The sequence below is a fragment of the Melospiza melodia genome, chromosome 5 (genome assembly GCF_035770615.1).
Source record: "Melospiza melodia melodia isolate bMelMel2 chromosome 5, bMelMel2.pri, whole genome shotgun sequence".
NCBI classification, from domain to species: Eukaryota; Metazoa; Chordata; class Aves; order Passeriformes; family Passerellidae; genus Melospiza; species Melospiza melodia.
This window is the reverse complement of record NC_086198.1, coordinates 15,873,279-16,017,457: the sequence shown is the minus strand read 5'-3', so window position 1 is coordinate 16,017,457 and position 144,179 is coordinate 15,873,279. Positions and strand designations below refer to the sequence as shown.

The following is a 144,179-nucleotide window of genomic DNA, read 5'->3' as shown; positions in this document are numbered from 1 at the left end:
GAGGAAGATGTGCAGTGACTCCCTGAAGCACTCCAGTGCACACTGCTTTATTGGATCCTGGCACAGCCTTTCCTTCTGCTGCTTAATTCATTCTGATTACTTGATAGCTGACTAAAATTGAGTAAAACTGTCACTTACCAGCAGTGAAAATTAAGATGTGCTGTGCTACTTGTGTTTATTTTCCTTTCAGTTTGGAGGATAATGTGGTGCTGAGGCACAGGGGTGCTGTGCCTGTACTGCAGCCTCCCCCTTCTGCTCTGGGGGTGCCTTGGCTCCTCTCAGCCAAGTGAAGAGGAGGAGGAGGAGGAGGGAGTGGTGGTGCAGCACAAGGAGTTGCCCTCTGAGCAGCTCTCTTCCCAGGGACAGGGTGCTTAAACAAGCTGCTGTAGGCAATGCACTGTGTGCAGCTTGTAAAGTGGAAAATTACTGCTTCATGCTGCAGGGTAGAGGCTACCTTGGAAAAGATGATGGTGTTATTTAGCCTCAGCATGCTGGCTGTGAGGTCTTTTGTAAGAGGAACCAGGGAGTGGGATGTCACTGAGGCTGTCAGGGAGGTATTAAGGAGCATGAGTATTTCAAGGGAATGGCCAAAAAAAAAAAGTCTTTATTGAAGAGGCTGTGTAGGGGCCTAGGAGCCAGCGCCACCTCACTCTGCAGTTTTCCATCTATTTAACCCTCTTGTACTTGATATTGCTGCTCTGATTATTAAAAATTGTTAATCTGTTTCTGGATATTTTAATAACTGAGTAGCCCCTGTTAGGCTCATTGCAGTCCAGTCATATGCTTATAGAGCCTGTCCATTAGGAATTTCACATTGAAATATAGCTCTTCCACAATCAAACTTTTACAAAGGAGGAGTTTTGGTTTTGTAGAAAGGAAAATGCAAATGAAGTTTTTCACTGACTGAAATTTCATGTTTGTGGCATAGAAACAAAATCTGATTTCAGATTTTTTTGCCCAGGTGCACTGTAATCACTGATGATTAGTTCGGGACACTAGGCTCTGAGAATCACTCTTTTTCTGTATCAGTGGCTAAGTGAAATATGTTTGCTACACATTGTAGCAAACTCACTTTTGGGGAGGTAAGCTTTAAATGAGTAGAGATTTTTTGGTGCCATTTTCTAGCTGAACACAGGGACCAGGGTACAAGGTAACTTTGAGTAACTTTGACTTTCTGACCTGCTCTGGTCTTTTCTTCTGGCTTGACCCAGAATTGTTCTTTTTCTCCCAATGACTTACTATATTGTATTTTTTAAATTATGTTTTTGTGTAATTACTACTTGAGAAAGAGACCTATCCCTCTCTTTTAGGGCTTCTGGCACAAGGGGAAGCTAAGCATAATTGCAGCTTAAATATGTGATCATATTATAATAAGGGTTTAATAATCAGGAACCCATTATAGATAGAGGTGGAGTTTTATCAAGATACAGTTTAAAATGTCCTGGTTTCAAAACAAGCTTAAAAGCAGTATTAAGTTGATCTGCTAGAATTTTATTTTGGATAATACTAATTTCCAATACCCCACAGCCAAGATCTACAGGCTCTTTTCATTTTGGGGAGCCATATAATAAAGGCTGTAGCAGTGAGTTATGTGTCCTCTGTGGTGGCAGGCTGTGATTAAGGGGAGCTGGATTTCCTCCTCACACAACTGAGAGACCAGAAAAAAAGCTAGGCTTCTCACATGGAGCAATCTGATTTCTTGCTGTGCAGCACATTCATGACTAAGTAACCATTCCTGCTGATGCTGCAGTCACAGGGGAAGCCCAAAATGAAACCCCAGCCAGCAATCAATGTAGCTAATTTTCTTTTTACTGTTTTTTTCTCCTTTATTTTTTCTTTCCTTTTGTGCAGTGGAAACAAATAATTGGATGCTATGGACAGCAGCTTGATCCAAGAACTATATTTTTTTTCTTCCCAATAAAGATAAGAATGAATCCCCTCCTTTTTAAAAAATCTTTTATTGAGCTGCTCAGTGGGAAGTTCTGAATCCTTCATGCAGTATTAGGGAATTTATTCTAGTGAAAAATTTACCATTTCTAAGGACCAGAAGCACAGCGTTAAAAATCACTAAAGCAGTGCTGTTTACTCAAGACAATGAGTGTAGTCAAGTTTTGCCTTCTCCTGCTGATGAGCAAATTCATGCAGAGAAGATAAGGGGCCTGTCTAGGGAGTCTTCAGTGGGGAGCAAAGCCCCATGGGCACCTAATTTCCCAAAAATTATGTTTCTCTTTGAAGATATTAGTAAACAGGGAGAAGTTCCTCATTCTGATAAGGTTTATTTTATTTTGTTTCTGATACTTACTGCGAAAACCTTGATCCAAAAGTTTAGTGCCATTCCAGACAAGGGGAAAAGTTCATGAATGCTTCTAAACTGACTCAACATTTGGTAAAGGCCAACCTGTCAACCAACTACCTGCCAATCTTTGATAGGTCATTATCAAGTGATTCTTAAACTGATTTATAGTCTTGTCTCCTCCAGTGCTTGAAAAACTGGAAAATTCAGAACTCAAAGCTGGCTGCTGAATCTGGCCTGCTGAGTTACTGAACTTTGAGGAAGATGGCAGTGGAGGCTCTATTGCTTATTGTTGTCTCACTCGAGGAGTTATGAAGGGGATTTTATAACAAAAGTCAAAATTACAAGTAGGAGTTTAAAATTGGGCATGAAAATGCAAATATATTATAAAAATGCCAAATTCAAGATGATAACCTGAGTGTAGGTTGGAGAGATTCTTCAATCTAAAAAAACTGAACAGTTTTAGACTGCTAAGGGTCCTTCAAAATAAAATATCTGGGAAAATAGTGAAAGGAATGAGGGTGTGTTAAGAAAGGAAGATGGCAGTAAAGCTCAAAGAAAAGGACAATTTAAGCAGCATTTATTTTTTTTTTTTTATATCAGATAAGGTATAGAAGATTCATGAGAAGAAAATTTCTCCCTTTATAACATTTTTCCAAATTTAGAAAATAGAGATGAACATGAGGTTGGTTCCACACAAGTAGCAGAGAACAGACTCCAGCCAGCTGTCCCAGCTGAGGAGCCCAACAGTGCTATTTCCAAAAAGGAAATGAGAAAGGAAGTCTGAGGCACTATGGGAAAGTTGTATCTCACAGTTAATTCCTTCAAATATGGCTCAAAAGTTGTTTTTCATAGGACAATATCCCAGGCATGAGAATTGCAAATCTATTTTTATTCAAGAGGCAGTGATCTGGTCTGTTTGTAGGGGTTTGTAAAATCTTCTGTCTGTCAGAAGGTAGGTCTGATGACAGAACACCAGGATAGCATTCATATAGGATGTGGATAATTGGAAGTACAAATGGGAGAGTATCCTGTGTCTTGGGTGAATGCCCTTCCATCTGGCAATTGTGGTTTGCCTCTCCCCTTCTTGAATGTCATATAATTTCTGTTCTAGACTTGAGCAGTGTTGCCAGTGAGTTTCATCAAAACCAATATATTAACTGCAGAAAGGGTCAGTTTTGACTTGTAATAGTTTTTTTTTATGGAAAGTTTTTGATAGAAAATTCTCAAACCAGCTCTTATCTCAAATGTCAGTGTTGTTCTTTCTGTAAAGGAAAAGCTTTGTGGAAGCAGGACTAAGTTTTGGTTTTACCTATTTCCTCCAAATATGCATTCCCAGAGACAGATTCCTTCAAATGAGAATGCTTATTCTGAGCCATCACAACCTTTATCCTAGATTTTTATGGCTGCCTTGTTTTGGAAACACACAGCAGCTGCTGGTAGTGATACATTAAAATTTAGACTTTGGCACAGCTGAACCCTAAGTGTAAAGTCTGAACCACACTAAGGTAAAACTAGGAAATAGAAGTGCTTCAGAACAAACCTCTTGTGTTCCTCTAGACACAGAGAAGGCAAAGAAGTGAGCAACCCTGGACCTTCCCCCAGCTGGTACCCTCACATAATCTCCACTACCAGCACCAGATAAAGAGGATGTGTGCAGAGGAGTCACATGGATCAGGGTCACTGCGGGCAAACTCTCAAATGAGAATTTGGTCAGGGTTTCAAGACACAAAAAAAGAAAAAAAAAAAAAAGCTGCCTGGTCATCCAGGCTTTGTTGGGTCAAATAGAAAATGTGCATTGCAAGACTCTGCCATGCGGAGAGGTCAAGTGAATGCCTTCAGTGGTTCTCCAGTTTTCTCCTCCTCCTTTGATGACTGGCTTGTCAGCAAACTCACTTGAGCCTGGTGCTTTTCATTTAAAAGCTGACTTTTTGCAGTCATCTTGACTTGTAAGGAATGGGATGGGACTTAAGCCTACAGACCTCTAAAAAGTTAATTTCTCCTATGAAATATCCTTTATTCTGGCAGAAAGCCCTTGAACTGCTAGTAAAGGCAAACCTGAGAGTTTTGACTGTAAAATGCCCTGCTCTAGAGAGAGCCTTGGTATGCAAACACTGTCACTCAGGTCTGTAGTGATAGTGAACTACTGAGAGGAAAGGTGGACAAAAGATTTTATTAAAGACTGAAATAAAGATTGTTCTGTGTGGCTATCACAGGGAGAAACCTGAATTATTTTCCCCTGTAGCATCAGGTGTCTGACAGAGCACAGGGAGTAGATCTCCATGTAGTACTTACATGGAAAACTCACCATGACTTTTGGCAGACTTTCATATTTAATATTAAAAAACCCCCAAACAACACAAAGCCTTAATATTTGTAATTTAGAGCAAATCTAGACAACAGCCCTAGCAGTTTCACCAATTCAAAGGACAGTGCTTGGCTCATGGACACTGCTGTGGGTGTGCTCTCAGAAATGAAGGTGCCAGTTATATTTTTAGGAACAGTTTGGGCAGAAGTGGGAACCTGTTGTTGCAATCAGCAAAGGCCTGTCAGTGAATGCTGAAATTCTGCAGGACAAATCACAATGTTTTAGTCACATATTCTCTTTCTGCTCCATCTTCAGCAATGAATCTGTCCTTGAGAGTGGTATGTCTGTTTAGCATCCAGTGAATAGGGGTTGATGAGTTTGGGTTTTTAGAATTTGTAATGTGGAGAACGGAAATATAAAGCTTGGTAAATATAAAAAAATTAAAATGTACTGACAAATGTTCAATTGCTTTGAATTATGAAGTGTATCAGTCAGCAGGGTATACAGCCTGTTGTTTAAACTTACTTTTTACAAGGGGGGCAGAAATACAGACTGGAAGAGGAGGAGAATAGATTAAAGAATATTTAGGTAAGATGAATGAACTCCAGTCAGCAGGGCCTGATGAAATTCACCCCAGAGTACTTAAAGGTGCTGTCTGAAGCAATTGCTGAGCCATTAGCGATTATCTTTAAGAACTCACAGAGGAGAAAGGAGGTCCCTGAAGACAAGAGAAGGGCAAACACAGTGTGTAATATTTTAAAGAGAGGGAAAAGGAGGACCCAGGGAATTACAGACCTGTCAATCTAACTTAGTCCTTGAAAGATTCAGGAACAAATCATTAAGCAATCAATCTGAAGTAGCCAGCTGATACAGGAAAACATAGTCTTGTCAAGAACATTTGATGTCAAATCAATCTAATTTCCTTCTTTGTCAAAGTAGCATGTCTGTGAATAAAGAGGGAGCAGCTGGTGCTTGATTTTTAGTAACGCTATTTGACATACATGACAGACTAAAGAATATGGTATAGATATAATTACAATGGGGTAGGTGCACAGCCTGTTGAAAAATAGCTCCTCAGCAATAGTTATCACTGGATCACTTTCAGGGAAGATATTTCAAGAAGGTCATTCAGCAGTTTCCTTATACTCAGTTCTTTTAAATAGTTTTTTGTTTTTGTTTTTTTTATTATTGACAACTAAACAGCAAGCAAAGTCAATCTCTCTGTGTCAAAACTAGGAGATGATAGAAGTCCTTGGAGGTCAGGATCTGAATTTGAAATGATCTTCACAACTTGGAGAAATTACTCCCAAATATTTAAATTAAATTCATTCAGGAACAATCCAAAGTTCTGTGGTTGGGAAAGAGAGATGTAGATAGATAGGGGTGGGTGAAAGGTGGGGAAATAACCAGGCAGTAGCATATTTGAGTATTGAAGGGAATAATGAATTAAATGTTCTGGGCTATGGTTCAGAATCATCATCCTTGAGATACAACCAATATTTATTTTCCTCTTTTCACTGGAGTACTGCAACCAGATGCTCCCTTTCCCTGCAGGTGAAGAGAAGGACGAAAACCCAGGTAAATCAGACAGAACATAGGGCATGGAAAAGCACAAACTGTGAAGAGATGCCAAGGGAATTGGGTTTGTTCACTTTAGCCAAGGGAAGGCTGACAGTAACATGGCAGCAGATGTCCAGTGCAGAGGTGGGGGCTGTGAACAAAACAGAGAGCAATTGTTCTCCTTGGTTGTGGAGAGGACAGATTTTTGTGTAGATTTACCAGTTAATGTCAGGGTGAGAAGGGCTGGTGCAGTCACGCAAGGATTTTTTTTTCCTTTACCTTAGGACTAGTCAGACAGTCCCTTTTGGGAACTCCTGGCTTTGTGTCAGTGTGGGGAACTCATGCCATGCAGTTTCTCCTACAGCTGCACATTTCTACTCAGGAAAAAGTATGAAAAAATGTTCTTATCTCTCAAGTTTCCATTTAAATGTTGCTTTCATTATGTGCCAGAAATGGTTTGATTTGATGGTCTTGCATTGCTCACCATGAAAATGTCAACATTTATTCCCCATTACCATCCTCTGCATTGAAGATACTGCAGAATTTTAGTTCATAATAAGCCAGCTGGTCCATTACACATACCCTTTTTGTAACATCAATTACTGCCTGCATTAGACTCTCCTTCCTTCTCCATGGCAGCATCACTCCAAACCTTATTTCGTGGAAGATAAGAGACAAAACAGGCTTATATAAATATTAATTGACAATGTTGTGAAAAAGATTATCTGTGAATCTGTCCCTTGGAGAGAGCAGCAGAGCAGGCTGTTGGATTAAAAACATCTTAATGCAGCTCTCCAGCAGAACACAGACACCCCTAATGCCACCACCTATTGCAACCCAGACAGTCCCTTCTTTAAATTATACATAGGCTGAGAGAAGTCCTTGATTATAGGGTGCATGAGCGATAACCCCACAGTTACTGTCTGCTGGTTTGTTAGAGTGGCAAACACCCTCAGATTTGCTTTCAGCTATTAATTAACCAACCAGTCATTAACTGCTGCTAACAATTGATTTACAGGGAATTATTGCTTAAATAGCAGGAGGTATTTAAGAGGAAAATAAATTAAAACAAAGAACTGTTGGATCCTTGGGCACAAAAAGGACTCCTTGTAATATAGAGCATGGCTGCTACAGCACTGTAATTACACAGTGATAAACAGTGATTGGGAAGTACGTTCCTTTCCAGAGACAATGACATTATGTCTCCTGGAAAGAGCCCTTTTGTCTACACTAATTGAATGATCTGAAATGAATGATGTTATCAGAAACCTAACTGAGGCAACTAATGTTATATTTATGGGTTATCAAAAATGTTTAATCACAGCTGCGGTCTCTCCAAGATGTGTCATGGACACTGCAGCATCCCAAAAATATGATTGAGGGCTGGTGTGGCACATTATCTTAATTAGAAAAGAGAATTACAAGTTCTTCCATTGGTTCTGCCTCCCTCCACACTGGCAGAACAAATGAGACCTATTAACCTAAGCACAAGAAAACACTGCCTCCTAATGACACCTTTTCCTCTCCCTGGACAGGGAGCGAACAAGTGGTTGCATAATTATTTTCCAAGGAAATCGTGACCCAAGTGAATTTAGGGAGCTTGTGACATGTGAAACCTCACTCTTGAGCCCCACTGTTGCATTTGCCCGTGTTTGTGCTGCCAAGGTCAGCGTTTGGGTTGACTGAGCCGGCGCTGCTGAGCAGTTCATGGTGCATCTGCCCTTTCCTGGACAAGTTACACCGTATTTCACTGCCCTCTCCTGGAGTGAGAGGCTGCCTACTCTGCTGCCTTCCAGGCCTTTTGGGTACCTCAGCACCAGCTAAAATGGTTTTAGTACTGCGGGCACAGGGAGGGCACTGCAGCTTTTTCAGACCTGAGCCTCTGATTTCCCCTGCTCTGAGGCTCTGAGTGAGACAGATGGGAAAGGGATGGGAAGTATCACTGAAAACACAGATCCTGTGCTTCAGCTTTTGGGAATATTTGCTTTCATTGGCTGTATGTTTCCCCTTCACCTGCATTTTTGGGAGTTGGTTTCTTGTAAATAGACTGGTGAAAGTGTGACCCATCCCATGGGGTCACTGAGTAATAATGCTGAAGGTGTTCTGCTTGAGGATTAGGTTACTGAAGTAGAGAGGAGCTTAGGAAAATATCTGACTTGCTGTGGTAAGAAAAGGCACATCTTGGTCATTTTTAGAAAGTAAATTGGCAAAGTCCTGACTAGAGTCCTGTTCTGCTGCCTCCTGCCAGCAGCTGTGCCCTAACCTGTAGTCTTGCCTCTCTCACTTTTGTTTGCCTGGATAAATCAGTGGAAATTCTGTACCTAAGATGTGGGGACATGGATTCTCCCTCAGGTTTCAAATCTTCAGTCAAATCTCAGATTTTGTATCTAAGGTTCATAAATGCTGCAAGAATTATTTCCTCAGTCCTGAAATGAATGCAGACATTTCTGAGTAAAACTTTAAACTCACAAGCTTTCTCTTGTTCAGCTTCAGCTGGTTTGATCAGCATATATATATACATTTCTTTTTTGGTTTTGGCTTTGTTACGGAGATCCTGGAAAGGAAAATCCATGGTAACCTCTTGCCTTTGATAGCTTCCCTGCCCTTTCATTCAATACATATAGCTACAAAAGTATTTCACTTTTTGATTTCCTGTAGGATAGACAGCTGTTTGTAAAAGGCTGCAGAGAACAACAAATATTAAGCAGGAAGAGAGGGTTGGGATATTTTGTGTTTCTTCATCCTACCATTCCTGAGTGGCTGGATCTCAGTATGTTTCAGCACCAGGAGGTGGCACTGATAATTGCAGGGATCTGCAGCAGACCCAAACAGAAAACTGCTAAAACCTCTTGACACAAAGTATGACTGCAGTCATGGAAATCTTCAAAAAGGATGTATATGTGGGTTTTAGCTTTATTTAGCTACCTGCAGAATAATGAGAGACAGCCTGTATCTAGCCAAAATTCTCAATTCATTCTCAAAATGGCAGAGCAGGACTTTTATGAGTTGTCATAGGATGTGCAAAAATGAGTAGCTGCTGGCAAGGAGAGTATCAGTAGCAGGGCTCCCTAATGCATTTATAGTATTTCAAAACCTCATCAAACTGTTATCCAGTCAGACATACCCATTCCTTCCAAAATACGCCTGACAAAGTTCTGGTGTTCCTGGGATTGGCAGGAGTCATACTGGTATGGTTTTTGGGCTGAAAACTCTTCTGTGATGGTTGTAGAACTAGAGCAAAATCCAGCCTAAATACCTTCAGGCACTGCAGTGCATGACTCCTAGATATCTGGGACAGGGTAAGTGTTTTTCATCTTGATATGAATAAACAGATATTGGAGAGAATCCTACTAAAGGTGTGTCTCAGACTTTGATCCATGGATGGTGGTATTCTGTAAGATGTCAGGAGGTATCCTGTTTAAAAATTGCAAAATTATTTTAAAACTTTCATATATGCAAACAAAGAAAGGAACAAGTTGGAAAATTATAGTAAGAAGTGAACAATCAGATGTCAGCATGCCCAAATCATGGTTCTGATTGAAAATATTACAGTAACACTGCACAGAGTATTCCTTCGGAAAAACAAATGTTTGTTTTTGATATCTATTATCACTCTTGCTTCTATGGTGTCTTCTCAGGACTGTGAGGAACAGCAGCATCTCCTGCCTCTCCTGAGGATGCAGCTTTCCCCCACCCTGGTTCTGTGAAAAAGCAGAAAGGGCTTTTCTTGTCTTGGAAAATATGAGGGGGGCTTGTAGTAGCTCTTGCTTGAAGGCATTTTGGAGATACTAGAAGTGTGTAATTCAAAGCCTAAGAAATTTTAAAGCTGCATTTGTGATCTCCAAAGAGTTCTGTAATTGCAAAGCTGTAAGCATGAAAAGGGATATCTTCCTCAAAACTCATTCTGGAGCTTCCCTACTTAGTTTCCTAAGCCTAATGGAGGCATAAGCACAAGATGCTGAAACTCAGCAGCTGTGCACATGCCCAGATGTGAACCTCTCTTTGCACAAGGCTTGCTTCCAGTTCTTGGCTGGGCATCTCAAGCACAGCCCTCTGAAGGCTTACCCTGGCATGCCTGAGGAGTAAGATATAGCAGGAAAAGTAAATAAATTGTGCTGCTCTGTTGGAGGATTCAATATTTTTAGGCAGTTGATATGACTGGCTTTGGGGGAATATGAAGCCCAGTTCCTCTCATTAGACAGCCTATCCAACTTGAAGTACAAATTTCCTCAGGCCAGGGAGCAAGCAGACTCTGTTTTCCAATTTTAGCTCTGTGAGTATGAAGGAGCCAATAAAACTAATGAAACAATGATTGATTTAGTTTGTGTAGTGATGGTTGCCTCTGATTGTATCACCAGCTCCTCTCTAAACAGTTACCATAGTAATGAAAAATATCTGTAAGGATTTAGAGGTTTTAGGGACAACAAATGCGTAATTTAGTCCAAGAAACATCCAAGAAAGAAATGATTAGGAGGAGATGATACTGGATTACTTCTCTGGATGGTATTTCTCTGTGCACATCATGACATAGCCACAGACATATCCATCTGCACACCTGTTCTTTGCTCTTACATCTACATCTCCCAAGATCAGTAGGGATTGTTTATTGAACAAATTTGCTTCCTTCTTCAACTAGACTTAGACAAACTCAGAAGAAAATGCCTTGCCTAAACAGTTCCCTTTTTATGCTGTAGGAATGAACCTGACATTTATTTAATGTCATATCTCTTTTTTTCTCACATTTAATCAATATTAATTGATCTCTAGTGGTCTTAGTTCAACTTAATGAAGTATGGCATGTTTGAAACAACCATAAAGCTGATGAAGTAGATACAGTAAAACTGCTTTGTTGGGTTTTTTTCCCCCTGTTGTTATCTAATTAATGCTTTTTCTTCTTTTCCATAATTTCTTCTTTCCTTTGGAATACAAATTCAAGGGACTTAATGGAGATAGAATGATTCCACTGCTGTTATGTTGAACTAAAGTTCTAGAAAAGCTGCTAAAATCAATGCCAGAGCATTAGTAGCAGCATTTGAAATCAGCTTATTTTATGTTCTCTCCAGTCAAATGTTTGGTTTTTTTTGATGGCTATTAGAGAATTTAGGTCAAACTACAGTAAAAAGAGGCTCTGAATAGAGCCTATGAGTGTTTTTAAGACCCTGATTAGTCTGTGGGTTTCAGGTACTTGAATGAGCTTTGTGTGAGGTGTTGCCTGCTGTCATGGATAATTCACAGACTGGTCATTATATTATCCCTTCTTCTTTTTAAATTTAAAATACAGAAAAGCACCTCAGTTTTTCTTAAAGGCTTGATGTGTCATTAAGTCCCTGTTTAAGAGTCCAAATAAATGTTTCAAGGGTTGAGTGTGAGCAGGAAATGCCTGCAACAAGGACCGTGAGCAGCTCTGAAATTGCCTACAAAGGCTTTCCTTGCTCCAAGCTATGCAAAATATTTGAGCAGAGGAAAGAGGAGAAGGCTGACATTTGGATTGAGAATTGTTGAGCTCTGAGTGTTTTTGAGATTGAAGATCTTGCAGCAAATAAGGTGAGCTGAAGTGCAGCTTATCTGTTTGGCTGGATTTCCAGGGCTAACACATCCCTCATCCAGGAAGTGTACAGATTCCCAAGGGAGGAGCTGGGATGGAAAAATATTTTTTTTTACTGAGAGTGCTTTCACAGGTGTTCTTCCCTTTTGACAATTATTCCCAAATAGCTTCTTTCCTTCAGCTGTGTGCAAGGCTCACCTGCACCTGGGTGTCAGAAATTTGCACTTGAAGGGCCATTTCTTGATGAAATATCTGGGCAGGGAGCTCCACAATAGCCTTGAGATTGGTCTGTAGCTGTCTGGGCCTTTTATCCAGCACTTCTCACCAGAAGTTAATTCTGTTTCCCCCACAGGATTTTGTTCACGTTGATTTAATCCAGAACATTTAAGATACTGACAAATAGTAAAGAATAACAACAAAGCACTGACTGAAAGCCTGAAAAAGAGATGAGTCTGGGGTGACCTTATGGTGTCCTTTCAGGGGGGCCAACTGGAAAGCTTAAGGAGGACAAGGGCATTTATTGTTAGAACAAGAGGGAATGGACTCAAACTGAGAGAGTATGTTTAGATTACATATTACGAAGAAATTCTTTACTTCAAGAGGGGTGAGGCGCTGGCACAGGTGGCCCAGAGCAGTTGCAGGTGCCCCATCCCTGGAAGCATTCATGGCCAGGTTGGATGAGGCTTTGAGCAGCCTGTTCTAGTGGAAGGTGTCCCTGTCCAATGCAGGGGGTGGAAACTGGATGGTCTATAAAAACTCCTCCAACCCAAACCATTCTATGGTTCTGTGAAAGAGGAAATCTTCCTCTCAGCTGGTTTCATCTGAAACATCTGATGTTATTTCTGCTGACGTGTAGCTCCTCTACGAAGAAAACACTTCTTAAAGAAAAAGAAGCATCACATGGCATGAAAAGAAGCTTTCATTTGGTATCCATGTTGGAAGGGGGGTATAGATGCAAAATACTGGTCACTGTAAACTATTTATAGAAAAGTATTCCCTAATTTCCTGGCAATAAAATGAAAGGCGGAGAGAAATTCAGCTAAAGCGGGTTTAATAGACTCTAAAATATTTGTAGGAATGATTCCAACCTTTGAATCTTAGATTATTCAGTTATGATGCTTTGAGGTTTAATTTCTGTATGCAAAAATACCCTTCTTGGGAATGATAATTTGATTTCTGTAGCTTATTCCCACAAGGGCTGAGCAGGTTTGTGACCAATCTGGCCATACTAGGTTAATTTGTTTCAATTTAAATGGCTCCAAGACCACTGAAGGAATGAGAAAGAACACCTCTTACATCTTGCTCTATATCTGAAACCCATATCCATGTACAGGAATGTCTCCTTGGAGAATTAACACTGGCTGTTAAATACATAGAGGGAAAAGAGACCTTTTAAACACAATGTTCATCTCTTTGTGCGCATTCTTTTCTCAAGATGTTTTGGCCTTGAGTGCAGGAAGTTTCTCCTGTCACTTTAGGAGCAAGCTCAAAGTCCACATAAGTTCAGATATGCCGCAGGAAAGAAATAAAAAATAAAAATATGCAGGTGATAGGATCTGATTCACGATAGGATCTGGGTACCTGCACTGGGACTTGTCTGAAATTGCTTTGCTTTTCTCGGAGACAGTAGCCTGTGTTTCTGGATGGACCCAGGGAAACTTGAAAGGCATTGTTTTGAAGGGCTGCTGGCTTTTCCTACAGTTCATCACAGGTCTTGTTAGGAAAGGAAGGAGAGGAAACTGGGCAACTGCACTGCTCAGCCATGAGGAAATGCACAATGAGTGTGATGAAGCCAGCAGCTGCAGGACAATGGGAACAGGCCGGGGCTATTTTTGTTAGTGAACAATCAATCAAACGTGTGAGACCTTATCATCTTCCCTTCTCGCCTTCTCCCCCCACTTTTCTTCAACACTGGAAATCTTCCCAAAGAGAAACAGCTTTCCTTTTCTCTTAGCAGAGCTCATTACCGTAATAATTTTCTCTTTCATCTGAGAGCAGGTTTCTTGTGGAAGCCTTTGATGGCTTCCTCTGAGCACAGTTATTGTCTTGCTGTGGCTGAGTGACTTGCAGCTGGGTCATGCCCGGCACTGTGAAACCTTGGAGAGCATTAATCAGTATTTACAAGTGGGTAAGGGTCCCCTTACCTCTCACTTGCTGGATGTAGAGGCTGGAAGCATTTCTCCCAGAGTTACCCTCAGGGCAGAAATCTGAATTTGAACTGGGCATAGCTTTCACAGATGGAAAATAAACAGCAAGTGTTTCCATCCTATAAGATGTAATGAGAAAAAATACATAATTAAGATGGTAATCAGTGCTCCAATAGCTGAATTCTCTGTTATTTTTATGAGTCTTTTCTCAGAACAGTCCTTTTAAATGTCATGGCAATATTAGCTCCAACTTACAAATGGAAAAATAGAAGGACATAAACACATGATTTATGGTGTTAAGTAAAAAACAAAAGAAAAAAATGTATTTTTTGCTCTCTCTAAACAGAATTGCTTTCTTACTTTATATTCAGATATAAGTGAACCCTCACAGTATAGTTACGTCTAATTTATATCATTACAATGTTCTATGTACCAACACCAGATATAGTACCCTAGATTCTCATACTTCATAAATATGAAGGGAATGTTAATTTGTAAATGAGTTTTTCCAACATCTTGTGATGTTTCAAGCATGCACTGAAGCAGCACTTCAGGTTTGCTATTAACTTTTTTTAAATCTTCAGTTCTTTGCTGTGTAAGTCCTTCTCCCTGTGTTAAGCAGCCTATTAGTCATGGAAGATCAATACTTTTTGGTCTTCTATCAATTATCTTGGCATCACTGAGATCTGGCCAGAACTTTGTATCACAGTTCTTGCTACTCCTTAAATTTCATTATAATGATATGTTTACATCAGTAACAGTTTGATCAAAATTGGATGTGTTTATAACACTTACCACAGTTTAGATTAACAGCTTACTTCCACTTTACTACAAGGAAACTGCTAAATTGACTGTAATTCCTAATCAATATAGGCATCATTCTTAGAATTTAAATAGGTTTTTAAGTGTTGCCCGTGCTGCTAAAGGTGACACGGATGTCCTGCAATTTGTCACCCAGCTGTTGCAGAATCCATTTCCAAGCAGTCGATTGTTTCATTCCAATTCCAGTTACCAAACCCAGCAAGACTTAATTACTAGCTCTTTTTTTTCCTATTTCCCAGTGCCTTTCCTTCACCTAGGCTTGGTTTAATGAGCAATGTTATATCATGAAACAATCTCAAAATGTCTAATGACTCAATCCATCATCATTATAACACATCCATGCCTACTGCAGAGGAGATACTGCTGGTGGGTACAACTGTCTGATTCCCTCTTTAACCCCTGAGGATCATAAACTTTCTCTTATCCTCCCATTAGAGTGATAACTCAGGGTAATAACTCCTCACTTCACTACACTTGTCCAACTATGCTTCTCTGTTCCCAATTTGTGTCTACCAGTTCACCATGATTTTTCTCAAAACCAGGCTCAATTTCAGTGGGAAGAGCTGCAGCTCAAACTCAGCTCAGTACTTAGCATTAAGATCACAGATTTCTCAGAGTTTTCAGAATATTGGAGTTGATGGTCTGCCCTTGAATTAACCATTCTTTGTCAGTGTTTGACTGTGTTTCATGGGAGGACCTAAGCGTGTTTCTGAACATGCCTCAGGCACACGCTGCTCCCGTATTAGAGAGCACCAGTCCTTATTCAGTATATCCTCCTTGCTCTCTTGTGGGAAGAAAACCCACCCACCTGGTAGCAGGACGTTTTTGGGATAGGTCACTCAATGAAACTGCCAGGCATTTCTGAGCATACTGTGGGACTTGGCCACTACTCAGCCCAAACGCACCCAAAAGAGGCTTGACTAACTTCTCTCCCTCTCACAAACCCTCCCTTGTTGCCTTCACAGCCATCACATGAGAGGGAGTTTTGGACTTGCATGATTGAGCACAACCTTGGATAGATAAACACCGTTCCATTGATCAGAGGTAAGATGGCATCCTGAGGGAGGCCAGCACTGTAGGCTAGGCAAGAGCTCTACTGAAAATAGATGCCTATTTTCTATTAATTTAATTTCTCTTGCTGCTCAGATCGAGTGATGGAAGCCTTAAAGAAGGTGTTGTGTCAAACCCTACCAGAGGTATTTTCTTTCTGGATGTAGCTCTACTGGACCAAACTGATACAAAGACTAGAGAATAAGAGCTTCCAAACAAGTAAGTGTCTAAGTGTTACAGCACCATGCTTATTATTTCTTGCCTTTTTTATTTCCTGACTGACTCTTTCTGAACAGAATAAAACAAGACTCAGCAAAGCTTTTTAACAGCTTACATGATTCCATAACTTGATTTCCCTGGTTTCAGGGAAAAAAGGAGCTTCAAAACCTCTTCTCTGAAGCAGCTGGAACTCAGCTTCTCTCTTGTGCCTGTGGCCCTACCCTGGAAAGATTGCTGCCCTCTGACTTTGGCTCTGAATTGCACAGTGAAATGCTCAGAAACTGGAGCCAGGTTTGGTCAGTGCTTCTGAGTATTTAAGAGCTCTGTCATCAAGACAAGAACTTTCTTTTCAAATCAACTCAGAGAGAAAAAAAAATACAAGAGAGGAACAGGAAAGATAATCTCTCATCTCACACAACACAAAGCTGATTTTGGTGTCCTTGGAGATGGACAATATTTTTAATCTAATTGTCATAAGCGAGTCTGAGTTTAGTGAACCTGGGATCTGTTTCCACTCTCTCAGGCATAGTGAATCAAAAGCAGTTTCATAGCAAATCCCAAATACACTGGGCTCTCCATCTTATTGGAGCAGGCAAGACTGATGGGCCCCAGCTATGTAACTATCACCAAACCTGCTTCAGGAGTTCCAGTGTGAGCAGATGGGCCCCTTCAAAAGCACCCATCCCTCTCCACTGCTCCCTGCTTTCACAGGCATGGACTGAGTGGGTGTAAACAGTGCTCAGGCTGGGCTGGTTGGATCCTGTCCCATCTTCTAAGCAGCTCTCCTGTATCTAACGATGGAAAAAATCTTTCCCATTTCCAGTCTTTCTGCCTGAGATTGTAAATGTGAGTCCTTTTCCCAGTGAAGAAGTTTGACAGGCTAGCAATGGCAGGTTGTTAATACTTAGATGACTTCAAGTACAATATCAGATATGTTGCCTGGCTTGGGGTTTGTCTAGACGAGTTGTTTTATTAGATAGCAGATGGTTTGGAAATTGTTTGCAGTGACAGGGCCGAGTATAATTGGAATTCTCTGTTCCCAGATCAGAAGGAATGGGGTTGGCAAAGTGGGGACCAAAACTCCCACATTTCTCATTCAGATGGAGAAATGCATATAGATATAGATTTAGATAAAGGGGTGTGTGTGTGTGTGCGCATTATTGAGAGAAATGAGGTTCACTCTGTTTATCGGGGATCCTTAAGCACCTCTGATAAATCACAGGAAGAATTTCCTTGGTACCCCCTTAGTGCCCATATTGGTATAGTGAATTTACAATCTTTGAGAGTTCTTCACTTTGGGTCATTCTTCACCTTTCTCCTTTGCCCTTCTCTTTCTCAGTCCCCATTCCACCACACTCTGCCCATCTGTCTCTGCCCATTTTCTTTGGCCTTCATTCTCCTCTGCCCTTCTTCTCTGCCCTTTTTTTTCTTCCCCTTCCTTTCTCTGCCTCCCTCCTGTCTCTGCCCTTCTTCAGCCTTCTCTGACCTTCTCTTTTTTCCTGATCCTTTGTCCTTCTTCCTCTTTCATCTCCACCCCTCTTCTCTGCTGTTCTGTTCCATCTGCCAGCTCTCTCTGACCTTCTCTGACATTCTTTGAACTTATCTGACCTTCTCTTCACTTCTCTTTTTTTCTCTGCCCTTCTTTAACCTCTGCCCATCTCCACTCTTTCTGCTTTTATGCCATTCTTCTCTTCTTTTTTCACCCTTCTTTGCTGCTCTCCTCTGCAGCACTCACCCCAGCTCTGCCCCACTCTGACCTTTTTTGACATTCTTTGATTTTATTGCCCTTCTTTCTCCCATTTACACACCTTTCGGCCCTTTGCTCACTGCCTGTCCATCTCTACACACTGCTCTCATCCCTCTTTTGCCTTTCTCTGTCCTTCTTCACCTCCTCTAGCCTGCTCTCCCACACGCTATAAAACCACAGCTACAGGCCATACCCCCAACTCCCTTTCCCTTCTTCTCTGCCATCTTCTCTGCTGTTCCCTGCCTTCCTGTGCCGCTCTTCTCCCCTTTCTTCCCCTTTTCACCTGCCTGTGTCATCAGGGTACCTGGAGTTAACACTGTTAATTTATTTAGTGCTATTCCCCAGGATGAATAAATGTATTTTTTTCTGTACACTTGAAGCTAATGCTTGATGATAGCTGCACATCACCATAGAAACCAGGACAGGTTCTTCTGTAAGTCAAAGGTTAATTTATAATTATTTTTAAAATCATCTTGCTCAGATGCATCAGTGTAGACAGGACTTGTCCAAAAGGACTTGTCTTCTCCTTTACCAAATAATTTATCTTTCTATTCTAGCTCTTCCAAAAATACATTAACATGGCTCCTATTTACTTTAGACAGAGTCTCCATAAGGTGTTATACAAGATAACTGTCTGGTTTTGAGTGTTGTTAGCTATGTTTGCAATTGACAGAGTTACTGACAGCCCCAGCTCTCTGTGGGATGGCTGTGGACCAGAGCATAGATGACTCATTGTGTATGATGTTGTTTCACACCAAAGTGTTTGCTCTGTGTACTGAACATGTGTGCAAGTCAATAGCAAAAAGTTTGAGGACAAACACAGCTTAGATGGAAAAAAAATTCAAATTGACTGAAATCATTATGCCCAAGTCAGAAACAGCAATATAAATGTCTTTTTAAAGGACAAGCTTTACTTGGGATCATTCTTGCATCTTCTGCCACTGTTTGAGGGTCAGGCAGTGTGAAGAGGTCTTGGCATTTCCTTGCAGCAAAAGTCTTTTCATTCCAAAGATGGGCAGAAGGGGGTTTGGGTCACTGCTCGGATTTCCCCCATGCAGCAGCAATACCCAATCATTGGATGGTATTTTTCCCTTGGAAACACAAACTTTTGCCAAAACTGTTTTCCTCCCCCACCTGTCTCCCCAGCTGCCTTTTCACAGTTCAGCAGATATCTGAATAACTGGTTTTGTATTTGGAGCTATTTAGTTGCCTTGTTGCCAATTAACCCTCCCCTAAAGCCCTTGCACATCTATAAGGTGTAGTTAATAAAGTCCTTTTGATCTGTTAATGTCCTCCTAGGAACAGCCTCAGTCACATGTCCCCTCAGCTGCCTCCTCTCTCCCCAGCTGAACTAAAACACATCTCTGAGAACAGCACATTTCTTCAGTCCCTCAGAATGCTTGACTGTACCTCTGGGCCACATCTTCTTTTATTAAAAAAACCCTCTACAGTGTATGTTGGAAGATTTCCCATCTGCAGGACACTATACACTTACAAAGGCCATCTCCTACTGTAGGGGCAATCTCCCCTTTATGAAGATGTGGTAAAGGACACAGAAATAATCCACTTATCTGGTTGGCAGACAACAAATTGCCTTTGTGCTAGTGTAGGAGATTAAACTGTGTAATTTACTTATAAAATCGGGTTTCTCATGGAGTATGGGTATAAACCCACAAAGACTTCAGGAATCTTTACTGGGCTTTGAATGGTGTCCATAAGATCTTGTTGTAGGTGACAGCCGGGTTCAGAGAGTGCTATCTTATGGGGATCACTAGGATGAGTCATTCTTACTTATGTGGAGACTTCTGTATGTGGTAATGTGCTCAGGGGACTGGGGAGCAAAGGAAATCCTCTCAGTCATTTCCCCCCAGTCTCTGGCAATGTCCCTTCTGCAAAGTATTTCCACACCCTAGAACTGCTCTTGCAGCTCGTGTGTTTCTGGAAGCGCAGCAGCCAATGAAGCCAAGATGTTCACACCCTCAAGGAGTGTCCTGAGACATGGCTGAGCTTTGTCAGCTGCAAGGCTCCAGATGTGGCCAGGCTGGGGCAGACAGGGAATTCCCATTTTCCTATGCTACAGACAAGCCACAAGGCTGCAGTACCATCCCTTTCTTTTCTGTGCTTGCAGAGGCTGAGCTGCAATAATGTCAGTTCCACTGCAGGCAAGGAGCCACCTCCTGGGACCAGCCTGAGGGACAAATCCAACCTTGAAAAACAGCCAGCAGGATGACATGCAGATCAAAGGGATATTGCAGAACTCAGCTGCAAGAGATCCCTTAGAGAGTTTTTAAAGCATTTTAGCCACCCTTAACTTCCTTTAAATGGAGCACAGGTTCTCTCCAGAAGAAAAAGAAGAACAGAGTTTGGTACATGCCCTGAAATGCACAGGCACCTGTTTGTTCAGTGACTGTGATGTTTGCAAGAGGTTTATTATTCCTATTGTACCTTTAGGAAAATTACCCCACAAATCTCTGAAGCTGGAAAAACTCTGTTATGATGACATTTAAACTTTTTAGGTGTCATCACAAGAATTTTAATGTAGTGTGTGTGTGTGTGTATGTGTATCCAATGTCCCACAAAGTGTGGGCAATGTGTATGGGTGTGAAAGAATTTTCCCAAGAGCAAGAGGCAGAGCAGTTATTTCAGTATTTCATGTGCCTTGGTAAATTTGTTTTTAATGAGAGAAAGAATGGGGTTTTTGTTTTGTTTTGTTTTCTTTTTTTTCCCAGTTTCCATGCTGTAGTTGGATTTATCAGTCTGTCAGTGGACATAAACAGTGTAAGTGCGTGACAGTATCTGCATGCCAGTGCAGGTTTCCAAAAACGTACAACCGACAGTGAGCCATCCTATTTTGCAGTCAAATTCCCTGTCTCTGATGGATTTCCCCACACTGTTGCTAGGAGATGAAGGTAATGCCTAACAAAGGATATATTGACAAGAAATTTTCCAGAACAAATCTATCTTGTTATGGTAAGTAGAGACTGACATAAAATGGATATTGCTGGATTTATTTCCTCAGTGGTGGCACTGACAAAATTGCATACATCAAGTGAAGGTGAAATTTCCCCATCACAAATGCAGTTTTGTTTTGTTGACATAAAGACTTTGAGTGTGTTTAATGCCGAAAGCGCTGCTGCCTTCCAATGTGTTTTGTTTCTAGGCTAATAGGATGGACACATCCTACACCAGCAATTTTCCTTCTTCCCTTCTCTGCTACTTCTCCCTTTCAGGAAGAAAAAGGGCTTATCAGACTGGTTCCCCTCTTTTCATAACTCTTCTGGGAAACATGGATTCCTTCGTTTAAAGCAGGGGAAAAATGTGCATGACTTGGGACATGTTGAGATTTGGCAAAGAAGCAGCTAAATGCAATGGAAAAGCAGATCAGCCTCTTGCTTTATAGCTCTAGGCACATCTGCATTAAAACAAAACAAAACACAAAGTTAAATGGAAATCTGATAAACAGAGGAACTTCAGGAATTCTCATGGAAAGTTTAAATTTCTAGAGAATGACAAATTTTCTTCCTTTCTTCTGGTGACATAATGAACACACAAATAGATTTGAACAGCAAAAACCAACATTACTTGAGCCATATAAAATATAAATGTTGCTGGGGAAAAAGTTTTGTTCTGGTGTGGCATTTATATTTTCCCATCCACTGCCATCCCAGCAGTTCCTATGCCACCACAGGAGTCTCTGGCTCTGACATGCAAGTAAACAACTTGCTGTCTAGAAAGATGAGGCCAAGGCTGAAAAGTAGATTGCCTTTTTCAGGGTAGGAAAGGAGTCAGGGAGAAACACATTCCCCTTCATTTTCCTATATGCATCATTGCACAGAGGGAACAGAGAATCTAAACTTTTTTGAGTTAAAGCTACTGTGTCCCTGACTCCACAACTATTGGGTGCAAACATTGGGCTGGTTTCATCTTGGGTGTGAATCTGCTCACACAGGCAGGGCCATCTGCACAGGCCAGTGGCAGGTGTGGTCCCCTCCTCCTCTGTTCACAAATGAATGGTGTGGAAGGGGATGAAGGCAGAAATTGTCGCTTCTTATCATCTCACTCCTTGGCTGGTCCCCTCTTGGGATGCCTGTTTTCCTTCTGCCTTGCAGGGCACCATGAAGGTGAACCCACCAGTTGGCCAGAAAAATGCAAGTGGGAAAGGAGGTGACACATCCTGCCTGGAGTCACTTGGTACCATCACCCTTCCCTGTTTTGGGAGGAGGGAGGGAAATGCTGTTTCTGTGGTATTGATGAGAAAGCCTTGGAGAAGCAGTCTTTCCACCACAGCTCTGAACGTCTGTGTCAACTTTTGTAGCACTGGTAATCACAACCAAGAGTTGCCACAAGTCAGAAATGTGCATTAAATTTGTCAATTCGCTTCCACGGGTTTTAACTAGACAGGAATGCACTGAGATGTTATCTCTGTTTTGATGGAGAGAGGGTACAGCTGGGAAGGGCCTTGCAGCTCCTACTGTTACTGCGCTTATCCGGTTTTCTGCTGTAATATCCTGTTTTTAGATGCTTACATTTCAGCCAAGCATTAACCATTTAGAATGAGACTGACCATGCTGGGATGGCGCAGGCCTGCACCTGTGAAATAGAAGTTTAAAAAAAAGTGATGTAATTTTTTTCCAGATCAAAGCCAAGTGAGGGGGTGGGGGGCAATATTTTATTCTATATTAAAAGATCACTGCAATTTCTTTGCTTTGAGATTTGGCATGGTGGTAGCCGTTAGGTGAAAAGGCTCCTTGCTGAACATATGGCAAACCAAGCACATTTAGCCAAAGTAAAAAAAAAATAGTTACAATAAGCCCTTAAAGCACAAGCAGAGCACACTTGCATTCAGCAGAGACTTGTTTCTCAAGACTGTGTTGCTTAAGGATTTGCTCTTATAGATGTGTCCTGTTGGTTTTCCCCAAGTTACAGCTCTGCAGGGCGTGGATCCTCTCCCCACAAACCTGTGCAGTGTAGGAGGCACCTCTTGGCAATGTGCAGAGGTAGAGCTAGAGAGCGGAAAACAGAGCAGAACTGGGAGCTTGGGCAACCTCCACCAGAGCTGAAATGTGACTGCTCTCTGCTAGGTAGCAATGCCTCCTCTGGGCTGGGGCTGACTGCAGTGGGACGACAGACTGCAAACAAAGCACAGCGCCTTTGCAATACACCAGGCAATCTGGAGCGGAAGGTTTGGGAAACAACCTGTTTGATGGGGAGAGATGGAGAAAAGATAGCAAAGATGACAAAGGAGATTTTGTGAGGAAGGGAGATTTGCTGGGTAAAATCTGAAGGCAGATTGTGAAAATCAGGAGCTCTGAAGAGAGCCAACAAGTTGCATATGAGAATAGGGACATGGCACAGGGAAAATCACTATCAGGACACAGTAAAGTAACAACATCAAGAAATTAACAGCACAGGAAAGGAAAAACAGAGAAGAGAGAGCTTTTTCTTCTTCTTTTACATTTATGCCAAGTTCTTATTTTCTTTATCCAGCCCAGTGTAGTTCATATCCAAGGGTCATTCATGGGGATGGTTAAAAATCATAATAAAGTTTTCTTCAGCCCTTTGCAGTTTTAGGCTGAGCACAGTACCCACTCTCTCTGCTAGACATATTAGTTTCTGCAATCTTTGAGGCACTGGTGACTTCTTTTCCAAAGGTTCAATAGGTAGGATGTTGTTAAGCTCCCATTTTCTACTGTCTGTTGTAGAACAGCAATCTGCAGATGCTCTGAAAGCCGCTTATACTTATACCGCTGCTCAGCTTCAGAGTGCTCCAAGTGCTGTGAAAGGCAACACTCTTTGTGACTTTTGGGTGTCAGCCAAAGGTTGAACGTGGACATTCAAAGCACTCGAGTCCCTATTAGTTTAAACAGAGTTTAGACCATCAGGTGTGATGGCCACAAAGTTTTGGGAAAATATTGGTGACCAGGGTGTGCTGACAATGGAAAAATTTTTTACCAAAGAATTCATCGGAAAAATGCTTTTTTATGGCATTGACTCTGCATCACTGTCATTTGTCAGGTATTTACTGAACTTCAACAAATTGTCTTCAGCAGGCTTGAATCAGCATTCAGTAAGTCGATCAAATGTGACTGAACTCTGTGGCCTCTTAACTGTGAGGCCACAGGTAAGATGTTAAATGTATTTTGTGTTCCACTGAGTGTTTTTTGAAAAAAAAAGCATTTTCCGGCATGTCCCCAGTATTACACAGACTGCCATTACTCACCTATTCTTTAGCTCATGCACTGGCAAATTAAAATGGAAAAAGCCTTTTCACAGAAGCTGCAAATAGAAGAAAATCTTAGCTGTATGCAAAAGTCTATTTCTTCTGTGGTCCTGCCCTTACAAGGAGCAGCCACAACTCTTTTCCTATCCATCCAAATTAGATATTTTTCAGTACTTGAACATAATATTCATCTGCCTTGAGTGGCTCCTGACTTTGTGAAGAGCAGATGGCCTGTGATAGCTGTGGGCTGCTGCACTGAGTGTCTCAAAGCTTACCAGAGTGATTTTAACTGCTTTAGTTTCTCCTACATTCCTAACACTTCTGACATCTTAGTTTATTAAGTGTGTCTTGTGTTCTTCTCTTCTATTTCCCTCTCTCCTCTGCTCACCGGTGAAGAGTGTTATTAATTCAAATATATTTCAGATACCTCTGTTCACTGAAACCATATATATGTATTATGGGACTCTTTACAGAAATGGCTGGAGCTGGCTTCACTTTTGCACTCTGCTCTCAGAGAGCTGATATTAAGCTTTCTGGAGTCTGTCCAGGTGTATAGACATAAGAAAAGATTCCAGAAATTTTATGGAATATGTAAAGTATAAGACAGGAAAACTCCGGAAACATAAACAGTAGTTTATAGTTATCTGTAATCTGTGAAATACCAGATTATTTTCTGATTCAAGTATGAGCATACACACATGGTATGATAATCTTCATACGAATTATATTGAACCCTTAAAAAACCATTGCAATGTCGCACAGAGATTTTTTTGAGGAAAAAAATATTAAGGTAACTTAAGGTAACTAACAGACATTATGAGTTAATTGCTTTGAAAGGAAAATCTTTTCTTGTGTTCCTGCTTCACTCTGTGTGAGAGACTAAAGTGTTAATAATGGTTAATGACTCAAAACAATCGACCATTTGTGGAGGTGAGTAATTGGCTCATGTATGCTGACCTGAGAGGAGCTGTCATGTCTTAGAAGGGGTTGTAAACCATCAAAGACCCCCAAAGTGCCCACAGACTCCTTTCTGGAGCCTTTCATCCCCACCCCTGATGAATGAGGACTGCAGCCATCCCCTTAACCAACAGCTCATCACAGGGTCCATGTGTGGTGACATCTTTCTACTCCTATCTTTTATTGCTCTTTCTTTCCTTTTTTTACACGTTTTCTTGTTGTTTCTATGCTTTTATATTGCTGTATTCCTACAGGTAGTAACAAAAAAGGCTACATTTCTTTTTTCTATTGCAACCAAATTGTTCAAAAATAAGCCCTACATATATATATATTCATGAACACTGATCATTCAGTGTTGTTTCAGTCTAATTCACCCCAATGGACCTATTAAGGAGAACCTGAGTTACCCTTTCCTTCAGAGGCAGGTCATAACGTGAAGATGTGGGTTCTTTGCTAAGAAAAATTTATTTATGAGGCAGTAATTAGTTCTTAATTCTTCATTGCAATTACCTCAGTCAACCCATTAGCATGAACTTCATAATATGTGAAACCTGCCCTGTTTTTCAAAGCACAAAGTCTAAAGACAAAAGTCTAAAAGTTCCTTTTAGGAGAAATAGTGGTTGTGTTTAGTCACTAAAAAAGTTTCTTTATTGCTTTCTCTTCTATATTCAGAATGTCTTAGAAACTGCAAATGTACAGTCTGTATTTAATGTAAAAATTAATTTCTAATAGTAGAACCTTAATGAAGATGTTCTAAGAGAAGAATACAAAGTTAAGCAGATTGTGGGAATATAAATTCTATGTAGATGGAATGGGATGTCAACTGTAATTTCAGAATTTCTTTGACAACCAAGGAAAGATATTCAAAACCTTGAAAGATATTCAAAATTAAAGTGGAACCTTTAATTCTTATTGAGACATAGCTGTGATAGCACTGTTGTGGTCTCATTCCAAATGGGGCTTTATAATTAATTACTAAGTCATGAAGATTGTAACATTTATTATTATTAGACCATCTTTTTAAATTATTATTATTATTATATTATGATCTTCCTTTCTGCCTTTCATTTGTGTCCTGATGATGTGGTTTTCCTTCTGTACAACTGCTATTTAAGTCATAAAATATACAGGATAAAGTCTTGTTTGGATCCAAGTGTGGCACGCAGAGCAATCTAGCTGCAGTGCTGTTAATTAGACTACAGCTAGTTTGCATATCAAAAATATCTGTTTGAATTTCAGCAGGAGTTGGTGTAATTTTTATACAAAGACTGCAAAGACCTGTGGAGGCCCTTGTGTGTAAAGATACCACTTAAATGTAAACCACTGTGCTTTGATACCATCTACACAAGGTTTGATCAACAAAGGGGCTAGGGAGCACCAGCAGCTCCCAGTGGAGATGGAGCTGCTTGGATCCCCACTGTGGGGGAAGCAGCTCCTCTCCTTTCCTCCCAGGACTTTGCTCAGGGTGCTGGGCTCAGGTTTCTCAGATCTGAGCAGCCTGGCAGAAGGACCTAAGGGACGATCTAGTGATTTATTTTTTTTTAATTAATTTTCTGCCTATGTTCCTCTCTTTACTTCTCACACAGCCTTTGCTGTGATAGAAAGAAAACTGCCTTTCTAGCACACTTCCAACTCCAGCCGTGGACATGTCACTTAATGGGCTCTTGCACAAAGCCCCTGCTGCTGCAGCTGTGTGGCAAGCGCTTGTTGTTTATGTAAGTATTAACCATGAGAACTTTTATTTCTCATTTGCTATTTCCTTGCCAATTTTCAAGTGCAGAGACAATGGATCTAGGGGACTGCACTGTTTTTAAACCTGCAAAAACTCAGAGGAGGAAAACATATCCATGACTCCAGGTGCAAACTTCAGTAGAGCAACATTAAGGGAGAAGGGTTTTCTTTCTCACTTGCTTTTCAAATTCTTTAATTTTTCCAAATAGTTTAATTAGTTCAGGTGATTTAATTAACAATTACACTGCTTAAGTTTGCTCTGAAAAAGTTTGACTGAATCAAGCCTTGCCCTTCCTTTTGCATCAAACTAGCAATATAAAAATCCTTAAGGAGCAGGGAACTAAGAGCAGTAGGTTCACAGAAAATGAAGCCTGGAATCAGAGTTTGGTCACCAGAGCTGCTGGCTTTGGCTCCCTTCACATTGCAAGGGAGAAGGCACATGTAGTTTAAAAAACAAAGAGGATTTTTTTTTTTTTTTCAGGTATAGGCAAGGAATGTTTGGGGGTTTTCTTTTGTTTTGGTTTTTTTTTTATGTTACATTCACCATTCACTTCAGAAGGCCTCATCGTGGGGCTCAGTGACCAGCGCCGGCTGCCTGCCGGGCGAGCAGAAGCAGCCCGGCTGGAATCCCGGCTGGAATCCCGGCTGGAATCCCGGCTGGAATCCCGGCTGGAATCCTGGCTGAATCCTGGCTGAATCCTGGCTGGAATCCCGGCTGGAATCCTGGCTGAATGCTGGTGCCACCTGGTGAGGGCCGGGGAAGTGGCAGCACTCTTCCCCTGCCAGCTGCCATGCGGAGCCAGGAGCATCACCTGCACTTTGGCAGCCACCGTGTGTCACCCCCCAGGGTGGTCACTGCCCCCTATTCCCTCCCCTGGCAGCACAGGGATGGGGGAACAACCCCAGGCTCAGGCTCCTGGGACGGCTGGACATGCAGTGAGGCCTGGGCACTTCTTATTCACAGCTTCCATCATGGTTAAGGAGCGCTTCAGCACCACTGGTATTTATTAACAAGGGTCATTCTCGACAGTATAGTAATTTTGTGGTTTCGTTTCCTGAGGATTGGCTGAAGGCTGATGGAATGCCAGCTCCCACAGAGCCCTCTTCACCCAGCAGGGCCTGGGGTGAAGTCACCCACATGTGGCAGAGAGACCAGAGGCCTCAGAGACACGAGCTCCTGAAGAATGAAATGAAATGAAAACTGGCTTCTGGAGAGAGGAGGGAGATCCCCGAGTGGGGCCTCTGGTAAGGGAAATTGACACTGCTGACCTGTGCTTTGCCAGGCCAGGGCGTGTGTTTGGCTGAAGAGAGGAGCCCAGGCAGAAGGTGGTGCTGGTACAAGGAATATGTGCTGGGAGCACGTGGGGAGGGGTCAGAATAGGGAAAATGAGAGCATTCTGAGAGTGGGAAAAAGGAGAGAGAGGAGCTGCTCAAGCTTCTGGAAGACCAGGCTTTGCTAGCACATCTCAGAGTTTGATGTGTTGGCTTCTCAGACCTACACCATCCTCCCCTCTTGCTTCCCTAAATGGAGCATGGCTAAATTCCTGCAGCTGCAAACATGTGGTTATTACTTAAGCTCGTTTTCCTCTTGACCTCTGTTTATCTCTTCTCTGAAAGTTTACTAGTACATCCACACATTACAGATTTATGTTTGTTTGTTCTTAGGAATTATCATCCAGACAATTTGGGATGTACCAGGAAGGCAGGGAGCGGCATTGCTTTTATTTTGCTGACAGTTGTCATGATGGGTGGTGCAGCACAGCTTCCATCCACTGTGTGGATAGGTTAGTTATTGGAATGTGACATGACCTTCAGATTAGGTAATCATGGGCTGCTGCTTTATCAGATCCTACAAGAAAAAAGATTACTTCCTTCAAAACCAAATTAGAATTCATTATTTTTCCCAAGGAAACGTCATACTTTTGGGGTATAATAGGGAGATGGGGCTTTGTTTGTGGCAAAAATTCTTCTCTTGTATGTATGAAGAGAGTAAAATATGACCTTGACATTTCTTAATGGTGCTCTGTGCATGCGATGGTGTGCAAGACAGTGGTTCCTGGGATCCTGGAGCTTTAGATAATGTAGGCACAGGCTTGTACTTCATTTGATTTTTAATCCACTGGGCAGTATTACACAAGGAAAATATTTATTCCACAAAATAATAAAAGAGCTGCTATTATTCAGGGATTATTGCAATTCATTCATATGCAAAGAAAATATTCCAATAGTTGCTGTTCAGTGTTTCTTGGAACAACAGTCTGAAGTCTGCCTAAGCCTTCTCCCTTCTGTATTGAACATTTTGGTGTAAGATTTGTCAAAATATAAGAGTTTAGCCAGTTTGTCTGAACGCTGAAGTCCCTTGCACATTGGGTTCAAACTGTGGCAGGGTTTTCTTCGGGGAATATGTGTTAACTGCTGCCAAATATTGTATTTACATCAGGAAGTGGGATTTCCGCCCCTGGAAACGTGCACTGCCAAGTACAGCATTCCTAAGTAAATATGGAAGCACAGATCATTGTTTGTGGTCCACCTATTCACCCATCTGAACCTCTGTACCCTGATGTCTGAAAGCAAAAGGGAGTTTCAGAAGTACACAAGACCGCTTTTCTCCTCGTTTGACTTAGGCCCTGACCAGACTTCTTGTGAAATCAGTGGGTGGAGATGCTACCCCTCTGTGGCAGGAACCCCTTCCAGAAGCTTCATTCCTAATTTGGAAGTGGGATGCAATTTAGCACCAGTCTCAGGGTGACCGATCTGAATGAGATGCAATTTTCACGTTATCCTAACTAATTCCACCAATTTGAGGCCGGCCACCTGGAAATTCTCACTGTCATAGTTTTTTGGTCTGAATTTTTATGAAAGGTGAACCATGACAAAATGACTTGCAATTTTTACATACATCAGTGTGTCTATGCAGTGTGAAAGCCTTATTAATATAAGTTCATTAATTTGATAGAACCTGAAACAAAGGAGTTCTTAACTGACTCCCATGAGCTTTGTTTGAGTAAAGAATGAGAAAAAAAGGAAAAAAGCTGTGCAAGGTAACACACCTCTGATAGTGTCACTGATAGTGAAGCTATGTCCAATCTGAGGCTATGTATTCTAGATTTATTCAGGCATTGGTCCACTTGCCACAATTGTCATAAAAACTTCCATTTAAATATGGAAGGAGCTTAGCATAAAGAAGCTTATTAATTAAATGCAGGGTCATGATTACACCTGTGTGGGTGCTGTGGGATGTGTTTATTGATTCAGATGGACCTGTTCCTGGTTATACCTGCCAGGAGTCCTGTGTTGAAATCTGGTGAAAAGATTTTTCTGTTCAGATGGTTTCTCCTTGCTGTTCTGGCCCAGGAAGGCAGTGGGCATTTGGCATGGTGCAGGGCAATGTCAGAATCACTCCTGCTACTTACCAGCTAACTCTAAATGAAGGAAACTGTGTTACTGCCAGATTTGCTTGCTTTTCCCATTGTGATATGCACCCAGCCCAGCTCAACTGCTCTAAAAGGTCTGGGACGTTATGTCAGTTTCTATCAGTCCTTCACAATTGCTAGCTAACGTCATTTGTTTGTTTGAGGAGATAGAGCATTGTGGCTGCTATGGTGTTTATCCTATTCAGGGATGTTGCAGAATGTCTTTAAACAAAAAATGTTGATGCTTTGTTTTATCATTTGCCTGAAGAATTAATCTCTTGTACGTTTAAACCTTGCTCTCACCAATGCTGCTCTTGCATGCACGTACACATATGTTCCTGTAAAAAGTGTTTTTCATCCTATGCCTCTTTAAACGTGCTTAAATAACAATGTTTCTATTATATATTTATTGCACCTAAACACATATGTACATAAATATGTAAAGCTATTAGTGTCCTTCTCCTTTAGGGGCTGTTACAGTCAGCTTTTCAGTAGACGTTTAATGTGTTTTAAAGGTCCAATTAATCAGCTTTTTAACAGTCCTGGAGCTCCACAATGCAGTCATGCCACACTTTCTGTGCAAAGGTTTGTGACTAGCTATTGCTGCATTGTGTGACTTGTGAAGTGTAGTTGAGTGTGGTGGGAGCCAGGGAGGCTGCATTTTGATCATTACATTTAATAGTGTCTGCTTTTTGTTGTTTTTGGAACTCAGATATATGCAGTCGCTTCTACTATACATCATGTACCACTGTAGTCTCAGCTTTGGCCAAACATGTTTAAATCTCCAATCTGTGCTTAACGACTGGATGAAGAATGGTGTTTTTCTGTCTTTCCTAGGAGGAAAGCATATCAAAGATATTACTCGTGGTGGCAGCATGCTTACTATAGGCACTATCTTAGAAATGACTTGAGATAATTATTAACTGTGATTTATACTTGTATGACTGGAAAGAAAGAAAATCAATTAGTGCTGGCCATTACATAGCCCTGAGCTAGTAATATATAGGCAACAGATCCTATGTGTTCTTTGGGGATTGCCAATTATCTAGTTTAGACAATACTAATACTATTAGTGTTTGGAACACAACTCTGTTAAGAAAATTCCTTCAGGACAGCTCGGCACCTCTGACTTTGGAATTGGAAAGGTTGCAACAACACAAGTAATGAAAAAGAATGATGCCTAACCAGCATTCTAAATTTTAAAAATTGTCTTTGAAACTGAAAAAAATTACCATATTTTGTATTTAAAATTAGTTTAATTGAAAATAAATTAACATTATTACAACAGTGATGCACATCCTCTCTACATGTGTTATAACATCCTGAACCACTTGCAGTGAGAAAAGACAGCTGGATTTGAACATGAGTGAGAACTAAAGTGTGACTCACAACTTGCACCTGTAGGGATAGACAGTGCTGCTTCTGGTTTGTTGAACAAGTTTTCAGAGGCTGGTTGTGTCAGTCTGACAGAAGAGTAGAGCAAAGCATTCCTTCCCATAAGTGAGGAGTTTCAGCATGTGAAGTTATGCAGCGCAGTAGGGTCTGCGTGCCCCCTTCAACAGCTCCAGTAGTGTTGTCTTAAACCCTGCTGCTCTGCTGGATCTTTGATGGACAGCAAGCCATTCCCAAGTTGTGAATCTTGGCAGTGGCTCCAGTGTCCTGTAGCTGTTGTGTAAAATACAGGGGTAAATGGCTCTTCCTTGTGTCCTACCCTCCTGTTCTGGCTGGGGCTATAGCTGCTCTTTAACTATCACAGCCATGAAAACACCCTCTCATGCATAGCTAATTCATTATCCAGGATATTGATTTGGAGGAAAATATGAGGAAATAATGTTTGTCAGTTTTGTGTGATCTGAAATCCACAGAATTACAGAGGACCAGGGGCACCACTCATGTATCCTGGCTTAGCAGTTCTGTCTTACTCACAACATCATTCCTGAGACTTCTGTTTGCAGAATGTTATGCAAAATATTTTTTTTTCTCATTCACCCTTTGGTTGCTCTGTCTAAAGAACCTTGAAGAGGTGCAGAGAGAAAAATCACTTTATCAGTTTTGTTTTGAAAGCTTTGGAAGGAAAAGCAGAGCAAATTCCTGAGAGCCTGTGGGAATTCAAGGCTAAAGAGCAGAGGGGCCGTGGAGGAAAGCTCAGAGTTACAAACTTGTGTCTGATTCAGCTTGCAGGATGAAATGGAAATGATTTTACTGATTTTGCTGGGAGCTGAGCCAAGTCCTTTCGAAGATAGGGTGGCATTATGCCACTGCAAACTTGGCGACAGGACTCTGAAATTGAATATACAGAACTTTGATAGAGGGAAAAGTCCGGACAAGAACAGGTGATGAAATCCTGCTCAAGAGAGGAGGGGAAAATAGAGCAGTTGAATCATTCTTGCAATGCAAATAGGGGATGTAGGAACCTAATAGCAGCTCTAGCTTCCATTAAAATCTGTAGCTGTTTTGCCATAGCTCTTAATAAGGCAGGAGTTACAGCCATGAGAGATCAGGTTTTGCCTCTTTCCAGATTGCTGAGAAAACTCCAATTGACTTTAGAAAGTGGGGAATTATGCCACTCAGTTTGTAACACATAAATTATGTTTAGTCTATTTGTTTTGTGCAAAAATTGCTACAAGAAAAGAGTCAAGATAAATGAGGAATGACAAGTTGAAACATCAATTCAGTGAAACTGAGGAGCTGCTTTTAGCATTTTTATGTTAAAACTTCCTGTTGAAATAGTCCCACTGATCTTACATGGGTTCTTTGAAGATAAAAAGAAGACTAAGGGTGGCCTTTTCAACAGGGATTTCCTTCTCAAGTCAGTTGGATTTTCACACTGGCAGGTCAGGGAAATGCTTTATAGAGAGAACATAACCTAAATCAAGGCCCACTTACAATCCCTAGTCCAGTGGAAGTCCTTCCCCAATGTCAATTCCTAATGGAAAAAAAAATTAAAGAAGGTTAGCATTTCTATTCGCTATGGTTGACTGCAGTGATATGTGTAATTACTGCTATTAGTCTGACCAGTAATAAAAACATACTGCTAGTTAGAGCTTACTGTACGAAAAGCTTGATAAAAGTTATTCCAGCCACCTTGAAAGGCTCCTATCCTTCTTTGTTGAGGTTATCCTATAAAAATCAAGGAATTCCAAAAACACAGGTTCAAAACTCAAATTTAATTCCCTGCACACAGCTGGACTATCCAGCAGCCATTGAGCTGGGGCATGAGGATCCTGGTGTGTTTCATGGTCATGAAATAGGCAAATAAAACCTTGTCTGTTTTTTGGGGAGTTTTTTAAGAAGTGTTGGTGTACAGTTGGAGAAATCAGTTTATTGCAGGACCTTTCCAGGACACTTTGGAACACCATGTCCTTTATACCCCTGCAGATATCACAAGCTCATTTAAGCCATGCCACAGATTTGAGATCCCCTGGATTAAATTACTTATATTTTTATTTTTAGTTTGAAGAAAAAATCAGGACTTGAGAGCTAATACTTGTACATAGTAACACCCTACCAGATATCTCTGATCTCACTGAAATAGCCAGGTCTCTGTGGGAGTGTTTTAGCACATTTATCTGAATCAGTGCAGCAAAGAGATGCCTTGCAGAAATCCTGCATGACAGCTGAGGGAAGAAAACACCTTCACATTTATTTAAAATTTGTATTTTTCTTATTTTACAACTTGCTTTTGTGGGAGATAGTGTGAGCTGGTGATCAATCCCCTTGTTTCTCAGGCACACAGGATGGAGATGTCTGCCAGGCCACAAAAGCAGGACAATGCTGGTGGGCACAGGCGTGCTTGCCTGCTGCAGGGTTCACTGAAGGGGACTGCAGGGTACCCCTGGAAGTCAGAATTGTTCCTCAGAGAGCCCAGTGGGTCACCTGGAGACCCTGGGGGCGTTTGTGGGACAGTGCTGGTGCTGCCACTGCTCTCCCATGGAAGGCAAGTGAGGAGCTGGTGGCTCTCTCTTGCACTGGGCAATACTTAGTGCAGCACCACACTGGTTAGTGTGCAGACTTGTCCAGTAAAACAGTAGCTGGGGATGGAAGGAAGGAAGTCAATGAATCACCAGGAATCTGTGCACAGCCCTTCCTGCTTTCTTTTCCTTAGAGAGAGATTTTGTTAAGCCTTTGACTAATGATAGAGCTGAAAATTCATAAGACCCTGTTAATTACTGTGGGGCTATGCTTTAAGCAAATCATAGGTGGGATATTTTCATAATTGTAATAATGTTTGCTCTCATAGCTTCCTTTGCTGCAATACTGAATTACTCTTCAATCACAACCAAATCAGACACATTAGGAAAGAGCAAATCCAATCCCGCGTTTCTGTTACTGCAGATATCTACCACTGAACAGTTCTTATCAGTTTACTCACTTTATTTTACCAGCAACAGTGATGAAAATAAAGCTAGGATTTAGGCATTCCTGAATTAATGATCTGAGTCTTGCACACATGGCAATGCTCCAAAGTGGAAGCCCTGGAAAATTGGTCTGCAAAGTTTCTTGACATTGTACTTGAGCACAAGTGTGCACTTAAATCCTTGAAGCAGCTGTGCCTGGGTGAGCTCTTGAAAGTGCAGCTTCAACAGGGCAGTGCAATTGTTCATTAAATGTTATCTCCCACTGTCACAGTCATAGAATGGTTTGGGTTAGAAGTCATCTCAAAGATCATCCAGCCCCAACACCCCATCCCCATGGGCAGGGACACCTTCCACTAGACCAGGTTGTTCAAATCTCCATCCAGCCTGGCCTTAAACCTCTCCCAGGGATGGGGATTCCACAACTTTTTTGGGCAACTCTGTTCCAATGTCTCACCACCCCCACAGTAAAGAATTTCTTTCTAATATAAAATCTAAACCTACCCTCTTTTATTTTTAAGCCATCCCACCTTGTCCTATCCATCCTTATTTAACTTTTCACCCTGCTTTCTGCCCCTTTTCAGAGGGTAAGCAGTTCTAGAAGATAAACCCAGTCATTTAACAAAGTTGGTGATCCTGTAAAAGATTCTCCTGCAAAAATGTTTTCTCCTTTTATCCAGGGAATATTTAAAGGTGTAAACTCATCAAATTCACATGGCTTGCTTTTCTGACTTTTGTTTTCTCAGTCCTGTCAGTAAAAAACACTTGCCACCTTGCTCTACACACTGATTAAGGTGGCTACAGTTTTTAAAAAGCTTCTTCTTCATGCTATTTTTAGTGCCTTTTTGGATTAATTCCCTACTTGTATATGACCAGTCAACACTATAATCTTACAGTCTGCGTTGCAGTCCTGCAGAGGATGACTTTTGTTAATTCATCTTACACTAAATTCAATTAAGGAGTTCAGAAAGATTTTTGCTCTATGTAAAATTATTCAAATATACTCACTAAAAAAATTCCAGACAGAAAACGTGTACTATGTGCACTCTGAGGACGTCAGAGACAAAAGCTGCCCTGGTCTGTAAGGAATAAATTAAGACAAATCAGTGCAAGGTGTTCTGAGGATAACCAAAAGAACAAAAAAGGGCTGTACTAATTAAAATAAAAGTCAGTTTCTAAAAGAGCTTAGTAAAATGGTTACAGCTTTGTGTATAGGCGAGACCTGACAAAATAAGAACGTAACTACATTTTTATTGGAAAAGAGAACTTTCTAGGAATAGAGCAACACATTTGGTTTTGATTTGTGCTTCTGGTTTGGCTTTGGCTTCTGCTTAAGTTTAGCCTGGGTTTTGATTTCAAGCATACTCTGGAGTTAAGCTTTTTGTGTTCTGGAGGGTCTTGAGAAGGAATACAGAACCTCTTTAAAAGTAGCCAATTAAAATAGCTTATTTTGGGGTTTTTTTCCCTTCCAATTCCTTGTAGAGCATCCTGTTACCAGCTGCATAGCAGAGGCAAATCCACTTCTTCAGCAGAAAAAGGCATCTCATTCCAGCTGATGGAGTGTAGGAGTTCCCCGGGCCCTCAGGGGTGCCTTGTCTGGCAGAAGGTGGGAATGGTGCCCCTGCCTGGGCTGGAAGCGATGTGAGAGCCTGTGGAGCCCTGCTGGAGCCCTGGCAGACAGATAAGCCATGAGTGCCTTTTGCACAGATAACGAGAGGAAAGGAAGGAAGCAGCTGGGGCAAATGCAGCAAGAGAGCATTCACAAGAAGCCAGGAGGAAGGGAAGCAAGGCTGTGGCCCCAGAGTTGTTCTGGAGCTCAGTGATCCTCCATGGGCTCTGCCATCATTCCTCTCATGCACCTACAGGGTATTATGGCAGTGGTGACATTTGGAGTTGTGTCTGAAGTGGAAGTAGAAGATTATAGCCCTTCTGATTTTGTGTTTGACCTGAAAGCAAAACTCTAATAGTAACTGAAAATCCTGATGCTCTTATTTTAGAAGCTGAAATTAGGTTCCTAAAGCTGACATTTAGGTGCCTAAATGAGCAACTTTCTCAGAACCTGCTGGGCAATTACCAGTAGCAAAGATCAAGCTACTAATCCTGGTGGCTAAGAAGGATTTAGGAGCCTAACATTAGACACTCATTTTTGGAGCATGCTGACACTGAGTTTTAGCTCATTCCTGATTTATGCATTTTTATTTCTATGAAGTTTTTTTCCAAATATAAGAAACTTCTCTTAATGTCTTGTGTTAATAGATAGTGTTGGCAATACATTTGTCCAAAGCTATCCCAAAGACCATCGCTAACTATTACAGGATTTCAGAATTACTGACTGGAGTCTGCCAGCAGTTCTCCCTGCTTTACAGACCAAGGAAATGCATTTGGCAAAAAGTGAAAACTGCATTAACTGAAGAAGGATGTTAGCAGTAAAGTAGCCCCAGCTTTTGCACATCTGATATAATTCTCCTTAGTAACTTAAGCAGGAATATCAGTCAGCTGCAGAAGTATGAGCTCATTTTTTCTATCCTTGCCAATTATTTATCATATTTTCATGATCTCCAAGAGGATAATTTGGCTAGGGAGACCTTAGTTGTGTTGGTCAGCCATATGGCCAGAACCCACTCCAGCTAAGTATGAACTGTATTGCCTGTTGTATAAACATGGAAAAATATTGCTTATTTTCAATGCAGGTGCAAAGGGGAGAAGAATGTATAGGGGTGCAACAGGGGGTAAAGGCCAACAGAAGTAACATTTGTTACAGGGAAATGGAAAGCATGTCAGAACTGTTGAAAACTGTGAAACAAAATGTTAGAAGTCTTGCAAAAGTCAAAGCAAGGAAAAAGAGGTGTTCAGCCAAGCTTTTAGCTCCATGTTGTTATGGGAGGTATAGAAACCAGGAGAACTGGCCACCTTAGAGGGCTTTCTTTATTACCATGGCAAGTCTGTGTGCAAGGGGCTATGTTTGGTTACAGCTGGGCACTCAGGTATCTGCAGGTCACGTTAGCAAGGTCACGTGTGGTTATGAGAGAGAGCTGATTCCTGCACAAGGAGCAGCTGAGCTGCAGAAGGGCACTATCAGGTACTTTATTGAGGTATAGATCACATCTGCCTCACCTTTCCAAGGGAATAGGATGTATGCTTCTTGTTCCATGCCCTAATACTTAGAATTGCATATGCTTGCTTGTTTTCATGCTCAGTGAATGTCACAGGCTAGTGGTTCATGGACTTCACAAAAACCTCAGCCTTAGATCTGATGTGATAGAAAATTCCTTGTTGTTGGTATTGTTTCTAACTTGCAGGTTCCCTTCTGTCACATAAACTGGACTAATGCCCAATGGAAATAAAGATTATCCCTATTCCATATAATCCCCACCCTGAGTGAGGCCAACCTAGTAACGTGTATGGGAAAGCAATATGAGACTGGAGTAGGATTCTGGAGATTTGCAGAAAATAGAAATATAAGACTGCTGTTTGCATGGCACTGTTCCTTTTCCAGGGCCTGTTTCTATGAACACTTGAATGTGTAACTTTCAGCATTAAGATGTCCAGCTGAATTTAATAGGAATAATGATTAGGCGCTCAGAATATGGATTTGTTAACCTGTCATTGAAGTAAATATTGAATAGGCATGAGAAAATTTTTCCAAAGTAATCAGTCCTATTGCTGCTCACCAAAATTGTTGAAAGGATGGTTCTGGATTTTTTTCATTGACTTCACTAGGAGTACAGTTAAACTGGTCTGGAAGAATCTGATGAATTTCCAATAAATTTATTTGGAGAGCAGATCTGGCCTGGCTTGAGCACAGATCTGGTATGGCTGGGCACCAGGAAACATTATTTTCAGTTAAATTCCTCAGCAAATACTGCTATTTACACCCCAAAACATGCACTGAAAGCACATATATCACCAGCTGTGAAGATGATCAAATATTTAAACAATTCTTTATCAAACAGATCTTTTAGCAAAATGTAGAAAAACTCACTAAAATTTAAGCTTGATAAATAGTATTCCATCAGCTCTGCTGTTTGAAAGATTTGTGAAAACATTCAATTTTGCAAGAGGGAATAAAATAAAAATATGGTCTGAAAGAAGCATAATTCTAATGCAGTTGCAAGAGTTGTCAGCAACCAGCAGTCTAGCCTGGATGGAGACACCTCCCAGACACTGCTGTTCTTGAAGAATTTTGTCACTCTTCTGTTGTTTTGTGGTGGATGGCTCAGTGACTCAGCCCAGGGCCTCCCAGCCAAACAACAGGAGCCCAGGGAAATGAAACTACCTCTAAAACACCAGTTGCTACCAAGAGACTGAAGTGCAGGAGCTCTCCTTTCCCCTTCCCCATAAAAAAAACAAAACAAAACAAAACAAAACAAAACAAACAAAAAAACAAAAAAAAAAAAAAAACAAAAAAAAAAAACAAAACAATTCCCCCCCCCCCAAAAAAAAAACAAAAAAAAAACAAAAAAAAACCAAAAAACCAAACCAAAAACCCCCCAACAAACAAAAGGAAGGTATGATTGCTATAAAGATGTGCTCAATCAAAGTAGGGAAACCACAGAGCAGGGGCTGGCTGTGCCTGCAGTGAGGCGTTGCTCCTCTTGCCCCTTGCTCATTGGTGTTCTGCTGGAGCAGCTCTAATGTCTAGATCTTACTTCTATAACATATGTACTTTCCAATGCTTTTTTTTGCTTTCAGGTACTGAGCTGATCCAGCCCTAGCTGCAAGCTGATCCAAGTATCAGGTTATATAGTGATTATATAGTGATTTCCAGCAGCTCTAAGCGACAACAGTCGCTTCTCATAAAGCTCTGTTGTGCAGTGAGGATGACAGAAAATGGTTATACCAATTAAATGAAATAAAAATCATAGGTTTCTTCAAGGAATACTGAACAAGTGCCAATACTTTACAGTTCTCCTAATGCAGATGAAGGTACTCTGCAAAAGTGAACTTTCTGTCAGTACAGTAATGCTTCTGCAGAGGAGGAGTTTTGTGCAGTCATTATGTCCACTTCAGTAAATGGGACAATACAGGATGTCATGTCACAGGTCTGGGCTGTTTCTACCCATCTTTTGCTAACACATGGGTTTGACAGTCTGTGTTGAAGAATTGACACCTAGAGCAGCCAAAGGTAGACTTTGCACTTCATCTTGTTACTCTGATGGACTTACCCCCAGGATCCCCAGATATGGTCTGCACATGCAGGCTGAAAATGGCTCTGTCTATCTGTGGGTGATGACAGAAGTTAAATGAGTAGTGGATTACTAAATTGATAAATGATACATTTTCCAGACTGAGATTCTACCTCAAGACTCTGAGAATAGCAAGGGCTCTACAGAAATACAGGTCAGATTTCTGCTTGAAACCATGGTGCTTTATCTCAGATAGACACTTAACCTGCTTTTACATGCTCCCAGTGATGGCAGTTCTCCATCTTCAGCCAAACTATTCAGACAGTAGAAAGTCAGATAAAAACAATATGCTGTGCTTTTATTGAGTGCTTACTTCCTTCATTAACGTGATGAGGGTACTCAGCCTGGAATGATGGCTGTGTGAATAGCACTGTCACAGCCTTGACATTGTTCCTCCTTTCTTTGCCCATCCCTCAAGGAACAAAAATAACTGTCTGCAGAAGTAATTACTGTCCACTTGCTACTCCCAGCACTGAACAAAAATGAAAGTTAAGGATTAACTTCAGTGTCCTAAGTGCTGAACTTGTGTATGTAACTCCTGTTTTACCAGAAGTCACTGGGGTTTTGCATTCTAGATGGGCCATAGGAATTAAGTCTCCTAATCTAATCCAGCTGTGAAGGAAAGTAAATTATCTTAATCTGCTGGAGCGTAACTTGTAGGTTGTATGTGGTCCTGTTCTTCATGGGGAGATGGAGGAGAGAAGCAATTTCTAAAAACTGTTCTTTGCCTAGCCATCTTCTCGTGGTACCCCAAACTAATCTGTATAGGTCTTGACTGTAAATCAGCACTTTTGAATGTTAAATTGAGGGTGCTGCTGCTGCTGCAAAGACTCCATGGTGTTAATGTCCCTGAGCATAGTTTCATAACTCCAAATATCTGCCAGTGTATACCATAAAGTTAATTTTAAAAAGTGATTGGCATAATATATAGTGGTTTATTAACAGCTTTTAGTACTACAGGCAGTTTTCATTGCTACTGGTCAGTTTGAAGTGTAGTATGTGCAAGCACAAAATGCTGGTAGTTCATTTTTTCTATTGTTTGGTGTAGGGCTTTTTCCCCTTAAAAAAGTAATAATTTTATCCCAGCTGTCTGGAACAAAAGTTTAGATGAGTGTAAGCACAGATGAATGTCAGTCAGTGCATTCCTGATGACAAACCACCCAGCAGTATAAGAAATTTCCAAAAGCATGGAAGTGTGAAATATTTTTGTGTGTTTTCCAGCTATTTGTAGATGATCTAAAAGACCTGCTTCTAGCAGGTGCCCAAGATGCTTTTATTTTCAGTTAGCTACTTACTGCCTAACTCTTAAATGCTGTGGAAAGCATTTATTCCCAACTGGATTGCTGAATAAATTGGAAACTAGAAATGCAGAGAACAGGAAAATGTTTGCTATCTGTGAAGGGGCAGATAGGCAGTCTTCTAGGAAGCTGGAATGCTGGGGGTATATTTTGGCACAGGGATTTTACCTACTTTTCTTGGCAACGTTGTTTCCTTATCAGACCAGGCACGCATTGTATTTTGCATGTGTCAAAAAGTGCTTGCCAGCAGGACTCATTCTGATAGCGACAACAGGAAGTCTGAAATACACCAAAGGAATGAAGGCTTGGGAAGCCAGACACAGAGGAGCAGCAGTAATAGCTGTTCTGGATAAGGAGGTTAAGCCACAAAGAGTTCAAGCCTATCAATGCTGTCAGTTGGATTGCAGGAGATTGTAGGTAGCTGCAAACAAACCGAAAAAATTGCACAAGGAAAAATGCCAAGCAGAGAAGAGCTGTCTTAGTTTGAGAGGCTCTGTTCAAAAAAATGTCTGATAGATATTGCTTTGGAGTATAACTTAGTCTCAGATTCATGATATGTGAATTCTGGCTTCTTGCTGTAAGCTCCAGAAGAAGCTGTTCATTATGAAACATCCCTTTACCTCACTTTTTTGATGGAATAAGAGATGCAGGAAATGAGCGTTCTGGCCCAGCTGTTCCTGCATACTCTCTATCTGCCCAACATTAAATTCTGTGCAGCTGCCAAATCTCCTGTAACTCTCCCTTTTACAGCCCCATGACCTGCAGCTCAGAAGCTCCCAGGGTCTTCTAAGTAGCCCAAGCCCTCCATATCCCACAACGTTTATGAACAGGAACAAAACTGAGCAATGAGGAATCTGGACACATTTTTATCAGTGACTCCTTTAATGAGTGGATGAAAATTTAGGTTTATAATACATGCTGGGATACTAGCACAATAACAGTGTTGGCTGCTAGGAAAGCTATAAATGCTTGTATTTAAGTACAATAGGCTCTTTATAATCAGATATTTTATAATGTTCTAAGATATTTCTGATGTTAGTGGCCTAAAAACAAAGCTGACACTGTTAGAAACTGTTGCTTAAAGAGACCAATGCACAGAGTATCCCCTCATAAGACTGCCAAGAAATCTGATACATTTTTCCATTGCTTGTGTAGAGGAAACCAAATGGAAAGGAGAAACCACAGAAACTCAGCTCAGCAGCTTAATGTCTAACAACATCTTACACAGTAAAAATGACAAGTACTATTGGAACAGAAAACACATCTTGCTTTTCATTTCTGGGGTCCACTGCAGTCTCATACTACTGCCTGTTTTTTTACCAGGCTCAAGAAGAATGAGCTCATTGCAGTTTACCACAATAAAGATGAGATATCTCTCTGGATAGATAGCAGCTGGTTTTGTCCATCCTTTTGGAAAATTAAGGCATGGTTCAAACACATATTTGTGTTTTGTTTCTTCTGAGACAGCCAGCCATAATAATCGCTCCATGTGCTTCAAATAACATGAGAAACTGAGACTGACTCACTGTTTCCCATTTCATTAGCTCAGGACAGGATGCAGATCCTATAAACACATTCCGTGTGAGGCTTTACATGGCATGGAGTTCCTTGCTCTAAGTTTGCAAACCCACTGTTTTTCATATCCCTAGAACAACTTTTCATGGTCTCTCTCTTCCAGCTCTTCTGACTGCCCATATCTAAGCATGAAATATGACTTAGGACTGCAGTAACGTTTCCCTTCATAACTTCCTTCTCTCAGCCACAGTAGTTCTGCTTAAGCTTCCCTCTGACTAACAAAATCAAATATCTACCCACCAGTAGCTCACCAACAGTGAAAGAATGGACCTTGGATGGTGCCCTTGGAAAGACCTTGGCTGTTAAGCTGCACATTGCAACTCCATTTCTACAAATATGGGCCTGAGTTATACCTGCTGAAAGTGAATAACCATTCAGCCAGATCCTTCAAGCATGTTTTCAGTCCCCATGGTGAATCAGTAGGGTTCCAGGTGTGTAAGAGTGGGAAAGACATGGAGTAGGAAAGAGCAGGAAAAACACGCTCTCTGGTAATGGATATTGTTACGGAGTCTGTTGGTAGAGCAAATAAACAATCCTCTGAGAGCCAGAGATGCAGTAGTTCTATTGGCCTTGAAAACATGTTCTGTAAAAAAACAAAAAAAAAAAAAAGCCAACAGGCTAAATGTGTTTATGTCTTTAGTTGCCTACATAAAGGCACTTAGAGATTTAGCGGAATTTTTACATTAGCAGCTGTCTCTAAATCAAGTCACTGAGATTGAAGCAGTTCCATCCTACAAAGAAAAGGTGGCTAGCTTGAGTTTTAAAGCACCTGAATACATTTATGAGCCTAGTATTTAATATTTTTAATATTGTTTTATGCAGCAGGATTTGGATACTGACATTTCTAGTCCATTAAGTATTCCAGTGTTTCCATTAAAAAGTTCAGAACAAAATATCTACATTTTAATATGGCCCAATAGCATGAATTTTTAGAGAAACTTCTATACATAGCATTAAAATATCTTGGTTTCCTACTGCTAAATTCAAGTTCTTTGAAGTTCTACTTTCATGTAAAAATTTTAATATATATAATAGGCAAAACCCAAGTACTTTTAAAAACAATTTTTAAAAGAACAGAAAGCATAATGAAACAAAATATTCCTGCACTGTTACAACTGCATTTTTCAATGCAAATTTACCCTGTTTATAGAAGTAAGTATAATGAAATATATAAGGTAAGTCATAGGTAATTTCTGGTTTTAGCAAATATCTGTATTTTAGCAAACACACTCAATATTGCTTTGGGTGTGTTTGCTAAAATACAGATGGAGCAAAACAATAGAGTTTGAGGTTAGTTTGCTGTTTTTATATCATTCTACTATAAGAGTTAAAATAACCATCAATGGAAAGGATAGCAACCACCAGTGGGAAAGGCTGAAAAACTCAGTGTGGTTGTTTCTTCACTTTAGTAAAACACCAAAGGCTGTATTTTTTGTACCTTTTTACTTTTGCTTTTGTAAAGACTTTGACAAATTGACTCTTCACACCCACACTGGAAATTGTCAGCAGCCCACAGCAAGGTAGCACTTTGCTGTCCACGTTATTACCTGTTTTATGCAGTGGTGCTTCAAGGATATTGAACAATATGTAAAATTTTTACATTCTCTAAATCTGAAGGGGATTATTTGAACCTCATAGGAAAACTGTGCATGAAAAGGCAGTGTTATGCTCCAAGCAATGTGAACTAAGAAAGAATATATAAATACAGCCAGAGACCAATAAAGCTGTAACTGCAAATCCACTGTGGCTGTAAATGGTTTCCCTTTAATAATGAAATACCACACTGGCAAAAATGAATGTATAACTCATGCTACCCCAACCCTAATTGGACTACAAAATAATGGTATTTTAAAACAGAGAGTCCTTTCATTCTCTAGAGTGCTCTTTGGTCATGTTTCAAGTTTTCTTCTGCAACTAGGAGGGCTAAAATCTTACATGAAAAGATGTAGAAACTGAGTCATACAGTCACTTGTTCTGGGGCCTGAAGTGAAACTCCAGATATCCCAGCACTGGCAGGAACACCACAGTTGGCAGGAGTACCAATGACCAAATTTCTCTGTGAAACAAAGAACACGTTGGCACTGAAGCTAAGTTTCGCAGTTTGAGGAAAGAAAGAAAAACATTTATTCAATAGAAGAAAACTTATTTGCTGATAGGAAGGGAAAAAAGAATTCTTTTCAGTGAACACATAGAAGAATAGTCTTTTGCTGCAAAGATCTCTAGAAGCTTTTGAAACCTTAAATTATTTCTTCTTAAAGAAAAAAAACTGTTTCCATTGACAAGAGTTGTGAGAATCTCTTCTGCAGCTCAGATAATCCAAGCCAGAAGCTGCAACTCAGATTTAGCCAGAATTTTTCTTTCAGTGAGTTATTTGAGCCATCCCTCTTCTGTTCCTATTATTTCTTACGTGCATGCTCCTGCTGCTCCCAAGTTTGATCTAGCAGAAGTTTGCTGCCTTTGAAATTGACATGAGCATCTGAGAGGGACATTGTTCTCATGATGTTCCAGGGAGCAGAAAGTTGTGTTAGGGCTTTCTGACATAGAACCTGAGGTGCATGGTGTGGTGTAAGGCAAAGACACTTGGCTCTTTCTCTTTCTTTCCCTCTCAATCCCCTGTGTGAGGCTGAGGAGGCTTTTCCACACTCGTACCTACAATATGCCTGCCTTCAATGAGTCGCAAGGAACCACCACAGTCCCCATCTTAAGCTGCAGCAACTCCTTGGGGAGCTGTTGTTCAGGTAAACAGCAAACCATTACTCATTTAGGCATTCAGACAGTTTCTCTGGGTCTCAAAACCCAAGGAAAGGATTCTGTCCTCATACCTTCATGCCTCCTAGATCTTGCAGAGATTTCATTTCAGTCAATAAAATAATATCCCTTTCTGTATCCTTCTTCTGCATTAACATTTCAGGTGGTAGCAATAAAAGGTTAGAGTCACTCTTATTACATTAGGAACAGTACTAACCTGGGATGAATTCACTCTCTGTGTTCAGATTTGTCATCTTTATTGAAGGCTCTCTGCTGCAGCAGTTATTGCTTTCCTAGGCCATTCTAACTTTTAGTCCTACGTCAGCAGAAAATGAGCATAAAAACAGAGCACTGGTGCAACTCCCTTGCATAAGCTCTGATGAACTTGGCAAAAGTCATTGTGTGACCCACCACTTGGTGAGTCAAGTTTTTATTTCTGTGGGATCCTTTTCAATAATGCTGAGAACACAGTCCAGCTATGGAGAACTTACATGTTTGCATCTCTCATGGGTGCAAATACCCAAGTTTGTCCAAATAAAGTGCCAGAAATTTATTGCCTGCCATCAGATTTCCGTTGAGCACCAGCTTCTGTCACCTGCAGAGGATGTGTCAGAGTCTTAAGATGTAGCAATGTAATTTATTTAAACAAAAGTTGTGTCAGTCTTCTCCCAGTTAACAAGCAGTAGGACAAGAGGAAGTGGCCTCAAGTTGCACCAGGGGAGGTTCAGGCTGGATATAAGAAAGATTTCATCACAGAAAGGCTTGTCAGCCATTGGAAAAGGGTGCCCAGGAAAGCAGTTGATTCATCATTCCTGGAGATATTTAAAAGATGTGTAGATGTGGCACCTTGGGACAGGGTTTAGTGGTGGCCTTGACAGTGGTGGGTCAGCGGTTGAGTGCAATGATCTCAAAGGTCTTTTCCAGCCTAAACAATTCTGTGATTCCACACATAATGCCGAGCTGCTACCATTTTCCTCATCCCATGGATAAAGCGGCACTGTGGCTGGAAGCACTGTGGGTTAGCTATTGGAAGTTCCTGCATGTGAAGCCATTCCAAAATTTCCCCTTATAGCTAGAACCTGTCACAAAGAAAAAAGTTGTTAATTACTGAAATAAGTAGAGTTGGATATTTAATCAGTCAGGCTGTTTATGAGGTCAATTTTTCCAGTTTTTCCTGAGAGCTGACAAAGAGGGAGAAGAGCAAACATACTGCACTTTATTCTCATTGTGGTTGAAGGTTTATGATTAATTGCCTTCAGCTGCATTGAATCTCTAAGGGGCAGAGCACAGAACTATTACAAGATCATGTTTTGATAGCCTTCAGCTCTAGAGTTTTGCTAAGATTTCTTCCACAGACATTGAAGAAATTGCTATAAGAAGGGGGGATACCAAAATTTTGCACTGAGTCCTGAGGAGGAGAAGAGAGAGAATCCGTGCTGGTTGATTAGACAGCTCAGCAAGTACCTAAACAGAAGAATTAAAAAATCCTTTCCATTACTAATGGAGCAGATACAGTCAAGGCTAGATGCAACTTCTCAAAGTAAAAAAAAAAAAAAAAAAAGTACCCATTTTCATGTAAAGAAAACCCCCCACCCCAGCTCTAACTCTGGCCTCTCACTGCTGGGGCACCTTGTTTGGGGCCACTTCCTCTCCCTATTCTGGTGGCCCTTGCATCCTGTTGGTTGCAGGATAGCAGCTCTCTCAGGGAGACTCTCTGCCTTTAACATGAAGCAGCTGTGATTTTCAGCAGGGCCACTTTAACAGCCCAGAAAAGAGCCACCTGAGGGTGGCTCTTGTTGCTTGTTTTGCTCCTCTGTTCCTGGCTGTGTTATCCCCCTCTACCTGGGCTCACTCACTGCTCACAAACATGTGCTTTAAAAGTGTCCCAAGCTCCAGTATGAAAGCTGGTGATGTATAATATATCCTAAGGAAAGATTTGCCTCTGTTCAGAAACCTTCCTGACCTCATGACTGAAGAAGAACAAAATAATGTATTAACAAAAACATGGTTCACTGCCAAAGAAAAGGAGTTCCTGTAAGGACTGAAACAATAAATCTCCTCTGTACTGAACTCCCAGAGGGAGTATGTTGTGTTTCCTCCTGTTCTTTATCAAAGTCCCCAAAATAAGCAGGAATGGGCAGTGACCAGGCACAGTCACCACACACCTTTTTCCATGGAGTAATTAAGGCCTGCCTCAGAGTGAGAGCACTCCCTGCCCAGCTGCACAAGGGAGAGCTGACAGCGCTACCACCAAGCATGAAGCTCCTGGGGACTGCCTTCTTTTTCCTTGCTGTACTCTGTGTTTGCACTGTGGGAGGTAAGTTCTTTGGCTTTTTTGGATAGACTTGTCACATCTCTCAAGTGGTTTGTGAACAAAAGCTGAGCTGTCAGTCGGTGTGTGCTTTTTCTTCATTTCTACTGCAGTGATTGAAAGACTGTGTGTTGGAGGAGAAGGTACTAACTGGCAGCTGAGTTATATGTGCTCTGTGAAAAACTTTCCTGCCATTGTATTTTTGTGACAGTTTTCTTTCTAGGTGTCATGGAGCTCCTAAATCTGAGAGGAGTCAAAAGCAGAGGTGTATTTACAAAAGTTTGCAGTTCTGTTTTTCTTCTACATGTTAAAGCATTTTTTGCAAAGATGGCTTTAAGGGGACAATTGAAATGCCTGAAAGATGTTGCAATTTTTGCGCTTGCAAGTTAGATCCATCCTGATAGATTTCCCTTGCACTATACCAGCCATAGGTTTGGCCAAGAATGCCTTTAAGAAATTATTTTAGTTTTGGCCCCGAAGATATAGGGACTTAAAACATCTGTCAAGTGTCGGATAATGAGGGGTGCAAGCCTAGGGGTCACATTGGTTACAGGGCACAGTATCTTTTAGATATGATTCTTAAATGCACAGATTTAATACAACTTTTGGTGTTCAGGTGGTCACTGAACTGATGTTTTCATTATTCTTCAGCTTAAAAGATCTTGCTTTTAAAATGGAATTAACTAGTAAAACCTGAAAGGGTGAAAGAACCTGCAACAAGGGCCAGAGTCTATCATCACCTTTGCCAAAAGATACATTTGAAGTAAAATCTGCCTTTTATCTGTACTTTCATTTCCCATCTCACTGGGCTACAGCTTCCACAAATGCCTATACATTTCCTGAAAAGGATCTATTAACCAGAATTAAAATTTGATAACACTAGATTACCTGATCTAAATGAAGTTGATCAACTTTTGCTCAGGTTATGTGTTGAAATCTAGTATTTTGTGGTGTATCTTATTCTATTGCTTGGGCTCATTGCTGTTAGGAAAACAGATCAATAAAGGAGATTAAAAATAAACCTGTGCCACAGAAAGAACTGCTTTTAAAGTTATGTTAAGTACAAGCCCCAAAAGTGTGTCTTTAGGTGCTATTTATTCTCTGTCTGCTACTCCTTGTAAAAATAGTCTTCCTGTCATTGTCAAAGCTTTAATTTCACAATTTCTGAAAAGCAAAGTGGAGTTGCATCAAAAAGAGCATGTTTAACACAACAGTCCATAAAGCTTACCAGAAAGCAACATGCAAAGGTGGGAGGAATCCTGCTAATTTTGTACAGTCCTTTCTTAAAAAAGGATTTTTCCTCCTCTGCATGATATGAACATGGCAGAAATTATGACAATGAATAAGCAGATTTTATATATGATACATTTGTTCTGAACAATTTTGGTTCTGTAAAACAGGAAAAAAAGTATTTTTAACACTTAATTGCAGGGTAGATGTGGTAGTGAAATTCTATTGGTAAATTCATGCTAGAAAACTAAGAAAATTTATGGGGAAATTTGGAGTATGTTTTTTTCTACCTTGTGAAATAAAGTTATATGCTCTGGTCAAGCTTGCTTCTGGCAGCCACATGCACCAACCTGTTAAGACAGAAGTGGTTTTATTGTCTGTTGTGCAAAGCTGGACCAGATTATTTGGATTTCCACTTTTTGTGATCTCCAAAGTGCTCTGGTCATCTGGGCTATAACAGCAGAATCTTGTAATCTGAAGCTGGGAAGTGATGGTCAGGAGACTCATGCCAGTCTCCCTTTTTTGAGCATTGGAGACAGCAACAAGACTTTTCTCCAGCTGTTTAGTATTATTAAATGATAAAAAATAATATAGTTTTTATATATAATATGATTTTTAGAGAAGGCTAAATCTCATCCCAGTGTTTTAATTCTCCCTTCCCCAGGTTTTGGAGTAGTTTGCTTTCAAAGCTCACCAAGACAAATGCGTGGGCTTCCAACTTTTTCATTTGCTGCACACAAGGTGTTTGTCTGTGTACTTTTTGTATATCATACATAGGACATTTCCACTGTGGTTAGTAAAGAATATACCTGGTCTTCTGTGGGGCTTCCAAATTTCATGCTTTTTCTTCAGCTGTATGCTCATAGTGCTTTTCTTTGCAGTTTTCTAACTTGTCCTGGGATCTTTCATCCTCAAAAGCCCATAATGTTTCAGCGGAGTCTGCCTTCTGTCAGCACATTACTACAGGCTCAGTTAAGTACGGATGTGGAGGCTGATAGCCTCCTGACAACTTGTTCTTCCTACCTAGACTTTTCTCAACCCTCTGGGAGTTAAATGGCATGCTTAAAATAGGAGCATGCTCATCTCAAGATGTTCAGTTCTCCTGGCATATTGCTCTTTATTCTTACCTGTTCCAAAATGTAGCTCAAATAAAAATGCTTTCTAGCATTTTTCTAGGTTGGTTCATAGCATTTTCAGCTTTAAACAGGCAGCACTGGAATGTGTCAAAAAATACAATGTCAAATTATAGTAATCAAATATGAATGCTCTTGAATCTGCCTTAGGATGTAATTACTTTAAAAATGCGTAAAGGTGAACTTGTTTCCTTCTAAAAGATGAGAGGAGAAGCCTTAGCATGTGCTTATAATGTAAGTGTTTAGACGTTGCATTTTCTTGTGCCTTGCTCTTGGAATGCAGCGTGGCGTGGCTGCACAGCACAGCAAACATCCTCCCCACAGTGCTGGTAGCACAGCACTGCATCCCTCTCACCCAGGCACCCAGGCTGGTGTCCTGCAGAAGTGGTGGCAGAGGACAGAGGGCTGTGCTCCTCCTGGCATCGGGCTGGGCGTGTCCAGGTAGTGTACCCGAGCAGAGGGGCTGGAATGAATCACCCTGTGTTGGACATGTCCAGGGCTGGGGTGTTAACACCCGATTGTTGACCCCTGTTGACAGCCAGAAGTAGCTTTATCCAAGTGCTGTGTCAGTGTTGATGGCATCACAAAGAAACAAGGGAGTTCTTTTTTTGAAAGGGAGGAGCAAATCTTGGCATTGAGAGTTTGGTCCAAATGCCCCTGAAGTAATTTGGAGCTGCTCTGTTTCAGTGTGGATCAGCCCTAAAATATGAGTTTCCCAGCCCCTTTCCTCATTATGGGGATGCTGTGTAGCATCCCAAACCTATAGCACAGGTGATTAATCCTGACTCCCAAGCTGATAGTTTGAGAAAAGTTCCACTGAGCCAGGGCTCCTGTAGTTACAACACACATTTGCAGCTGTCTGAATGTTGCTCTTGTTGATGTAAATTAGAGGAGATGGATAGCCTTTTCCTTTTCCAGCTTCTGTGCTCTCTGCTCACAAGCCCTCAAGTATTTTAAAAATTAATTTTTAAAATTAATACTAACTAAACTGTTTTGAGCAGTGAAAGCTTTTGAAAATGGTCTCACCTCACTCTGGGTTATTATTCATGTTTGTTCTCTGGAAAACTAGCAAGGCACAGACAGCCAAAGTTGGATCATTTTCTCATTTCTGAAAATTTGAGAAATGTGAATGGGGTTTAGATATTACTTTCTTACACCTTTAACTTGCTGGAACCAAAAGTTTGGATGTCTTGAGAATTTGCCTGTTGTGGAAAAAAAAAATTGTATTTGGTGCTTTCACTGTTTCCAGCAGTTTGTCAAGATTAGTTTTGTGAAAAATCAAATTATAGCGCTGGAACTTATGATAGCCTTTAATGGAATATTGAATTTTTATCCCTGTGCAGATTTTTTTTGTTCTTTTTTTTCCCCTGCTGCCACATTCCTTTCATTCATTAGATCCTTTGCATTTTGGGGCAGCTTTTGACTAATGGAGTTTCCTTCCTGGACAGAAGGAAACTGCATGTTGTATCCCCAAACCTGAAAGCAAGTTTAGTGCATTTACTGAGGATAGAAGCAGATGGCTTGATACCTGCTTGGTTATGATTTACAGCCAAAATAAATGGAGACTGAGTATGAAGGGCAAGTTGCCTACAGCATTCAGTTCCAAACCTGGGAAAACATAATGCTGTATAACATGCCCAAAAATTTATTGTCTTTTCTGAAAATTTACCAGAATGTTTTATCTTTTCTTGAGCTGACTCTTTTTATCTGTGTTCAAAACTAGAGTTCTTATTAATCTTCAGTAGTTTATAAATTAGGAAAAAAAGATCTGCTGAGGTTTGGTTTGGTTTTGTGGGTTTTTTTTTCCTAATTAGGAAAGTACCTCGAATTTGGACTCAAATTGTTTATACATCTGAGTCCTGTGTGGAAAAACCTGCTGAAGTACTTGAACATTTTTTGTTTTTTGGTACTATAATTTGTACTGCAAAACTAAAAATTGAAAATAATCTTTAAGAATCTCTTAACCTTGAGATGGGAGTACATTTAACTGGTACATTTTATTTGATAGCCAGACTAACTTCAACATGTAAAATTAGTAAAATCTCATGGAAAACCATAATTTTTATTTATGGCCCTTATGAAAGGGGGTAGGGGGAGAAGGTGATGTTGTTTGTAATTTTTGCTGCTGCAGCTCAAGGAAGACTCATTAATGGGTTTATTGTGCAATTCTATAAACAGAGAGACAAAGTTTGATTTGTGTGTAGCAGGTGTTATTTCCAAATACAAGTGAAGAATTAAATGCCTTGCTCCTTTGGAAGACAAACAACTACTTTTGGTTTCAACTAGCACTCTAAAAATGGGTTTGTCTATTAAAATAGGTCTCCCTTTAAAACAGAAAGGTCAAAACTCTGATTTGCAGCCCTGCAAGTCACTGTCATTGTTCCAGCAGCTGGCATATCATGTAGCAATACCTTGGCACTCCTCTTGTGAAAGTGGATCCTTGGATGCCCTAACAGTGGCATGTGGTATCAGCCAGACCTACCTGCCACAGGAAAAGGGGTTTGACAGAATTTAATATGATGTTCTCTCCACACTGTGCCTTCTGGTCCTACCTCCCCATGAGAGAAGACTGAGCTGATGATCTCTTGCTGATATGATGACTTGGAATAAAATTCAGCAAATGTTGTCTGCTGGGGTGTTGTAGGAAGGGGTAGAAAGCTCTCTGCTGCCACCCACACATGTACTAGAGGCTGGTCTGGAAGGATCCAAATTAATTTCAAAATACTGTTTTTCTCAGCAGTCAGAGTGGCCAACGACCCCTTTCAGACCAGAATAACTAGCTGGTGCTCCAAAGGTTATGTTTCAAACTAGGAACAGGACAAGGATTTTCTGGCTGCTTTCATGTGGAAAATGTATACTTGCCTTTGGTACAAGTGCAAATTCTATACTGTTTATCAGTAGATCGGTAGAGTAGTTTTACAACAATTTTGAATCCTTTCTTTTTTTTTTTTTTTTTTTTTTTTGCAATGGCAGTAATGTGCTTCTGGGTGTTACCTGCATGTTGTAGATAGCAATGCATCTCAGGTTTCTGAAACCACAGAGCAAGTGGCACATAATTTTGCATCACAATTTTCTGCTGTAACCATTCTGCCTTATCACTCTGACAAAATTATGTCTTTTGCTGGGATGGGAGCGCTACACTAGCCTTTCTGTCTGAAGATTTCTACAAGATAAGTAATCATTCTAAAAAGCACATTCAATTTGTCTTTATGGTGTGATTTCTCAGTGTGATTGATGGTGTGATTTACTTGGTGTGAGGAGTGTCAGTGTAACTTTAGGGTTAAATCAATTAACATTATGATATTAATGAGATGTTTGTTCTTCCTGCAGATTTCTTCTTTCATAATCTTTAGCAGGAGATTAATGTTGGTTTTGGGCTTGAGAAATTCAGCTATTGAGGCAACAACTGATAAGAATGGCGAAAACTTTGGATTTTAGTTGTTTTGAGGAAAACAGTGCCAGGAGATTTTCTAACCTTCTTGACCAATTTGCATTATTTTCCTCTACAAAATACTTATTTCTTGAGGCATCTTTCCACTTCATATTAATTACCTGAAGTGATCAGAACCTCATATATTCCTTAATTTTTTGCTACTTTTCCTACTTTTTCTCATGCACAAAATTGAGTCTAAGGTTTTGTTTTAAATACAGTGTTGATAACCTTCTAAACATTACAATATGGGTGCTATCTATCCCATTGGGAGGATAGCCTGGAATAATCTTTCCTAGACAGATGAATTACTCCTCTTCATCTCAGCATGGGTTATATATCACAACAATATAGATGATGTAAATATAGGTGTTTGCAAACTCATTCAAAGGTTATAGAAGCAAAGATATCACCAAGTATTTCTATACAAAATGGCAAAAATAGGTGATGATTACTCTGCAAAGAAATGTAATTCAAATCCTTTCCACCCAAATTCCAGGTCTCATGTCCAGTAGAGAGGGGCAGCTTTTGACATGATACATGGCTGATGCTTCCATCACCATTCAAAGTCCACAAAAGCAATAATTTGGGGGTTTTCTTTACCCAGGAATTCCAGACACTCTGAAACTCCTGCCAAGTTGTCAAACCTCATCTACCCCTAACTCCTACAGATGCTCATAAAGTCAGAAATGTGTAGTGTGTTGAAGGAAATGTTTGGGACCAGTGTGCAATTCCACTGTTGATACTCATTCTTGCAAAGGACTGTTAAAACCTCTTTGTTAAAACTACTGAATTCTTTGAGTTATGGAGCTTTCTGGACGTCCTGTAGAGTCCAGATGGAGTCTGGACATCCTCTGTTTTGACTCAGATCACATAACCCTTGGAAGTTGTAGCTACACCAAGGGCAGGCTGCCCAGAAAGGCTCTTCCAGCAGAGCAATTTTAGGTTCTCTTTAGGAAGTTTTTTTTCTTATAAGAGTAGTTTATAAATATATTTGCTGTTATTCAGAAGATAGCAAATGTATTTTAAAAAGTGTTGGGCTTGCAACAACTCACTAGTTTCCAACATGCCAGCAACAACAAAAAAAATTACTTACTCAAGATCTATGCCAAATAACCCAGTCCTTGAGATGTGCAAGGGAAGGACACAGAGCATGTACTAGAGGCAAAAAAATCCTTCCAGTGCACAGTGGTTTTTTGGTTTTCTGCACATTTTATCCTGTCTAGTTCAAATGGCTCCAGAGGATTCCACTACTTTTGCAAGCCATCCCCAGTGCTAATGGAGTCATGTGGCTGGCATGTCTTAATGCTCTTTAATTTAGGTGAACTAGTGCACAATTTATCTTACTGACTTAGAGATGCTTTCTTGTAGTGCACAGTCTGCTTCTTCCTCCCTATTTGCTTTCGCCTTGCATTTCCAAGAGCTGGCAGGAACTGCTGTTTCCAGATGCAAAATGGAAAGTGGGGATTCATCGTTCATGGGAGGAAAGGTTGAAGAAGAGCAGAAAGGTTTGTGTAGGAAGGGAACAGCTTATTTACAATTGTAATGTAATAGTCGTAATTGTCCTGGGAATACAATTGCTCTAATTGCCAATGAAAGTACAAGGGGTGTCTATGGCTGTTCACCAGCGTGATGGGATCAGCTCCCAGCTCACCGTGGCTTCCCAGTGCACCGACTGGGAGCTGGGATTTTGACAGGCCTGGGATTCCTGAATGTGGGCCTCTCTGTTCCCCCTGGAAGCTGTTTTTCTGAGTGGGAGCCTGCGTGGCTAATGCAGCAGCTCCCACTGCTCTTTGGTAGGATGAGTCCTCAGTGCTGACACTCTGTTTCAAGTGCTCTTTGTAGTAACTTTGTTTTTAAATGGGAATACTTCGTTACATAAAGCATGTGAGAAGATTTTCAGTTTTGCATCTGACCTTAGCAGTTGTATAAGATTGGTGGAAATTCAGAACAACGTGAGTTATAATCAGCTTGGCAAGATAGAGACAGGCAAGAGAAGGTCTTCATCAGCTGTATGTGCCAATTAGAGAAATGAGATTTTCAAAGTGTTCCCTTCATCCTTGCATATGAAGTAACTCCAGTGAGACTGTGCTGCACGCAGGGCTTGCAAAAGCCCATTTGGGGCCTTCCCTTTGGGATATTCTGTACCATTTAACCTTTGTTCCAGGCAGCGTGGAAAAGATGAAGAGCGTCTCAATGGACCAGTGAGCATGGAATTACATTAATTATAGAAGGAATTTACAGTGTTTCCACAGAGTTTTCTGACAGGAACTGCTTTTTGATGTTCCAGAGGCTTTCAGAGCTTTGTCAGGAATAGAATGGAATGGGCGGGTGTGGCTAAAATGGGTGTCTGGGCTGATCCCGGATGTTCTAAAAATAAATACATCATAGCAGACACTGCAGTGACCCTTTCCTGAATTATACAATTAGTCATGCTGCTGGAGATGCACTTGGGTCACAAACATAGCACAGAGCTATATGACTTTCCTAACTTCTGCAGCACATGGAAAAGGAGAGCTGCTGATTGACCGGGGCTCAGCTTCCGCTCTGGCTGTTCTGTATCTGCCCTACCCAAACGTGCTCTTTCATGGGAAACAAAAATAGGCTTGCCAATAGCACGTTAAGGAAAGAGCATTGAAAGAATTACAATTTTCTCTCTGCCTTCTGGGTGGGGGTGAATTGCATCAACACTTATCCCTTCCTGTTGCAAGGAAAGGGGCTCTCCTTTATTTATTTTTCTCCTTCTGCTCAGCAATGCACAATATGTGTAAAGCTTTCTATATAAAATTGCACCCTCTAAGGACATTTTTCAAATTTATTTAGCTTGACTAACACAAGGGGAGGGGATGGCAGTTCATTTTCTGTACTATAATATAGTCCTTAGAAACTCCTAGTTTTTATCTTACATGTGGACAAACAAATACATCATAATCAAAGGGTGACAATCTGGTGATTTAAATAGCTTTAAGGGGTTTAATTAAAACCTATTAAATACTTTTAACATGTTTAAATAAAAAGAAGAGCAGAGCTTGGAGCCTTCATTCAAGGAGGGCTGGAGTGCTGATGAGCATGCTGAGCACATTTATCATTCTATGGAGTGCAAACAATGTACTCACCCCTCTGTAGTACACAGCAATAGAGATATCCACCAACCTTCACATGAGCAGAAGGCACACTGAGAAAACTTGTGATTAAAAGCCTTTCATAGGGAGTTTGCTTTTCTTCTAAGGCAATAAAAAGGCCCCTTTAAACTGGTTATTTAAGTGCCCAGATTTCCATGTCCACACATGCAGAGAGGCAAATCATGCTGTGCTTGGGTTGTTTCAAATACTCAGTAACACAGGGCATTCATCCAATATTTCACATTAATGTTTTGAGAAGGGGAGCCTCACCAACCTACAGCCACGCTGGCTGAGGCTGGTCCTTGGCATCTGCCTCGTCAATATTTCTCTGTGCAGCAGGTCCCTAAGCAGGAGCTGTTTGCTGGGGTCTGTCAGCAGGCTTTGTGGGAGCCTTTTGCCTGGGGGTTGGTGATTCCCAGGAACTCTCTGCCAGTGCTTAGTGTTGGGATGCTAGCCCCATGCCTGGCTGAGCAGGAGGAGCTCTGGGGCAGTGCTGGCACAAAAGCTGGATTTCCTGCCTTCTCTCTGTTCCCTGCTGGAAAAATTGTGGCAGCTACCTCCCTTTCCTTCCTCCCCTCAGTTCTTACTGCTGGCTGCCTCCAGCCCACCCAGTTTATGTTTCCTCTGCAGAAACCAAATCCCACATTGCCCCATTTGCTGCTGCCCATTCCCATGCAATGCAGGAGGAGCCCTGGCCCTGTCTCCTTTTCCGGCTATGGGGCTTCACATTTATGCTCTCCTTTCCTTAATATCCATCTCTTTTGGCTGTTTTCAGGTGCTTTTGCCCTTTGTGGGGAGAGTGTTATGTGTCTCTGGCCCAGGAATTTCTCCCTGCCCTTGTGTCCTCCCCATGCTCACGCCTGTATGTTTTCCCCACTCTTGTGCAGCAGACTGTCTCTGTCGTGTGACACCAGCCTGCAAACCAGGACCAGCAGCTACAGAGAAGAAGTAGAAAGTTGACCTTGAGTGTAAAATCTCCCCATGTAGGATTTGTATAGTTTGTTTTTAGTTTGTTGCTGAAGAGAGACGTGACTGGAAGGAAGGTGACAGCTTGGCAAACCGGAGGTGGTTTCCCACCTCCCTAGGCAGCGGGAATCTCAGGCTTCCAGCTGGTTGGCATCAGGCAGCAAAGGATGTGGCCTTTCTCCCTGCCTTATGGTTTTAGCATTGCCTGCAGTATCTAAATACACCTCACAGGGATTCACCTCAAACATGGCCAGTGTAACTCTGCTCAGGATCTGCATTGTCCTTCCAGCTGCCAATGTGAGAATTTCACAGCAGAGAAAATCCTGAGGTGGAAAATGCCTTATGTTGCAGGAGGCTGTGTTAAGAAAGTAGTGTTTGCACTACTTTTGCAGTAGTGCAAAACCATTGTGAGACCAGGCTGGAAAAACACTGTGCAATTCTGGCTTTTGGTGATAGCGAAGTGGCAGTGACCAGCATGGGGCTCTTACTGGGGACACAGCTTTCCTTTCACCAGGGGCTGTCACAGCCTGAGTGGTTGTGTGCAGATCCTGTTACAGGCACAGCTGAATGTGTGTGTGAGGCATGCCACACTTTGGGTATTGCTTAGTGTACTAAAGACATGTGGAAACACAAACTTTGTGGGGTTTTTTGAGTTTGCTTCAAATTCATGAAGTTTGCAAATGGCTTTGTTTAATTTAATATCCTTCCACACACTTATCTGCTGTGTCAGCTGTTATCAGCTTCAGCCATTCACAGGATTACATCAGAACCTTGGTTTCCATTTAAAATCTAGTTTATGTGACTATAGAAGGAAAATCTAAAGTACAAGTCCTTAAGGATGAAACACTAGAAACTATTAAATACTAAAATCGGTACTACTTCTATAAGATTAATTTTTCAGAAAAAATATCTGGAGGGGGGATTATTCCCTTTTTCCTAAAAATTTATTTCTGGAGTATTCAATGTTTTTTTTTATTTGTGATCTTTGAATAGCAAGAAAGGAGTTGATGTTTCCAAACAGCACTGTTAAAATTGCACTTAAACCTCTTCTATTAGTGTATCTGTATTTTTGTTCTTTGGATAATGTATGAACCTTTATACAAAATGCACTACAAAAGAAAAAATAAATTTATCTCAAGAGTTAGGGTAAATGGTCATGCACTGGAAAGAAAGACAAATGAGTAGTGAAAACAGAAACAGGAGAAGTGCAAGGACTGTACTGGGCCTGGGGAAAGGTGAGATAAGAGAATGTAGAGATGAAGCAGCATTAAATGAAAGAGAAAAGGTAACAGACAACAGAGCTCCAAAGTAAGAGTAAACAAGTTGTTTACTTGCTGTCAGGCAGCAGCTATTTCTTGGGACCTCTGAGTTCCCAGATCAGTCCCAGAGTGTCTACAAGGACAGCTATCACTTTCTTGAAAAAGGATGGTTTTTTTTTCTTTTTACTGGAACTGTGGTTACAGGAGGCTCTTCCATGGTCACGAGGGCTGGAAGAATTATCATGGACTAGAAAGAGATCACTGTTTATTCCTGATGGTGTGGAAAAACAGAAATGTAAAAAGCAACTTTGACTTCTCCATAACTTGTGTGTAGTTGCAAAGGCCCAAGGTCACACAACAAACCCCATAATAGAACATCCTGAAAGAGAGTAGGTTTAGATCAGATATTAGGAAGAAATTTTTTACTAGAATTAGAGTAGAATTAGTTAGGGTGGTGAGGTACTGGAACAGGTTGCCTGGGGAAGCTGTGGATGCTTTTTCCCTGGAAGTGTTCAAGACAAGACTGGATGAGCTCTGAGCAAACTGGTCTAGTGGAAAATGTCCCTGCCAACAGCAGGGAGACTGGACTTAGATCATCTTTAAGATCCCTTCCAACCCAAACCATTCTGTGATTCTATGATAATACATAATACACAAACATAATATAAACACCTGTAGGTTCTGCTTTATAACCTTAAAGCAAGGAATTATCATTTGCAGCTTTCCCCAGGACACCTCTTTGGTAATTGCTCCCAGGTGGAGCCTGTAGAGCATTGGTCAGGTTTTGAGTGGGAATGTATCACATCCTCATCAGCAAAGTGGTGAAAGCACCAGCTGCTGGCTGTTATGCCAACAGTTTGACACAGGCACTGAAATACCTGCAGGGTTTATAGTCCAAATCCCTTGTCCATTACCTCTCATTCAAACTGCAGTGGACATAAGTTTATTCCTTTGCCTTGGTTGCAGCTCCTCCTGCACCTACTGACTGCTGTTGTTTTGCCTTCTGCTAACCCTTCCCTCTCTAGGCTGAGCAAATGTAATTTTTGCAGTCCTTCCTGAGATGTCTTTTTTATCTAGACTCCTGATGTTTTTTATGGTTCTCTGCTAACCCCCCACCTCCAGAAATCCACATCCTTTTTCACATGCTTCTGAAGCTGGAACAAGTACTTCATCTGAATGAAAGGATTTAGCCAGGTGGTTTTGGCTATCTAGTGCACTGTCAAGTGAAAGAAATATCAAACAGGCCATTCCACTTGTTATCTGTAACAAGAGCGACTTTTCCATAAAAATAATTTCTTTTCAAAGTTAGGTACTGATGCCAAACCAGACAGCACTTAAATTCAGTAACTCATGTAATGAATATAATCAATATATATTTTGAACTATCTATTAATCTTTAAAAATGTTTTTGCTTTGGCATTTGGTTTTGTATTATCTCGTTCATGTGATGTTTCAAACTTTGTGGTTCATAACCTGTGGTATCCTGTAGGGTGTAAACAGAAGTACTGATATAATAACATGCAATTGTTCCCTTTTATTAATGTTTTGATTATAGCACTAACAGGCACCCAATTAATAAGAGGTCAGAACCTGTCTATCTTTCCAGTGTAAAGGTAACAATAATAAGAAAAAGAGAGAGAGAAAAGGTTATGAGTACTCCACACTCAGATTTTAGAGACTGAAGCCTACATCAAAAGCTGCAGTCTGAGGACAACTGTGGCCATCAGTCAGTCCTGTCTAAATTCAAGGGCTCCTTCTGAATTTAAAAGGAGAAAGTAAGTTCAGTGTTCCGGTTCATCCATTTCAAAATCTGAAGACCAATGCTTTCATTTTAGAACAAATATGTCATTTAAATCCAACCTAGGAAAGACAATAAATGGAAATTCTGTGAACCTGAAAAAAAACCCAAACAAGACACAACAGTTACTCTCTTTTCAGTTTGGTCTTGTGGCCATGTGTCACATGTTCTTGGATCTTAATTCCTTCATATTTTTCCCTGTGACCCTGTCTTACTGTCTCTAGACCTTTCTGCCCTTCTCTTCTTCCTCTCTTGTTATGTTTCTCCCAGTCTGGATTTCTTTTTGCCTTATTATCTGCTTTAAAACATAGTGGGTTTTGGTTTTTTTTCTTTTTGGATCTTACCACCCCCAGCATCCCCCCTTCACTCAGCACAGTGTTGTGTCTGAGAGCCTTTTAGCTCCACGTGTGTTCTCTGGACACAAGGGTGCTGTGTCGTGGGTTGCCCATCCTCCTTTAGCTGGGTTTATTGCCAGCAGACGGCAGTGGTTTCTGTGTGGAAACAGTGGCTGAGTAGATTTGGCTACTCCTATGTCAGAGTACATCCATGTGCTCTCATATCAGAGGGATCACTGCATTCAAATCTGCTAAAAAAACAGGCAATTGTAACTTTACTTAGTTGTCCATCATCTGAGCCTGCAGCCAACCTGACATGAGCAGAAGAATGAAGATTTCTGTCCCTCTCTTTGTCTATCAGCCATCTCTAATGGTGAAAATTATTTTCTCTATAATTTTTTTGATCTCTTGCTTTTATCCCCCATAGGATTCTCAGTAGTTACAATTTAACATTGCAAATAAGAGCATAATAAACCACCAGTTCTATCATATCTTTTAATCAAACAGTTCCCCCCACAATCCTGTCAAGGTTTAAACATTTTTGCATGATGTGTTCAACTTAATTTTAAAGTATAGTTAATTATTCAACATTTTAAGAAAACAATTCATAAAACTCTATTGTACTCTGTTAATTGAATTTATCTTAGTTTATCTCTAACCTGTGATAAAATCAACAAATACTGAATCATAATAGAACTGTGACTTATATTCACTTTTTTTTTTTAGTTTTGAGGAAACCTTGGCCTATCAACACGGTTATTAAATGGAACACCTTTAAAGGATGAATAATCTAAGTATTGCAATGAGCCTCCTACAAAGTCATGCTGAATTAGAGGGAGAGTTTTGGGAAGAGTGAGTTTGGGAACGAGCGGATTGGACAGCTAGTACATTTAGCTGGCATTACAGACACGGTAGCTACTGAGATCTGTTAAAACAAAACCAGCTGAAATGTAGGCACTGTTGAAAAAACATTCTGTTCTAGTGCTGTGGCCTTGTGGTGTGGGGGATTACAGGAGCTTTGTCAGCAGCACATAATGAGATTGAAGAGATGGAAAAATGCTTGCTGTTTAGGGAAACAAGATTGCCTTTAGGTCTCTCTGGATAAAATTTGTTTTCCAAGTTTTTCAAGTGTGGGCTATGAAGCATCACTCTGACTGGGTAACCACGTGGCAAGAAAACCTGTGTTTTAAATGCAGTATGCACGAGTTTGTGCAAGGTGTGACTGTGTCCACGTGTTCTGGGGAGTAGAGCTGGGGCAGCAGCAGGCCCACAGGGGACTCATTTAATTTTATATAGGATATGCCCATATCAAACTGGGCCAGCATGTGCTCTGAAAAGGCATTATGGACGCAGCAGCACACCTAGAAAAGGTGCCCAAGAAAGTGGGGCTCACTGGGAAGGGGCTGAGACCCGTTAGAAACCTGCAGGTGCCAAGAGCACTGATAACACACTGCTTGGAGAGGAGTTGTAAGGGCTCCTCTGGTTAGACCTTAATACACTTCTGCAGAGCCCCTGCAGTTGTATTATGTTGTGTGGGGGTTTTTTCCAGGTTAGGTCTGTGGCTCTTGCAGGCTTCGGGTGCTGCTCGTGAAATTTTAATCAGAGCTCAGTACACTGAAAAAAGGGAACAAAACTGACTGTTCTGCCCTGTAGCCAAAAAAAGAGAGAATGCCAGCAGATATTACCATGAATGGAGTCACACAAGAACACTGACATGCTGTCCTGACTCAGTTTAGCATGTCTGTATTACAGCATGCTAATGCAGCCTGACAGGATGCTTCAAACCTGACAGAACATAGGCATTAGCCTGTGCCATTTTCCTCTCCCATTCAGTTACAGACTTGATCTATTCCTCCACAAATGTAACCATACTTGTCTCACAGCAGTCTAAAATGGTTGAGAAATGCCTGTTTCTGAGTCAGTGCAGCTTTTTCACCCCTTTCAACAAACCCCTAACTTCTTTTAGTAAAAAAAATATGAACACCACAGCAATAAGACTGAAAATCTTGCTTGAAGCCAAAACACTTTTTGAGTTATGATGTTACAACCTTGCAGCACAATAAGAAGAGACAGAAATTATTTTTCTTGTTGAAGTTTCTTTTTTGGATTATTTATTTGTTTATATTGAAGTGCCACCTACTAACAATGTTTTAAGACTGGCATCGTTTATGGCAGTAAAACCCCAACAGCTGTATCACTGTGTTGAGGGCAATGGGGAAAGTCAGTCTTTCAATGTGGTGCTTCTTGAGCCATGTTCTGGGAATCCCCTCACATTTAGGCATCAGGGTGATGCTGAAAAGCCCTCCTGAAGTGCTCGTACTAGCCAGGGAGCCGGTACAATTTTGTTACTGCAAGGCAGGAGAAGGGCTGCTTACTCCTGTGGCCAGTTATTTTAGTTAATCCTCCACCCTGAAGACTCAGAGCAGCTGTGGTTGTATTCAAGGAGAGGATGAGATAGCAAAAACCACTTTAATTGTCTCCATTTTCCCCCTCCCAACTGGTCTGGGAAAAGAGCATGCAGTCCAAGGTGGGAGGCAGCAGCAGATGCTTCCCATTACAGCAGTCAGGGCAAAATGAAGAGATTTAGGCTATAGCTTGAAAATGTTGGTAGCAGAGTTATATTATTTGGTTGCTTCTGCTGATAAGCTTCTGAACTTGATTTTCCAGGAAGGTCCACGCTGCTCTCTGTTATTATGACTGTATAGTGCTGAATAGATCTGGAAGGTACAGAAGTGATATGATTCTTTCTGTGTTTCTTTCAGAAGATGGCATTCAAACCCCTACTGTCAAGACAGCCACTTCTTCAGTAGCATCAAAAGCTGGTAAGACTTCCAATTTGCTGTTATCTGGTGTTCTGAAGATCCTGTTGTCTTTCTAGCTTTCAGCTTTTCCAGCTTCTGGGAGAAACCAGGTGAATTATTTCATGAAGGGTAATCATAGATCAATGTATTTCCCCAAATCTCTTATGAAACACTGTTGCAAGGAAAGGATTGAAGTATCTTAGTATGGAGACACTTAATTTGAGCAGGCTGCACTTTTTGTTTGCGGTGAAAAAGGTTCTCCGAGTTCCTGTGCTCTCAAGGAGTGGCTCAAGTGAGATCAGAGATTCATAAATTACCAAAGACTCCCAGTTCAAGAGGACTTAACAGAGAAAATACATGCTTCACATGTTAAAAGTCTGTGATTCTGTCACATTCAGTTCTCTTTATTTTGCAGCTTTGTTATGAAAATGTATGAAAAATCAATACTTACCATATTTCAATCATGTGAACTTCTTTATTAGTCTGAATATTGAAGACTGTTGCATTTAATAATTTATACATATGAGAGAAGAAAACATGGAGAGATTGTTCTATTTTTTGATAACTGGGGTTACTAATGAGTCTGCTGTGGAGCTGAAAGCACTGAGATGATGAAGTATACACTTGAAGTGCTAGTAATGGAGGTGGATAAGTTGCAGCCAGGTGAAATATGTGTATATTATGTTTGTTACAGCAAAGGTTTTGACCTGTTCAAATTGTGTTGCAGCTCTTTCATGCAGTTCTCAAAAATCCTAATGTTTATGTCAGTTTAAAAGACACTTCATAAATGTACCTCACAGTGAGTTAACTCTTTGAATGCTTCACTGAAATTTTTCTTGCAGTTTTTTTTCATGGAAGGGAAAGCAGTGTTGGTATTTATGCCACTATGAGAAAAGCATTAGAAAGCAAGTATGAGATTAAAACAATTTGTGAGTGTGGAACAAGGAGGCCCATTCCTTGAGGCATTGCTATTCTAGGTGAACAGCCATAAAACTGAGAGCAGAGAAAGGATGTATAAGTTATATTTCAGAAGTTCCAGTGTGAACATTGCATTTAGAAGTACTAATGAGTACTTAGAGTCTTATGAGAGAAAATTACATGGGGTGCAATGATTTATTCCTATTCTTTCACATATATCATCCATTAAAAATGCTAGAAGAGGTAGTATGTAGGTAGAGGTAGTAGTCAGGTGTCTAGTTGAGCCTATTTAGCTGGCAGTAGCACTTCCTGTTTGCATTAGATGACAGAATTTAAAGCTGAACTCATAAATTGATTGGTTATAGGGTTTTTTAGTCCAGATTCCCTGGCTGTAATTTGGTAAGTCCATTCCTTTGAGCCAGTGCTGGAGGTTCATGGCACCTGCAGTAGGCCATCCATGCACAGCAAGACAAGGTGATTTAAACCTTGCTATCAGTGATGTTTGGGCAACTCTGCTCCCATCTCTTCATAGCAGCAGTGGCTGGGAAGGGATCCCTGCTGCCTGCAGGAGCCCTTTCCCCTCCCCTTAGCCTCCAAGTCTCACTCCTCTTGAGGACAGAACTAGGAGTCACCTTACAAAGGACACTGAGTTCACCCCAAGAAATATAATTTACTAGAGAATACTACTCATGTCATCCACAATGTCCTAAGCTCTACTGTACTCCAAAGAGGAGGGCCTGCTGGGGGCTCTTTTTTCCCCAGAAATCTGGGTGCAGAGCAAGAAGGTCTGGGAAAGCTGGCTAATGAAGAAGACTCAAACATGTCTCAAAGCGGGCAAACACAGGGAAAAATTGCCAAAAGAAAAGGGGAGTTTGTTCCCCTTCAGCTCTCTACCCGTGATCTATAAATTGTGCTCCTGTGTGCCACTCACACTTCTTTATGGAGATTTTACATCCCTCCTCCTGCTCAGCAGGTATGCAGCAAAGTGCTGCTCAGAGGGGTAGTCCAGCAGCACACTGAACCCATCCACCCACTCCAGGCTCTGTTCCCCTCACTTCTTCCCTTGGAAGTGAAGCCAAGCACCTCTGTGTAACCCCCAAAGATCACGTGCCTCTCCTTTGGGGCTGGCTGGAAGGTACAATTGCTCCCTTTCAGTAGGCACTTGCAGGTTGTTCACAGGCCAAACCTCCCCTCTGAAACCAACTGCATGTATTTTGAATCCTCTTTCAAAATGTGTGGGTTATAAAGCTCTGTGAGGGCCATCCTTTAAACAGAAATTCACTGTCTTGGTAAGAGAACACAGATAAAACAATGTGATGTTTATTTAGGCGTGATTAAATAAATCCATAATGATGTGAATGCCTTTCTTGCAGAAGGGGAATCTGTGACTACAAGAACTTCACAAGCAACAACATCAGCAGCACCAGTGCTGACAACAACTGCAGTCAACACTACAAATGAAATCACCACAAGCAGTAAGTGAAAATCTCTGAGTTAATTGATGCTGCTCTAGTGGTCACTGAGGAAATTAATTAGGTAGTACTTCTTGGCTTGGGAATTTGTTTTACAGGGAGTGTACTCTTTGGTGAAACCTTACAGGTGTGTGCAGGAGCTCCCTTCTGGTCAGGCTTAAAAGCAGCTCCAAGCTGCACCTTCCAGCTGCATTGTCACAGGCTTGTCTGCAGTGGGATGACCCAGCTATGGGCCAGGGAGTGGCTTTCCCTGCTGTCAATGGGGCCCTGCCCCTGTTGACCTTGAATTTCAATTAAATATCCTTTTGATAATTTAAAGTTAGTCTGCAAGCAGGGCAGTAGGTGTATTTTATGAGTGTTTACCAATTCAAGGAAATAAATGGAATGTCTTTCCTGTGTTAAGGCCCCACGTCTTCTTCACCTAATGCTACATCACAAACAGCACAAGGCACAACAGAAAATCCATCAACTGTGACTTCAACAGCAAGTACAAGTCTCAGCACAACAAACAGTAAGTGATGATTTCACTGAGCCATTTCTGAGTCATTCTATGCTACATTTCTGTAAAACTCTGCAAAACAATAAAAGGAGGTCAAAAAGAGTTGTTTGATGGTTTAGGGAATCAGAGCTATTCATCCTAGCATATTATATATCTTAAATGAAACTTGTCCTGGAATCCTCCACAAAGAATAATATATCTGTAGTTTGTAATGGAGGTGATCTGAAGCCATTACACAGGGTGTTCATCTCCCTGTAACAGAGAGATGTATTTGGAAGGGTTTTAATTTTTTACTTTCTTCTCTGTTTTTTTTTTTCAATAAGTATGAAATAAAAAATAATTTTATGTGATCAGAAAGCTGGCAGAACAATACTCCTTTGTTTCTTATTTTTGTATGTGTTAGAACACTATGCTTATTATGTTTCATATTATTGGTAGCCATAGTACTGAAAGAGAGGTGGTACTAATTACTCTGCATCAATCTAGAGAGATACTTTTATTTCCCATAAGTCTTTGGAATAGCATGTGTGTTGGCCTGGAATATCAGATTGGATTTTAGGAAAAAAAAAAAAAACAGACAAACACAAACAAAAACCCCTAACAAATGAAAAAACCCACAAAACCCCCAAACAAAACCCCAAACAAAAAAATTAAGCCCACATATCCAGCAAGTAGTTGGGTTAATTTTAAATAGTGTTAAATTTTATAATAACATCCCAAAGGAATCCAGTAAGCTTAAGATAAAATTCAATCTCCCTTGTCTATGATATGCACTGTAAGTGTTTGCTCCAGTCTTCTGATGAACCAGAGCTTTGGAATGCTCCATTTTTTTTTATTTTTAATTGGCTAAAAAAAATGAAATACACCAGATAATTACCTCAGCAGTCAGTGGTACACCAATGTACTCAGAATTGATGTTTACAGCATACTGAACTGTTACAAATTATTAGAATATGACTTCTCTTCCCTTGGTTTATTTGTCTGGAAAGGTACTCCTGTGAAGCAGTCTGCATTTTTTTTTTTGTGCAAATTTTCCTTTAAAGCCACCCCTCATGGGCCCAAGCCTGCCAAGCTTCCTGGAGAGCTATTCCCCGTTCACTCCATGGTTTCATTTTCTACTGATGCAGCTTTCCCGCTGTGTGTTGTGTAAGGAGTGGCCTGATTGTCAGCCCAAAATCTTTGGGGTTTTGGCTTGGCATTTAAATGCCACTGTCAATGAGTCACAGTATACACACAGCCTGGCCAATGCACAAGCTGCTCAAAGTGATACCAAAGCCCCCAAAAATCTCTTAAAACTTGAAATTGTGGCACTGCAGGCCTGTCAGAAGCCACAGCATGGCACATTGCATTATGGATGTAATTCCTGCTCCTTTCAATTTGGCAGAGGTTCCTGGCTCGTGGCTACCAGAGCAGCACAGCCACCTGGAACTAAACCTTGGTGACAGGTAGAGCTCCCGGCAGGGGAAGGAAAGCTAATGAGGAAAGGCATGCCTGCCAGTGCAGCTTAGCTCCAGCCACTGCTCTGTGCTGAAAAACTGCTGCTGCAGGTGTGATGGGCCTGGGCAGGGAGCTTTCTAGCTTCCTTTCCATTCCTCTTGAATTCTCTTCCCACCAGGTAGAGTTCAGTCCCTAGCTGCTTGTGTTGTGGTTTGGTTTTAAAACCCCTCATTTTAGCTAAGCCTTCCTGCCCCCCCCCCCCCCCCCCCAGACTTGTGGTAAAAAAATGCTTGGTAAATTAATCTAAAAACAGGGCTTTCCTGTCTCTCAGTCCCCTTTGAAAACTGGCACAGCGTGTCCAGGGCATTAGAAATGCCCTGCATTAAAAAAAAAAAAAAAATTGTATCATCTTTTAATGTAAAAGTAGTACTTGGGAATGTCTGTATGTGAAAGCCAATTTTAGCGGGTTTTTTTAAGATAAAATTGTGGTCTACTTTTCTACATGTCAAGAAAAGCCTAGCCTTGGCTTCAGCAGAAAGGAGTGGGATGGGGCACATGGTGTTGGTGCTGGGACAGGGCATGGCCCTGGGGCTCTGTGTCTGTGATCAGCCTTGCAGAAAACCCTCAGAGCCCCTGGCCACCATCCTGCTGCTGGCTGCAGCCACCCTGCATTCCCAGCCCAGCACGGGCACAGCAGTGGGGGTGGCCCTGGCTCCATTCCCTGCATCTTCCCTGCCACACCCTGAGAGCTGTGCTCCCTGGAGCCAGCACAGGCACAGCAACACTCCTGCTCTCAGAATGGACAGGAGGGAAAAGCTGGCTGCTGTCTCTCTTTCTTTTTCACTGGCACTCATTTCTCCCTGTTTCTGCACTGGTTGTGTGAGGCAGAAATTGGTGGTGCCTTTATGACACGTCAAAATTTACTTTTGCTACACCTGATTTTTAATAAAAAGCAGGCACCTTTGTAGTTTTGTAATGGAAACCATCCCTTTCTCTGCTTCAATCCCTGCTAAAAGCTCCAGCAAACGATTGCATTCACACAACTGAGATTTGACAGGGCTTTCTGTCACTGCTGCAATTTCTGTGGCTGCTGTCACCTTTTATTATAGATTCAGGAAAAGCCCCCAGTGCTTCATACACTGAAATCATGCAAACATCTTTGTCCTTTATGTTTTTTATAAGACTTCAGTGTTCTTTTCCTCTGCAGGCAACAAGTACAATCTCTCCTGCTTGTTTTCCTACCCTGTTTATTGTGTTAGAAGCCAACATCAGACTGGCCTCCTTAGCCTTCTTATTTTCAATATAAGGTGTCAAATCCAAGAGTTCACATTTAGTCAGTGACTTCACTTGTGCGGTTCAGGCCCTTAAACCAAGAATTTGTAGTGTGTCACACCACAGAAAATTGAATCTGCAATCAGGATTTCATATCCTGGGACACCTGAAGTTATCAAATAGAATAAGAAATGAAATGCAATGAAAATTTCTGTTCTTCCTCCCTTGGATATGGAGCAAGCATCTTATGTAAGATCAGTATTCAAGGTGTTATGTGATAAATAAGACTGGATTTTTGACTGTTGTGTTTCTGAGTTACACCACTCTCCTGGATGACGATACATTATGGTGCAGTGGTATATTAAATATTAAAAAGTGACAAAGGGACACAGTGGAGGATTTTTTTTTTAAATCAAACTATTGGTAATTAAAAAGTAAGTTTTACCTCAGGAACACTACCAGAAAAGCGTTCTTGTAACAGGCATTGCTCAATTCTCCTCAGTTTGTTAGCACATGCTATAGGTAAACACTGGCTGCCGAGACATTTCATGCAGACAGAAGTTTTAAAATATGTATTTTGAAATACTTTCGGGTTTTGCTTACCAGAAAACACGAAGCACCTGCAATCAACTATGGATGTAAACATTAAAACTGAGATCTGTTTGGTTACCTCCCTAGCCAGTTTTCATTCCTGTGAATGGGCAAAAACGTCATTGGATTTGCTACAATGGATTTTTCAAAGCTTTTGTGCACTCATTCATGCAAATGGCTTTTCAGGCTACTGATTATGGGGGCAAGGCCTGCATGTGTGTTAATGCTAAAAATACAAGCTCAAAGGAAAAGCTTTAGTCTTCCATTTAAAGGAGCTTTTGTGCTGGTATTTTAACATGGTTTAGGTGGAGTTCATTTTGGCCCTTCAAATGTTTCCTTGATTGATTTATTGGTCAAGGAAGGTTTCAACACACATAAGGATGTCCATATTCTTTGCAGAGCACAGAATATATGCAGGGTGTTTGTGGGTTACTTGAAGCATCTTAAAATGTCAAAACTAATTAGGTAGCAGCTTACTGTAAAGAAAATTCAAAGTACTGTCTGGAAATGCCAAAATGTATGTGGATTATACGTAGGTTAAGCAGAAAACCGTGCTAGGATCAAGTGAGGATATGTGTCGAATTTCAGCTAGTTAAAGAAAATTAAGGGTTTTCAAAGCATAGAGAGTAAGGAAATTCCTGAAGCTCAGACAGCAGCTTTGCAAGGCAGCTTCAGGTTCCCTGTTGTTGATTATCCCTTTGCCAAATACGTGTTAACACACTGTCATTTATCTTATCAAAATATCAGCAGGGAGAGCTGCATCACCACCAGAGTTCTGCCGCCCAGCCATCATCCCCATTTGGACAGCTATTTTCCACTCTGTGCTGCTTTACCATTTTTATTCGTAATCAGCTGTTAACAGCAGACCCATGAGCCGATGATGCGAGCTGTGCAGCAGCAGCAGCAGCAGCAGCCGCCCTTGTGCGCTGTGCTGCTTTCCTGCAAGGCCAGGCCTCCCCCTGGAGCAGCAGGGATCGGTGCTGCAGCTGGCGGAGGCGAGGCGTGCGGAACGACTGCAGCGATGTGTCAGCGGCGATGGCGGCCCTGAGTCACCGCGCCCGCCCGGCCCCCGCCTGTCCCCGCCCGAGCACGGGCACCGCAGCCTGGGCTGCCGCTGGCTCCTGCCGCCGGGACCCAGTTAAAGCTCGCAGCGACACGAGTTACGGGATTTAGCGAAAAGGCTCATCTTTGTTGAGTACATGAGCAGCGGCTGGGTATGGATGCTCCTGTTCCCACGGGCTTTGGTGCAGAAGCTGTCTCATCTGCTAAATGTGTTGGTGGTAGAGCCTGTGCTGTGCATTGGGCGTGAGGTTTGGATGCTGCTTCAAAGCCACAAGTCAGCAGAGAATTGGGTTGCTAGGATTTAATCTTGCAGTGGAATTAAGGGAGCCTTACCCGCCAGGTCGCGTTTTCCCTCTTGGAAGTGGTGAAAACTGGCACACGGATTTTTGCCCTTAGCACCTCTACTTTACCCCTTGACTGGGGCTATTCTGCAGTCTGGCAAAATAAATGCAACAACCTTTGTGCCAAGCCCTAGGTAAAGGTGCAAGTCATACCTGGTGCTACTTGGGTCACTGGGAGAATCGTATCCAGGCTAAATTAAAAAAATAAAATAAAATGGAAATGCCATCATCCCTCCTCTCCCAATCCCCTGCCAAGGCATATCCAGCGCACAGCCCATGTTCCTGAGAACAATCTGTTCTCACAGCTCCCAAACACAAGAGGAGCACCCGAGGCTGGGTTGCTGCCAGGACTGATAGGATGCGTGGAACGAGTGATCCCCATGGGAAAACAGCCCTCTGTGGGGTTACAGGGTAACTGCCTCCCTCTTCCTCTCTCCCACACACCTGATTGTTTTGCAGTGTTCACAAAGTATATTTATGTTTGAGTATCTCTGCACTGTTATTCTGAGTTACTTTTCATTTTCCCATGCAATCCTTTTCTAACCTATGACAAGGGAGCCACAAGATGGTTGCTGTTACTGCTGCAAGCCTGTGCATCTTATAGGGAGAGGGAGGTACCTCAGTTTGAGGTTTTTTTCCTTTTTGAAAAATTGATCTCAGAATAAAATTCAACATACAAAATTTGAGTCTGAGGTCATGACAGTAAAAATCAAATATGGAAAAAGTTTGTTTCTAAAGATTGATTCAAATCTTCCATGAAGAGAATGTAGGAATTGTTAACATTATCAGATCCTTGCACTCTACCATAGTATAAAATGAGGTAGAGGGGCTTTTTACACTCCTTCCTACTGCAGGCAGACCTGTGTATTAACAGGGGTACAACGCTGAAGTTCCTGAAGGAAGCCGACATGAAATTCTGCTTCTCCTCACTAGAATCCCAGTGAAAGGGGGGATCAAGTTGTTTTTCATCATTTTCATGCCTCAACCTCAAAAGACACCATGCCTGGCTACCTAGCTTTTCTCAGTTTCCAACATTGTATGAATCCCCCGACTCCAATGGCTTTGGCTCACTCTCTCTTATCTTACTGATTTTTGAAGCTTGCCTTTCTAAGGTACTGCACTTAACTGAACAAGAGGGGAAGGGAAAGGCCAAGTTAAAGGTGTGTAGTTGTAGAATAAGTTGCTTTGGGTTCTTTGATTACCAAATAGGTAATCAGTTTCTAGATAAAGTGTGTGATAAAGCATTCTTCAAGATTTTCATATTGCATGTGTGTGTTGTTGCTCACTGACTGAAACATGTCTTAGTTGTTTTAGTTCCAGTTTTTTAAATTCATATGAAGAAGCACTGAAAACAGTTTACAACTCAGTAGCCTCTCTGATTTATATCAGACAGGAGCTAGAAAGTTACTCTTGAACATCTCTATGTTTTATTCAGTAGGCACTCTCTTGCCTATTGTTATTCTGAGGTTTGAGTACAGACGTAGGAATTATGGGCAGTGCTGGAATATCTCCAATTTTTTCTGGTCATTCTGTGACCTTCAGTTCCACAGGCTCAGGTCATGTCCAGCACCATTGTCTTGGCCTCACCTTAGGCTGCAAATCTTGTGACACAATAGCCTTGATCTCCTGTTGGCTGAGTGAGAGGAGAAAAAAGACAATTTCTTTTTCATACATTAATATTCAGGGATATGTTATTTCCTAGGGCTTAACGGCACAGAATGAAATAATTAATTCAATGCTTAATTGCAATCCCTAAAATTTATACTGTATCACATTATGTGACAGTTGTAACTGAAGCTTGATAGATTGATTGATGGATTGATTTTAAAATGAAGAAAAATCATAGAGGGCAGTAAATTGAGCTTCTCCTGCTCATGTTGCTCTTGGTACAACACTGTATAACTATTCTAGGGTCCCAAGGGTTGTTTTCTGGCACAGATATGAGGCTGTTTGTCTTGCTACAATGTGCTTTGAAGGTGCCTCAGCTATGCCAGTAGTAACAATTCCATAGGGATGGTTTGTTCCTTGGGAGACAGTTACCAGAACATGCAGTGCTTTCTTACATTTAGTCTTTTCTGTGATGGCCAGAGCTTTTGTCTGAGGGATGTTCCAGGATCTAAGACAATGCTTGTGTAGGTGCCTCTTCCCTGAACATCTCTCTCATTTTCAGCTACACAAGCAAGTGGAGCACAATTGCCACAAAATGAGAGTTTGGGTGCTGCACCTACTACGGGACAGTCTTTTATTTCTACGGTCTCTCCTAAAACAAATGCTTCTGCTTCTGGAACCTCAGGTAAGTCTTGAAAACATGCACTTTCTTTCTCTGTACAAGCAGTTAAAAGATGCAAATAATTTTGAGTGTTTTCTTCATTTGCTGTGCTTTGTGATGGAATGAGGGCCACATCTCCTTATTCATGCAGGGTACACTGTGTCCATGTCACCTAGCCTTGAAGTTGTGTTGAGTGATGGGTGAACTTCCACTCAGTTGAGATACATGGTGTCATTACAGGAGGATATAAATTACAAATGATAATAGTAATCTTCATATATGCTGTGTGAGGTCATTGTGTAGCATTGCCTGTCAGAGGAGGTCATCAAGATAAATTCTCTGGCTGCAAGGCAGAGGAGACAAAGGAGAAAGCAGCTATAATTTTTGCAGTTGTTATAAAATCTGGAGAGAAATTCTATGTGTATCACCAATTAAATGATGTTGTTCAAAGTACAGCATGGTTGCGTGCAAGGTCAAAAATGTATCAATTCTTCTCAGCTCAAGTCTGCTCCTACTGTTTTTCTGAGTGTCTTTTGGTGTATGTATTCACTAAGAAATGCTGTGGTGAATGCAGACGCCAGGTCATATGAATGATCATTTATTATACTTCTAGCTGGCTTAACGTCCCTAGGTTTTGAAGAACCACCTGTTCAGGTTTGCTTAAGGTCTCTTGGGCCTTCCCTTCCTTTAGTACTTACTCTTAACTACATGTGTGTAAATCCAACAAGGACAGTCTCTTTGTTTACATATCCCTATTATTAATGGTAGTGCTTAACATCCCCCAAGGGATACAAAACTCTTTTTGCAACCTCTGGATTGTGTCTGTGGGAGATAAGCATGTGTGTGTACTGTGATTTTTCCTCATAAAGGAGAGGATTGGATACAAAAGTGGAGCAATATGCTCACTATGCACTGAAATGCCTGGAAGCATGCAAAAAGATTATAAGCATTTTAAGGAAGTTAAAGTAAACCCAAGGCCACTGATTCAGAGAGAAGTCCTTGCAATTATTTCAATAAACCCATTCCCCATAATGCATATACTGTGACCTGTGGTTACTTGACTTTCCTGTTGGGTTTCATGTCTTTTGGCAAATGTAGGCATAGTACAGAAACCTCATCATTGCTATACTGCCATAAAACATTAAATTATAACATTTTTAATTAAAAGGTCTCTCACTCAGGTAAATTCCCCAGGTTAATATTAAATTGTAATGCATATCTGACTGTGCATCATGTGTATTGAATTACCTACTATGCTGTGTATATAATTACATTTTACACTTAAAATTTGTCAAGGAAGTTTTACAACCTTCCTGGGGTCTGTTTGCAAAAGTCATCATCTTACTCAGCTTACTCTGCTGTAAAACCAATAAATCTTCTTGAGCTCAGAGACTACCCAAGATGCCAGAACTATAATTGCCTGGCTGAGACAGAAAGAACCCATCCATCCAGGGGCAGTCAGTCAGTCTAGGTATCATTGGCATAGTCAATGCTCCAAGTTCCCATAAAAATGCCATTTCAAAATCACTTCTGCCCACACCAGGATTTCCACACTATCACCTTTCCTGTCTCCTCACAGCACCAGCCTCTGGCTTCTTTCTTGAAGGTTGTATATGCAAGAAATCATCATTTCTCATCCTGATGTGTTAGGTAGCTTATTCCAAATGGTTAAGCCTTAGACCACCCTTGCTCCCTTATTCCCTTATTCTCTGTATGTGTTAAAAGCTTAAAGAAAAATGTCTTGGTTCCTTCTAAACAGATTTCTTCTCCTCTCTGCTCAGGCCCAGGGAAAGCCATATGCTGCACCCTAATGACTTTAAGGCAATGCAAGTGTGAAGCCAGTTGTTTCATCCTGTGCTGAGACTACAGGAAATGCCACCTCTCTCACTGCCATTAGATTATTTATTTCTGGGTCTCCAGAATTTCACATTCAGGGGCTGGGTGCCTTTTGTTCACCAAAGCAGGGGGCTGTGTGTGCCAAGGCTGCAGCCCTTGGGGGATAGAATAGCTTGCAAGCTGGAGGTGTCTGAGCCACGTCTTCTGCGTGGGAGCTCAGGAGAAGACAAATTAATGTGAAATGGATCCAAACCAGGACATTTCTATTTGGTATGCCCAACCAAAATTATCCAGCTGGCTAAATATGTTTAGTTTTGAGACCATTTTCCATTTTTAAAAAAAATGCCATTTTGGTGAAAGTTTCCTTTCTTGATGCAGAAAAAGAAGAAAGCACATTTTGCAGAGAAATTTCCAATCAGCCATATCAAAAGATCAGGGTGTGGGAGGAGTGCTACAGAGAGCTGGAGAGCGACTGAGAAGAGTGGGGGAGCCTGGGAAAGAACGTGTAGGAACATCAGAGAACAGAATTTCTGTATTAAAGGAGATTGAAAGCACCAGCCACAGAGGAGGTGCTGCGTAGTGCTCACCCAGGCTAGGGGAGGCAATAAGGGCTGTTTTTAGCAAAGAGAGCCACCTAAATGCGTGCCATTGACACATGCTGCACTTCTTTAACTTTGGCTGTCATGCAGAATATACCTCCCACTCCTCCTCCACCTCCACAGAGGATTGCTTGCTAATATTTCATTTTCTCCTTTTGTTTAATTAATGAAAAATTGGTTATTAGAGTCTAAATACATCTGAGAAACTGCAAGTATTGTGGCTTTTTATTCTGTGATCTAAACAACGAAAAAATCCATAAAGCAATATGAGCCTAAGTTCACCCAGCAGGGTGGTAAGATTATATGATCTATTATAATAAACTGTCAGATGAATCAACCTGCTTCATCTATTGATATCTTTATTGCTCTCCTCCAATTATAAATCCTACTCACTTGATTCACAGGAGGCATCTCCCTAAGAAAAATTTTTATGAGTAAGACTAGTAGGGTTTGACTCTATCTGTACACAAACTGCAGGAACCCTGGATAGTGATATTAGATAAAAATTACCCACTGTATCTTCAGCTCCTTCACAAAGAGAGAGACACAAAACGAGAAGTTTCTGGGAGATGGAAAACATAGCAAAGCCTCGGTTAACACTATTACAGATCTATGGTGTGGTCAAGGCAAGAAAGGCTTTTTCAAGTTTTTAATTTTGCTTTGATTTATATTGTGGTATATCCCCTCTGAGTAATCAGCCAAATGTATTCGTTTGTTTTGCCAGTGAGCACAGTTGGATGTGGCTGCACTCCAAAACACAGAAGTAGCAAACTGCAGGGTATCCAGGCTGCTTAGGTAGCGGCTGTTGGAGAACAGAGTGGGAAGAGTTTAGTTATTGGTCTCTTCCTCCATCTGTCGAGCTCCTCACCAGTGCTGAACTGACTCAGGCAGGTAATTTCAAAACAAACCATGGTCATATGCCAAATTTTTTATCCTTGTCCTCCTTACTGCACAAGGAGGAACCCAGCACAGCCAGTGTTGCACACCTCACTTTTCATGATGAATCTGGAAATCTTCCCAGATTATTTATGCAGAGCATCTTGCTTGCAGCCCCAAAGCGGGTAGCAAGCTCTGTACAGGCAGCTAGAGCAGCTACAGTAACTGTTACCAAGTAAAATGCTGCTTTTCCTTCTGTCCTTCTCTTTCTGGAAACAGCAGTATGTGAGGCCCACACCAAGAAGGGCACTGGATGGGTATTTGGAAAATGCAAACTGAAAGCACCTGCTGAATCACTCGGATAAGCACAGCTTTGTTTGCATGGCAGGACTGAGCTGTCTCTGAACAGAGGGTGAACTTGTGCCTTGCTTGCATGCTGGAGACAGGGAGAGAGAGGAAGGCGTGAGATTTTTCCAATTTAATTTTTCATGCTCTAGCACAACCTGGGTGAGATACCTTCCGGAAAGATACAGCTAGTATTATTGTGTGTAGGTGTGCGCGGTTGTTAAAAAATAATAGAGGCCTAGAAAGAGAGGGCAGGCAGCTGCTGTAATGTTTCCCCCCTGGAATAATTTCTGCTCTCTGGGTTTATCAAAGAGGCAAGGTTTGGCCAGGACAGCTACATGGCTTTTGGTTGTGCCAGTGGGTACTGAAGCACATGTCCCCCAGCCCTTCCTGTTTGCATAGACTTGTCACCTGTGCTTATGTCACCAGCATTCAGGTTTGAAAAGCTGTTAACTCTTTGAAGTGAACTTGGATATCAGTCTTGGGCTTAGTATGCTTTTACTATTTATTTATTTGTTTCAATTTGAGCCAAGATGCTTCATCTTGTTTGTAAGAGTGAATGTGAGGGAAAATGTGCAATTATGCTATAATGTTGGAGCTCTTTCAAAGGAAAGTTCCACAGACTTGAGAGACAAGGTTCAAAGTGACTTCATAGAGAAGTGACCTATTTGTAAGACTTGACAAAATCTTCTGCCTTTCTTTGAGAATATGCACACACGGGGCCTTACAGTTTGCTAGTTTGCCCAGATGCTGTGTGATCACATGGTGTTTTTATCATGGCATCCCACACCTTACAGGCTGAAGGAAAGGCAGTATTCTGGTAATAAGCAATCGTATCATATTTGGATGTTTCCTTAATGCCAGGTGTGTGTCCTCCTGCATTGTCTACTGTGTGTTGCTCCTTTGACAAGTGATTTATTAACTTCCTGAAGGCTTTTGCTTGGTAATGTTGCCCAAACATGCTATAAACATTGCCTAATGATTCATCACAGAGATCCTCTTAGAGCACAGTGATATTGCTGTTTGCAGATGGATTGATGAGATGACAACAAGCTTAGGAAAACAGTCTCATCTGCATTCTAGGAAGCCAGGGTGAGGTAGCTGTATACATTCGGGATACTTAGCATTACAAATATTTAGTATGTTCAAGAAGAGCTCTTACTGTTGACTTTTAAGTACTTAGCTTTTCAACCTAAACATACTTTTCATGAACATTGGTGATTAAAATTCAGTTTAAGTTTCGTCACATGTACAATTAGCAAAAGTGGTTTTTTGCACCCCAGTGGCTGAAGTGATCCATGGTTTTAATTGTGGGTAGAGAGAAGGAAAAACAAGAGCAGCATTCTGGTTTTCAAAGAGTGTGTTCACAGCAATAGAACAATGTGTGTAATAGCTCTGCTGGTAGGAGCTGTCTTTGTGCACAGCACAGAAGGTGTAGTGAGGGCATGAGAATGGATTTGTGCTCCCAGGGGAAACTGGTTTAGAGGAGGAACCTGGGCAGGCAGGGGACAGGCTTAATGCCTGCCTGGAGTTACAGCGGCCTTCATGATGTTGCCTCTGTGATCCCCCACCCTGGGCACAGCTGGGACACAGGGGACACAGCCACTCTAATTTCCAAGCCTGCTACAGTCTAGACATGCAGGAGCAGCAGCGTGCTAACAACAACAACAACAACAAAAAATGTTGTGCACCCAAAACTTCTGAAGTAGCTGGGGGAAGCTGACAGTAGAGCCAGTAAGCATTGTGCCCAGTGCTCCGTAAGGTCAATTTTTTCCTCATTAGCAGTGCCTCTTGCTTCTGCTGCTTGGCAGTCTGCTAGCCAAAAGCACCAAGATAATAAACAAAGATTCCTTTTTAAAGGGTTTTGTGACTCTTGAAAATGTGTCTCAATTAGTTTCTTTTATTAAAACACTTACTTGTCAGTTAAATGACAGCTATTCACTCCCAGGCACTTTTTCAATTTTGGAAGGAGGAGTTTTTAAGGAATATATTAATTAATTCAGTATTTTCCTCTCTTGAGCAGAATAACAACCTAGCATAGACTTTGGATTCTGCTCCCATCTATAAGGGATGGCTGGAGACTTTTACAGCTCAGACTTTCTGGGCTTGGGAACAGTGTAAGCTTGTCACTCCTGGGGCAGCATTTGTTGTGGGTGTTACTGAGGATGTTCCTAGAGTCTGCCTGTTTGCATGATGTGAAGACTCTGGACATCTAAAGCAGACACTAACAAACCTATTCTCTCTGTTTTATTGCAGGCCTTCCCGTGAGCTCTCCAACACATTCAACAAGTAAGAGCAATAGAAGAGGTTGCTCTATGCACAGTGATGAAAAAGGCTGGTGTGGGACGGGAGAAGGACAGCTTCAGGAAAGGAAATGTTCAGGGAGCAAGAGGGATCTAGGGGAATAATGTACCTGAAACACAGACCAGAGGAAGAGTGATGTTCAGCTTGTAGCATGGAGTAATTTGCTGTGATTTCAACTGAATGCCATGTTGGACTGGCAGATACTGGAAAGAAAACAGAGTGGGACCACAGAAAAAATCAGGCCTGGTATATTACATGATGCAATGGGAAGCTGTTATAAATAGAGTGTTTACCAAGGAGCTTGTTCTTGTCAGTGGCTGTCATTCCTTGTCCTGTAGCGAGAAGCAGCAAATCCCAGAGTAAGGCAAGTTTCCTGTGCTAATGAACCTGTATTGTCCTATTTTCCTTTCTCTGGGCTTATCAGGAAACAGTCTCTTCTGTACTGGTCCCTGCAGTTCTTGCTGCTGCCTGCAAAATCGTGGCCCTCCTGTTACCATGATGGATGTATTTTTCCAATTCATTTTTATTCTGATCCCAGATTATTCCATAACTGGAAAATACCTTCCAGATCCGGACAAACTAGACAGGAGGGGCTGATTTGTGGGAAACTTTAATGAAAGAAGTGGGGAAATGAGCTTAAGGTTTTAGTTCCTTACTCGGTTTTATTCAGTAATGATTCTTTTCAGCTGTCATATTTCTTATTGATGGTCACAAGTAGTTAAAATGTTAATTTGTGGATTTTTATTTCCTTTATTACTCACATCTTGGTCAATTAACAGATAAACAAGTAAAAAAAAAAAAGCAACAGTGGATTTCAGTCCTCAGTTTTTCTCCTGAGGAGAGGCACACATCTCCTGCACAAATGTGGGGACACACATTCCTGTTTTTCAGTGCAGTTTGTTTCTGTTGACATTTCCAGTCAGTATCCAGGGTAACTCATTGCCGTGATAATTGCCTGCTTGCCCTGGCAATTGGTAGTATACCAGATAAGGTAACAAAAAGGCAGGAGTATTTCCTTGGGAAATCTGAATCAATCACAGGGAATTAAGAATGCACAGGAATTATTTTAGTCACTTGGTGATGGCTCAGCTTCCAACCTTACATTATCACCCCTCAGCAGACAGCACCAAGGGAAAGAGAACTTCTGCTTTAAAGAAACAGTGATTTTTCAGAGATAAAGTCTTGGACAATGATTGTTTCCTGCACTATAGCATCAGAATGTCTCAGCTATGACTGTATTGTTTGGGCATCACACAAGCACTTAGTAAGTGATCATTTTTCCCCAGGAGGCTTCTGTCTGTGTCCAGACAAATGAAAATGGAGGAGTGGGGAAGGGGGAAAGAAAGCAACCACCAAAATATTTTTAATAGTGGGCATGAGTTTAAAATCAGTTTTGCAAGGAAGAGGAATTCCTACGTGGTTGGGACAAACAAACCTTGTTACTGTAACTCCATGGATTAGAGTTACAAGTACTGCCTACGTAAGAGTTTCTGTAAAAACAGGGACATGTCTTTCAGAGACTTAGTAGAACAAAATTGTATTCTAGACCTCAAAATGGCCATAGGATATTGGTTTTAATGACTTAATTAATTTCATAGCTTCCACCCTACAATTTGAGCCCTCTTTCGTTCTTGGGAGGAGGAACCACGCAATCCTTCAAATGTGGATTGTGAGTAGGTACCTGACCAACAAAACCTCAGTGGTTGCCACCATGTTCTCACTACATATATATGGAGCCATAAGCTCTGCTAGGGCCCTTTTTTAACAGATCACCTTCCCCAGATGCCTCTGTTGAGAGCCACTCCTGATATTTGGCCAGGCAATGGAAATGCTTGACCTTGCATCACATCTGTCCAGCCAGTGGCTCCTTCAGAGGCAGTGAGCACTTGTTCACTCAAGCCTCCATCCAATATGGAATGCAGTCCCGTGTGCTATATAATGTACCTAGGGAAATGCCAATGGTTGCATTTTCTCTCTGGAAGTTCAGTGATTGTTTCTTCATAGGCTGTATGCAGCAAGGTGATAAATAATTTGTGTTGTTGATACCTGACTCAAATTCAGATTAGCACCTGAAGGTAGAAATACATTCCTTTAAACCTAGCCCTAAAAGATGGCCCAGAGACTCACAACATTACTGTCTCCAAATGGGGCAGAGAGCAGGCACACTCCTCTATATCAACACTCAAGAAAACTTGCTATCTACTAATATTGCTCCTCAGACTTCTTCATCTACTATTAGCACTTTTTTTTAAATTAGCAGTGAAATATTTTGGTCTTTCTTCTCTTGGAGACAGGTCTAATTTTCACTTGCTTTCTTGTTTATTTACTTGTTAAAAATTCTCTTGTAATGTTGAACAGTACCATAACCTCCTAAAGTGGAAAAAGTTTGGAGCTCATAACCTGTAAGTGGACAAGCAGGGGATCTTAGGGAAATCTGCACCCATACAAAGTGTGTTTCTTTAGCCACCCTAGACAAACTTTTCCACCCCTCTTGCTGAGTTATCCATGTATTATTGAAAAGAAATATAGATGTGAAGCAGCGAGTGAAGCTCCAGAACTGGGGACACAGAAGTTGTTTTGTGAGGGTAATTTTTAAGAGGAAGTTGTTTGGGGAATTCTGGCAATACATTTTTAACTGAAAGGCACTATTTCTTTTGCAGAGCCAACTTCTGAAAGTCCTAAAAGCAATTCTGGAAACCAGACTCATACAGGGAGTAATATCAGCTATTCTAGTGAGTATTCTTACTTAATTGTCCAGATTTTGAGTTTTCAGTTGATCAGTTTTGCTTTTGATGAGTAATTGGAGTAGCAGACAAATGAAACTGGCAGTTTTATTTCTAGCCTTACCAGACTTGGGCCCTATTACAAACCAAATTTAAATGCTGGTTATAAAACTCCTCTCAGAGAGAAACAGAGCTCAATCAGCTGACACTGCTCTCACTGTGGAGCAGCACAATTATTCCCAAGGACTGATTCAAAGTGGTGAAATTGAAAAAAAAATCCCAAAAATAGTTATCCCCTGTGAGAGACGACCTGAGGGAACATACAAAAAATTGCTCATGTACATGTTGTACTTATTATACGAATGTATTGTTGTGAATGTATTATATGAATGTATTATTCATATTGTCATAGGAAAAAAGGTCTAGGAGGCAGTCTTCTGCAGACTCTTTAAGGACTTGATATTTGCATGATGCATGCTACTTAATCTTTAATTTTAATATTATGCATCTCTGGGGCAAGAATGGTGCTGCAGCTTTGCTGTTTCCAAGCCAGAGTACTGACTAAGCAAAGTATGTTTGATGTTTTCCCACTGTAAACTGTCTCCCTCTAGTTCCACAGATGCAAGGATGCATCTATATGAACATTAAATATTAATTGCATCAAGAGCCATTGAATGCAGCCTCCCCCTGACACAGGGCTTAGGCCAGCAGGCAGAGAGTGCCTGCTGAATTTGAATGTGGCCAGTTGCTGCCAGAGAAATGATAAAAAGGGAGAAGCTCGGCTTATATATTTCCCAGGGAAAGCTTCTCTTCATTACATAATTCTTTCCTTTTTTTGCTTCTTGGCTGGGAAACACCTGTCAGGAAATGACAGATGGTGGGAAATAATAAAAGGAAAGAAATGTCCTCATTTTAAAAGGAGATCTTGCATTTTCTATCCCTGGTTTTAAGTGCTGTGGGGAATGTTACTGAATTATGTAATTCCTTGGTGTCTTTCTGGGTGCACAATGTTAAAAGCAAAATAATTGCTTCAGTTGCTGAATTTTAGACTGCTCTTTTTTTTTTTTTCAAAAAAAAGAAGAGGAAAAAATAAATTGCATGTTTGAAAACTATTTCTAGAACACAACTTTCTCATAAAAACTTTGGAGGCCATCAGCACTGGGTTGAATGATGAGAGTTTTCAAAATTAAGGTGGGCCAGTGGAGCAGGTGCTGAAACCTTGTTCTTTTACTGAAAAAGGGGTGAAACTAGTTCCACAGGGCAGCATGAGTGTCAGGGAAGGAGTAAGGGTGGGAGAAGGAACAAGCCTGTCTTCCCACCACAAAGCATCCAAGCCTGAGGCTCAGTGGTGGCAGGAAGAATAACAGGAGCAGTAGGTTATCCTCTCTGGAGAAATGGGTAGTGTTTGGTGAAGTGGAGCTGGAGATGCCTCTCACCTTAGAGTGTGCAAGTACCTATACACAGAGGCAATGTAAGTCAGAGGCAGCAGCCAAAATTATGTTCTCCCTCTTTTGCAGATGTTATCTTGCCAATTGTCATCACCCTGATAGTCATTACCCTCTCTGTCTTCTCACTGGTAGCTTTGTACAAAATGTGCCAGAAGAAAACTCCAGGTATTTGGTTTGCTTTCTCTGCAGGAGGGGGGAAATCAATGTCCTTTTTATTATTAAAAGGTCTCTTTTGGATTATCTTAACCATCACTGTTGTGGTAGTCTGATGGGAATGCTTTTTGTATTTTCTGTTTTGCCTGAAGCGGGAAACTAACACTTCATTTTCAAAATCAGTAGGAAGACCAGAGTGAGCCAAAATGATTTTTTGAGAATAAATCATGCTGTAAAGCTTTTTGGTCATGCTTTTGCAGCTACAAAGAGCTAACAAACACTTCTGCTAACACAATCAAACAGATAGAAATGGACAGTGAAAACTAAATTTGAAGATATTCAACAAAATCACTTTATTTATTTTATCTTTCTTCTAGATACAGGCAAAGAAATATCAGTGGGCTTTTAAAGGATATATCTTATACATACATACACACAGTCACATGATGCATGAGTAACATTTTCCAGTTACAGTAAAATGTGCATGGAGCAAAATCCCTGAGAAAACAGTATTTTCAGAAATAGTCATTTTGACAGAGCAGCTAAAGTCAGCATCTGTTTCTCTGCTGTCCATTAAATACTTAAGATAATGGGTTATAATTCCATCAAAGTCCATTTGCCAAATGTTTCAGGGTCACCCAAGTAGGCCACAGGTAAGTGTAAATTTCCATTAAGTGAAAACCCAGATCTGAACCAGACTCTGGTTTTTCTGTCCCTGTGAGCTGGCATGAGTTAGGAGACCTGTGCAGAACTGTGAAATCACCAGGCCTTGGAAATACAAAATCACAACAGGGTGTTGAAGCTGTAAACCAAGACAAACAGTGTGTCACAACCAATTTAGCCAATGACATGGAAAAACAGACCCCAGATAAACAGAGGAAGGTGTGATCCTTACTAAGGAAATGATGGAATATTCAGAGTCAGGAGATAAAGATGTGAGATGAAGAACATTTCCTTACCAGCCTCCCCTATGCACAAATGTCATCACTCTATTAGCAAACTCATTTGGATGATGGAATAGATAGATAGAATCTGTAATGCTTCCTGTAGGATTTGCCCAGGTCTATCCAGTGCACTTCCCCTGTGCTTGGTGCCATGGAGTTGGCTCCATGTCTCTGATGTAACCCCCTGGCCCCTTCCATCTGCCCACACTTGCACATAAGCATAAGATACATTTAGCATATGATTCATTTTGGAGACAAACCTGTTCCTCATTGATGGGGATGACAAACTGTTCCCAGACATCATGCCAGGCTGTGCCCCCAGGGGGTACAGCCTCAGGAACACCCTTGTTCCCTCAGTCCCCTTACCCTGCATCTTTTAGCTCAGCTGTTGTGTACTTGAGAGCCATGGCATGCTCATATCCTCTGTGCCAGCTACCCAGGGATTTGGGAGCTGCAGGGAAAAATTTACTCCTCTTGTGCTCTTGGACAAGTCAAATGTCATTCTCCCTGGTTTCCAGAAGTGTTGGTACAAGCAACATCAGTTCACTTCCACAGATGACCAGAAAAATAACAATTACTGTTCAAGCTGGTTGATTGTGTTTATGACCTTAATGCAATACTGCAAAATTACAACTGAGCCTTCTGCTAGCAACTGCAATAGTCATGTCTAAATGTTTGGGGTTTGAGTTCTAGCAATCAAAATGATATTAACTTTTTTTCTTCTTCCAGAGAGACAAGAGAATGGCGCTGAACAGTAGGTTGAATCCTTTTCATTGCTTTGAGATCTATCACAGGGCACTTGTAAATGTAGCAAATTTTGCATAGGATCTTCTTTGATCTTCCTCTGTTTAAATATCATAATCAGTTGCCACCCCAAAGAGAAATATCCTGAAAGTGCTGCACTTGCAGTTATTGTAGACCTGTATGCATGATAAGCAGCTGTTTCAGCATGGATAGAAATGTGATGGCTCTTAACTGTTCTGCAATTGATCCTTTTGAAGGGGATAAACAGCTTCTGCTGTGCCACAGGACTCACTTTCCCAGTCTTTTTTCTTTTTTTTTTTTTTCTTTTTCCCCCCATTGATCCCTCGCCTCTACCCCCACATCTTTTCCCACCCCACTTCTTTTGTTCATGTTTTCTCTCTTTTTAACGTTTCCTTTTTATTCTGGATTATTTATATATATATTTCACTGTTCCCCATTATATCATGTTCTTCTGTCCCATCTTGTTTCCACTAGATCATTTGCATAGTTGAAATAGTAGTGGCTTAAGGAGTGTAAGGAGAGGGAAACTGAGAAGGATCCATTAGAAGGTACAAACTAAAGGCCATTGAGCCTGGCAGTGGCTGCTTGCATGACCAAAAGCAACATTTAGGCTGCTGGTTTACTTGGTAGCCCTGACTCCCTGGACATCTGAAGTGGTCCTTTGCAATTCAACATGGCTAAAAGGTTTGCATTGACAGAAAAAAAATATTCCTCCTTTTCTCTCCTCTTCTGTGAAGTCCTAGATTAAACCTGGAGTAATTAAACCTAATTTATTACATATTTTAAGAGAAAGGTATTTTCAGAGATGTTGGCATATGGTATTTTCTGCTACCTGACCCCATGCAAAGCCCATTTAAGCCAGTTAAGACTGGAGTAGATGCTACCTCCTCCAGGACCAAAATCTTAGAGTTTTGTTTGGACATGACCAACATGTGTGCTGACTGCTTAAATGTTTCCTGACTTCAACAGGGCCCAGTCAGATAAAGAAGGAGTCAAACTTCTTTCTGTGAAGACAACTTCTTCTGAGACTGGTGAGTGTTTCATTTGTATGTCTGTTTCCCTGTCTGAGTTCAGAGAAAAACAGTTTTTGGGATGTCATTTCCAATAGCAAACCCATCTTCGGTTCCTGTCAGGTAAAAGTCACTGCAAACAATTCTTCTACAGAGCAAATCCCCAGACTGTGATCCTGTAGAGCTGCTGTTCAGCTGTACTGTGTGTGCTGTCAGTATTTGGGAGTGAGAAGTATGACTGGTTTAGGAAGATATTTTATTTAAATCATTGATGGTAAGTGATCTAGCTAGGGATCTTCAGGAATAACAGTGATCATGGCATTTATCAGCTAGATCTGTCTGTACAAGGAAGTTTGAAGACTGGTAATATCAGAATCACAGCATGTTCTGAGTTGGAAGGGACCCTCAGGTGAACTTAAGTGAATGGCCCATGTGAAGATCAAACCCACAACCCTGGTGTTATTATTACCATGCTCCAAGCAGCTGAGCTAATATCCCAGGGATCAAAAGGTTTGGGAGCCAGTGCTGTATGTAATCAGGATTCTGTTGGAGTTGGTGTCAGCAGGGTTCAGTCAACCCCATACTCAGTCACCCTTTGCATTCAAAATCCTGCTCTCCTTGCAAATCCCTCTGTCCTGTGCTTAAGGTTCTTACAAAATCTGTGGTAATAAAGCCTAAAGGAACAAAGGTTACTGATAACACACACAAAAGAAAGAAAAATCTTAAAGCAAAGCAATGGATGCAGTTATAGGTTCTGCAAAAAAACAGAGTGGCGCAGAATAAGACTGAGGCAGAATTGAATTCTGACTAAACAAGCAAAACCCCTAAATCTCTCATGGTAGAGGTAGTCATGGTGAAACTTCACACCTTCACCCAATGCTCTCTCAGTCATGTAGGTCCCACCTCACCTGCAAAAGTCCTTCCAGAAAAGGTGTCTTACTTTCTAGTTTTTAAATATAATACTCTTATTTGGTTTTTAAGCTTTTTGGCCATCTGTTTCTCCTACTGACATTTCTTAGTCTGACCAGTAGCTGCTTTCTCCTTTTGTCCAAATCCTTGGGAACTCCCCTGAAATACAGCCCTTCATCTGAACTATCCTCTGCTTGCTGGAGAGGCACAATTTGGTGTCTCTAGCCTTCTCTGCAACTCCCAGAAGTTTTGTGCAATCCAAAACACCCACGGGGCATCTCTGGCAGCCCTTGCAGCAAACCAGAGTTGTGCAAGGGTGCAAGGTCTCCATGGCCTCTTGATACAGAGCTGGGGGCTAGAGGGGGACAGGAAGGGCCTGCTCCATCACAGGACACATCATTTCTGTCCCACTACTGCTGGGTAAAGGCAAACTTTGGCACTTCAGAGGCTGCCCTTCAGAGCTTCATGGTTTGCGAAATTTAATTTTTTTATTATAGAGAATGTCTTTGGGAACAGACTTTATTTGGAGTATCAAGTTGTGTATATATGTTTTCTTAAAGTTGCACTTGTTTGTTTGTTTGTTTGTTTGTTTGTTTGTTTGTTTGTTTTGAAAGCTGAATGAAGTTAGAAACTAATTAACAGACTATTTTTGATTGATTCTGCCCTCATGCCATTTCAAAAACAAAGTGACTTCACTGACAGTAGCAGAATTGTTTGTGGTTTAAAGCAGGGTAAATGGGAAAAGACACAGGGTCAGTTTTGGGGTTTTTTTTTTCCTTTTTCCACAAGGTGAGCTCTGTTGCCTGTTAATCAGCTACTGGTTCACCAGGTAACTGAACATCTTCCATCCAGAGAATGCTTGATATTCTTTTTTACTGAACTATGATGTGTGCATGCTATAATTAGAAGGTTTAAGTCATAACCACTTAGAAGACAAGATTCTTGCCCTCTTCTCATTAATACAATTCATATTTAAACTAGCTGCCATTTTCTCTTGAATTCTTACATGGTTATATGTTTAAAATTAAACATGCTTTCACAGAAATTGAAGTCCTGCTTTTGCCTAGGTTTTTAGAGTCACTTCTTAAATTAAAAGCACTCTGGCAGAGGGGTCTGTTTCTTCCAGAAATATTTGTCTCTTATAAAGGAATTTAAAATATGTGAGGATGCCTCCCCATTTGAATCAGATTTACTTGCTTTATTAAAAGCTCAGGCATAAATGCAGATGCTTCTCATGGTATAGACACAAGAACTGCCTGACTCTTGGGCCTTCTCACAACTACTGACAATTGTCCTGCATAAAACTCCTTTACAAGTATTCTTCTTTTTCCTTGGTCCAGTTGTTTAGAAAGTGTATGTTGTGGCTGTCTCTGTAAGTACCAACAAAACTACAAAAAGTAATGAGTAGAAAGGCTGAAATTAGAAAGATCTAAAGAGCAGTAGCCTTAACTTCACAGACAGGGCTACATCACCCCTCGCTATCAATAAGCAGCTCCTCCCTAAGGTCAAGCATAGCTACAATGAAGTTCTGCTCTGATATGTATTCAAATTAAGCTTTATTAGAAATATACATTCTATTTTTTTTCCTTCATTTTTGCTTTTCATTCCAAACAGAAGACTTTGAGATTGTATAATTTTGTAAAATATATGCAGGACAACTAAGGACCTACGAACTGTTCAAGCAAGCAACCTAGAAAGACCCTGTATCAGTGTGGTGCATAGATCTTGATCAAAGGTTATGGTGAGTTTTATCTTGCCCTCTTTTATCTGTCTAAAAACCATGCTAGCTGCACATAGTTGAAGGAGATGTATGTGTCCAGAGGGCTGTTTATCCCATCTGCCTTGGACATCTATCTTGAGCTGGAATGGGCTGACCTGTGGCAGTCCACTGACTCCTGAAAGATCCTATTTTAGGACTTCTAAAATTAAGTTGTGAATATGAAATGAAAGAAAAAGGAGAGACTCCTTTTTCAGAGGCACAGCTGAATTAAATTTAATCAAGAATATTATTTCAAATACCTACAATTAATGTGAAAAAATGCAGGAGAAGAATAGTTTTCAATTAAGCCTGGACTAAAGTAATGTTTTTAATGGAGTAGTATCATCAAGAGAACTAGGTAAAATGGAGCTTTAATATTGTCATTTTTTATAACTCTTCTTAAAAAGATGGAATTGCTAATTGTCTTGAGCTCTAAGGCACAATTGGTGTAGAATGGATGTAAAGTATAAAACCAGAGAAAACTAAACTAGACTCAGAACATTTTTCATGCATGTTTATCAGTGAACTGCAACACCTGATGCAAGATAAGTGCCTGTTCTTGAATCTTACTTGAGAATTCAGCTAGGATAAAAATAATCTCAGAAGTTTCACACTAATGTACAAATGCAGGACTTTGGGCAGCCATTTCATGTTGATGGTACAAGCAAATTTAGGGTGGCTCCCTCTAGGGAGAGTAAATGGTCTTTCACAATACAGCGTTCTAGGAAATCTACCTGCAAAAATATTTATTTGTGATTCAACACAGCCCACAGAACTGCACACTTAGCTTGTCAGTGATAGTTATATTTCCTGAGAATATAAGATGAAGGGCTTTAATTGATGACTAAGAGATCAATACCATCAGCCATGAGGTGAAAGTATTGCCTGTCTTGAAAACAGACCTAACTTTTTCTGCAAGGGTTCTTGTGTATTACACTGAAAAACAGCAAATTATTGATCACCTTTTTAGGACTCATGAAAAATGTTGAGGGATGAAAATTGCTCAGTTACAGAAAGGCTGGTGAATAGAAATTTGGGTAAGACTACTACATACAGGTGTATGATGTGTTATAGAAGCATTGATACCTGACTTGAGAATTTTCTTGTATGGCCCTAGCCTGGAATAACTATTCTAGAGCATGTAAAATGTGTGAAAGGCCTTTTCAGTAGAAGCACACCATTTCAATATTCAATGTAAAGTCTCATAGGGATGTGCAGGTGACATAATATCTCAGATATGTTAGGTATAACCCTGGCACCTAAGCATAAGCTGATCCAATAAAGCATGATTTATAACCAGACTGAGCTGTTTTGAGGTGAAAAGGTAGGATATTACTTACTTGGCTTGTAGAGATATTGCCTGTTCTGCACTGAATTTGCTGAAAGGGTGTTAAATGCGTCAGAGCTGAGGTACCTCAGACCTTGGTGAGGCACCTGAAATGGAAGGTGGCTGTAGAAGGATTTGTGGCACATCTGCATTAGGGCTTCCTGAGATACCCACTGTGGACAAAAAAATGAAAATTCAATGTTTTTACTAAACAGAAATGGAAAAATGTATCAGGCAAGGATGGGTGTTTGGGAGACACCTAACCTGTTCCATTTGAAACCCCTTTAACTTATTGCAATCACATTGAAGAAAGGGATCAGTTAATACCTAGAGGTGCTCTCTGATGGCAGTGAAGTGCAAAGATAGCACAAACTGAGGAAGCAGGAAATCTTGCATTCTCCATGTGCTCCACATCTCTTCCAAAAGCTGAGGCTGTTCAACAGTAATGATGGCCCTAAAGCTGTTACCTGCTGCTTCAGCTGAATGTGCCTCAAGACAACCCACTGCAGTGCTAGGGCTTGAACATGGAAAATCCTGTGGTGTTCTGAAACAGTGTGGGATGACAGTGTCTTCATCACTGCTTTCCACAACCCTGCAAGTGCTCAGACTAATTGTTCTGCCTCACTCATCAAACCATAGATGTGGTTTTGGTACAATGGGACAAATCAGGAGCTGGTGCAGACCTTGTTTCCTGTTACGCTGAGTACGTCTGGGCATGGGCCATGGCATTTAAGTAGGTAAGAAATCTTTAGGGTTTACCTCATTAGGGACCCAACCCAGGGAAATTTACCCCTGTGAGGGAGCATGACTCCATGGTGAGCCATGAGGTTTCTTATCATGCATTGGGACTTTGACCTCTTTCTCATTATGTCCAGGGTCTGTATGGATGTCTCTAGGAGCAGGTGAAGAATCTGAGTCCCTAGATGAGTCACTCTGTCAATGGAAATCCCTTTGCCTCTTCCACTTCCTTGCAGGATAAGCAGTGTAGGTCAGTGAAGAGCAGTCTGCTGTCATGCTGTGTGCTTAGGAGTGGTAAAAGCAGGTGCTCCTGCTGAAGTTATGATAGGGTTATGATATTGATTATTTCTGTTTCCTAGTCTGAGATGTAGTTTCAGGGTCTTATGTTTTTTCCCTGCACATGAAACACCTAGAAGCTGCTTTATAAAAAAGGGTCCCCTGATATAAGGGTCTCTTCAAGCCAGGTCTTATAAGTTCTTGGAGATCTATATCACACCTGAGATAGCTCAGCCGACTCAGATGGCATAAAATCAGCAGGACAGCTTCTGTGGCAGTGTTTGAAACAGAAAAGTTTTAATAAAAGGCAAAATAACAAAGCTCTTTACAGAGAAAAACTGAGCCAGGGCAAGAGGCTCTTGCTCTTGGTAAAACACCTCACAAAAGCAATTAATTCTTTTGCTGTCCTCTTTTTCTAGTAAATTGCCTAGTCGAGACTTTTTGGCTTCTGTCCAATTGGCTATCCTTAAGTTTGAGGTGAAGTCCCCAAGGTCCTATGAGGTGTTTTATTACCAAATTGAGGAGAGAAACTTCTGGGCCTTTTTCCTTTTTAAGGAGACAAAGGATAATTTGGTCATTCCATCAACAGGGGGCACATTCCTACAGTCCCCTTGCCACAGAGAAAGGTACCATGTACCTCACTCCCTCTCCTTTTCTTTCTCATTTGCTGATACTCTATTTTTTTAACCTTGTGTTGTATAATAGCCTGAAGTTCTGTTTCTTCTTCACAGGAACTGTAGAATAAACTTTCTTAGCTTGTGGTTGGACTCTGTTTGTGTTTACTCACACCACAAAGTTCTGACTGCACACACTTCCAGCTGAAACTTTTGGACAAAAATGTTGTCAAAAACACAGTCAAACTGTAGTCAAAATAGCATATGTTTCCCTCTGTATTTCTAATTTGGTTTGTGAGCTGTGCATATTTTCAAGGGTGTTTTTAAGCAGTCTCTTGCATTCAGCCTGCTGAGGGTCAGGTGATGTTTTCCCCTGTGAAGCATTTGCTGACTTTCCAGCCTGCATCCTTTCTGAGATGCTCCTTGTGAGGGAGCCATCTCCTGCCCTTTGCTGCCCGTTGAGCAGGAATTGCCTTCCTGTACTTCACCTGAATGTTTCCACACACCCTCTCTTGCCATGGTGGATTGTTCAGACCCTTCTGTTGTGCTGGCAGAGGTGAGGAGCAGTTTGCAGGAAAATGGTGAAGTGTGTGGCAGGGGAGCTGCAGCACATTGCAGGTGCTGGACCCACTGGCCCACACCAAACCCAGCCAGTGGTTCCCACTCAATGCTGCTCTCCAGCATCTTTCTTTTATTTCAGTCTGGTAAAAATAGACATTTTGATTCCTGTGTCTGCAGAGGTAGTTTTATACTTTTATAAAAGATAGGCTTCTGCAATCAGATTTTATTAAAAGCTTGCTTTAATTCTTTGCTCCAAATCTGATTGCCACTTACAAGCAATTTCTCAGCAGCAGATATTACAGTGAAATAAGAGCACAACTAATTTCTTCTTTCAGACAATGTAATCTGAGATGCTGCACGACCTATTTTTTATATGAAAGACTGTTTTTACATCCTTTTTCTTGCAGCTTTCCCAATAATGTCAGAGGGCTTTACCCAGGTCAAAGACATTCTGTACTCATAGTACTCAGTCTATACTCTCTTTTATGTCATGGTGTTCTGCAGTGTATGTGTATTCTGAATAATATATTCAGATTCTGAATCAAATGTGGAGGGGCAAGAGGAGAGGGAAAATTGCAATGAGATTATTACAATAACCTTCTACAACAGTAAGACAAAGTAATGTTTGTTTCAGAGCTTCAAAACTGATCTTATTGCAATCTGTAATTTCAGCTGATTGTACCCATTACTTATTCACATACACTGGCATCAGAATGCAACAGTAATGGTTGGAAATGAGTATATTTGAGAGTGAAAAATCAAAACAAATACTGCACAAGTAAAATTTTAATTAGGAAGAAAACACATTTTCACTGCAGCATTCTTTCTTTTCTGATTATCTTTCAGCTTGGAAGAGCCGTCAGTAGCTGGGTACTAAGTGTACTTTCCATGCACTTAAAACAAATATGTTGAATGATGAGGATTTTTGAGTATAATTATTTTTTTCTTGTCCGTCTTCCTTGTCTTTATCCTTTTGAACCATGACCATGTTTTAGAGGAGGAAGTGTGCAGGGCATATTGGATCAGACCCAGTGCCCACACTGCCAATTTCTTTGGGAGGATCAGTGTTACTGAGGCTGTGGCAGAAGTGTTCGAAGGGTGCCACATGGAGGCTGTGTGTATGAAAGATCAGTGCTGCATTGTGCAAGTTGTCAGTGCCCCACCTCCTTCAGTATCGAGGCCAAGGAACCATCAGCTGAGCCAGCTGTACCTGCTGGGACCCTGGATCTCCGTAGGCTCAAATCCAGCCCAAAAGGATTTCTTAGAGGGTGGATCACATGAGGTGAAAGGAAGTGTGACAAACAGAAAAGAAGTCCAGTAATGCGTCCTGCACCATAGTCTTCCAGCAGCATGTGGCTGGAGACGTCCTTAATCAAGCTAGTTATCCTTGGTGTTTTATACTTTTCAGTGGCCTTTAATTCCACAAATTTGACTTGTTTGCTGTGGTATCTGCAGCCTCTTGCAGCAATAAACCTGACAGTTTAACTACAGATCTGTCTGTTATATGACAGTAATAGAGACGTTATGATGCCTATGCCTTGGTTTTTGCAATCCAATTTCAGACAAAAATCAACAAACAGATGCAACACTGGAAGATCAGGAAGAGAATATAGGGTGTAATGGCAGGCTTTTCATGTCACCTAAAACTTCCATGCTAGAATCTGATTTTTTCTGATTTTCCCTTTCATGAAAGGGAATAAAATCTTGTGATTTCAATGAGGATTGATTGGGAAAGATTTGGGCCAAATTCCTGCACTTCAGGTCATCCCATTAGCTTTCCTTGGTTTCACCTGGTATTGCTTTTTTTTTTCTTTTGAAATTTCAATTCTTCTGTTTCTCTTCTGTGTCTATGTTTTCATTTCTTTCCTGATCTTAAGGATTTCAAAGGGAATAATTTGGGCAAGTTTTGGTCGTTTTCCCTGCATCACATTTCATCTCAGTACAATTGGTTGTAGTCACTCCATTTCAGATTTTCTGGATTTTCAATTTCATTTTTTATTGACCATATCTCCTTTCTTGAGTATTTGTTCAACTCTGTCCTCCAATTTCAAGATTTCATTCCCTTTTGGAAATTTATTGCCATAGAAGCTGTCAGATTGGATCAACTAATACCTTATGCAAGACACTGAGTACTTATATCATGAGAAGCTGATGGTTCAAGTTTCTCCTGATATCTTCCATCTCCTGGTGCATAACACTAGAGTTTGTGTGTCATCCTTCCCTAAATGCATAATCCAGAATAAATAAGATCACAGTTTTTTACTGATGATGTTGTGCAGCAATTTTGCTCTTGTGAGTTTATTTTGTGGAACTATAGCCTTTCTCTTTCAATGATGGCCTCAGGTTGTGCCAAGGGAGTTTAGATTGATATTAGGGAATACTTCTTCACAAAAAAGGTTGTTAAGCATTGGAACAGCATGCTTAGGACAGTGGTAAAGTCATCATTACTGGAAGTGTTTGAAAAATGTGTGGATGTGGCACTTGAGGACGAGGTTTAGTGGTGAACATGGAGATGTTGCTGGGTTGACAGTAGGACTTGATGATCTTAAAGGCCTTTTCCAAACTCAACAGATATATGATCCTGTGACAGCCTTCAAGGCCTTGTAATGTATCTGTGTAGTAATTATATATCTTCTGAACAGAGAGAGACATAATTCTCCCAGAAGTTTAGAAGCTGTGGGAAACTTAAAAGAAAAAAATTCAAACAATTATTATCTCTCTTTCTGTAACCATTGTTTATCAATATAGTCCTCCAAAGTGTGCTATTCATAGTTCACCAAAATTCCCAAAGATTAATCAAGTCTTAAGTCTACCATTATTTCTATAAAAACTGTAGATTTCTAATAATAAAGTGTCTTTTTATACCTTCTAATAATAAAATGTCTATATCACATTTAAGTATTCCCAATACCTCTTCAGTGATATATCTGGACTGGTTGAGCACTTCCACCACACCCTGTATTTTCTCACTCATCAAAAAATTCAGTGTGAAATTATTTCTTCAATCTACTAAAATGCCATCCGTTCTAACAAAATACTAAACACAAGTATTTGTTTTTTAATTTCCCTTATGGGAAGCAAGGTTCAGTCCATTTGTTTTGGTGGGTGATGGTTAGGGGACAAGTTTGAGTCTTGGAATCCCAGTCTTGGAATCTATTTGTGTCAGTTAAGGCTGTTTTGAGATCAATATAAATGTTTTCTTACTTGCAGCTAACCTGAATGTTCTTTGTTTGCCCTTTGAGTTGCAACGGGGTATTTAGCAGAATATCAAACTGCTGAACCATTGAACTCCAAAATTGATCTGGGCACTTCTCTGTGCAGTCTCCAGGTGTACTGCAGCCCTGTATCTAAACCCATCCACCACCTTTTATTTCTTGAACAGACAGCATCTGTGATCACTCCTGGTGTATAATCATTATCTCTTCGTCACTGAATTGTTGGCTGGCACTAATGATTACAGACCTATTACTATATTACATATATTACTATGCAATTATCTTCGGGCACTTTTGCAACCATGGAGTAGCCTTAACTTCCTTTTGTTTCCCAAGGCTTGCAGGCTCTTGCCCTCTTGGAAGTGCAGCAGCAAAGCAACGTAGAACACCCCTGCCTGCATCCATCCCTCAGCAGACACTGCTATTGCAGGGGACATTGCCCCAGGCAATAGCTGGGGGCAGTTCCCTGGTCCAGGGATACGGGGTAGAGCACCAGGACATCGGGATAGGGCGTGTGAGTGTCTGTGTGCCACTGTCTCAGGCTCTCAGAAGGGCAGAGTCAGCCCTCTGGCCCGGCCACCACTGCTGGCAGGTGCCTCCCAAGCACTCTCTTCTGCAGCCAGTGCTGCTCCCCTCTCCATGCTCTGATCCGTGGTCTATTGGCACAAATGGGATGTTGCCCAGGGAGCTACCTTACTCGGGAGCCTGCCCTTAGACGTGTAATTTTCCTGGGGTGCTTCCATGTAAATCTGTCTGCAGAACAACCAGCTGAGAGTGGAACTGATAACAAAGTACTGATATTTATTACTACTACTGGATTTTATCTTCTGCATCATAATATATTTCTCAATTAATTTCTCCAACACCTTATTTTTTAAACAGTTTTGCCAATTCCTCTCTTCTGTCCCCTATTTAATCTTCTATTTCTGTATATTAAAAAAGGAAAGTAGAAACATGCAGAAGGAAAAATAAAAATAAAAAAAGAAATGAGAATTCTTGAAAATCTCACTCCTTTGCTAGTATGAAACTGTGCGATATTTGAGCTGGTTCATTTTATTTTAACTTTTCAGTACAAGATTTTTATCTCGCAAAAACGTTTCACCTACCAAAAATATGTCTTGTTAAGATATTCCAGTTTTTTCCTAACAAAAACTTGTGTTTTGGTTTGCCCTACCTGAAATTTAACATAAGAGCTTCTGAAACTCCATCTTAACAACACTTCAAAATTATTTTAAAATTTTTTTTTTCCAAAATTGAACACTTGGGAAGTGAACACCATTTCAGCACACTATTGTTTAACAGTTTTCAGCAGATACTAAGTCTTTTACTCATCCCCAAAAAGCTGCACTCAATTAAAGAGCCTTTTTTTGCTGTGAAGAAAAACTGTCTGAAAACTATTGATAAGTCTTTTCCATTGTCTTCAGAAGTGCAACTATTTAATTTGTCTGCTAATTATTTAAATGCCTAATCGGTGATTTTTTTCGTTATCCTAATTTGTATTACAATTTGCAACCCTAGGCCATTGATCATTTGTAGGTTTTTAATACATATTCATTTCTCCTGGAATGTAATACATCATTTCCTTGCCTCTCATGTGGCATGAGAAATTAAATTGTCTCCTGCAGGTGAGCAGGGAGGCAGAAGGAGATATGTGGGTTTCCTGTTTCCACATGCCTGGTTCCATGTGGCTCTGGCTTCTCCAGAGAAGGAATATTGAGAACTGTGTCAAGTTCTTAAATGTTCATCCTTCTGCTTTGGAGGAACTGAGCTTATGTCAATGTTACTGGCAAAAATTAATTGTATAGTTCTATCTTCTTATTTTTATAATTCAATGTTCTAATCATAGCTATAAATTAATTAAAATCTTATTCCTCTTCAACCCCCTTGAGAACTGCCTTGGAAAATACTTTGTGGTAGCAGCCCAGCATTAATGAGCAAATCACAGGGGAAATAATCTATAAAATAGGAAGAGTGGTAAAAATCTATTTTGTGAACAGTTTTTGCTGTGAAGTAAATCTGACAAGGAGACTGGTTAGTTTGTACACTGGTCATTGATGTGTTCCTGCTAGACTCATTTCCATATTTATCTGTCTTTCCATGTTTATCTGATGCAAATGTATTTTCTGTTTCTTAGGAGAGCACTCATCTCACGGGAAGAATAAAACTCGGCAAATCTTCACATCTCAGCAATAAACGTGTAAGTTTATTGCCTTTGTTTTTCATCCTGTAACATTAGTGTTTGTTAATCCTTTTAATACTTCTTAATCTCAGTATTGTGCCATGTAACAAAAAAAAAAAAAAAGGGTTAAAAATGCAAGCCAAAAAGAGAAATTACTTTATAATTGGCAGCAGCCTCAAGGAAAAGTGGCTTAAACAAAGCTCAGCTGGAGCACCCCATGGTGACCAGATTCACAGGCAAACTGAGGGGCTGAAGAAGCTGCCAGCTCGTAGAGACAGATATTCATAGGGAAGAGCATGTGACTTTAACTGTTCAGCATTCCCTGGATGTAAACCCCTGGGTGAATTTTCTTTCTGTTCGTGTGAGAAATAATAGATTTTTAAGGGCAGATACCTATTAAAAAAAAAAAGAAAAAAAAAAAAGAAATTTGCTACCCAGAAGTTTTTTACTCCTTTTTTTTTTTTTTTTCTGTGAAAAATCTGAATCTTTTCACTTCATGCAAAAGCCAGGAGTTTTATTGAGGTGGTTTATTATGGCTTGAAATCCTAGGTGGTTAAATTATAGCAAGTGCTGGATGGCAATTTTATGTGTGAGAGGGCAGAGACCATCAGAGCACTCTGAAACACAGTTTTTTATGTGGGTGCTGAATTTTCCTTCATATATGAAGCTTTCTCAGGCACCACAATATCCACTTCCCATGGAGCTGCTTTTCTCATTTGTGGAGAACTGTGGAGAGCTGTGGTCCTTTGCTGAGTGTGGGAGAAAGAAGCAGCGGTGGAAGGGCCCTGTATGACCAGGGTGGAGCAGGAGGCAGGGGACAAGGATGTCCTGAGAAACTGGGTGTCACAGCACGCGTGGGATGGACCTCACAGAGGCTCTGGTGAGGCCCAGACTCCTCCCAGCACTGTAGAATGAAGCCCCGCTAGAATGGGTCCCATCAGTCTCCATTGAGAAATACATGGTTGGCCAGAAATGTGAGGAACACCTTTGATGGTTTTGACCTATTCTCCTTTCCCCTAGGTAGAGACTGAGCTTTCCTGATGCCAATAGTAAGGACAAAATGACCTCCTTTGTTCCTTGAATTAGAGCAGCAGAATAGAGTTTTGCCTACATTACTGAAAACCCAGAGGTGGTTCAATTTTGTGTGGACCCAGGACAAGGGCCTGGACAATAAATTTAATCCTTATTGTCTATCCCATACTGGATTTATTCTGTCTTCCATTTTAGCTTACTCTTATGTTCCTGAACAACCTTACCTGGAATAATAATCTTGAGATACTCTTGTCATTTCAGATGTGAAGCAGCCTGTTTTATCACAATATGCAAGAACATCTCACCAAAGTTGTGTTTCAATGGGAAATGTGGAGAAGCTGAAGCTTTTTACCAGCAGGCCACTTGTGTTAATGACCAGGTTTTGACTTCTAAATTTCAAGCATCTCCTTTCCCTTCTGGAATGACATGTAATTTTTTGATGGCTTAATAACTGGTATACCATGTATATTTATTATTTTCACATATAGTAAAAGCAAGGGAACAAGGTTGAAAAGAATGTAAAGAGATGAGTGAAGATGATGTAAAAATTTGGTGATGTTTGCATAGTAGCTACTAAAAATGTTTTCTGCACACACAGGAAGGAATAAGTCAGCAATACTTTGTTGGACTTATGATAGCTAGGGAAATTTTAGTTGTATGTAGCAGAATACAAACAGGACCTGACCCTTGAAACAGGACTGGGCAGACAGCCACTATGAAAATTAATTCAGTGATTTGCATGAGACTCCTCACTGTAGCACATGCTTTGCTTGTCATAAATGTTTACAGGGTGGGATGCCTGGCAGAGATGCTGAGGTGTGTGCTCCTTTTCTGTGAAGGGAGGAATATACCTTGCACTGAGGCTCTTTGAAATTCTGTAAATTACTGAACATAATCCTTGCAATGTAGCAGGCAATAGCTGGTTTTCACCTGTTCCTTGGCTAATTGCATTGTGTGCTGCAAATATGACTCCCATATAGCCTGGGGCACACAGTGGGAATCAGCGAGGTAAGCAATTTCACAGATGAACCTTCTTGCCAGTGTTCTGAGTAATGCATGGGATTCCTGCAGGTTATTGAATAACTCTGGAAGTTCAAAGAGTGTTTCAAGTGCTAATTACAGACACTCTTAATTTGTACAGAGCCGGCAGTTCCAAAATATCAAGTAGTGCTTCTGCCTGTATGTACCCTACCTTTCTAGAACTATAAATGTTTGAAAGTTGTATTACTGTGAGCATCTGCTCAGTCTCAATCCACTGACTGTAGCATTCCAAGCATTACGTTTTTTTAAATTGGGAAATGGAAGGAAGACAACTGGTGGTCTAAGTGCAGGGCTGAGATCTGGGACAATCATCTAAGTTTTGATACCTATTGATAGAATGCTTTTGAGGAACTTTTCTCTCCAATTTCCTTCTCTGAAATATTAAAATTTGCTTAGCATGATGGTGAGAGATTGAGCAGATTTATTACTTCATGTCTGTAGACAAATCTGAAAAGTGTTTATTTCCCTGTACCTGGCTGTTGCTCTTACTTCTGCCTTGGTGGGTCTGATAATCTTTCTTAGTGGCACCATGAGAGACTTTTGGTGAAGCTCAATAAAAGATGGGAAACTAACAAGTGTCCACACTGCAGCTGAACTTACGTGGTTCATTCAGGTATTCCTGGATAGCTTGTGTTCCTCGGGAGCAGAGAAGTCTTGGATGCCTACTTTGGAAAGGTCAGGCCATCTAAAATAGGCTAGTTGGCATCTGCAACTATTCTGGTTCCTGATTGATGAGGTTTCCTTCCAAAAAAAGTAGTCATTGTGGATTTTCATGTTGATTAAAAACCCAAGGTATTTTGTAGTATATTGTATCATAGTGAAAGGACAGTAGAGAAAAGCAGAGAAATATTGTGAAATACCTGTTTGTGTCTTTGTGCAAAATCTGTTCAGAAACTACCATGTTGTGTCAAGAAAAAAAATTTACTGCCTATTAAAATTTATTATCTTTATTAAGTAGCTATGCTTTTCTGTTTGCAGAAATGCAATCCATTGCACATGTCTAGCACAGCTATTGTCCATTACTCCACATTCAGTTTCACAGAATGAGGTGGAACCTTTATGACAAGCCTGGAGAGCAGACATTAGATATTCTGGGCATGGTGGTGGCAGGGGCTCCATGAAACCTTGCAGAAGGCCTGCTGGAGGTGGCAAATGGAAACTCCTTCTCATTAAAATCAGTGATGGGGAGAGGACAGGCCTCTCTGCAAATCATGATACTGGAAAAGTGAAAAACAACAAAACAGGGAAGGTGTTTGTGCTCTTTGTGATAAGGGGCATGGCAGACAACCAAGAGCTCGTCAGAAGGCTGGGAAACATCTCTCAAACGGACTGGCTTGTGCTGAGTGTGTATGAAGTAAAAGAGGTGAGTTCAGTGGACAGCAGAAATAAGAGCCTGAGCTCCTCTTAACCCCTGAAATGACAAAACTTGTGGTAAAGGGAGACAATATGAACTTCTGTTCTTAAGAATCACAAGGGAATTGATGTTTATATGAAGGAGAGAAGACAGATTTGCTTGAAGGATATCTGTAAAGCACAGAAAGGATTTGGAAGAATATTTAGGGCACTTTTCTTCTGCAGAGTTGAAGGTACTGGAATTTGCCTTTAATGGGAGGTGTTGAACTGTCTGCAGAGAGAACTCAGTATTTAGAGAAGTTACATGCAATGGCTTAGATAGGTGAAAAAGAAATGAAAAATCCATTCAGGTTGTCTGGCTCAACACCTCCACTGTTAATATGTGTCTAAAAGAGACAGTAGAGTTTTTCTCCTCACTAGTATATCAAAAATCCCCAAAAGTTTAAGTTGATCCTCCACTGTGAGGTTTGTCTATATGAGAATACTAGGAAAATGAATCTAGATTTGTAAAAGTCTTCTCACCAAAGTTGGACTAAATCTTCTGTGGACAATCCCATCTAAATTTAATGTTCTTCAGCTTCTGTGTCCTAATTTGCTAAAGAAGTGAATGACATCCACTTCGCTGTGGAATGAACATGCCGACAGAAATGTAATTAAACTGGATCTGCTTACCAATTAGTTCAGCTCATGAGTTACTTGTTAAACAAGTTTGTAGGTCGAGTGTATGATTCTGATCTACATGTTACAATCCAAGACTACAGAACATATTTGGCTGGCAAAGACTTTGGGGTATCATTAATCATTGCCAGCAAAGTGTGCAGGGCCCAGGTTTGCCAGGAGAAAGTGTTTTCAGCACTGCTCATCTCAGGCTTAACTTGAGAAGGTGAGTCACTGTCTTCAAGCACAGAAAATTTCCCTGAGCTCTTCCCAGAGTCTAACCCTGCTCAGTACAAAGATTTGCAATATTTTGGGAGTGACCAGTTGCAGCATGCTGGGATTTTGGACACAGTCCCAAACAAGACAAGTGGGCACTGAAGAAAAAGAGCCAATGCAGCACAAGAAAAAGGCGTGCCACAGTCTACTGGCAATTGGCTTTCTAGTCTAAGATGCTGTATCAAGTTATTTGACTCATAGAAAGAAAAATATTTTCATCGCTATTTACAGTGAAAAGGTCTAGAAATGAGAAAAACAACATAGAAAAGTTGAAAATAATTATTTCTAAAAGGTAGATGCTGAAAAGGTAGGCATTAAGTGCTTTTCAAGCACAAGCAGCTTATTAGCCTTCTAAGTACTTACATATCCTCACAAGTTTGGCTGAGGGCTGCTCATGATGGCTGCTCCTGAATGGGCTGGTCTTTTTGGGGTTTATTTTGCTTATTGGATCACAGGGATCATTCTGGCCTGTGACACTCCATTGTCTGTGGACAGAATTGTTTTACAGGCACTGCTTAGAAAGCTGTTTAAATGAAAAATATTCCTTGGTCTGTCTGTTGTGGGAAAGTTGTACGGCCTGCCAGCAAGGCTGTTCCAAGGGGCAGAGCACTAACACTGTCAGGATACTTCACCTTCCAAAACCCCCAGAGGCATCTGTGGGTTTGGAATGACTCCACCCCACTGAAGAGGGGCAAATCATTTCACTGCATACCAGTGCACAGTAGACTTAGAGAAAGGCATAATGCACATCAGTCTCTCTGGCTCTGGACAGGGAGGCCATCAGCAGCATCTGTGAGACTCCTTGGTTGTCAGCAGCCCAGAATTTGGCTTTTCTGCTGTGCCCAGCGGTGGCAGGACTGCCTTCACAGCCTTCTCTTCAATTTTTGGGCAGAGTGCTGGCTATTGATTTGCTGTTGTATTTCTGCAGTGCTCCTGGGAGCTCCCTCAGCAGAGCATTCCCCGGCCTCAATGGTGTGCCCCAGCATGCTGGGCACCTCCAGCACACTGCCTACAGCAAAGCACTCTCCTCGGGAAACTTTAAACATGTACCTCAGGACCTCTCTGGCTCCTCAATTTCTTCAAATTAGAACTCTATATCTAATAAAATAAAAGAGCTTAAAGATTACTCTATTGATTTCCAGTTGAGGCAGCTTTTCCGCTTATGGCCACGGGCAATCTATAAAACACAGACTTTAATTAACCCTGGTGAATGCAGCTGACATGAAATGTCAATACCCTCAAAATTTTCAGCATAGAAAGCTGAAGGATCTTCTCAGCTCCCTTGCATCCACTTTGCACGTTCCCTGGCTGGAGCCACAGCACAGGCACCTCCCTGGCAGACTGCCCTGAGACAGGGACAGAAACCTCTCTGCTGCCACAACCATCTTTATTGCTGGCATCACTGGCTGTGCCTGCTGACATGGTTCTCCCTTTGCCTTCGTCTAGAGGGTTGGACTAGAGCTTAGAGGTCACTTCCCACACAAATTATTCTGTGATCACCTCCCAAGGCTTTGTAGGCAGGCAGGACAAAGACCCACGAGCGGCCTGCTGGTGGCCTACAAGGGACGCCCAGCAGGTCCTGCTGGTTCCTGGGGACCCCGTGCTGTGGTGGGCAGCTCTGAGGCTGCTCTTCAGGCATCCACAGGTCACCCTCCATTCTGTGGCTGTATCATTGTGGGCTCTGCATTGTGTGGGGCCTGTTCCTTGGAACAGTGTCCTGTAATTTCAGGGTGTTAAGCTGCAGAGAGCTTAGTCAGTTATTTGAGGTCAAAGCTACTGAGGTGCCTCAGCAGGGCAAACCCGTGGAGAGCTCTGTTACATTTCAGGACCCTCGCAGGTGGCAAAATTCCAGAGAGAGGAGCAGTACTTAGGACCTCTGGCAGGCCAAGGGTGAAACAAAAACCTGCCTGTGGGAAAGTGCTTTCACTGCCTTCCACAGCAGCAATGACGGTTTTTGGGGCCACATCACAGCACTCAAGGGAGAAGCACTAAACAGAGCAGCTACAGAACTCACTAGCACAAAAAACCCACAATATAAAACTGGGAAGAAAGAAAGGGCTATGTGGGCAAGGAGCATTTCATCGGTTTTCATCTCTGCTTTCCACAGAGCATTTATTTTCTCCAGATTTGGTGTTTTCTGATAGAAAAGCAACTGTGTTACTGTGTTCTTTATTATTATTAAAACTTTCACCTTTCTCATTACATCAGTAGGACGCTTCCCTGGTCAGGGCTGCTGTTTTTCTAATGAATGTGGCTCATTTGTCTGTTTCCCTCCCTCCCTGCTCTGCTTTTTGTCTGCCTGCTCTTTGGGTAGTAATTTGATGTATTGAGCTCTCACCACCTCCGCTGCCCCTGGGGCTGAAGTTCTGACGATGCTAAACAGTTAAAATGCAATGCAATTACAGGCAGCACAGAACAGCAGAGAATAAGCCAGCAAAAATTCAGTCATGCATAACGCTGTGGAGACTGTGTGGCTGTCAGTCTCCAACTCCAGGAGATAATTTGGGCTTTTTAAGAAGCAATAATTGAGCCTTTTGCATATGCTGCGGTTATGAACTAGTCAAAAGCCTGTTTGCTCTGCACCCTGGAGCACCAGATGGATTGGATAGTCCCTGCAGGTCTTTGGGGGCTGCCAGATTTACCCTTCAAGACTTTTCTAGCTCCTGTACTTGTAAGTTATTCTTTTGACAGCTCTTATGCAAACAGGCACCTTGTCTGAATTTAGCTGGAAAAGTGAGGAAGGAAGGGTGAAGAAGAGCATGAAATCCATGTAGCTTGGGGGAGTTCAGAGTCAGAGTTGAACTCTACTGCTCACCTCAACCCAAGAAAAAATCATTTGAGGGAGAAAACCATATCAGACCTTCAGCCCTCAGAGGATGGGAAATGCTGTGTGCTGCAGGTGAGACTGTGGCTGCAGGTGTCCCATGCCAGCCAGTCTGATCACACTCACTTTCAGTCCTATCTTTATGAATCCCATGTGCATATTTCCAAAGAAGACTCAATACTAGGAAGCTCAACAAAGAGCTGCTACTAGAAAAAACAAAGTAATTGGAGGGAGATATTTTTTCCCTGGGATTTAGCAGCTGACTGCATTGGAGCACACACCTGATGGAAAGTGCAGAGAGGAGGTGATTGCAGGTACCTGCAGCTGCTCTGCTGACTGTCAGGGCTTTGCATTGGACTTGCAGGTCAAATTTCAGAGATGAGTCACAAAAATGTCCAAACAGTTCCCATTGCCATCAGAGTCCCTGCTGATAGAAGGGGGAGGAAGAGGCAGGATGGGGGAAAAGCACCTACTGGATAGAAGCCCCTCATCTGCCCAATGCTTGTTGGGCTTGCTTACACACTCTCCCTAGGTCCCTCCCTCACATCCCCAAATCTGTGGGCATTCTTTGCACACTGGGACAGAAAAGACTTAATCCTACTGCACTACAGTTTAAGCTCTAAGTCCTCATGAGGGGCCTGACCTGCACCTCTGGGAGATGGAGATAAATGGGGCCAGGATGTGAGCCAGACTGCACTTTCATGCTGCTTATGCCAGGTGCTTTAGGAGCCATGGCACACACCTGTGCCAGACTGTGCATGGCTGAGGGGCTGGAAGAGCCTCTGGGTGCCCACCCCACAGGGAAGCTGGCCCTGAGGCGCTTGTATTCCCCATCACCCCAGTAATTTCTTTCAGGCACCACTGCTGTGTAATCACCAGGGAGATTTTGCCTCATGTATCACCTCTGCTCTCTCCAGGTAGGTTTTTTTTATTGTTGGGTCTGCTTTGCACCCTCCTAAATTATTCTCTTGGCAAAGGATGGAGGCTTTGGGGCATCTGCCATCCTCCAAAAACCTGGATATATTTGGGTTGCCTTCAGTTGGCCAAGCCTGGCTGCCCACTGAGGAGCAGGAAGGCTGAGTGCTGGAAGGAGGAGTTTACTGGGGATCTGTGCAGTAGTTCAGTACATTTCAGTTCCTGATCCTTGGCATGGGATGATGATGGGTCTCACTGAGAGGGGAAAATTGTTGTTGTCCTGTAGCCATGTTTCTTCCCTTTTGCTGCTTCCATCTGCTCCCTCAGGCAGTCTGCTTTTGCCTTTTCTAAAAACCACGTTGTTACAAGGGGGAAAACACCCACCTCTCTCCAGGCTGTGTCTGCTGCCCCCACACAGCCATGAAGGTGTCTGCATGCTGAGAAGAGCCCTTTGTGATGGGCACCACCTGGCTCCCTCCACACAGCCAGCATTGAGCTCTGTACCTAAAAACAGACAGTTCAAAACTTCATTTTAAGCTCAGTGTTCAAGGTTGGGGCCCAACTCCCTGCTCCCAGTGCCCAGCCTCAAAACCTGTACTAGATGCAGTCTGGAGTGATGCAGTCTGGAGTGATGTGGAGGACCTTCAAACAGGTCCTCCACAGCTCATCATTTTTAGACTTCTTTTAAACAGCATTTTAGCAGTTCTTTGGAACTTTGCTGGCCTGAAGCTGTCGCATGCACAGGACCACAACACAGTGAAGGTGATGGAATTCTCGTCCCTGGATGGAGAAATGTGGAATGAGAAGCATAAACAGGAGCTGGTAGGGAGGAGTCAGTCTGCTCCATCATGCAGTGTCTTGGCAGCAAAGGTAAGGGGTGGGTGTTGATAAATGAAGTGTGCCAATATGCTGCATCTCTGCTTTCTGGGCTTTCAAAGCTTTTTTCCCTGTGCCTACTAAGCCATGGTAGAATGAGCTGTTTGGGGATTGTCCCCTTTGTGGGCGTGCACCATATACTCCTTGGAGGAATTTGCTCAGGAGTCATTATTGTGCCATCTGTAGTCTGAAAACACATCCCTGCCTTTCTCCACCTGGCTTTGTTAAAAACTGCCCTGTTCAACACAGCAGGGCTGGGTCAGCTGTGGTGGTGCTTTGTGCACACATTCAGCTTTCCACCTCCACACAGGTCTTAAATTGAGTCCAAAGTATATGAAGGAGGAATCCTGACACTGAAAATGCCTGAACTACACCAGGTGATCTGATAATATTGCAGCTGTCTCTTAGGGACTGCAAGGCAGAAGTGAGGGTCTGAAGAGGAGAGAATGAGTCTTGTTTTCTTGCACTTGGAAAAAAACTTGTTGGAAAAAACTGCAGTTTTTTGAGCCTTGCCACAGATTGTAGAATGGAGGTGACTTCTAGATCCAGACATGTTTGGTTGAAAATATTCCAGACTTTTTTTCCCTCCTCATTAAGTGAGAACACCTAACGTGCTGGTTTATTGTGCCAGTTTAAGGAACAGAATCATTAGGATTCAGCTGCAGTGCAGAGACAATGCACTAACTTTAACTGAGCCTCAGTCATTAGGCACACACGGTTTTTATTTTCTGTAGCTGTGTCTGACATATTAAATTAGTTATTTTGCCCCTGTGTGTTGGAAGCAGCAGGAATTAGTGTAGAGTATAAACAACATACCTGGCAGAGCAAAATAAGGAAAAGTTAATGACCATAAGTAGTGGAGAAAGAATTTTAGGTATTCAAGGTGGTGTTCAGGGAAGAAACCCTAACTATTGTGGATCAAATAATCTCACAGCTTTTAGACAGCTCTTTGCAATGGAGCACATGAATACTTGGAGTCTGTGTTTTCTAAGAGAAAATGAGAGACATTATTTCCATGTTACCAAGGGAGAAAAACAAGAGTGAAAGAGCTTCACCTTGCCAAGGGAGGGCACGTGCCTGTGATGGGGAGAGGGAGAGCAGCCATCCAAGGCACACTCCTGTTTTGCTCTGCCCAGGTTTCATGCCCAGGAAAACACATTTCAGGCCTGAAGTCCTGAAGGTGAAATAGAAACCAAGGGAAATTGCAAGGGCCAATCATGTTTTTAGAGGCTAATATTTGGATAATGTTAGCCCACCCTGTTTTATTTAGTTAGTTTTTATTTAAATTTAAGTTAACTTTTTAATTGTTCACCTTCCATGGTTTCGTGGCTTACCTGAAGCTCTGTGACTGCAGGTGCCTTACCAGAAATATTTAACCGGCAAACTTGTTCTATCAGCCTCCAAAACTGCCTCTTGCCACCTCAGAGCATCAATGTCTCATCAACCACTCATTTTGCTTGCCATTTGCTTTCATCTCCCATATTAATCCAGACTGGTCTGCTTTTAGCTAAGCTGGCTTGCAATGTTCAGCACAACACAGCAAATTGTTAGAGAAATGCTGAAACTTCTGGAGCAGGCGTAAAACAAGCAAACAAATCAAAGCAGTGGTTTGGATCTGTTGGGAGAAGTAAAAGCACAGCTTCCCAAATATACAATCTATGAAATCCATAAACTGCAATAGAGAACTAAAGAATTCCTATCCTAAAAATACCTGTTAAAAAGGTGCTTTACAAAAGGAAGCAGTGCTTTTTTGTATTGGACAACTTGCAGCAAACTTTAATCTTTTATCCAGAGAGACTAGAAATATCAGTGTAACAAAATAACCATCTTTCTTGATTTTCTTTCTCCTCAAGCAGCAAGAAATTCAGCGTTCTGATTGGAAATGCCCTTAGATGAACCCTGGGTGCACCATGTGCAGTGGCAGTGGGTAGGTGGAGAAGTCAGTGATGGTTTATTTTTCCTTGGGGTTTCCATCCCCAGGAAGCAAAAACTCCACTGATGAAACAGTAGAATTTTTCGAGGGGAAATGCATGACGAGCCCTTGTGCAGGGCTGCCATGCAGGGAAGGATATTTCAGCAGCCCTTGAGCTGTGAAGTACCATGGACAGCTGGTAGGTGGTGTTCACCTGCACTGAAACCAGAGCCTGGGAAGTGCAGGTCTCACTTAGCCCTGCAGGTGGTTAAAGTCTTGTGCCTTCAGCACGATGCTTTCTCTCAAATATACAGGTACATGATACAAATTATCTCCTCGAGCCAGGTCTTATGAGCTCTTGGAGAAATGTATCACGCCCGAGATAGCTCTGCTACCTCTGAGGGCATAAAATCAGCAGGATGGCTTCTATGGTAGTGTTGGAAAGAGAAAAGTTTTAATAAAAGGCAAAATAACAAATCTCTTTACAGAGAAAATCCAAGCCAGGGGCAAGAGGCTCTTGCTCCTGGTAAACCACCCCACAAAAGCGATTAGTTCCTTTGTTCTCTTCTTTTTCTAGTGAATTGCTCAGGTGGGACTTTTTTGCTTCTGTCCAATTGGTTCTCCTTAAGTTCAAGGTGAAGTCCCCAAGGCACCTATGAGGTGTCTTTTTACCTAATTGAGGAGAGAAACTTCTAGGCTTTTTTCTTTTTTAAGGAAACAAGGATAATTTGGTCACTCTGTCAACAGGGGCACATTCCTACAGGTACATGCCATTGGCACCCGCTGACTGCGTCCCATGTAACTCCTGGGGTGGATGGGGCCACTTGCTGCAAGCCCACGACAGCACCCTGGGTCTAGGAGCTGCTACTAGCTCCTCAACCCCTCTGGAGACAATTTGCTTTTGCAGTGGGAAGGGTAAATGGTGAGATGGTGATGATGATGATGATGACAGTGATGGCATTGCTTTGTTTCTTTACCTGACTAGTTACTTCTGTCTGTTGTTTTGCAGGCTGTGTTGAGCACAGCTGTCTATGCATCTATATTCTTTTGATTGCCCTTAAGCTTACAGGCTTTTTAGAAGGGTGAAGAGCTTCAGAGAAGCTGGCAGTGCTCCTGTCATCAGCTGGCAGTCATAAGTGGAATGCTTTAACCACAACATAATGGAGCAGCTTGGACCATAAACAAGCTGTCTGGATACCTACAAGTTATTCTCAAAGAAAACTGTTTTCTTTGCATCTGTGAACAACTTGCTGTTCTTTCAATCTTCAGAGCACCGAAATCATGACATTTTCACCAAAACATCCACCATAGTCTGGCCTGAGAAATACAAGGCCTTGCCCCCCAAGCAGGCCCTGTTTCTTTTTCCCCGTACAACACACGCTGGCCACAAGAACTACAAAGCTTGTGGCTTTAGCACATTGCCCCCAAATCAATGACTACAGGGGAGAGGAAAAGAACAAGCTTCTGACTGCTCCAATCAAGAGCCTTATTCCCACCTGTTAGACAACATCTTTAGACAACATCTCTGCCTATCAGCACAGTCCAACACAGAAGAGCAGACTGACTATATTTAAATCAATCAAAACTTTATTTAAATTGAATTAATCAGAAATGAAACTATATACAGGAAGAATTATATCCATAAAGAAACAGGTCTCTATAACTTATCTAAGTCTATAACTATCTAAGTCATCTAAGTCTATTCTGAGAAACAGAAGCATTCATAAATAAATGGGATGGTATAGTTCTGGACTGAGTTCCACCCTGCAGGTTGGGCACATGTGACCAGTCTCCAGGGCAAGAGGGAGGCATCTACTGCAGAAGACATGGCCACACAGGGTTGACATAAGCTGTCGTCCACGTCGCACAAACTGGAAGAAAGAAAATCACAACATGTATTGAGAGGAAAGAATTTGACTTTGCTGCTCTATTGGCACCCCAGGCTCTATTTAGAGACTAATGAGGGACCCACAGATGTTCCAGTGCCATCTTGGCAAAGGCTTCTCCCTCTACATTCACCATCAAGAAGTGACTTGTGGAGCTTCACAGCAAGGGCTGTGCTTCCAGCCTGCTGACCACAGCACCCCACATCACCCAACTGACTTGTGCAGCTCCCCTTCTGGCTTTCTCCTCATCACAGGTGGATCCTTACCTGTGAGTAAAATTCCATGCAAATGGGACACCTAATGACAATTCCTTGTTGTGCACTAGAGGGAACAGAACTACAAAGAAAGTACAGCTGTTAATATCACCACACTTCAATGGTTATTGATACAGAAAATCTCACACAATCATGCAACTGCACTGACTAGCCATGACACATCTCCTCTGAAGACCCCTGCTGTCTTTAAGTCTCTGTGTGCTGCATTTAATGAGGATTTGGGGTCTCCCTGTCCTGAGGGAAAGGGTGTCCTGCTTGTCACCAGGAGAAAGGTGCAGTCAGTCATCCTGCCCTGGGATTTGAAGTAACAGCAGTCTCTAGCACTGGCCAGTTTCTGTATGGCAACTTTGACTTCCAGCAGGTCGTCAGTAAAGCCTTGTAACTACAGCATCCAGCTGTCCTCTGGGAACTCTTCACCCCAGAATATTCATTCCAGGACCCAGTTCTAAACTACAGAGTAACACGGCTCTGGCAAAATCCAGCCCTGGGAAGGAGCTTTTGGACAATTTTAAATGCTGCAGCACTGAGCTCTTTCAGCCTTACCTAAACAGAGCAGTTACATTCAGTAACTGAGAGGCTTGAGAGACTGAAGGAACAAAATATGCCTTTGTTATATTAACCAAGTGGTGGGATTTGTTCTCCAACAGATTTAACAACCAAAACTCAAACATCTACAAATTCATTGGCAAAATGCATGATGGTTTAGAATAGTAGAAGCCCTTTAGTGGCACATTTAAGGCCTGACACCTAAAAGTTCCATACTCAAGTTCTCTCCTATACTGCCTTTCCAAAAGGCTCAAAGCACACCAGTTGTAGCAAAACCTGTGTATTCCCCCCCCCACCCCCGCAAAAAAAAAAAGTTTAGAGAACATTATACCATAATTCTTATGTTCTTTGCCTTCCCTAGTGACACAGACACCTGGTTTAGTTTAATCAGCCTAATGAGTAGCATCTTTCTTATCCTGATGGAATCCTACAGCAGGACTTTCCTGTTTCTCTGCAGAATGGGGATTTTACTGTGAAGGCATCCAACTTCAACTGCAAGATCTCCACCACAGAAGGAAACAAATCAGGGCTTGTGACATCCAGCACTGGCCATAAAAGCATGACCTCCACAGATGCCTGTGTACAAGTCTACCTTGGGAAGAAGGGCTCCAGCTCCAGGAGAAAGGCAGCAAGCTGGCACCATTCCAGCAGGGAATTTCTGCTGGAATTTGCCCAGCTGCTGCCTGCCAGTTCCATGATGCCAAGCTCAATTGATAACAACAGAAGCATTTCCATATCTAACATCACTACCAGAGCTTGCCAGAAAAAGCAAATGCAATTCTGAGCTATGGCCTGTGACCAATCCCCCTTCCTTGCCATACCCCCACACTCATCTCTCAGGTTCTGTGCAAAGTTGTACATCTGCTCTGGGCTGCCTTTTTCTCCCAAAATGCAAATGGAATCATTTGATCATCATACAACACAGGAGAAGGAGGGAAATCCATAGAGTGTGGGAAGGCCTCAAAGAGAAACCAGGCACAGCAGAAGAACTTAGTGCTACACAGAAAAGAAAGAAAGGCACAGAAAGGCTCTGTGTTTGGTAGGGCAGGAGCCATACATACTCTGAACTTTCAGTGTCCTCCTCCTCTGCTCCCTGTTCTGCAGGGGCTGAGTCAGCCTCAGGTGCATCATTAGCTCCTGTTCCATTACCAGAGCCATCCACCTGTTCCTGGCTGTTCAGTGTAACATTTCTCCCTTCTTGTTCATGCACTGTAATGTAATTTTCAGAAGTTAGATCTATTATTCTCTCTCTCCCTGGAGCTACCCTTGAAATGAGTTATATAAATAGTCAGCAATGGTTCCAATTTTAAATGGACTCTATTCAGCTGGGTTAAAAACAATCTTCAACAAACTACTTTCCCAAGGTCGAACCCTTCCAGATATTGTGACTATTCTGCTAGAGACCAAAACAAAACATTTGCTCTATTGCTCTATATAAGCACTGTCCTTTGCCTTTCACTAAAGGCAGTTTCAATCCCTGCTGCTTGAGTTTCTTTAATTTTTTTTAAATATATATATTATGTTTAGAACAATTCCATTACCAACTGTAAAACATCAACTCACCTTCAAGAAACTTCCATCAATGCACATGGAAAGGTGGAAAGGGAGAGAAAAGAAGAAACAATTAGATTTGGTGAGGCCACTGGTGCTTCACACAAGCCTCAGCTCAGAAAGCAGTTACAGCAGGGGAGGTGAGCAAGGGTAGGGTACCACCCTCTATGTTTGGCTAAGAGCATTCAAAGCAGTAGCACAAAGAGCTGCTGCCCTGAAAAACAAAGAAGTGAATGCTGCTGATTCTGCTCTCATTGCTGCAACAGGGTAGAAATAGAGGCAGCTTAGGAACCCCCTGAACACCCTCCTCCCTCTCCACCTGTTTCAGCTCCCTAATTCAATTTGGCCCAGAGCTGTTTCTTTCCCTCTTTCTTCCTCAAAAGGGAAAATTCAAATGTGATATCCATAAACACTCAGTATAAGGTGAACCACTGCTGAAGAAAGGAAACTACAACGGGCATTGGGAGTAAAGAATTCCAGTTTGCTGCCCTATTGGCACCAGGAAATCTGAGCTGGAAATATGTGCAATCTGTCACTCAATGCTAGAACTACAAGGAACACACAGATCTGCCAGTTCTAGAGCCCTCTGCCAGAGGGCTTCTCCCTCTATGGACACCACCAAGGAGGCACTTGGAGGGATGGGTAAGTTGGAGCTTCCCAGCAAGGGCTGTGCTTCCAGACAGCTGCCCATGGTATCTCACCTCAAACAACTGAGTTGTGCAGCACCCCCTCTGTCCCCTCCTCTCCCACAAAGTAGAAATTATGAGTGGATCCTCACCTCTGACTCCTCATCCTCACTAGTTGGAGGACTGGCAGGACCTGCTGGCTGTGCACTAGTGGGGACAGAACAAGAAAGACCATGCAGCCATTAATTCCACCGTCTAGCAAGGGCTATTGATACATAAACTGTAAGTGATTGAAACACCCCCTATTCTGATTTAGCAACATCCCAACCCACTAACACAACCATTCAAAAAACTTTTATGTAATGCAGTGCAACTCAGGCCATTCTCTGAGAAGCATTCAATGTTGTTGAAGAGAGCAGTAAGTTTTCTTCTGGACTTTGGTGTTTGCTTCTCTTAAGTCTTAAGCTTCTCTTCCAGACAGGCCGCTATATGCCAAATCAATTTTTTTTCACACAGAATTGAGTAGACACCAAAAGTTTGGAAAAAAATGTTTCCACGGTATAGTAGAAATTAGGCTTTGAAGAGACATTTTCTCTTACGTACTCATTATTATCTCTTTGTTCCTCTTCGTTGTTCCCCATCACCAGCACAGCTGAGTTATCTTCTGCTCTGACGAAGCGTGGCTGCCGCCGCAAGTACCACCACTGTTGCAGTGGAGTAGAAATGGAGGCACTTAGGAACCACCTGAACACCCTCCTCCATGCTCTCCCTGTTTCTGTTCCCTAACTGGGCTTGGGCTGGAGGTGTGGGTCCTTACCTCTGAGTAGTAATGCATCCAAAATCGAGCGACGTATACACTGTCTGGCCATCTCCTACAGGGAACAGAACCAGAAGTACACACAGCATTAACTTCACTGGGCACCAAGGATTGCTGAAACAAACTTTCAGAAATTGAAACATTCCCTATTCTGATTTAGCAACATCCCAGCCCAACAATACAGTCATTCCCATAGCTTTTATGTACTGCAAGCATTTCAGTATATCTCAAGCCTTATTTAAGAAACATTGAACAATGTCTTAATGCACAGAGAAGAAAGGCTTCTGCTGGATTTTGCTGCTTGATTTTTTCATTACTTCTCTTCAGGACACTGTATTCTAGGTCTGATGTTTTGACACAGAATCAAGCAGAGCCCAAAAGCTTAGCAAAAAATTGGGTTTACCATATATCAGAAATTAGAAAGACAGTTTTTCTCCCATACCCTTGATTATCTCTTGGTTCCTCTTCAGTATCCCTTGCAGGTAGCTCAGCTGAATTCTCTTCTCTTCTGAAAAATTGTGGGGGCTCCCAGTCCTGTAGTGAGATAGAAATGGAGGCACCTAGGAATACCTTCCTCCTTACTCCCTTGTTTCAGTTCCTTAATTCAGTTTGGTCTGGAGCTGTTTCTTTCCCTTGCTCTCCCCCAAAAGAGCAAATTCTGCTGTCACAGCTCTAAACACTTCATGCTGGATGAATAAATCAACGTGTGGATCCTCACCTCTGAGTCCTCATCCTCACTAGCTGGAGGACTGGCACGACCTGCTGGCTGTGCACTAGAGAGGACAGAACCAGAAAGAACATGCAGTCATTAATTTCACTGTGAACCAAGAGTTCCCAGTACACAAACTGTCAGTTATTGAAATATTCCTTATTCTGATTTTGCAATATCCCATCCCAGCATCACAATAATTCCAAGAACTTTTATGTACTACAAGAATTTCAGCATGTTGTGAAGCCATTCTGCTAAATGGCTTTATGAACAGAGGAGAAAGGTTTCTGCTGTATTTTGCAGGTTGGGTTTTTCTTCTTTATTTTTTTTTTTAATTAGTACTTTTCCAGACCACCAAAGAAAACGTTGGTTATTAAAAACATCCCCTATTTTGATTTAGCAATATCTCAGCCCAACAACACAATCATTCCCAGAGCTTTTATATACTGCAAGCATTTCAAGCCATACTGAAGAAACATGCAGTAATGGCTTCATGCACAGAGAAGAATTGTTTCTACTGGATTTGTTTTGCTTGTTTTGTTGGCTTTTTAAAAATTACTTCTCTTTCTGTCAGGCCACTCTATTCCAATTCTAAAGTTTTGGCACAGAGTCAAGCAGAACCCAAAAGCTTGGCAAAATCTCCTTCTGCTATGTATCAGAAATTAGATTTTAGAGAGTCAATTTATCTGTCACATACTCATCAAAATCGCTTGGTTCTTCTTCATTCTCCCTTGCCAGTGATTCAGGTGATGCTGAAAGATTTGGCTGCTGCTGGTTCTGCTCTCTGTCCTGCAATGGGGTAGACATGGAGGCATTTAGGAACCACCTGAACACTCTAGTCCCTTCTCCCTCATTTCAGTTTCCTAATTGCATTTGGGCCTGGAGCAGTTTCTTTCCCTCTCTTACCCCCAAATGGGCAAATGCACTGTGGTATCCAAAAATATTTTGCAGTAGATTAACAGTTGCTGATGAAAGAACCCCAAATCCAAACCCACATTGCTTTTAGTGGAACTGGAACTGGGTCATGCAGGTTCTCTTGTAAAGTCTGAGGCCTTTCCTTTGTGAAGGCTCAGGAATAATGCTGTCAAGAGTTACCCTTTATGTTATGCCTGCTGCATATTCTGCTTTGCACAGCAGCGTGACATCCCAAAACCATGGGAATAAACTACACTGTGGGCTGGATCAAGGGCTATTCTTTCAAACAGCAGGGAAATGAAAAGAAAAAAAATAGTGACATTTTTAAAGACTTCTTGGAGTAATAAAAATACAACTGGTTTTTACCCCAGTCAGCTGCAGTTGCACTTGGCACCTCAGTGATAAGAGCACCTTAAACTGATGTTGCAGCAAAAACACTTCTTATTTGGGAAGTCAAAACTTCCTGTCCTTTCCCTTGCTTTTTCTTTAAATCACTGAAGCAACAAGCTCTTTTAGATTATTCTTCCGCTCTCTGCAAGTGATACTCAAAGAGATAGATGCCAGAAGACAAGCCCAGGAGATCAAGAGAAACTAATTTGAAAGGAAGATGGAGAGGAGTGTGCCCTTCACTACTTACCACAGGAGACTCATCGTCACTGATAATGATGACTTCAGGCTCAGAAGATTCTTCTGTGAGATCTATGATGTCTTCACCTCTGAGATCTCTGCCTTCCTCGCCTGTGACATTTATGACATCTTCACCTGTGAGATCAGTGACTTCTTCACCTGTGGGATCTATGGTGTCTTCACCTGTGAGATCTATGACTTCTTCACCAGTTGAAAAAGAGAACATTAGAACCAAGGTCAGAGACTGCAGAGGAATGAAAAGGGCAGCCACTGTAGAACAGGCTGTGGTTGGATTCATTGTGCCCTCGGTCTCTTTTATTCAGGAACGTGTACAACATTTCACTCAAGCTTTGCCCTCAACAGTCCACAGGGAGCATTGCCAGCCGTGTCCCTCTGAAGGGACAAAACAACAGGAAGAGCAGCTGAGCTCCAAACAACTTCTGTTGGATGACAACAGCTTACAGGAGGTTCACATCAACAGATTATTAATTTCATATACAGGAATGTATAGCACACAGGGAAAAAAAAGCCCCACCAAAGGTGTAATCATAGAGGGGATCTTCATTTTGAAGTATCATGCTGTGCATGTTCCCCTGAAGGATGGGCCACAGCTAATGACAGGTTTTCTTCATCTTCATCCAGCTTGGGAGATCCCAAACTCAGCGTGCCACCCTCCGCTGTGGCAGCTGCAGTGACTGCCAGCTCATCAGAACACACAGTCAGGGCTTTGAGCAGCACTTGAGCACCTTTGCTACACAGCTCCTCTCCCACTAGCTGCCAGTGTATCGAGCTCAGTAACACCAAAACAGTTGTCAGAAGGCTTGCTGTTTAGGGATGCCATTCCAGGTGTTCCTCAATCCCAAGGTTTCCCTTCCTCCCCAGTATAGGGCCTAGAAACTGGCAAAAGCACATGGCCAGATTGTCTTCAACCCTCCAGAAGCAGTTTCTGTTCTCACCAGGCTCAAAGGCAGGTGCACCACTTTCCTCAAGGTCTCTTGGCTCGGTCTGCGAAGTTCCACCTGCGCTGGAGGGCAGCAGCCTGCTCCGTTTCCGAGCTGGTCTGGAACCAACTGCTCCTCCAGGGCGCTTTCGCTGACGCTGACAGGGAACAAAGCCTGAGCACTTTCTGTGGCACAAATCTTAACACGGCCCCCGGGTTTGCAACACCAATGACAGCACACAAGGATACAGAAAACTCTCCTGCAAAGGCTGGAATACACACCAAATGGTGGTATGGGCCATTCCCACCTGAGCACATTACATCAGGGAAAAGACATCACCCCTGATCTCCCACAAGCCGCCTCCCCAAGAGCAAGCCTGTCCCAATGCCTTGAGAATGAAGAGACCAGTTCCCAATTCCAGCAGCTTGCTGCTTACATTTCTGAACTACTGCTAACACCCACAGAAATTCAAAACCTTCACTATTCCAGAATGTCAAGTTACATGAAGTTTTCAAAGACTTCTGATCCTCTGCATTTGCTACAAACTCTTGAAATGCTTTCTAGAAGTACCCTGGAAAATGTTTCAAGAATCAGATTTCCATTGAGTAGCAAAGTACTTACTGAGCTCATGGTGGTTTCTGATCAAAAACCACCAGCAGAATCAGTGGGGCAAACAGCAAAAAGGAACGTCAGGGATGTGATCAATCCCTTTGGTTCCTTCAGCCAGCCCACTGCAGATTTTTCGGTGTGACAGAAAACTGCTCTTCCAAACCTATCACAAAAGCAGAGGGGAGATTATCTATTTGGAATGCCAGTTTTCTTGAACACCCCCATGCCCCAAGACTCCCATTCCTGAGTCCCCAGTTCCCGTCCAAAGCCAGAGGGGAATCCGTGACTCTGGTACTTGAGCCCACCTGCAGCCCATCCACCCATCCTGCAGCCCAGCCCAGCCCCTGAGCATCAGAAGCCTTGCCAAGAATCGCCTGCCCTCACCTGTACAGTCAGTGCAGAGTTTGGCTCGCAAATGTCAGCAAATCGCTCTCTATTCCCAGCCGGGATGGAGAAGACGGATGCTCCACGTCTGCTGCGCAGCAGAGAATCCGTCAACTGGCTCAACAGAGTCCATGCCAACAGAACCTTGGAAGTGGGAGTGCCCCTGGCAACCAGGGGCAACATTCCATGCCCGGGTAACGGGTGTCTGCTCTGCCCACCCGTGGAGTTCCAGAGCGCCATGGAGGCACCTCAACCATCACCTGCTGCTGCTGCCACCCACCAGATCAGGGTGCTCAGGGCCCTGCCCAGCCTGGCCTGGAAAGTTCCAGGGCATCCACAGCTTCTCTGGGCAGCCTGTTCCAATGTCTCACTGAACATCTGATCCCAATCTCCCCCTTCTGATCTAAAGCCCTTCCCTTCCCCATCACTCTCTGCCCCCTTAAGGCACTGCAAGGCCTCAGTGAGGCCTCCCCGGCCCTGCTCCTCCCCAGGCTGGACAGCCCTGGCTCTCCCAGCCTGGCTGCAGAGCATGGCTGCTCCAGGCCTGCACACATCCCCACGGCCTCCTCCAGCCCCACTCCACAGGCACATCCTGCTGCTGGGCACAGCTCCACAGGCACATCCTGCTGCTGGGCACAGCTCCACAGGCACATCCTGCTGCTGCTGCTGGGCACAGCTCCACAGGCACATCCTGCTGCTGGGCATGGCCGGGCACAGCTCCACAGGCACATCCTGCTGCTGCTGCTGGGCACAGCTCCACAGGCACATCCTGCTGCTGCTGCTGGGCACGGCCGGGCACAGCTCCGCACGTGGGGCCTCAGGGGCAGAGCAGGGACAGAGCTGCACCTCCCGCTGCCCTCAGCCTGAGCTACCCGAGCATCACTGGAGCCTTCTGTGGCTAAAGAAACCTCAACAAACCACACATCCCCAAATCAGAAAGCAATTCAAACCCTTCCTTAGTCCTCCTCCTCCAGGTTTATTAGTCTGTTGCCATTTTAACTTTAACTCTAGTAAATAGCAACTAAAATAAAAGCTGAAGTTTTTTGTTCGTTTCTTTTTTTTTTCCAAAACTGTTAAAAGGATCTAACCATTCAGATCCTTATTGCAAGTCTCTGAGGCCTTGACATTTTCAGGTGTTCAGCTATTCTTCTGACAGCATTTCACAACAGGGTTGAGAAGTTTTGCTCTGCTCCTGGGAGTAGTACCTTCCTCCCGAGGCCCTGCTCTGCTATGAAAGGTGAAACAGCACAAAAAGCAGAATTAGTAATTGGTTTTCCTTCTAGACATGCTGCCACTGGACCTATGGAGTGGGCTGGGGCTCCTGAGAGCAGCAGGGAACCATCTTAGTCCTGCCAGATGCAGGGATGTTCCTCAGCACCTGGTCCCATTGGGTGCTCTGTGCTGTGGGAAGAGGCATGGAAATTCATCCAATGCTGAACAAGGACATTTTCAGCTTATGCTTTACATGAGGAAGATAATTTTTTACAACAAATTTTGAGTTATTACAGTTGTTGCTTTTAGGCAATTGGCAACACGTTGAGTGTTTAAGAATGGGTGGGGATGACTTTCCCAGTATTTTGAGTCTTGTGTCTGGGAATTGAAGCAAAGTCTTGCTCTGGTCATCACATCATTTCTCATATTCAGTGTTTTGAGACTGGCATGAGGTACTTAAGTATCTATTAATTAATTACATATTTGGAATTGCTTTAGCATCTTAGCATTTTCATATGAAGTGTAAAATCTCTTTTAGTATTTTTCTTATCTAATCCTCTGCCCTTTGGGCCCAACATTTTTGGAAAGCAAAAGTATTTAACCAGGGAAGAAGTGGATTTACCGGAGTCTGAGACATCACATGTGCTAAAGCAGAGAGCCTGTCCACTCATGCCCCAGGTGCAGCTGAGGTTGTCTAAGTGGACTCAGCACCACGTGTGTTTTGGGACAGCACTGGATGGCTTTTAGCAGAAATGTGTTGTCATGGGTATGTGGTGTTTGTGAAGTCCCCAGGACGAGGTGAGAGATGAGAATCTGACTCCATGTTCTCAGAAGGCTGATTTATTATCTTATTATATTCTATTAAAGAAAGCTATATTAAAACTATACTAAAGAAAGAGAAAGGATACAGACAGAAGGCTTAACAAGAATGAATAATAAAAACTTGTGACTGACTCCTCAGAGTCTGGCACAGCTGATGCTGATTGGTCATTAAATAAAAACAATTCACATGAAACCAATCAAACATGCACCTATTGGTAAACAATGTCCGACCACATTTCAAAGCAGGCAAACACAGGAGAAGCAAATCAGATAATTATTATTTACATTTTTCTCTGAGGCTTCTCAACTTCCCAGGAGAAGAAATCCTGGTGAAGGGATTTTTCCAGAAAATATCATGGTGACATGGGTAAGGGACAGGAGAGCATTGAGGAAGAGGGGCAGATTTTAGGAGGTCAAACATTTGAAGGCTCTAATCTCCCTCATCCCTGGTGGAGAGTGGCAGCAGGGGCTGGGAGACCTTCACTGTAAGGCCCAACACTTTTTAATTAAAGCAAATATTGAAAATATTCATTGTTCAGTGGTAAGAGGGAGAGCAACTTCCTGCCTCTGCACTGCACATCCCAGGGAAGCTGCAAAGGCCACATTCCTGTTTCATCTCCTCCCATGTGGGTCACCTTTGAAGCAAGGTGCAAGACTTTTGAAGCACCCAAGGCTTTTCCATTTTGGGAAGGAAGAAGTTTGCATATATTAACTTCCAAAAATAACACCTAACAGCCTAATCTAAGCCCAGATTGAGCTGGCTTGGTATATGAAACACCTGGAGTTAGAGCACTGGTTTTCACATGATTAGTTAGCTATGGTTTGCCAGGAATTTTTGGAGAGAGGAGACTGAGGAGAAGACATCTCAGGGAGTGAGAAAGCCAGGGCTCACTGGACAGGGGTTGTCAGCTCTGTACTGTCCCAAACCAGGGCTACGCTGAGGATCAGAGCAAGGGCCATGAAGTAATTTAGGAAGGGTGAATGTAGTGAAGGATGCTGTATACCAAAGCACTGCAGGGCAATCACTGATGACAAGCAAGCCTACAATGACATGAGAAAACCCACTTTCCACCCCAGCTGGGTCAGTGCTGCCTCTCTCTCTCCAACTCACCGTCTTCAATAACCAAAATGATTTTAATCTGAGGGTGGACAAACAACTGGATTCCACAAGGCAGAAAAGATCCAGCAAGCAGCCCAGCCCTTCAGCCCCATGACCATGGCCATGGCTGCCCACAGGGGTCCTGCCCATGGGCAAGCTGGTTTCACTACTGGGCAACCCAAGCAAAAAAGAGCTGCATCGTCCTCACAGGCTGCCAGGGACATGTTATTGGTGTGAGGCAGCCAAACACCCAGCTTCCCACACAGCTTGGCACAGGGACAGGTCTGCAATCCCTAGAGCAGTCCTGCAGACCAGTCTCTCTAAATCCACCACAGGGATGTGGTGAAACAGGCAAGGATTGCCAAAAGAAGACGCCAAAAAGTTGATAGTCTTGACAAATGATAACTTATACCAGTCTCACTGAGGATTGCATTTCACTTCATGTGTCAAAATGTGCCTTTGCTTGACTCTAGCAATGGCTGTGATTTCAGAGTCTGTGTCCTTGAAGACTGTTTAAAGTAAAACCATTTTTACCCTCCCTGATGGTAGGCAGTAGGCGTGGCTTGTTCTGCAGAACAAATATGTCTCTGATTTCCTTCTCCCATTTTTTTCTAATACTCCACAGAGGTATGAAATTCCTCAACAGAGTCTACATGGTCTTGAAAGCTGAGGAAGATTTGTATCTTGCTCTGAATCTAAGGCAACATCTATGAGTGAGCTTGCAGGGAGATGTGCACAGAGGGCTTTTCAGGCAGTAACCAAACGGAAAATGTTTTTCCATCTATAGCTTACGTTGCTTGTTCATACCCCAGACCTAACACTAGGAAAACTCATCTTCATAAATTGCTTTCTTGTGAAGGCAGGTATCGTATAGTGTTTTATACAGTGTTAGTGTTAGGCAAAAATTATCTCTAAGAATTGGGTCACTATGGTAACCACTTCTTATCTCAAAATCAAATAGCTGTTATGGCTGTAATTAAACAATATATTATTTCTACCAAGAATTATTCCAAATTATAATTCATTTTCTGTCATAAGCTGAATTACTTTTATTGCCCCCAAAGGCATCAGCATTTGATCTAATTCAGCAGTACAAAACTTTGCAGAGAGAGACTACAGCCTGTCAGAAATCATGGTCAATTACTTCAATCTCTTAAATACTTAAAGAGACTCAAAATATCAGTAATCATTTTTGGGGAAGGCAGCAGATAAACAAGGTGTCCTGAAACTTGTGTTCCATTGCAGCTAGCCACATGTCCTGAGCCCAGTGGTGCACAGAAGAGCCAGGTTTGCTGCTGCACACAGAGTGTGCAGGCCACAAATTCAGATTTTCCTTTGGCTTAAGCAGAAGCTTTATCTTAAAACAAGCAAAAAAAAGATTGTAAAAAAGAAGAAAACCTCTCAGCTTTTCTTCCTTGGGCATTTCTGCCTATTGCTTCTGCTCTTGGAATCAAGGATATGCATGGTGTCATGGCAGACTAGTGGGACACAGTCAACATCATTCACAGGTCAGTCACTGTGACTGCCTTTAAAACCACAACATGAGTGACAGCAGCACAATGCTCCATGTGGGCCCAATCAAGCCAGTGGCAAAGCTGGTTTCCAAATAAAGAGGAACAAACCCAGCCTTGTGATGAGGTGAGCTGCACCACCTGGCTCTGATGGGAGTTGTCCACGGGTGGCTTCAGGGAGGAGCAAAACCCCCAGTGCTAATATGAACCACTTCCAAGGGGGGTAGCAGGAGGGTGGTTTTATTCTGTCCTTTGGCCTGGGGCTGTACTAGCTCAGGAGACTTTTAGCAGGACTTTTTAGTACTTGTATATGGGAGTTTTTCTGGCTTTTTTTTTTTTTTTTTTTTTTTGGGGGGGGGTGGGGGGAAGGCTACAGGGGGTTTGTTCTCTAGCTAATACACTATAGAGCAAATATACACCTATGTTCTATGTAAATATTAATAGAATTGTTTACCAGAATGTTTCCCTTTTTTATTTTTCTCTTTCCAAGAGGGAGGCAAAACAAACATTTATTTTTCTAAAAACCTGTAAAATTTTGAGGCACTCATTTCTCCATACAGTTGTGAATCCCTGTGGACTCTTGAGTGTTTTCTCCTGGAATTGAATTTACTACTCAGTGGCTGCAGTTATTCCAGCAGGAAGCCATGGAAAGCCTTTCGGTGCCTAAAATAAGAGGTTTTTCTTCCTGGTCTGGAGGAGCAGCTTCCTGTGTTCCAGATGAGCAGTAATGCTAGGCATGGACTAAAATTTTAATGAACCATGGACTAATGTTTTTTCATTCTTTGGGAGCTGTTCTGGCCACCCATCCACCCCAATGATGCTTAGTGGAAGAAGATTAATGAATCATTGAGTTGCCTAAGGACTTTTGGGAAGGAACCCTGTAAAAAACAGAGCCCCAATATGTCTGTGGGGCCTGAGCATTGCACCCAGCACAGTGGCAGGCCTGCCTGCCGTGGCAGAGCCACTGCACGTGTTTGGGTGCTGCACAGGGATGCTCCCAGCACTGCCTGCAGCCTCCTCATCACAAGTACAAGGCTGCGGGCTTTCCAGGTAAACCTCTTGCATGGTGAATAGCTTCCTGAAGCATGGACTAACTAAGAGTTTAAGGTGCTGAAGCACATCTGAACCAAGTGCAGCTCAGAGGTGAGTTAGCTGGGCATGCCATCGGGAGGATGCGGGCAGTGGGAGGGTTCTGCAGGCTCCTGCTGTGGTGCTTCCCCAGGCATGGAGCACCCTGAACAGGAGGGGCAGCAGCACAGGAATGCCCTTAGAGAGAGGGGCTTTCCTCACCCTGCAGCGTACCCTGTCACTGCACAGGGACAGGACTCAGTGAAAGGCAGCTCCTGTGGCAGAGGGACTGAACCTTCTGGACTTGAGGCTTTCCTGTGGCTTTGCCCTGGGCATCCATCCCTTAGCTCCACTGTGGAGCATCAGTATTTTGGCCTTTTCTCTGCTGGCTTTTTCCAGAGCCTCCCTGCTGGTTTCTCTGCTCTTCCTTGACAGCTCAAGCTAATAGTTTTTTCCCCAAACCCCAGGCTAGCTTTTTTTGTCTTCTCTCTTCAGTTTTTGAGATATCCAGCAATTCTCCTTTTTTTCCTGAGGTGCTGTAAAAGAGTCACAGCTGAGCTGTGGTTCAAGCTAGTAAAAAATATCCTGTGCCCACCCTTCACCCCAGCCCCCAGTGCAAGCAGGTTTTGCACTCATGATGGGTTTAATGCCAAGCAGTGTCTTCAAGTGGGATGTCATTTGCAGGGGCTGGATCTTTGCACTGCCATGAATTGTTAGCCTCCTCTGCCACCCTCATCTTTCTAGTTTCATGAAGGCAGTTGCTTGCTGGCATAGCCCTACCCTTAAATTCAAGAAATGAACTTGTGTGTGTTGACACTCAAGACTACACTTTCAGTTTTCAACACAGGGTGTCTGCAGTGTGAAATCCTGCTCACCACCAAGGATGTGCTTCACAGTCCCAGCCAGTGGGGACCACATCTCCTCCCTTGAGGAGCTGCTCCATGAAGAGTGGAGTGGAGATGTGTGGAGGGATAGAATGTAAGAGAATAGTGCAGAAGGCAGTCTCACACCTGAGGAGTTGCAGCTGTACTAATCACCAAAGATTAGGAACAGGCCTGCCCTTAATAGGCCTCAGCTGTGTCCAATAAGAAGAGGAGTGCTACAGAAGAGTGGGTTAGCTGGGTGAGAAGAGGGTTGGAGTCTGTTGGTTGTGCTGTGAAGGGAGCTGGAGTCTGTTGGTTGTGCTGTGAAGAAGGAGTCAGTGCTGTGAAGAGCTGACCATGAGAAATCATCCAGAAGGGATGGGAGATTTACAATGAGATGACAACAGAGATGTGCTGTGAGCAGCAGGAAAAGGTGGTGCGTTAGTGTGCAGCCCTGAAACTGAAGAAAGGAGGCCTTCTTTCTCTACCTGGCCCTCTTGCTTTGAACTGACCTCCCCAACTCTCCCAGCAGCACCTGGGGTCAGAAACGCAGGAGACCATCAGAGGGAGTTTTGGGGGAGGGGACTCCTCTGCAGCCTTGCAATTGCAGAGGTGCTTGTGCTGAGCTCGGAGGAGCCCTTGGCAATGATAATTACTCAAGACTGCAGAGGCTATGCAATCAGAGCCATGCTAAGCTTGGAGGAGCCTACTTCAGTTTGAAGTACATTAGCCTGCTCAGTACTGGAGAGCAGAAACCAGCATGGTGCATCCTCAGGCTGTGAAGTGAGAAACAAATCCTGTTGTTTGAGCTGGCTACCAGGATGAGGTGGCCCTTCATCTGTCTTCTCACACTGAATTCATTTCCTCATCCTCTGGAGAGGGTAGCACAAGACGGTCCTTGCCCATGGGGTATCAGAAAGAAGGGAGATGTGCTCACACAACTTACTGCCCTCAGAGAGCCAGGTGAAAAGGTGGTCAGGAAAGGACCAGCTGCACTGGCAATGCTGTGCCAGTCCTCAGGGGCAGTGGAGCCTTTCCTCCCCCTCTCTGCTGAGCACTCATCCTTTGGATGATGAGAATATATTTTAGTCAGTTTTTTCTAAATGCTGGAGCATTCATATAAGGCTTTTCATTCTACAGTTTTTCAGCCATTATATATATAGGAGGAAAAAATATCCTAAATCATATCTTTCAATGGCTACAGGAAAGTACTTACTGGCCTGGTTCCCACCTCATGTAAGAAGGAAAATGTGTGCAACTGGGTTTTCCCCTCATCACTGAAAAGATGAGTTCTGTTACAGTTGTTACTGCTGTTTTGTGACTAAGCTCTGAGCAAACAGCCTGGGAACTGCTGAACATGCTGATACCCAAGGCCCTGAGTCATTTGTTCATCCCACTTTATAAAATAATTTAATAGAAAATAATTTAAGTGTGGACTTAATTGTGTTGCTGAATTGATACTTTGGAGTAAAGTCCCTGCTGGATTCAGTTCATCTTAAGCAGATATTTATTAGAGCTTGGGCAAGGCCACTGACATTTTGCTAAAAGTGTTTCATAAAAATGCTGCTGGTGATAACTTTGACACCACCACAAAGGCATTTTGGGAAACAAATGTGTACCAGCCAGTGTTGTGCTGGATGAGTCATATGGGAAAGGGGGAAATCTGGCTGATTTTGCTATTCTTAAGGCAGTAAGCCATACTGATGTGAGTGGCAAACAGGAGAGCCAGGCAAAAGTCATCTATGATGGAGTCCGTGATAGCCTGCTATTCATTTTGGAGGAAAAGTGGCAGCAAAAAGGATCTGGTCATCATTAAGCTCCAGCAGAGTTTATTCTAATTTTGTCAAGCTGACTCCTTAATTAAATGGTTGTTTTATGGGGAATTGGAGAAGTATTGCACTCAAAGTAGCAACAAGTAGAGGCTGTCATCCCAATTCATCTATTTTCTCTGAACTCTGAGAAAACATTTTCCACCTCTGAGAGTCTCTTCTCCCAAAATCTGCTGATCCTTCCCTGAGCAGACAAGATGAAAGTTGGGGGTGGGTGGGAGGGAATCCCCTTGTTTCTGTCATAGCCACCCGCCTCTGTACCCCAGCTATAAAGGATAATTTTGCATTTAATTTCCAAATAGTGCCCAGGCATTTGTCTTTTCCTAAGGGACAACGTAATTTCTTTTGTGAACTCATTTTGGCTTATAATGTCACTATATTTCAATGCCTCTTATTAATCCCGTATTGAAGGCAAGCATAGTAAAGATGGAAGAGAAAAAGAATTACAGTTTGTTTTTTTTCTTTTCCTTTGAAGGTCTTTTTCCTTCTCCTCACTCCCAGGGCTTTCTCTGGGTTTCAACCCAGTAGCCCCTCCATTATACAGTGCTCTGCTAAAAGAGCCACAGGAGATGCACCAGGGCACTTGGTGGAGCAGAGAGAGATGGGCTGGAGTTTTGCATTGTACTGCTTTTCTCCCCTGTACATCCAGGGCAGGGGGTAAGGCCAGACACACCTCGGTGTTTGCTTCTGAGGCTGGGCTTGTGCTGCGGGTTTGTGATGCAAAGCTGTGCTGGGGCTGACAGTGCACTGCCAGCTCTTGTGAGCTGCAGCATCCCCTGCACCACTCAGCCTGCTGCCAAGCTGTGTTCCCAGGGAGGCCTGAGGGCTCACACCCACCTTTAATGAACACTGTCCCATCCAGGCTTTGGATAACCTCGAGTAGTTTCAGGGCTTTGTGACTTTCACCAAAAAAGGAGTTTGCCAGTGGAGACGGAATGTTGCTAGGTGCTGTCCCAGCAGTACCCACTGTGTGGCAGAGATGGCTTTGCAAAAGGTCCTAAATCCTTCTGGGAGCAGCTGCCAGGGAGCATTCCATGCAGAACATGAACCGAGTAGGAATGCAAAGCTCATCTTGCATCTGTCTTACCTTAAGAAATCCTTAGTGCTCTAAGGACACTTGTATTACAGTATTAGAGTGCTTGTACCTTTTTAATTCATGAGTGAAAGCGATGTGGAGTATCACATGTGATTGTGTCTGAGAGCTGAATGACAGAGCTGTCAGCTGTGGGACACTGCAATGACAGCCCTTTAAAGTGCTTGTCAGCTCTTGTTGGATACTTTTATCATAATGCTTATTTCAGCCTCAGGAAGACAAATCCACTGTGTCTTCCCTTTCTGGGGGGGGTCTCCTTAAAGTACTGCTATTCAGTAGTGGGATGTTTAAAAAAATGTCTTTCTTGAAGTTGTCTGCACTGTAGGCAAGCTCTCCTCCCTTCCCAGAGACGGGAACCACACCAATGCCACAGTCAGGGGCTTTGAGCAGGGTTCCCAAGACACAGAGAACTTTCCCAGGCCTTGTGGCCCCTGCCCTTTCAACATCTGATGGATTCCAAAAGTGCAAATGATCTGCCTAACCCCACTGCCAGCCCCTCTCCCACGGGAAGAGCCCAGCTCCTTCCCAGCTGGAGGAGGTTTGGTGCACTGTGGCAGTGCCACAGCAGAGCTTCCCCTAAACCCACCCACAACCATTAAGTCTCCATTACAGGGCACTGATTTCACTCTGCAAATGAAAGATAGATAATGTCTCCTGAGGAAAATAAACTAAAAGCGGGGAAGGGGATTGGCAAAACAAAAACAACCCTTCCCACTGCAATAGCACTTTCAATTAAGAACAAAACAGAGCAGGAAGCTTTGAAGCTTGACTTTGGGCAGGAAGAAAAGGCCCTTTCTGAGAGCCCTGGGTTTCTGTAGGCACAGCACAGCGGCTGCTGTCTTCTTTTTACGTCAGAGCATTAATGCTGTTGTTTTGCCCCTGGTATCAACAGAGCTTGCCTGGTAGGTGGGTGGGGTATTGGGATTTATATTGTAGACAAATTCAGCAAAGCTTCAGTCTTTTTTTTTTTTTTTCCCTAACAAAGCTCTTGAAAGTCCACTGGGGACCCCTAATGTTCAGCTACTGCTGAAGCACGCACTTCAAAGCCAGAGCTGCGCAGCTCCTTTAGCCATCTATGGGTTTGATCATTCTGGTAGGCCTTTATTACAGGCAAGCACGCTCCCTTCCCCCTACTAAAAGTCATCTTTCTGGGAGGGTCTGAGAGCTCCTCAAACTGTCTGGTAAAACAACATTTCTGTGGTGAGAAAACATGCCAGCCAACTCACACTGAGACGGCCTGGAGATGCTTTGGGAGGCAGAAACCTTTTTGCCGCCTGCAGAGCAGGCAGGATCCCTCCCTGCCCTGAGCTGTGGCAGCAGACACACCTAACGTGCCCCACAGAAATGTCTGCAGAAGAAGTGGTTATTGTAAAAGGGGGTGGGAGGAGTAATCCTGTGGGATTATAAGGATGTCAGTGACAGTGTCAGCCCTCCATAAACCCCCACTGCATAGTCCCTATGCCCACACATCCCCTTATGGCTGCCTCATTTCCCCCCCAAAAAAATCTCCACTGCCTACCTTCCATGGCCCATACCGAGCTGGGCAGCCTCCATGACCAAAACCTACAGCCTTCCCACTGCCTTCAGCCAGGGCAGATGGGAATTGCTGTTATCCCAGGGTTTGCCCTAGCTTCCTCTGCTGGTGGGGCTAAACAGGACATATAAACACCTCCACAACAGCCAGGTTTAGGATTTTTTCAGCCAGATTCCTGGGGTCAGCTTTTCTCTCTCTTATGATAGGCACGCATGTGTTTTCTCTCCTAGACTAGCATGAATATAATTCTAATTTTCCACCATAGCCAAAGGCAACAGAGCGGTCAGTTACTGGGAGAGCCACACCAAAAGCACTTGAAAGTCTGGGCAGAAAAATGTTAGAAATGCAGCTGGAGTAAGTTACCTTCCTATTTCATATCTCCATCTCCAATCCTAAGTAAATCAGAAAAAATTGTGCTTTCTAATTGGTTTCTAACATAATGAAAGTCAATTAGAGTGATGCAAACAGAGCTTATAACTGCAGGTTTTCATCATTGACTCTGTGCTAAATATCTGCACTGTGTGGTTTGCAAGGAAGTAAGGGTGCATGGAGAGGAAGGGGGGGTTTTAAAAGCACTTAAATTACCTCTAATTAGCAACACAACTGTAGTCAAAACATAATGTGAGGATAATAAATTGATATTTGCATAATGGAAAGACTACCAAACTGTACTTCAAATAAGATGAATTAGATTATAATTAGAGCTGTGTTTTGGGAAAGAAAATCCTTCTAATTGCCTGAGTACAGGCAGTGCCAAGGAGGGGGGGGCTGGCGGCAGCTGGGGAGGTCCAGCCAGGGCTGTGTGGGACAAGTGCCCCACATCTGGGGCCATTCCCTGAGGGGGGACAGGGTGCCCACATCTACCAGCAGCCAGAACAGCCATGGCAAGGCAGGTCTGGGGAGAAAAAGGAAAAAAACAGGAGGAAGGGGAATGTGTGCACTCTCAGCCATCAAGTGCTAACCATGAACTGAAAGGAAATCCAGGGTGAAATGGTATGGACAGAAATTAGGGTGGGAGACACCTGTGTTTCAGGGCAAGGTGATGCATGGGTAAAAATGTAAGCGCTCCTGTAAATTGCAGGAAAACAGTGAACATCTTTTTCTGGTAAAATCTCGTCACCACCTTGAGCTTCCTCCTGCTGCTGTTTGAGAACTGACTTTATTAAACTAACAATTGTTTTCATTCTGTTGAATCATATGTGAAGTTGTTTGCAAAGATTTATTCCCCAGCTCTTACTGCTCTTTTTTAGTAATTAGGGCCACCAGGATAGCACTGGATGATGGGTCACTTACCCATTGTACATGACCATGTATACCAGTAAGGAAATTACTGCTGATATGTTATATTCCAAAACAGCTTTTCTTGAGAAAGCAAACAGTAGAATTACACCTTGTCGCTGAAGTGAAGGCAGAATGAACCTTGAGGCTGACTTGTTGCCTGGTAGCTGCAGAATCTGGTGCTAATGCCCATTTAGTTGTTGGGCAATGACGTGGTTCAGGTGGGGAAAATTGATCAGCATTAAAAACCTGCTCCCTCATTTTGGCTGGGGGACTGAAAAAGGTGATTTCTTAAGTCCTGTGTGGCCATATTTTGATAGTGAGGGGGGCTATGGGATGGTTTCTGTGAGAAGCTGCCAGAAGCTTCCCCCCGTGTCTGACAGAGCCAATGCCAGCTGGTTCCAAGGCATGTGTGCTGCTGGCTAAGGCTGGCCTAGTCAGGAATGAGAGTAATGCCTTTGTGATAACATATTTGAGAAGGGAAAGAAGTTATTGCACAGAGGTAACTGTGGCCAAAGAAGAGCAGGAGGGGACTGCACCTCGTGAAAAGTGACCTCATTGGAGCAGTCAGTGGAGAACTGTCTCCTCTGGGAGGGATCCCACAGTGGAGCAGGACTCCTCTCCTTGGAGGTGGCAGCAGAGGCAGAAACAGCTGTGATGAACTGACCATATCCCCCATTCCCCATCTCTCTGCACTGCTGGGAGGAGAGGAGGTAGAGCCAGGGAAGGAGGGAGGGATGAGGAGGAAGCTGGTTTTAAACTTTATCTTCTTTTTAATTATTCTGCTCTGATTTTTTTAGTAGTAAATTTAATTAATATCCCCGAGTTCAGTCTGTTTTGCCTGTGACAGTATTTGATGAGTGATGTTTCCCAGCCCTTATCTCAACCCATGAGCCTTTTGCTATATTTTCTCTCCCCAGTCCAGTTGCAGAGGGGAAGTGAGAGAAGGGCTTTGAGGGGGGTCTGGCATTCAGGCAGGGGCAATCCAGCAATTTACTGTGAAATGCAATGACCCTGCTCACCAGGCCCTCCATGTATTTCCTCCTCACATACCCAGGTGAGTGTGCCTTAGCTCACTGAGCTTATGTCATACGTGGGCCACCAACAGCATCATCCTGGGCCCAGTGGCAACAGGGAAGGTGTGAAAGGTGCCTGAGCTTGGCCATTGCTGGTTGGCAGAAGTGTGCGGCAGGATATGGCTCTCTGCAGCCATGCTTGGATGTCCCTCTGACATTGGCTGCTGCAGTTAGGGAGGATGGAGAAAACAAGGAGGATGTTTTTGGGGGTAGGGGAGTGGCAGCACACACCGGTTCTGGGTTTCAGTGAGGTTTCTGAGACAGCTCCTCATGTTACTTGACCTCTGGGTGCTGTTTTGAGGCCACAAAGACAAGGTTTTCCTGCTCACAGGCACAGAAAGGAGGGTACCAGAGGCATGGAAAAGATGCCTGGTGCACTTAATTAGTGTATCTCTCTATTTATGAGATGTAAAGCATAGGTCTGGTTTCTAAATCAGGAGCTACTGCTCATGCATGTTTACTCTGTGAGGAAAAAGGGCAGGGTATGAGATGTGATGCAGCACAAGCTGACATCAAAGGAAATATTCCCCTGCCTTCAAAGGGTCCTGGCTCAGGGCATGGCCCACAGAGACCTTGGGAATAAGCTCCTTTTTGAGTTGGCAAATGGTGCCTTGCTTTTCTGCTTGAGGAGATGGAAACAGAGAAACTCACCTGGAGCTCTGCTCTGCTGTGCAGTTGGTGGCACCAGATTTAATAAAGGGCTGTGTGGGAGGGAGCACAGAAGGGAAGGGAGAAGAGTGGGGGAGCAGGCAGCTGCAGTGCACCAGGGAGCATTGTTGTGCAGCATGCTGGCAGGGACGAGCTGAGGGGGGCAGGACAGCCAGGCCACAGCTCTCCTCTCCTTTGGGAGCAGGACAGAGAGCTGGCCCTGAGGAGCCCAGCCTGGGGACAGCCGGGCGGAGAAGAGGCAAAGCCCGACCATCCCTTCCTTAATGTGTGGCCACCACACAGCCTCCACCGCTCCACTGTGCAGGGTGCTGGCTTGCTGTGCCTGTGGGATGCCCCCCAGCTGTTGCCAGGATCACCTAGAAAGATACTGAGGCTGACATCCAAGAGGGGACAGGAAAATGGGAACCTCAATAAAATCCTTCATGCCTTTGCCTATGAGTCATGGCACAACAGCAAATCTCAGAAACCAAAGCTTGGACCCCACCATGGACTTGCTGTCCCATTTGCTCCCTCTGTGGCAGCCCCTTGTTCTCAGGCTCACCAGTGTGGCCTCAGGCACCCAGGGGGACTGCAGGACCGTGTGTCATGCAACAAGTGAGCTGGATAATCATGGTAGGAAGAAGGGAAACATTGCACACCAACAAAAGCCCTGGGAAACAATTTTATTGCTAGCAAAACTCTACAGGGCTTTGTTTAGTGAGTGCACTTCCTATGAAATGCAATTGCTCACTGAGGTTTTAAACTGCGACCACCCTGAAAATGAAGGCAGTTTCCATTAAATTGAATTACTTTTCCCCAGAACTGGCATGACAATGGTAATGTTGATAAGGAACAATAGCTGTTAAGTGAGAGCATAATTTCTATTTTCTATTAAATCACTGTCATTTCCAATACAAATGGATCATGTGTGCATGTCATGCTGATTTACAGTGATAAAAAGTCTTAGTTGTGATGAGTTATCACAATGCTGAGCAGAGCATGAAAGGTGCCACAAACATGCAAGCAACACTGCACCAGGCCCAGATCAATATTTGGATCTAATTTAGTATTAGCAGATGAGTTGGTGCAACAGTGATGGAAGTTTTTTCAAAAATGTTCATATGCTCGTCATCAGTATAACCCTAAAGGCTATTGATCCCCTCCACCTCACCTTTCCTGTGGTCTTCAGAAGGGGCAAGCCAGGAAGCAAATGGAGAAATGCTATGGACCTGACCATGGAGATGCAGCACAAAGCAAATGTAATGTGCAGTGAATGATTCAAATTCCTGAAGATTAGACACTGGGCAGGGAGAAGGTGGGGTAGCTGAGTGCAGAAGAAGGCAAGGTTGGATGAGCACTGGTGTTGCAGCTGTCACTCAGGGAAGGTTTCTGCTCTTGAAGATGTTTTCCAAAAGTTGCTGAGCTTCTAGGAGCCCGTGGGCTGCTGCCACACTGAGGAGCTTCTCCACTTCCCTGAAGGACATGAAACCTTCATCAAGAAAATATAGGAGGACGTCCTAAATTTATTCCTAGCTAAATTTTAATTACACAGGCTTTTTAAAGAGGAACACAGCTACTGAATATGAAAACATCTGTAAAGTTAATTCTCCCCTACTCAGAAAATTATCTGATTTTCCTTTTGCTTTTTCCTGTGGTCTGAGCACATATGTTCTAGGTTTGGTGATTTTCTCATCTTAGTTGAAGGAGAAATGGTTTTGGAGTTCTTGAAATACTACTCAATCTATAAGTCTGATCATGCAATATGCAGAGCAGACTGAAACAAAATGCATTGGCTTCAAACCACAAGGTTTGTCCAAACAATGCTTTTTTAGCTTCATTTAGTGTACAAATGCTCTATCCAACCTCAATTTTAATTTTCAGGCTTGAAGCAAATAAAAAGAATCAAAATGAAACAATACATGAAACCAAAAAAGAGCTGGGTTTCACTGTGGTGGGATCAGTTCCTTCAGTTTCACTTAGCCCTAGGACAAATTGCCACAGTGACTGTGTGAAGCACAAGGCAACTTTTCTCAATCTCTGGGCCTTGCTGGGAACACTGGTGTGCAATGTGCCCTTGCACATCAGGGAGAGAAGCTCATCCCAGGCAGTTTCAATCCAAACCCCAGGCAGTCAACAGGAAGCTTCTCATTGACCCCACTGGGTGGAAGGAGAGTGAAAAGGAAACCCCCTTAAAAGAGAAAGACAGAATTTTCTTTATAGCAGAAAATCCTCATGTCACTTCAATAGCTCTTTCTACACCAGTACAGGTCTTGTCCCTTGCCTTCATTGGGAAGCCATCATGGAAAAACATATGCAATCAGATCACAGGCATTTTAGGTGCTGTGACACCTAAGTTTTAAAATGTCATTGGACTAACTGTGTTTTTCCCTTTCGTTGCTGCAGGTACTGCATTACTGACAGTACAAAAAGAGGGCATGAGAAATGCTGGAGTGGCTTTGTGCACAGAGCACCTACAGCACCAGGTTCCCCCCACCTCCAAGAGGAGCTAAACAGAAAGGAAGAGGAATATCTCAGGTTACCCTTCTTCAAGTGCCATGGTCATGTTTCTGAGTGTCCCCACTGCCAGGTTGAAGGAGGAGTGGGGATGGCCCTGTCCTGCAGCCTGCCTACAGCCAGGAAGAGACAAGCACAGAAAATGGTAAGAGAAGTACAGAAGGAAACCAGACTTTTAATGTTTTCAAGCAAGGTAAGAGTTGGTTTTGGCTGAGAGCTACTTTTCTTCCTAGCAGCTGGTACAGTGCTGTGCTTTGGGTTCAGGATGGGAATAATGTTGGTTACACACTGATACTTGGGCGGTTGCTGAGCAGTGCTGACCCTAAATCCAGGATTTTCAGTCTCCCATGCTCTGGCAGTGAGCAGGTGCACAAGAGGCTGGGAGGGAGCATGGCCAGGACAGCAAACCTGAATGTGCCAAAGGGATATTCCATCCATGGAGCATCTCATGGTCAGTGTATAAACTGGGGAGGTTGGTCAGGAGCTGCTGAGTGCTCGTCAGGGCAGGCTGGGCACTGGCAGAGTGTGGTGAGCAATTGTGTTGGGCATCACTTCTGTTTCTTGGGGTTTATTCCTCTCTTTTGTTACTACTGTTATATTTAACTTTATTTCAATTATCACGCTGCTCTTATCTCAACCCACAGATTTTACGTTTTTCTAATTCTCCTCCCACAGGAGCAGGAGAGGAGAGGGAAAACCAGTGAGCAGCTGCACTGTACTTAGTTGCTTAACTGAGATTAAACAGGACAGAGCAAATAAGGGAAAAGTTATGTATAATTCACTTTTAGAAACGTGATTCCTTTGAAATTTCAGGCCTGATTTGGGAAACATCCTTATTCAGAAAAGCATGAAAGCTTCAGCATTTCTCTTGGCATGGACATCTTTAATGATTCCTCCTTGATTTCCATCTTCTGCTGTCACAGGCATAGTTCTTTTAACCCTAAAAGTCCTGCAGCTTGATGCTGTTCTATGCCTTGAGCAGGCAGAGATACCATACAACATGCCTACCTCTCTCCCCTTGTTTCTTGGGGAACACAGTAAATTTCCCTGTCCTTAATCCTTCCCATTTCTCACCAAGACTGGCAGGATTCCAGGGAACACAGCCCAGGCTCCCACCTCAGGGGTAACTGCTATGGGTACCACAGACAATGCACACACAGCGTGGCTGTGTCCCTCATGTGGCAGAAGCCTCTTGGGAGGGTGTGCTGAGAGCAGGACAATGATACACTGCTGTAACTCGATTTCCCTTTGCCTCAGCAGCTCCTGGCTCACCCTCTTGCTGCACCTGTGCACTCCTCCTGCTGCCCACCTGCAGCTCAAGCCTCCCCAAAAAGCCACACAGCAGCACCAGCATCCCTCTGCACTGCCCCTGTCAGGATACTTCCTTTCTTCCCACGGGTTAAAAACAATAGCAACAGCAGGTGGGGAAAGGGGAGCAAAGCATAGTGCAGCCCACAGGGAGAAGTCAGGAGGAGCTCCCAGTGCCCCTGCTGCCACCTGTGAACCTCCTTCCCACCAGCACAGGACAGCTCAGTGAGGGTTTCCCCACAAAGCACTGCCAACTTTTCCTTCCTCCCACACCACAAGTAGCCTTTCCCCAGAAGAAGCCAATTTCCCATGATAGGAATTGCTTAGAGGGTTTTTGAGCCTCACCTGAACCAGTGCATGGCCATGTCCTCATTTTTTTCCACTCCAGCTCCTGGGTGTGAGACAAGGTAGCAAAGGTTATAAGATACAGTGTCCAAAATCCAGCAGGGTGTTGGTACCACAAAGGCACCTTTGTGTTTCTGGCCTATAAGCATGCACACTCTGGCAGCAAATTAGCCACAGACTGGAGAAACACTACCTTGCAAATACCTCTGGGCCAGGATGTGCTGGGCATTGGGGTACCCCAGGCGAGCATATACATGAGCCACATGGAAATGGAAATGCTCGTAGCACAGCAGGATGTACAGCAGGAGAAGGCCAGCAGTGATTACAGCTGCCAGCTGTAAAAGAGAGCAACAGTCATGATGCAAGGAAGAAAATAAGCTGAGGGCTAGCTACAGCAAATATTTCATCTGAACTCTGAAGACTCCCGAAGCTATTCCCCACAGAGAAATGGGAGGAAAGGCCCACACAACTGCAGAAAATCAAAGTCACCTTTGATAGAGAGCCGGTTCCAGAACTTCCACTGAAGCTGGCAGAAAAGGCCCCGCTGAATTCAGTGAGAAGTGTATGAGCTCCCAAGTTAATTTCCCCTTTAAGCTCTGCTGCAGCAAAGGAAAGTACAATCATTTAATTTTCTAGTTGTCCTCTTGAAGTAAAGGGGGAAAAATAAACCCTAAGGTGCCATCAGGCTTTTAGAAACAATTCATCAAAGGCACTTACCAGAAGGAGCCTCATTCTCCAGGCACCTGGGGACTTGTGGCCACCACTGCCCACACTATTGTCATACAGATGTGAACCCTCATATAATCACAAAATGGGTCAGGCTGGAGGGACCACAGTGACTCATCTGGTCCAACCTCCCTGCTCAAGCAGGGTCAGCCTAGAGCACATGGCACAGGATTGCATCCGGACAGTTCTTGGGTATTTCCAGGGAAGGAAACTCCACAGCCTCTCTGGGCAATCTGTTCCAGAGCTCAGTCACCCACACAGTAAAGGAGTTCTTCCTCATGTTCAGGTGGAAGTTCCTGTGCATCAGTTTCTGCCCCTTGCCTTTTGGCCTATTGCTTGGCACCAGGGACAAGTGCCTGGCTCCATCCTCTTGACATCCTTCTTCCAGATACTTATAAATGTTGATGACTTCCTCTCTCAGTGGTCTCTTCTTGAGGCTGAACAGGCCCAGCTCCCTCAGCCTGTCACCCTCCCTCAATCATCTTCATTGCCTTGCACTGGACCTGCTCCAGGAGCTCCATGTCTGGCTCCCTTTGAACATCCACAGCCCATAAACCCTTTCATTCCATCTTACAGCAAGGACATGCCTACACCTGACAGGAGAATAACCTTGAGTCTGAAACTCTTCTTGCATCCAAGGTATAAATCAGTGAAAAGTCTGAACTGCACCAGCAGGGGAAAATATATGAGAGACCAGAATAAGACTGTTTGCTTCTTTTGCCAAATTGGATTTTCTTTGTTCAGTGAGCTAGCTATTAGCTTCCAGTGAGAGGAGCTGGCAACTTATGCACCCGCATCTTGGCAGAGTCAGATGTTCCTGGCTAGGGGAAGAAGAACATACTTAGGAAAAGGCTGTAGGAGGCCCACGTGGAGTCCCCTGCCTGCACAGGTTACCAGAAGCCCTTTGCCTCCCTGGAGGGGAATGCAGCCTGTCTCACCAGTGGTGCCAGCCCTGCAGAAGGTAAAACCTTCCCTACTACAGGGGAAGACACACCAGGTACAGTCCTGGATGGAAGGCATGGCTTTTGAACACATCAAGGAGGTGAGCGCTGATCAGTCTCTCCGTGCTGCTCTGTGCAGAAAGAAACCATGCTGATGGTGTGGGATCTGCAGGAACTGGGGGTATCCACTAATACCTCATCCTTCAGCTCTGTAGCTTTGGTGAAGCAGTGATGGACTCTTGGAGCTGATGCTCATGGGGACATGCAGAAGTGCCTGCAGGTGCTCTGCATGCCACTGTCCCTCCCTTGGGTGAGAAAGCAGAGCAGACACAAGTAGCCCTTTTTAACAGCCAAGTCAGAATCAAGCCCCAGGCTCTGCCCAGTTGACCGCAGCTGTTCCAGAACAAGCTCACTTTTTAATCTGGGCATAATTTCCATAGTGGCTACAGCATGTGTGTGTGCATTTGTCATCATGTCACGTTCAGAATGAGCCAAGGGGACATGAAGCAGCTGCAAAGGACGATGAGATAGAAGAGCTTTAATAGTCAGGGGCTCTTCTGGCCACCATGGATGGTTTGATGCAACTGACACAGACATGTGCAAACACCAACTCTCCTTCACTTTTTTGGGGGGCAGGAGGGAGAGGGTGTAGTCCTCAAGATATATGCAGACCACTGCAAAGCAAATGATGCATTTAGATCCTGATCTGCTGCTCAGTTGTCTTTACAGCTTGAGCACAGAGATGTTGTGGGTCTGCCTTTCCTTGCTGTTTCATGGGGGCTTCTGCATTCCCACACATCACTATCAGCTGCAGGGATTGCTGGAGGCAGCAGATTGCCAAGAGCTTTTTATCTCCTAATTGGGACCCAGGTCCTGCTTTGGGCCCATCTCTAATTGGGATTAGTGAATGCTGAGGATTAAATGAGCCTAGTTAGCTAATTAGGCTAAATGATAAAATAGGTAAGCAATAATGACATGCAAATGCCCCAACATTTGATTATCTGACTGATAAATTTAGGGATTTAGGAAACTTGGACACACACACATTCCCCCATTCAGCCTGTGTGATGCTGTTCTGAAAGTGCTGATGGATATGTAAATCCCTGTAAGCCAATGGCAAGTCCAAGAGGAAATGCAAGTCATAGGTCAAACTGGGTTTTTTTAAAGCTTTTGATCTTATTTAAGAGGCGGAAATGATACTCCTCCTGGTGAAAAGTGCTTCTTGCTGGAGACATGGCTGATGTTTAAGGTCCAGCTCAGGCAAAGCTGAGCACAGACCTATGGTGAAGGGTAAGACAGTGTTTCAGAAGCAGTGCAAAGAGTCTGGTTTCACACAGGGGCCGTGGGCTATCCCTGTGCTGTTTTGTCACTGCTGCAGTGGCTGGAACATGTCAGGGAATGTTTCATGTGGCTGCAGGAGATGCACCAAACTGCAAGAGGCAGTGCCAGTGCTTTTATAGGTGCAGGTCTGTGACCTGCAAGATACTCACAGCTGTGGTGTCTGCTTTGTGCTCCATGACAGGTTGTCTGAAGCCTCAGGAAAAGAGTAGGAAATGCAGGGTTTTGGAGGAGCTGTTCCTGTTGCAAGTCTGGAACATCCAATACATGTAACAGCAAACAAATGACCAAGAAGGAGAAAGGGGAAAGGATATGGTCAGAAGCAAGGTGACAGGGGAAACCTCTGTGACCCTGCACCAGTGCCATGGGGGTACACCCTGGCATATATGCTCTCTGTGGAACACCACCTTTCCACAACAGCATCCATAATGATCAGCCATGCCCTGCTGGCAGCCTCCACCCTCACTACTGCAGAGATGCTGTGCCTGGCTCCTCGAGACAGGTGATGAAGGAATCTCTGGATGTTCACTTTTTATCCCAAGATGTTTTTTGACGGGAGGCCTTCAGCTTTTTGCAGTTGTGTAGGCACTGACATGTATGGCAAGTTCACATTTCACAGGGAGCTCCTTTAGAAATTGATCCTTCAGCATCCCTAATCTGATTTGCTTGTTTGTTTATTTGGGAGGGGTTGTGTTTTTGTGTTTGTGTGGGGTTTTTTTCCTTTTTTTTTTTCCTAAACAGCGAAAAGAAGGAGACCTGTGCATGACAAAAGGCAGGTGCACAAAGTGCTGGAGTGCACTGATCCCAGCTCCAGAAGATGGTACCACAAACAGCTGTTGCTTGTCTGCCCACCATCTGAAAATGCATCTACAAGCATCTACATCTAGTCCTACACAAGCAGAGACATTAGCAAAAACACTCCTTTGTCCTCCACTGTGGCTACATCTGAGTTCAGGTAAATATTGTGTTAAGTGTCTCCAAGACCAAGAGAGGAGGGAAACGCAGATGCTGTGGATGGGGAGTCACTTTGAAGTAAGGCCTGCCTGGAGAACGGATGAAGGAAGGAGATGCAAGTCCCCTGGGCTCCTTCCCTCTACAGGCCTTTGCCCTCACAGCCAGCAGCAGGGACTACAGGTACCAAGAGCTCCTCAGGGACCCCAACTGGGCCACAAATATTAGTCTACTTCAAATGGGGAGCCTGTTGCGTTGCATGCAGAGATGTGAAGCAGATCACTGCCATTAAACAACCTTTGTAGTCTTGGCTGGCACCTCTCAGTTGCTCTTCACAGCCTTTTCTGTGGTGACTCATCAGAAAATACTTTGCATGCTTGGAACCCTGCATCCTTGGCATTGTCACTGATCCTTGGGGCATCCTTGGGGCAGCTTTAAAGCATGGGGAAGCCCAGTGCTGTTGTTGGGGCTCTGCTGGGGAGCCAGGCACTGGGGGACACAAATCAGGCTGTGTATATGTATTTATGCAACCTGGTTCCTATACATCACCCATGTGCCAAAGTCAGGTGAACAGGACCAAAATCATGACCAAGAGGAATGCCTAAAAATCCCACCCATAATCACTGCATTTGAAGATGCCACACTGCTGTGTGCTAGCAAAAGCCTCTGCTCCCCAGGCTGAGAAAGGCATTGCAAGCCTTGCCATTTGGAGAGGCTGCTGTGAGCAAGCAGCTCCTGTGGCTTCACCCACTCTGGCACCAGTGGCTTTCAGAGGCAGGCTGTGACACAGCATCCACTGCCAGCACTCCCACCCTGAGCCCATCCCCACACTCACCTCCCAACTGCTCCATGCCAAGCCCGGGGGGTGGGGGTTCCCACCTCCCAGAGAAGGATTTTCCCCACAGGGATCAGCTCTGCCCCTTCCCTGCCGTCGCCACCGCGCCGCAGGCTTCTCGTCCCCCATCTCTCCCTCCCGCAGGAAGTCCGAGCACCTCGTTGGAAGCTGAAGCTGCTCTCCCCCTCTCACCAAGCACCACCACTGCCCTGCCATCACTCTTACCCATCACCATCCCTTGGTCTGGCTCCTGATTTATAGCAGCAGCAGCCCAGCTGCTTCACTGAGATAAGAGGGATGGATACACATCCCCTTGGAGAGTCACAGAAAAGATGGTCCTGACAAAAGCCTTTCAAACCACCAATGTTTAACTCTCCCTGTGCTGAATATTTCTCTTCTTCCAGACTGCTCCCAGATGTTGCAAGGCCTTACCAGTAAATCATTGTATTTGCAAACTTGTTTACATTTTTTTCCTACTTTTTACATGCATGGATTTGGGACAAATGCAAGACCATGCAGGCCGCCCAGGCCCAGGAGAGAAAATTTGAAAAGATTCAATGATGTATAATCGAGAGTTGTCGGGACATACAACCCACCCTGCCCCCCCACAAATTTGACAGGATGGGAGGGTTTTTTTAAGCTAGAAAAGAGCTCACTTGTAAAGTCAATCATTTTATAGCTGTGCAATTATGCCTCTATTCATCTGCAGCAACTTCACCTAGTGAATTTCACGTGCTAAATTTTGTTTTGCTTTCACATCTAAGAATAAAAATCCCTTTTTAACACAAGATCTCTAAAGCATGTTATCTTTCCTGCTCTGAAGTCCTAGCAGAGGATCTTAACCAGATGGCAGCCAGTTAAGGTCCATCTCGCATGAAATGCTGACCTTGTCTGGTCTCCTGACACAAAAAATAAAATGTTTTTCTTTCCGATTTTTCAGCAAGATAAGTGTTGTGCTTTGGTTTTAATGGCAACCCCACCCCCAGAGAACAAGGATACCACTTTGGTGATGATGACTCAGCCTAAAAAGCCTTACAAAAGAGGAAGCCCTTCATATTTTCGCATTTTATTTCTTATGTTATGCTGCCACCATTGGGACAATTTCATTTGGTCAGTCACAGCCCCTTTACAGTTGAAGAGATTCATCTTTATACCCTGGTCAAAGTGTGACTCATTTTCACAGTATATCAAATTTAATTGGGCACTAATAGTCATACTGCAAGATCAAATGCTTCCAAGTGCAAACCTCTGCATTAAGGAGACGTGGAAATTTCCAAAACAAGTCCAGCACAAAATCCTTCACTTTAGCAAACAGTATACAAGAGATGAAACAAGGTGAGGAATCTACTTATCTACTTGACTTTTTTTTCTTCTTTAGGTGCAATTTAAAGATAAATGAAAAAAAAAATAAACATACATTAAAAAAAACAAAGTCAACCTCTCTGGGTTGGGTTCTTGGGAATGAGATGCTTTTAGCTATAATCCCAAATTTTGGCAGAAGTGAACTCCTGAGTTAATCTTGCTGTTTTTTGTAAAGGTATGTCAGTAAGGGTTATACTCCCCTTGACCTCTGACCTATGACTCCTCATCTTTGATCCTTGACCCTTTACCCTTTACCCCTTATCCTTGACCCCTGGCTTTTGACCCCTTGTCTCTGGAGCCTGGACCCTGACCCTGGTCCCTAACCATCTGCCCTGCCTGTACACAGACCTGCTGCTGTGTCCTCTGTGTCCTGTGTCCCCAGCCCTGGTGTGTGACCCTCCGCCCCCAGCCCTGTGTGTCACTGCAGCCTGCAGGTGCCATCCCTGCCTTTCTGGGGGCTCTTGTCCTCCTGTCAGGGTTCTGCTGCTGGCCTGGTGCCATGAGGGTGAAAATGGCATCCTTAGGGCAGTGTGACTTTCTACTGCTGTTTTTTTTTTATTTTAAACTAGAGAGAAAAATTACAGTCTGGTTTAAATGCAGAAGAGCAGAGGAGCCTAGGTCTTGAAAAAAAAAGCAGATCAAATGCAGAAAGGTTTAAAATATACCCAAAAAACCTGATTAAAACCAAATAAGGTTAAATGTTGGTGCCAAAACATTGATATGTTTTATTTAATAGTAAAACAGGGAGGAAGGAAGGGAGGGAGTGACAAGGGTTAGGTAGAAAGGTGTCATCCTTCCAGGGATCCCGACAACATCTCGTTTTCTCCCGTCCATCTGGTCTTCTTGGTGGTGAGGGTCCCCCACAGCCAGGGCCATGCTGAAAAGGACAGAATCCAGTGGGACTAGTGCTGACACCTTGACTCACTCAGAAACTGGTAAGTTCTCAGTAGAATATAGGCCCTAGATCTCACAGTTCTTTGTTGCAGATGACTAAAAATGAGAACGTGTTATTATTAATTATGTACTATTCAGTCAGGGCTAGGCTGTCTGTGT

At 42.5% G+C, this 144,179-nt stretch overlaps 1 protein-coding gene and 1 long non-coding RNA gene across 3 annotated transcripts; one reads left to right on the top strand and one right to left on the bottom strand.

Moving 5' to 3' along the window:
- Nucleotides 1–47,288: 47,288 nt before the first annotated feature.
- EMCN (endomucin) lies at nt 47,289–101,024 on the top strand. 2 transcript variants are annotated; one of them, XM_063156410.1, is made up of 12 exons: nt 47,289–47,491; nt 63,524–63,580; nt 65,851–65,952; nt 66,353–66,460; nt 73,322–73,444; nt 79,333–79,365; nt 82,041–82,112; nt 83,621–83,716; nt 85,378–85,402; nt 86,383–86,444; nt 97,957–98,019; nt 99,295–101,024. In XM_063156410.1, the coding sequence occupies exons 1-11, from the start codon at nt 47,308–47,310 to the stop codon at nt 98,013–98,015; spliced, it is 921 nt and encodes a 306-aa protein (XP_063012480.1). In that variant the 5' UTR covers nt 47,289–47,307; the 3' UTR covers nt 98,016–98,019; nt 99,295–101,024. The 2 variants fall into 2 exon arrangements, with proteins under 2 accessions (XP_063012480.1, XP_063012479.1); XM_063156409.1 differs by having other exon boundaries at nt 47,290–47,491; nt 63,521–63,580.
- Nucleotides 101,025–133,485: 32,461 nt separating this feature from the next.
- LOC134418985 (uncharacterized) lies at nt 133,486–137,295 on the bottom strand. The gene is made up of 4 exons (XR_010027918.1): nt 137,167–137,295; nt 136,974–137,019; nt 135,347–135,433; nt 133,486–134,279 (listed from the first exon to the last, which is right to left on the bottom strand). It is a non-coding gene; the product is annotated as an uncharacterized LOC134418985 (long non-coding RNA).
- Between the last annotated feature and the right edge of the window lie 6,884 nt (nt 137,296–144,179).

Coding starts and splice junctions, on each gene's coding strand:
- EMCN (XM_063156409.1), top strand. CDS start 47,308: ATGGGCAGTGACCAGGCACAGTCACCACACACCTTTTTCCATGGAGTA. Junction 73,445..79,332: donor TTCTGCTTCTGGAACCTCAG/GTAAGTCTTGAA, acceptor GTTTTATTGCAG/GCCTTCCCGTGAGCTCTCCA. Junction 86,445..97,956: donor GACAACTTCTTCTGAGACTG/GTGAGTGTTTCA, acceptor TCTGTTTCTTAG/GAGAGCACTCATCTCACGGG.